We start from the raw sequence: 120,399 nt of genomic DNA on the forward strand, positions 1-120,399 counted from the left end.
GTCAACTCCCAAACCCAGCCCTGGAAGTTATCTTGAAGCAGTGTAGAATCAAACACTGGTGAATAGATCAAAAAAGTGCATGGATCCCCCATGAAAGATGTCAAAAAGACCTGGCTAATTTTAAATTGTAAATTTGGCCACACATGAATTTTATATTGCACGACCAAAGTAAAACATAAATGTTTGCATACCCACTTTACTATCCTTTGTGTTAAAACAGCTATCTTAACTCAGAACATGTGCTCTTTCTGTAAGATGAGAAGAGGCTCCTACACATAGTCCACATACCATTACAGCTTTCTGTTTCAGGCAGCCCATTTCCTTTTTTTTAAATTAAAGAAATAGTTCACCCCAAAATATAAAATTGACTCACCCTCAGGCCATCCAAGATGTGGATGAGTTTGTTTCTTCATTAAAACGATTTAGCATCACATCATTTGCTCACCAACGGATCCTCAGCAGTGAATGGGTGCTGTCAGAATGAGAGTTGATAAAAGCTGATAAAAAAACAGCTGATAAAAACATCACAATAATCCACAAGTAATCTACATGACTCAATCAGTCAATTAACATCTTGTGAAGGTTAGTGCTTAGTGTTTAGTAATAAACTAATCCATGAAGACATTTTTAACTCGTTTAGTCTAAAGGAGAGAAATATGCACAGATCAAGCACCTTTTACAAGCAAAAAATAAAAAATCCAAAACAGTTCTAAACAAAAATGTTGGTGTATGTGATGCGAGAGGACAACAGAGGATGGACTTTTTCACTGGTTGAAGCATTATTATACTATACAGGTTTATATTTTGGCCAGAAGTGAAGATTTAAAGTTAAAATATCGACTTGTTTCTTGCAAACACACAGCTTTCTGCTTCACATAAAGTTAAGTGATGGACTGGAGTCATGTCAATTACTTGTGGAATATTGTGATGTTTTTATCTACAGTTTAGACTCATTCTGGTGGCACCAATTCACTGCAGAGGATCTATAGGGGACAGAGCTGTTGCTAGGAATTCTGGGCCCTGTGCATTGAATTTGCTACAGGGCCCCTTCAAAGTCTCGTTCAGTGGGGGCGGGGGTTCACGATTGCATATTAATGTTCAGCATTCAGTGGGGGTGGTGATTTTCATTTTTGGGGTAACTATTACTTTAAACTCTGGCAATAATAATCTGTAGTTTCTCCTAAATTCGAAAGAAATTTCAGTTCTTCAGAAATTCTTTGGAACTGGCAGGGTCCCGGTTCACTGTAAAAAGCCAACTTTCAAAAGTCCTCCTAATAAACATAAAACAGTAAAATGAACTATGATATTTTCATTGGAAGTGTTCATGCATTATACTAAGTTGATTCAACAAATTCGTTGCTTAAATGTTAAAAACATGCAATATTTTGTTGATCTAACTAAGAAGTTTAAGTTTTCATTGATTCTAACGTTTCTTGTTAGCGCGTGCGCAGTTTGAACCTTGAACGCATGCGCACTTTGATACTTCAGCTACTTGGCTGTATGGCGCAGATTTCAAAAAGTTGATGCTGATGAGGGTGATATCGTGCCTGGTATGTAGTAATAATATTTTATAATCGATCAATTTTATTTGCCATGTATAATGAATGTGGTCTTCTCAAACTTACGGCCTAATCTATTTTGCAGCGTGTTTCTGTTTTCGCGCACTTTTGTGTGGTTGTCGATGCTAACGTGAAGGACGAGTGGCGTCGTGCTTGATCGATCCAGCTTTTCTATAAAATTAAGTAAGTACTTTTTTATTTTTCATAATCGACTGTATTTTATTTGCCATGTATAATTAATGTTTTGCTCTTCTCAAACTGACGGCCTAATCTATTTCGCAGCGTGTTTCTGATGTTGTGCACATTGAGTTCTTTTCAAAGCTGACGTGCCAGATAAATCCAGCTTTTCTATAAAATCACTGGTACGTAGTTATCATGTTTTATAATCGACTGTATTTTATTTATCATGTAAAAAATGCATTGACCGTGTAGACATCGTCCTATATTATATGGGTTTGGATTAACGTGGGTTAGAGTAAAAGATGACAGAATCATTTTTGGGTGTACTGTACCTTCACCTCCTAAAGCAGAAAGAACAAATGCAGATTTTATAAACAAAATATATGTTTGTTTGTTTTTGTTTTTGTTTTTTAAGGTGAGTGACATTACCAAACATCGTAAAACAACGGCTCTTGAGGGATTGCTACTTTTCCTGCTTGAGAAGTCAGCAAATTTGCTCAAGATATGCCTGGTAAATTACCATTTTCATACCCTATTTCCAAATCCATTTGTAAACTATATATATTTTACATGTATTCAGTTTATTTACACAACAAACAATAATAATAATAGGGTGTAGCAGTGCGTGTATTCGTACAGAACGGTTCACGGGCAAATTCCCAATGGAAGGGCAGGCACGTGCCCTGCTCACCCAAAAGTCCCCACTCCAAGGACTCTACCTTTTGAAGGAGTAGGACATAGGGATTATCACTTCCATTTGGAATTTGCCCAGTGAACCATTCTGTACGAATACACGCATCGTTGCACCTCTAAATAATAATAGTAATTATTATTATTATTATATGTAAATTTACACTTCCATTAATACCTACCTCCCATCCATTATTCTCCCAGGATACGAATTCTGTGAACTGCTGCACCAAAGGTGTAAAGATTGGAATTCTGACTGTGGAGGAAGATGATGTTGCCGGTGTTACATCGCAGCCCACTGTTATCAACATGGCCATAATCTTGGAGGAGGCCATTGTGCTTGAGGACATTAAAGATCTTCCATCTGCATTTGCATATTTGTTTGGCCTCTTATATGCATTTAACATGGAATATCTGAAAGAATTGAAGTACACTTTTGAAGTCATCATGGATCTAGGTGGTACCTGCTCAGCTAGAGTGCAGTCATTGAAATCAAACTTTGCTAAATCCATGAAGACATTTTAACTCGTTTAGTCTAAAGGAGAGAAATATGCACAGATCAAGCACCTTTACAAGCAAAAATAAAAATCCAAAACAGTTCTAAACAAAATGTTGGTGTATGTGATGCGAGAGGACAACAGAGGATGGACTTTTTCACTGGTTGAAGCATTATTATACTATACAGGTTTATATTTTGGCCAGAAGTGAAGATTTAAAGTTAAAATATCGACTTGTTTCTTGCAAACACACAGCTTTCTGCTTCACATAAAGTTAAGTGATGGACTGGAGTCATGTCAATTACTTGTGGAATATTGTGATGTTTTTATCTACAGTTTAGACTCATTCTGGTGGCACCAATTCACTGCAGAGGATCTATAGGGGACAGAGCTGTTGCTAGGAATTCTGGGCCCTGTGCATTGAATTTGCTACAGGGCCCCTTCAAAGTCTCGTTCAGTGGGGGCGGGGGTTCACGATTGCATATTAATGTTCAGCATTCAGTGGGGGTGGTGATTTTCATTTTTGGGGTAACTATTACTTTAAACTCTGGCAATAATAATCTGTAGTTTCTCCTAAATTCGAAAGAAATTTCAGTTCTTCAGAAATTCTTTGGAACTGGCAGGGTCCCGGTTCACTGTAAAAAAGCCAACTTTCAAAAAGTCCTCCTAATAAACATAAAACAGTAAAATGAACTATGATATTTTCATTGGAAGTGTTCATGCATTATACTAAGTTGATTCAACAAATTCGTTGCTTAAATGTTAAAAACATGCAATATTTTGTTGATCTAACTAAGAAGTTTAAGTTTTCATTGATTCTAACGTTTCTTGTTAGCGCGTGCGCAGTTTGAACCTTGAACGCATGCGCACTTTGATACTTCAGCTACTTGGCTGTATGACGCAGATTTCAAAAAGTTGATGCTGATGAGGGGTGATATCGTGCCTGGTATGTAGTAATAATATTTTATAATCGATCAATTTTATTTGCCATGTATAATGAATGTGGTCTTCTCAAACTTACGGCCTAATCTATTTTGCAGCGTGTTTCTGTTTTCGCGCACTTTTGTGTGGTTGTCGATGCTAACGTGAAGGACGAGTGGCGTCGTGCTTGATCGATCCAGCTTTTCTATAAAATTAAGTAAGTACTTTTTTTTATTTTTCATAATCGACTGTATTTTATTTGCCATGTATAATTAATGTTTTGCTCTTCTCAAACTGACGGCCTAATCTATTTTGCAGCGTGTTTCTGATGTTGTGCACATTGAGTTCTTTTCAAAGCTGACGTGCCAGATAAATCCAGCTTTTCTATAAAATCACTGGTACGTAGTTATCATGTTTTATAATCGACTGTATTTTATTTATCATGTAAAAAATGCATTGACCGTGTAGACATCGTCCTATATTATATGGGTTTGGATTAACGTGGGTTAGAGTAAAAGATGACAGAATCATTTTTGGGTGTACTGTACCTTCACCTCCTAAAGCAGAAAGAACAAATGCAGATTTTATAAACAAAATATATGTTTGTTTGTTTTTGTTTTTGTTTTTTAAGGTGAGTGACATTACCAAACATCGTAAAACAACGGCTCTTGAGGGATTGCTACTTTTCCTGCTTGAGAAGTCAGCAAATTTGCTCAAGATATGCCTGGTAAATTACCATTTTCATACCCTATTTCCAAATCCATTTGTAAACTATATATATTTTACATGTATTCAGTTTATTTACACAACAAACAATAATAATAATAGGGTGTAGCAGTGCGTGTATTCGTACAGAACGGTTCACGGGCAAATTCCCAATGGAAGGGCAGGCACGTGCCCTGCTCACCCAAAAGTCCCCACTCCAAGGACTCTACCTTTTGAAGGAGTAGGACATAGGGATTATCACTTCCATTTGGAATTTGCCCAGTGAACCATTCTGTACGAATACACGCATCGTTGCACCTCTAAATAATAATAGTAATTATTATTATTATTATATGTAAATTTACACTTCCATTAATACCTACCTCCCATCCATTATTCTCCCAGGATACGAATTCTGTGAACTGCTGCACCAAAGGTGTAAAGATTGGAATTCTGACTGTGGAGGAAGATGATGTTGCCGGTGTTACATCGCAGCCCACTGTTATCAACATGGCCATAATCTTGGAGGAGGCCATTGTGCTTGAGGACATTAAAGATCTTCCATCTGCATTTGCATATTTGTTTGGCCTCTTATATGCATTTAACATGGAATATCTGAAAGAATTGAAGTACACTTTTGAAGTCATCATGGATCTAGGTGGTACCTGCTCAGCTAGAGTGCAGTCATTGAAATCAAACTTTGCTAAATGGATGAAGCCACTTAAATGACGTTCTTGCGTTGGCTTTTTTTTAATACTTTTATACTTAATGACTACAAAAAACACCTGTTTTCATTCAGTGTGCTAATTACTGCTAAGGTTTTTGTTTATTTGTTTGTTTGATTGTTTCAGCCTTTGCCTTAAAGGGAAAATTCACCCAAAAATGAAAGTTCATTATTTACTCACTCTCATGTTGTTCCAGACCTGTGATTTTCTTTCTTTTTCTTGAACACAGAAGAAGATATTGTGAAGAAAGCTGACAACTAAAGGGTTGACTGTCATAATATTTTAATCCTGTGGCAGCCAGTCAGTGACTACCTTCAACTGATCGGTTATCAGCATTCTTCACAATATCATCTTCTGTGATCAAAAGAAGAAAGAAAGTCAGGTTTAGAAAAACTCCAGTTGTAAATTAGAGTAAATGATGAAAAAACTTTCATTTTTGGGTGAACGATCTCTTCAGGCTGGAGTTTCTCCTAGTGTTTTTTTTTTTTCCTGGACAAAGTAATTGTATTTTATTTCTGTGTAGACACTCTACTTCCAAAGATCTGGGTCAAGATTCGATTACAGGCATATCAGTGTATGTTCTGACAAGAAAAAAGTACAGTGTACTTATAGCTGCTGAGTAGGGTTTGTAGTGTACTCGGATGCTTTATTTTTCTTATATATATAATGGCAAATTGTTTTTGAGGAACATTTAGGTTGATGTTAAAATATGCAGAATAGAAGTTTTCACATAATTGTTACTTTAAAATCTACCAAAATGTTAAGTACATTTGCAAATGTGCCTCATGTCACAGGACAGCTAACATTGTATGGTATAATTAACACCGGTTTTGTGGATTTCTTTAACATTCAATGCATTGAATTCAGTGTATAATGTTAAGAAGTTAAAAGGCAATATTTGATACTGTTATGTCATTGCTGTGCATTGGACACAGAATGTTTAAATAAAAAAATTATTTGACCTATGTTATGGTCTCTTCTTTAATTAGACTATTTAAATAATATATAATAAATCAGTCTAGGCCTATTTGTTCAGTAAACAAAAAATATTTAGTTCTGTAATTCATTAGGTAAACATGACAATTTATGTTGTGTCAACTTGTAACCTTAACGTAATCTTTTGAGTTGGGTGGACTTCAGTCCCTGTTTGTTGAGTTTACTCAAAAAAGCGCTTGCGATAGGTTGCCTTATTATTTTAAGTTTACTCAACTTTTTTTTTTTACAGTGTTTGGCTGATGTTATTTTAAATACAATATCATGTTTTCTCTGGCATATATTCTTAAACTTCTTCTTCTACAACATAAGCTGTGGTTTTATATGGGAGCATGCTTTATAGACTGTAATAAATGCAGCTAATTATGCTGATTGCTATATTTATTCACCATGGACATTCTCAGTGAAAGAAAACTCAAATGTTGACATTATGCAGAACTGGCCAGACAAGCAGGCTGTTCAGATTTGTTTTGGCTAATGCCAAATTATTATTGTTATTGTTAACAATGTTAACATTATTGTTAGTCTTTGAAAGTGCATGCCATTTCCTGTTTTTTCTCTTTTGATATATACCTCAAATTATTTAATTTCTAGATGAATAAAAATTTTAAAAAGAACTGAGAGTGAGATGTGTCTTATATAACTCCTTTAATGTCAGAGTGTTCCAATTACATCTGTGCTGGTGTGCAGATGTTTCTCAGATGATTAGAAAAGGGAAATTCTAAGGAAGTCTAAGTTCCTCAGAAATTCTTTAAAACTAGCAGGGTCCCTGATTGATTTCCATTATTTCAAATCTGGAAAGAAAAAACTATGTAGTGATGAGTAGAACATGCCATGGCACTAACTTTACCAAGGCCATTGGCTCAGTGCATAGGGAAAACAAAATATATCTTTAAAGCATATATTTGCATGCATTTGTAATCACGAACATATGCAACATTCATGATCCTCGCTCTCAATGACATGATGTTTTATTAACTAAGTTTGGGAGGAGTATGTTCAGATAATTAAATAATTCAACACAGGTGGAGCTCATTCAGATAATTTAAAGATAACTTAAATAGAATGATAAATATATATACATGTATGTTCTCTGGGTTTAGGCTACGTTCCGAACTTGGAGCCCTCCCCTCAGACAGCACAGCAAATATGCTTACTAGCTGTTTGCTCAATATGTAAGTGAATACTTATTAAAATATCAAGAACAACAAGCAAGAGCTCACTGATTTATGAAACTGGCATAGTTAGTTATAGACCACCTGTAGAACATTTTAGGAAGTTAAATCAGTTAGATAAAGTCATAAAATTATAAAACGTCAAAAGTATAAATTGGGGGAAAAAATACCTTTTTTTTCTCTGAGGCGGAAACAGGTTTAGGTGTGCAAAAAATCTTGTTATTCACTAAATGTACTAGTGATTTGAAATGAATCGGGCTTAATGTCTCTCCTTCAGATTTATGTTGGACTTACATTTTTACTCTGGGAGTAATCGAAATTTAATATAGTATTGTGATATAAAAGAAAACCTTTGATTTAAGTTTCCTTTTTTCCTGTCCTAACTGATTGTTCACCCACAGAAACTCCCACATTTCTTTCAACTATAGGGTCAAAACTGATGTGTTCATGTCTGTATGTGTGTCGCATATGTGCATGTGTACTAACTTCTCCTGTAAATGTGGCATTGGCCATAAGTCATATAGCTGCCTTTAAAAGATTTGTTTACATCAAGCTGTTTGCATATTTCTTTGGGTGTGCACCTAGCTCTCCTTTAACCACAACATACATACATACCCCCAAACTTGATTGTAAAATTAAGTATATTAGTGTGTTGCAAGGACCTCTCTAATTAGTCTATGATTCGTTTCAGTCTAGTTACACATCTGGGTTCAGTTTTCTTCTGTGTTGCAAGACTTGCATGGAATCCAAAGTTGAGCAGTTATTAATCAACTCTTGAAATGTCTGTCAGTGTCAACCAATCACAATCACAAATCTAACGATGTTGTAGTATAATACAGCAATAGGGCACATGAGGCCATGCTTTCCAATGAAAGCACAAGCACTCTATGTGGAGAGCTAGGGTTTACCGTGGTGAACATCAATGAACGACACACGTTATCGAGACAGGTACTGTCAGCAATTTTTTTTTATCTAACAATATGCAGAAAATCGTTCTACTCACCAAAAGATAACACTAACATCTGGGTCATTTTTCATTTATGGTGGCAAGTGGTGTCCCTCTATTTACAACAGTTGAAATAAACTTTAAATACCAATAAATCATAAAATGTTTGCATGTTTGTATTCTGTTGGGTAAACACAATTTGTGCAATGTTAATAGTTAATTTTTTATTTTAAAATACATATTTAATTGAGTTTTAGAGATTGCATTTGTAACAAAATATGGATGTTCCCGCCATATCTTAGAGAGGTATAACATTTTTAACACAGATAAAGTGGTTATATTTTGAATATAGATTTTATCATGTACAATTTTATTAAATTGTTTTTAAAAATAAATATTTTGTTATATTTAAGAAAAAAGTTGTCCCCCAAATTCATGTCTGTGGTGTTACAACAATGGATGTCGCCCCTTTAAGAAAAGGGGGAATTCTATTTGGACTACTTCCTGTGTGTAAATGTTATTGCAGGTGCTGGTTGATCTGAGGGGTGCATGGGGAGTACATTCTTTCTTATTCATTTTCTTAAAGTTAGCTAAATTTCTGGCACTTTATTAGTGTCTGTGGTGTTATGTTGATAACTTGCAGATCTGACATATTTTAATCTAAATTTTAATCAAACTTATTATATTATACTGTTATATTTTCAGTAAGAACTTTTTATAGGTAGCCAATGTACCATGACACATATTTTAATGGCATAACATAAAAGTGCCATCATAGTGACTAGTCCACAATCTTTTGAATTCTTTTGAAACTTCTAAAAATTCAGTGGTTGGAGAATAAGTTATTGAATCAATGAAGCAAGCACTTTGGGCTTTAATCTGTACACCTCCCATTAAAACACAGACAAGGAGCAGCATGGGTATCATGCATGCAAAAATGGATTTTGCCTGTCTTGTAATCCAAAGATGAAACTGCTCTGTGATGTTTTGTGGTTCCTGCTTTGTTCTCAGTCACTCATGTTTTACATTCAAAGCCCAAAATGCAACATTAAGTGTCTGTTCACTAACTTCATCATGCAGCAATTATTTAGATCATGCTGCTGTTCTTTGATGAACAATGCTTTGTCTGTGCAAAAAACTGATTATTCACACTGATATAACTTGGTGTCAACCTTGTTTGTGCTGCTTTAAAATTTTAAGTTTAGTCAACTTGAAATGTTAAGTTGTACTAATGACAACTTGGATATTTGAGTTGACTAAACTCAAAAATATCAGTGTTTTGTATTTATTTTGTGCTATAACTAGTAATAAGGAATAGATGAGCAGCGATTTGAATTTGAATTTCATAAAAATGACCAATTGAAATCTGAGGGTGTATTCACACCAGGAAAGTCTGCTAGTTCACTTGCTTTGGTCCGGACCAAATACAATGTTGATTTTTTTTGTTTGGTGCGGTTCGCTTTCACACTGCTCTTTTAGCAAGCGAAACAGAAATTGTAAATAAAACCACATGTGCGCTTAAGGTAATCCATTCATTGGTTCATCCATTCAACCGTACCAGAGTTCGTTTGGAAGCGGACCGAGACCACTTCTTCATCTGGGTCTCGGTCCAGTTGTTTGGTCCGCACCCGAGTGCGATTGCTGTATTCACACCAGCCCAAAAGATCCGCACCAAAGGGGGAAACGAACTTGAGTTTGATTCAATCGAACCAAACAAGACAGGTGTAAATACACCTGTAGACTTTTGTTTTATACCAAAAGTGACCTGCTCTGTCTTGTCTTTTGGCGTGTTGTGTTCTCTTATTTCCGCAATGCATTTATCACTACGTTAGAACATTATTGATGTTTGGCGTGAGAACGTCTCATCAGAATTCAGAATAATTTGGTTTGCAATATATTCCATTGAGAAGATATTTAGACATGATCTAACTGACAGAAAAATAAACAAATAAATAAAATACTGTCTGGCAGGATTGTTTTATTTAAGATGTTTTAATCCAACAGGGAAGTTTATTGTCTCTCTAAACATTGTTCTCTGATTTATAGTTTTATTTTGTTGCTTTCGTGGCATGAAAACCCCCTGGACAAACTAAGAAACCAACAGTAGACAGTTCTCACATACAGTATGCATCTATTTTAAGATCAGTAGGCTACGTTTACACAAAGATGAGGCATTTTATGCAATTTTTGTTGTTGTTAGTTTTTGTATAAGGACAGTATCACTGTAAAAAGTGCTAAGTTGACTTAACTTAAAAAAATTGAGGAAACCCTTTTAAGTAAATGATAATTTAAAAAAATAAGTTAAGTTAATTGTCAAGGTCACTTAACTTTTTTTTTTTTTATTATTATTATTATTATTTACTTAATAATTTTAAGGCAAATGGTTTCCTCTATTTTTTTAAGTTAAGTCAACTTTGCACTTTTTACAGTGTACAAACATTATTTTCACTGAACTTAGAATCAGGATAAACCAAAATGTTATGAGTAGAAATGAATTAGTACAGCCCTGGTTTCCTTCAAGGCAGACCTTCACCACTGTAAAAGACTTTATATTATTTATTACTTTATGGCTGTAGCAGTTGTAAAATAGACTTTGTGTCTGACAGCGGATTTCCTAGTCTCATAAAAGGGAATTGTAGCTCTCACACAGAGATGAAAACATGTGAGGCAGACGATCCTAGAAATGTTTCTGATTTAGCTGCAGTGTCAGTAACTTCAGTTATCGATGTAACGATGTCTTTGACAAATGTGTTTAATATGATGCTCTGCCAGCTCCCTGCCATACAGCTCATAAACACTCAAATAAAATGACTTATGGCTTCCAGAGAAGAGTTTCTCTGGCATGAAGCCTTGCAAGATTGTAAAGGCCAAAATGAATAAGATGTCATAATTAAATTTTATGAAATGAATGCACTGCACACTGCTCGTTTTTCTTACAGTAGAGTTTTTCTTTTTCTTTCCTCCTTTGTGTCCAGCCCTTGTCAGCGTAGCTTTGTTGTTCACCATTATTCATGGTCTGTCTTTCTTTTCCAGCCACTGCTTGCTGAGCAATTCCTGGAAATTTAGTCTTGAACTCCCTTATCAACTTGTAAAGTTCCTAACCCAGACAAAGCCCGAAATTTGGCTTAGTTTTTTCCCTTGTTAAATTGTTTCTCTTGAACAAGTATCTCTTGTTTGTCCTTTTTGCTTCAGCACATAATTTATAGACTATCTTCAAGCCAGCTTAATGATATCATACTCCAAATGTGTCTGATTGGAGAATGTTAATCACTCACTCAAATTCTGGCACTGAGCAGTTCTCCCCTTTCAGAGTCTGGCAGCTGAAGGATAGCAGTCCTTTAGAGCATCTTTGGCCTAGAATGTGATGTTATTTACTGTACTGTTACAACACAGTGAATATTACAGCAGCAACAACAACTATTTCCGCCCAGTTCCTTGTCATATTATACTACAGATGATTTTCTTCTTCAAACCTGGTCCTGTTTAAACACAGTAAACTTTTGTCATGGCCCAGTTGAGGGACTGCTTTCTGGATCACAGATATTATATTAACTGGCTGCTGTTGCCGTTGCAATTTGTATTGTATTTGTGGATTTCCAGAATTTGTATGGGTTTGGTCCCCCTCAGCTAGGGGTGGGCGATATGGCAAAAATATCACGATTTTTTTTTTTAAATATCACGATTAACAATATTATCACAATTCTTTGTCATGTTGGATTTTCTATTTTGCAAGCTGTTTGAGCAGTACAGCCAGACTAATTTCCCTATTATAAAGACAAAGCCTTTCAAGGTAACAAAATAAAAGTATGGCGGATATTTAGGCCAAAGTGGGTGAAGATAAAAATTGTCGTCATTATTTTATCTTTGTTATTAAAAAATGAGAGCAAAGATACACATTACAAATACACATAATATACAAATAAAATAAACAGTGTTTTATTGTAGTCTACAATAGGTGTATTTAGCAGGAGCATTCAAGAAATTGAATGAACAAATATAAAAATAAAACACTATATAGATTGATTCCTATTAAAGCAACTGTATTAAAGTTTTTCAGTCAAGAGTAGTGAGTGATTTTTCTCTTTGTGTTTGGTGTTTTATTAACATTAAAGGAATGATTCACCCCAAAATTAAAATAGACTAGTGTTTGATTTTTATACCTTCTGTCAGGTGTGGACGGAGAGGCAGACACAAGGTTAGTGGAAGTACTTTTCTTAATTTATTTCCTTTCCACAAACTCAAAGGATTTCAAACAAAACATAAACGACGATCTAAGAGATCGGTAAACATAGACTGTGAGTCCAACACCCAGGCTTTTCCTCTTCCTAGAGACAGGTCGGTCATGAAGGCGTACGGCACAGGAGGTCCTGGAATACCATGAGGTGAGCAGGAGGTAAGTAGCTTGCGACCTCGAGACCAGCCAACAAGGGAATGTGGTGAGTGACTGATATAGTGGCTGGTAAGTGATGACAGGTGGTAATTAGTATTCTGATGATTGTGAGCGGGTGCAGGTGGTTGGTGTGGAAGAAGTTGTGGGTGGATCCGTGACACCTTCATTTACTCACTCAAAAGTTGTTTTAAACCTGAACGAGTTTCTTCTGCTGAAAATAAATGCTATTTTGAAGAATGTGGAAAACCAAACACTTGCTGGTCTACAGTGACTTCCATAGTATTTTTTTTTTTCCTACTGTTAAAGTCAATGTGAACCAGCAACTGTTTGGTTAGCCACATTCTTCAAAATATCTTCTTTTGTGTTCAGCACAAGAAAGAAATTAATACAGGTTTGGGACAACATGTGAGTGAGTAAATAATGACAGAATTACAATTTTAATAACTATCCCTTTAATTACAGTCGGTAGCATGTTTAGTACTGTCCCTTTAAGACCTGCAAGCATCTAATATACAGGCACGCATGCGTTTCTCTCAGCTGTTTACCTTCATTTTAGACATAACCAACTGAGTCTATACATAAACCTTGTGTGTTTTGACAGTATTAGCACAAAACATAACTTAGTTCAGTAATCAGGCGCTGTTTGACGGGCTTTTAGAGCACGCGCTTTGGGTGTATGTGCTCAGAAAAGGCGCTGGTCAGAACAGAACACTTGAGTGAAACATTTAACCAGTAAGTCTTTGAAGCAGATGCAGATAATGTACTTTTGTGACTGCGAATAAGTGCAGTGTCCCGTGAGAGTAACTCTACCGCTGAGTTAACACTGATCTGAATGTATGTGGCGTTGTACAGTATATAGAGACGGCGGCGCCAGAACTGCAGCTGATAGAATGCGCGCTGAAGTACGATACTACGATATTTCTTCAAAAAAGCTAATCGTGGAGACATTTTTATAGTCCACGATCAAAAATCGTCATATCGAACACCTCTACCCTCGGCAGAAATCGCAGACCGGGGGCATCGGACCTTAAGGGCACTTTACCGTCGGACCTCAAAGGGGCCCCCCCCCCCCGCATCCTTGTGCACGCCACTGACGGGCTCTGCTCTGGATTGTTTTTTGGTTAGCGGCCAAGATTTCACACAGTCCTAAAATGATTTATCATGCAAAGCAAAGAATTACTTTATTACGATTATTTCAATGTCCACCAGACTTTATAGTTTGAATGTCTAGTTTTTAAATGTTTGTGGGGGGTTGTGTGTGTGTGTGTGTTTTGTTTGTTTTTTTGAAGTCATTCTTTTGGCTGCCAATAGTTCACTGCACAAAACAAATTGTGGACTATGTTTATTCTTGTCACAAATGAATCTGTATTTTAATGTAGACAATAGCTTTTCTTTTAACTTATTTTTTCTCATGGTTTTTTAAGGATGAAGAAATTATGTGGAACATGCTGGTTGCACTGCATAATGTAGCTTCCCAAAAGGAGAGATTAATTTGTGCCAAAATATTTTCAACGAAAGATATGAAAAGTGTGTTCTCCTCCCTTTTAAAACATTTAAGTCTATTTGCTATCCTGCGTTCCAATTCAGTTCATGTTTATTTGTATAGCGCTTTTCACAATGCATATAGTTTCAAAGCAGCTTTACAGAAAATGCATGTTTCAATGATACAATGTAATTAGGACCTGATGAAAAACAAATAATGCATTAAATCAAGAAATTACCTTAAATCCTTTTGAGCCTCATTGAGCAGCCACAGCTGGCTGAGTTAAGGAAAAAACAGTGAGGAAACTTTGAAGGGAATCAGACTCACATGGGGCCCATCCTCCCCAAGCTGCAAAATGATCTCATAACACTAACATTTCGTAAGATGTGACTGTAATAATAGGTTTTAAGATTAAGGTTATTTGAAAGCTTGGGCTAAGAGATGTTACTTTAATCTAGATTTGATCTCGATTCAGAGTTTAGGAGCTAAATATGAGAAAGCACTCCTCCTTTTTTTGACTTTGATATTCAGTGTACCAGATATTCAGTATTACATAGTATTATCTGTGATATGGTTAGTAGCATTTCATTATTAAAGCATTGTTTTGCAGACTTACAAAGTGCCATTTGAGAACCACTGTTCTAGATCATTAGACATGATGTAATGGTTTCTTTGAAGCCTGTCTGAAACCAATTAGGGGCTCCTTTACAAAATGTGCCTGTGAAATGACTGACTGGGAAGCACAGCTGGACTTTTAGTCCTACATTTTGTTTCATTTTGGAATTTTGAATTTGAACTACCAACTCACACAATTTATTTTAAATTAATTGCAAAACACTTTTTACACCATCATCTGTTTCAAAACTTAAATGCTCAGAGAGCACCATGTGGCAAGGAAAAAACTGAAACGAATGTCTCTTGTCTTTAGCCAGTTGAATCTTGTTTCAGTTGCTTCTGGTCATATGCCATCTTTCTTGGGCTCTTGGGATATCAACTACTCTGTTGCATTTATTTACTTCTTCTCACACAACTGAGAGTGCCATGTATAATAACATCCCTTCATAGCCAAAAGAACAGTGAGAAATGAATCACTGTGGCCAGCAACTCGCTGTGATTCCTTGGAATTTTGCTCATGCGCGATCTGGTTTTGTATTACAGTTTTTCTCAGTCGCTTTGGTGCATTTCTCAGACCAGAAATAAAAATTTCAAAACTCCTTGTTCAACCTTCACATCATCTAGTCACTTATGTACATCATAAAAGCAGTTTCTCATTCTTTTGAACAAGTTGCGATTGTTTTGGTACGTTCGTGCAACTGATTATGTACATTTGTCTGCGGTTTCCTACATTATCAGTTGCTAATATCATGTTGCTCAAAATGTATTATATAGTTCTCAATTGTCTTACTCCTCAAAACATCTAGTCATTAGCTCATCGTATAAGTCATTAAATGCAAAATGGTTGATCTAGTTGTCATAAACTGTCAAGCATATTTTCTACACGTTTCTATTAGACTTTTTGTAAATATACCATGAATTGTGCAAGTGAATCTTGACTTTCACTAATGAAGAGAATATAGATAAACCAATTATAAACCAGTTCTCTGAAATAGCTCAAAGGTGCATCTCATGAAACTTCAATTGGAAAGCATATATAGACAGAGGACAACACAAGAGTTCAAATTCTGACAATGGATGAACATCCAGAAAACGATCAGGGTCAACAGTCGAGAGGAAGAAGAGGAGTAAGGATGCATGGTGGAAGGATACAGAGGCAAAACAGAAGAAGAGGCAGAAGGGGCCAAGGACATAGGCGCATATCAGATGAAATAAGGGCCACTGTTGTGGACCATGTTGTCAATCATGGCCTTACGATGGCTGAAGGGTGCAGCTAAATATTGGGAGATTGACCATATCCTCAATACAGTTTTTCTCGATTGCTAACACACTGTAACGGATTCATTTGGCACAATTTTCCAAACCATTCATACAGTTCTCGAAACAAAGATATGTTTCTGAAAACTTTTAACACATTCCACCTGCTTTCACACACTCTCCAATTTCCTCAATGTTTTCTGCAAAACTCTACACAATAGCAGCATAATTTTGCACAGGTTTAACCATGTTCTCATTTAGAAAACACAAATACACAATATGACTACCTCAAGAATCACAAAATGAACACAAATAGCACACATATATCCGTGTTTGAACATTACAGTTTTTTTCAACTGCTTACACACATTTTCAAAACTTTGCCTCTCTTTTTCAAAACTTTACACACAAATCCAAGAACTGCACACACAAAATGCAAAATGCCTCACATCTCTTGCAAAATGAAGAACTGCATTCAAAATATCATTTTTCTTTGTCGCTTTGGTGCATTTTTCGAATTATCCTTACTGTAATACTAGCGAAGAAGTATGTGCATTTCTCAAAACAATTTGTGCAAACAGCACCACACAATGGATTACCTGCAAAAGCCTGTAATTTACTAAAAAACTTTAGTTCATCTCTCAAAAGTATTTATGTCAATGAACATATTAGTGCCATCAGAATAAAAAGTCCTTGTGTCATTGTTCATAAACAAGATATAGTTAAAATGCTTAGTCATGTTGTCAATATAACACTGCACTCTGTTAGTATTACCTGATGTAAACTATGGCAACAGTTTGGATGACAGTTACTGTATTGAAATGCACTTCTTATGTATGCCATATATCCATTTCAAAAGTACAAATTTACACTACTGTATGTGTGATATTGATTGAAAGAGACTGGATCGAATTCACAGTTACACTTTTACTAGTGGTCTGACTTGCACGGAGAACTATATAATACATTTTGAGCAACATGACATTAGCAACTGATAATGTAGGAAACCGCAGACAATCAGTTGCATGAATGTACCAAAGCAATCGCAACTTGTTCAAAAGAATGAGAAACTGCTTTTATGATGTGCACAAGTGACTAGATGATGTGGAGGTTGAACAAAGTAGTTTTGAGAATTCTATTTTTGATCTGAGAAATGCATCAAAGCGACGAAGCAAGAAAAGCTGTATAACTTGACCTGTGGCCTATTTATAGGCCTATTCTAAAGCCGTGATTGGTTGGTGTTAAATAAAGCAATGAGTGTTTGTGCATGTGAGGAGTTAGTGTGAAGCACTGATGAATTAGTGTGGCATTTTAAATGGTTGTGTTTGAAAAAGGAAATCAAGATACTTCCTGCTAGATTTGTGTGTGTTACATAGAGAATTGTGTGTTGTGTTTTGCAAAAAGTGTTTTCTGAAATTGAAAACTGAGTCAAATGCCGAGAATTAGTAGAAGGTTTTGCACAATTGGTGTGTGGTTCTGCTGTTTGAGTGTCAGGTTTCATAAATTGTGTGACAGGTAAAGATTATGTGTGTAAGCAGTTGAAAAAAACTGTAAGTAGCAAAACTGATGACACAGCAGTCAGAATCTCAGGATGATATGAACAAGGGCACAGATGGTTATGTGTTTTGGAAAATGAATCCTGGTAGTGGGAGACAAAGAGGAATAGGATGAGAAAAGAAAAATTAAGGGGATGAGGTCAAAGGTCATTTGTTCCTGATGAAATGTAAAGCACTATAGTTGAGCATGTTCTTGTGCATGGAATGATCATAAGGAAAGCTGCCTGCAGGCTCATCTACTTACACATTACAATTACAGTACATAGTAGCAGTACTTCAGATGAGAGAACTTTCACTGTTCTTTGTACTGTAAACACTGTAGCACACACCCTCAAACTCGTAAGTGTTTAACTGATTTGTAGCCAAGTACTTCTTACATGTATTTGTGCAGAACTGAGAGTCGACTGTCCAGGGGAGGAAGAGAAAGTCTTTTCTCAGAAGACTAAGAAACTGCTATAGCATAACAAATAAGGATATTACCAATATTGTAATGCAACTAGGCAGAGGATGCTGAATTTATTTATTTATTTATGTACAGTAACTGACAGTATATTCCAATGTGTGTTTACTGTATATTCAGTTGTTTGGTCTTTGAACTTTTCTCTTCTAGTGATTTTCATCTACTGTAGGATCACTTTACAGTAGCGTAATGAAAGTAAACTTTTCTTAAAGTTTATTGGTGAATTTCACTGTATCTGCACCGCTCTATTTATGCTGCATACTGTAACAGACATTGACTTGCAAGATGTTTCCTGTTTCCCAAAAGGAGGTTTTTGTAACAGTGTTTTGAATTGATCTCACTAGTGTTCTCTAGTCAGGAAAATAGTCTGTGTATTTGACAGCTTTGTGTGTCAACTGAGGCCAAAGTTTCGATTCTGACAAAAGAGAATATGTTTTTGACTAAAATGTTTGACTTTGACCTGAAAGTCTGAAGTTTGCACAAGTTGGTGTGTAGTTTTGAGATTGTCTTTATAGTTGTGAGAAAATGGTGAAATGTTTCATGAATTGTGTGTTAGCAATCGAGAAAAACTGTAATTCAAACATTTCGAAATAGTCTCTTTCAATCAATATCCCACATACAGTAATGTGTAAATTTGTACTTTTGAAATGGATATATGGCATACATAAGAAGTGCAGCCTTCTGCATTTCAATACAGTAACTGTCATCTAAACTATTGCCATAATTTACATCAGGTAATGCTAACATAGTGCACTTATATATTGACAACATGACTAAGCATTTTGACTATCTTGTTTGTGAACAATGACACAGGGACTTTTCATTCTGACGGCACTGATATGTTCATTGACATAAATACTTACTTTTGAGAGATGAACTAAAGATTTTGAGTAAGTTACAGGCTTTTGCAGGAAATCCATTGTGTGGTGCTGTTTGTACAAATTGTTTTGAGAAATGCACATACTTCTTTGCAAATATTAAGGACGATTCGAGAAATGCACCAAAGTGACTAAGAAAATCTGTAAGTTAAATAAAGGCAAATGATGTTGTAAAATGATTTTAATACCACCAAGTAAGATTAGCTTTGATAAATGAAGTAATGCTAAAGGGAGAGTTCCTTTCTTTTTTCTGTGGAACACAAAGATGATATTTTGGTAACCAGTCTTTTGGTTACTTGTTAACCAAACAGTTGGATTTGCAAAAACAATTATTTTATGTTCCACAGAAGAAAGGAAGTCATGCAGGTTTGGAATGATAACACGAGGGTGAGTAAACTATGACAGATTTTTTTTTTTTTTTTTCTGTGAACCTTCCTTTTAACAAATGAAACAAAAAGTGAACATACGTCAAAATTCCATATGCTCTGTACTTATAGGTATCTGCACTTAAGACTGCATGCTATCTTTGAATTATGGGTCCTTATTTAATCAAATAAATAAAATAATGTATTATCTTTAAGACGTTATTTCACCGATATTTTGGCACAAAACACTTGGCTGCAATAATTGTTAGAATTTTTATCTGTGATGTCAAGATGATAACACACATCAGTGACTGCGTTTACATGCGCACGAATATTGCGATTATTTCCAATAATCAGAGTAAGGACTTAATCGCATTATGATGTTTACATGTCAAGAGCAAAGCTCTTACTCCGTTTACATGCAATTTCCATAATTCTTATTATTCGCTAAGAATTGTGGTTCATTTTTTTTACTGCCATTATTCACATACCCCACTGGACAGCACAAATGATGGACCCAGAAAGAGTAGTGTTGGTCGCTGTTTTAATTTATTTACGTCTAATGCATAATGATTTTGTATGGCTGTATTCCACGCTTTTTCGGCTCCATAGAAATGTGATAGAATTTGTTTGATTATACGCTGCCGTCGCGTTCTCCTCGCCGTTTCTGGATGAGGGTAAGGAACAGAGACTGCTGGCAGCTTGTTGTGTTTTCCTCAGAATGTGATGCTTTCTTCCCCTCCATCGTTTCTAATCTCCGTATTATTACAGGTGCGTGTCACGTTATTCATGTCACAAGCGCATGCGCACTTTGGTCAGAGCGGCAATACTGCGATTAAGGTGTTTACATGCCTGTGTATTTCGATTAAAATCGGCGTACGCCACCTATGTTAAAACGATTATGCTTGCTGCGATTATGAGCTTAATCGTATTATTTAGATCGAAGTATTGCGTTTACATGAGGTAAAGGTTAATCGCAATATTGTCAAAATCTCATTATAATCGCATTAAGAGGGTCCATGTAAACGCACTCCCTGATGTTCCACTCCAGATGTTCCCATTTCCTCATTAAGCCAAACATGGATAAAAGTGAGTTGTGATCATTTTGATGGAGAGCTGCAGAACAAGGTCTAAACATTTGCAGTTTCTGTTTTCTCAAATAAAGCTGAAAAGAGTAAAAGAAACTGATGTAGCAAAATGAAACACTGAAATAGAGTTAGTGTTTGATGCAGAGGAAATTTTCCATGTAACAAAACTTGTAGCTGCACCTAATTCTAGTGAGAGATGGTGTTTAGAAGTATCTAAGCTCCTTTGATCATGAGATTACTCAATTACAGCAATCATCCACTGCGGAAACGAGTTTCCTTTGTTTACTGCCTAACTTAAAGGATAAACACTGAAAAAGGAAACTTCCCTTGATTTACGTTTATGGTGATTAGACTAAAGACTTTAGTGTTTTCTTTCTGCTGTCAAAAGGAGAATGAACTGACCTCTGTCAAAAGGAGAATGAACAGGCTTGTAATAAAAACAAAGCATTTCAACATGGAATTCTTTTTTGTATTTTTTTTTTAAATGAAATTTTATGGCTTTATTCACCTCATCTCAATCAAATGATCATGGTTATAAAAAATATAATGTAACCACAATCCAAACTTGGTCCAAACTAAGCAGCAAGAACAGACCACCATTTTGGAAAAAGTCGTAATTCCAAAAACAGGGTCAGAGAACTAGTTTTAGAACAAACAGATTAACAGAAACCAGACCTGGGGCCAGATTTGCAGTCGCAAAACCAGAACAACACAAAGGGTATAAATAGTACAAATGAAAGGGGTATAAGGAGGACAAAAATGTAATATCTTTCTGTGAATTCCTGCTGGCTTTTTTTTTAACAGCCGTTACTTCAGGCTTCTATGTCATATGATCCTTCAGAAATCATTCTAATATGCTGATTTTGTGCTTAAGAAACATTTCTTATAAAGCAGTGGTTGTGCTTCTTCATTTATTTATTTTTTGTGTGGAAACTACGGAGCCCCTAAAGGGACATTGGCCAAAAAAAAAAAAAAAAAGAAGAAGACTTTCGCGTGTGCGAAAAATGTCAAAGAAATGTCAAAGAAATAAAAAATGAAAATGAAACGACAACTAACAGCAGTTATTGAAAACCAAACTGAAATAAAGTAATAATTATCAAAAAAATAAATAATCGCTTTTGATTATATACATATTTGACTGGCTTTTAAAGTTTTATGTGGGACAATAGGCTATTGCCATATCGAAATCTAAAATTTGATATATACTGTTATAATTTTATACTGAGGCTTCTAGACCTCAAAATGCATTTTAAATGTCAGAATCAGAAAGAGCTTTATTGTCAAGTGTGTTTACACACACAAAAACACAAGAAATTCGTCTTGGTGACAGGAGCATCCAGTGGAGAGAGTACAGAGAGAGTGTAGTCATGCATATAATTTAAGGTAATAGAATGAAATATAAGGCTAATAATAAACAGAATAGACAATGCATTAAAAATAATAACTATGGTAATAAAAATATGGATAAAATAGAATTATGAATGTGCAAATGTTTTAGGAGGTTATGTTCAACATATAGAGAAAATAGAAAGAATTATGAATGTGCTATTTTACAGATGAAAAGTTTTGAGAAGTTATGTAGATGGACAGTCCTGAGATGTTAGGCTATGTATTGTTCAGGTGGAATATAGCCTGAGGGAAAAAGCTGTTCTTATGCTGTTCAGTGATGATTTATCTGTGTCGGAATGCAAGAACAGAAACAATGTGTTAGTATTGAAGGCCAAAATAGATCTCAATTAGGCTAATTCATGCACATGCATGCTCTTGTTTTCTTCTTTGTAAGATGGCAAAAGTGATGCAACCGGAAACTGTAATGTCTGACCTCAAAAAAGTTTCTCGTGCACACGCCATAGCGCATGTGAAAGTCTTCTTCTTTTTTTTTTTTTTGCCAATGTCCCTTTAGGGGCTCCGTAGGTAACACTTCAGGTGGATACTTTAATTTTCTTTTTTGTTAAATGTATTATGTGTAGTCTGAGTCTGTCTTGCACATTTGAAGGCGACCCAGTGAGCGCATGCTGACAGAAATGATCCAAGATGTTGGCCATATGGGGCTATAGACTGATCTAGATTAGGGGAGGCATGACTGGAGATAACCCTCCCTCTGTTAGTCACTCTTGATTACTATTTGCTATCTTTCTGTTTCTACTGAGAACTTTGCCCAGTGGGTTGCCGAAGTGATTTTCATGCCTAACCAACGAGCCGTGATTTATATGGTGCAAACAAATTCCAGTGATTTTATGTTTCTCACAAATATAGCTTTTTGTTTTGCAGCAATTTTTAATTAGGATACACAGACAAAAATACCATTTTTAAAGTTCTCACCAAATGCACAGATGGACTTTGAGAAGTCCATTTCATTTTTATTTTAAAGCAAGCAATTTTTTTTTCTTTTTGCAAATTTTGCCTCGAGTTAAAAAAAAAACTGAATGTTTTGACACGTTTAATCATCAAATCATGGTTATGCCTCTTAGGTCAGAGGAAAAATGTAGACAAACCATTTTTTCTCAGTGACGTGTTTACAGTCTTAGAAAAGTCACTTTTTACAGTCTGCATTTAATGGACTGTAATGGTCATCTAATGTCTTATCTGAAACAGACTTCAGGAGATTAAAGACTAAGTGAATGCATCTGCTGAGGATGTGTGTATACATACCGTGCCTTGCAAAACAGTTTGACAGTTCGACAGTATTTAAAAATCAGCAGTATTTGTAATACTTAATTAATTTCTTTTTCACCATAAACAATAAAGTCAAAGAATGTGTTTTCCTTGTTTATTTCTCATAAAATCACGAAAGCCACATAGAGGAGTGTATCAACAACCGGATAACAAAGTCCAGACAGACTTTATTAACATGTCTTGTAACACTAGGGGGTCACAGTTTACAAGTCCATACTACCTATAAAACAACATTTTATGGCCAACAACTCCTTCATATCAAAAGCTTCAGGTTAAAATTACACAGCATCAGATGTGTTTGTTTATGAATGTGTGTGCAGAAGATGTGCTCACAGGAGGAAGAATTCAACACCGTGAAACCAGTTGAAAACAGGGCCTAAAACACACATCATTGCCAGCTTCTGATGCTTCTTAAACACTTTCACTTGTTGGTCATATTTAAAGCTGCAGTCCGTAAGTTTTGCCTCTTTGTCGCCATCTCTGTTTGAAAACCTGGAATTGCAGCTCTGTGCGGAATTATCTTCCATGCGCGGGGTTGTGATCCGGTGTTCCCCCAATTCTGACCCCCTGCCAGATTATTACCCCCCTAGAATTGGTAGGTTTAGGGTTATATATGATATATATATGAATATATGACCCAAATAAGAATTTTCACCATATATTGCCGTCTGAACAAGTCTGCCACGTTTGTTCTGCCCAACTGAGGAAAAAATAATTACAATAAATCGGCTACCAATGGTAATTAAATCTAACGATCGGTTAGCTCATATCACAACCATGCAAATTATTGTTATTGTTATACTTTATTCTCAAATTATTAATGGTAACATCGCATTGCGTGACAATGAGTATAGTGTGTATTAGCGTGTAGATTTCAATTTCTGTACAGTCTAATATCTAATGGACCCTTTTCACAGACTGTGATGATGCGTTTAACGGTCATCAGCATCGTAAATCCTCGAAAGTTTTTCATATTTGTTTTTTTTTTTAAATGTATGTACATTTATAACACTATTCTTTGTATTGTATTACCTTGCATCAAATTACTAAAAAACTAGTTTACGCTAATGCGAGAGTGTTTCTAATGCAGCGTCTATGGGAGGGATGGTAAATTTGACATCGTTCTCTCTTCTGACTGCCGTTATCAGTCTCTCTCAGTTTTTTTCCCTTTTATTGAAAGTCATGAAAACACTATCGTGGAGTTTTTCTATTGCTATTTGAGCAAATGGGAGTGCAAAAAATATTTGTGGTACCCTCCCATTCACCGCTCTTCAAGTTAACCCAACTATGACGACTTCCGCTGCTGAGAAACTCGGGAATGTGAAAAAGGTCCATCGTCATAGCATTCGAATTTCAGAATGCACAGAAACAGTTAAGGGTGTATGATTTTCTTCTTGAATATTTGAGAGATACTGATTTGATTAGAATAATTTAGTTAGTTTGTTTGTTTTTGTTTTTTTCCCCCCTATTTATTTATTTATTATTATTATTATTTTTGTTTAGAATATAATAGTTTCGTTCATCAAGGCCTCACACTCCATCCCAGTAGGTGGCGGAAATGCACCTTAAGCTGGTTTGCCAACCGCCATTAAACGCAAAAGAAGAAGAAGCATTAGTATGTCCCAAATCATGTTTAAATGTATGTTTAAAAAAGTATGCCAAAGATTCCCGGATGGTCTACTACTTCTGGTTAGAATTCGAAGTGCAGATAGATGCACACTCTAACGGCTAATATTGCCCACAACACATTGCGCGTTGGACGAGGATTCGATTACAACTACAAACACGCATTAAAAAGTGTTTACAAAACTACAAACATGGCGGATATGCGCGACCGACGGACAGGTAGAGAAAGGGATTTGAGTGATAAATAATCAATGTCTAACCTGATGAAAAAAATATTTATTTCATGTTATCCACGTTATATTTCATCTGCAGCAACACTTTGAACTTTTATAATGATACGTTTGGGCATTAACTTTGAAATGCATCATTATGCAAACACATCAGCATAGTTCTTGACATGAGTGACCCGCGATGTGCTTCTTTATTTCTCTCCAATACGGTAGGAAATCAAATTAAACGAAATGTGTATTATGTTAACTGTGATAAGATGATTGACAGGGCAGTTTAAACAGTTACAGGATGCAAGTAACTATAAGCAACAGAGCATCCGTTAAAGACGCAGCTATGACGAAGTAGTATGTCCCAGAGCTTGCCTCCTATTCTGCTACATACTCAAAAGTATGTACTTTTTCTTCACAAAAAGAGTACATACTTTTAGGGCATAGTATAAGTAGACGAATTGGGACGCAGCATATGTTTACAGACGTGACGTAATGACGCAGTGCCATGCTCGAATTTCCCGCGAAAACCTACCCGTACCACTCAAATTAGAAAACATTATAAGCTATCCGTTGTAAAGCTAACACAGTATAAGCTAATTAAAGTAAGGTGATAGTTTTGAACACTGGCTGGTTACTTGCTCAAATATGGATTTCGGATCATTTTTAACCCAAAAAAAGTTACGGACTGCAGCTTTAACTTAGATAGACAGACAGACAGACAGACAGACAGGGATAGATAGATAGATAGATAGATACATACATACATACATACATACATGAAACACAATATTATTTTGTAAACTTTAAAATAATACAGGCTAGACTGTTATGGCATGTTCACAAACATTTTCATCCATATGTTGATTTGTTTGAAGTTGAGAATAAAGACTGTACAAAGATTTTACACATCCAGTTTTATATGGGGCTTAATTAAACTAATGGTTTGCACGTGTATGCTTGTGTGCAGATGTTTCTGAACAGCTGCAACATGACTGTGATATTTCCAATCATAGGGGAAGTTTTAAAAAATTTCAAAAAATAATTCCAACGCATTTTACTCATTTCTGGGGGAAAGTGATGGATTTTCCCACACTCTTCTACGCGAATCACGACGATGTCCGATTCGTGAAAGAATCATTCTTTGGGTCGGATCTTTTCAGAGGATTGGTTTACAAAAGTAAAAGAACTATTTGTTCATGAATCAGACTGAATGTTTTGTTAAAATCGTAATAAAGCGGACTTGTCAAAAACAAATTGAACCATTTTCTGTCAAACACGTTTTTAAAGTTACAAGCAAGAACATATAAAAACTTTTAGGGTGAACCGGGGATAGTAAAACGTCTGTAGCCTATATATGTAAATAGTTTTTTGTATTGTTTAATGTATATTCTTAAGTTCAAAATGACTTTGTTTTTAATTAATTGTATGTGTCTCTGTCTAGGAAGATCACCTTATTTACTACATGATGTGGCATTACTGGAACATTTTAGTCTAGAACATGTAATATTAGCGGTAGGAATGTTGGGCACCACGTAATGAATGCAAAAAGAAGCACTGAATTGTTTTTGAACCAGTTCTTTGAAATGAACTCTTTTAAGGAACCGATTCGCGGAATGAGTCGGACGGCATCCGCTTTGAAAGCAATGACGTGTCGTGACAACATCAGTACACGCCCACCGCATCCGGAAGTACTGCGGGCTTGAGGATTTGTTATGATGCCATCATAGCAAGTTAAATCGTTGTGTTTTCACACCTTATTTAGAGTCACTAAGTTTGAAAGCTCCTTGAAATCAATATTTTTCAGCCTTGCCTTCTTTTATTTCGGAGTTCGAGGTCTGGAAGTTCAACTCAAGAAAGAAACGCAAATCCTCGGAGGAGCTGCTATGATGAAGAACAGGTTAAAATGATTTGCCATATAGCCGTTAAACTGAACTCAGTTAATAGCGTTTAAACGTCAATCATGGATTGTACAGCTCTTGAACTCGATGCTATTAAATTTGCCAAATCAGCTGTACTGCATGATCAGAAGGGGAAATACAATGAAGCTGTTTTCTACTATAAGGTAAGATTCTCCTATTTGACATTTAAGGCTAATTGATCTTAAACTTCCTGAAAAGGCTTTATTCTTTAATGGAAGTATCAGCTTGTCCCATGTTATGGCAGTAAAATCTGCCATTAAAGAATTTTTGAATTAAAGAAATTCCCTTTCAAATCAATTCATATTTCAATATACAGTATATTCAATATTGAATATATATAATCATATTTTCTTTTGGGTTCTGAATAGGAGGCTGCCCAGGCTCTCATCTATGCAGACATGGCTGGATCCAAACTAGAGAACATTCAAGACAAAGTAAACGAGTACTTGGACAGAGTACAGACTCTACTCAGTGCCGGTCAGTTTACATCAACTAATACCAATATGGCCTCATGAAAAAACTATTTTTTTATCTATTGATGCTCGGTATCATGGTTTACATTTTCTTTTAAGTTGATTTGGTCACACTTTATATTAGGTGGCCTTAACTACTATGTACTTACATCAAAAAATAAGTACAGTGTACTTATTGTGGTCGTAATTGTATTGCAAAACACTTTTGCTGCTATTGAGGTGGGATACGGGTAAGGTTAGGGACAGGTTTGGTGGTATGGGTGGGTTTAAGGGTGGGTTAAGGTGTAACGGATGAGTTAACAGTGTAATTATAAATTTAATTGCAGAAATTAATTACAGATGTAATTACATATAGGTACTTATATAAAAATATAAGTACAATGTAAAAACATGTATATACACAATAAGTGCATTGTATCAAATGATTAATTTAAATGTAAGTACATAGTAGTTAAGGCCACCTAATATAAAGTGGGACCGTTGATTCTTTAGGGCTGAATTTTTTCTGCCGTTCTCTGTGGTCAACAAAAGTGAAACCACCTCGTTGCTGTAGGTGGAAGAAGTTATGCTCATATTTTCCGCGGCCCAACCTTTAGAAAGTTTACATGGGTCATACCTCAGTTGAAAGTGGTGTGACTAACACAGCATTTGGGAATCACAAATGAATGCTGTCAGATTTTCTAGTTCACAGTTAAATGCAGTTGTCTTCCTCGTTCTCTTGTGTTATGTAATTTGAGAACAGCATTACATTTGAGTTGTCTACATTAATGTTCTCTCATTAATTACTCCCCTTTAGATCATTGCAAAATGCTACGACTTTCTCCCTTGGAACACAAAAGAATTGTATCAGTTGCTCTTTTTAACAATGATTGGTTTCAAGCTTCAAAAAGGATGTAAAAGGGCCATAAAAGTATTATGAAAGTGACCTTTACAATTCATGTGCTGTATCCCAAATATTCTGAAAATATTCTAAATTTTAGCTTTGTGTGAGGAACAGACTAGAATACAAGTTTTTATTCACTAGCTATCTTCATTTCAGCGAGTTGTTAAACGCTACAAACAGGGTAATTGAGTCAGTGAGTTTAAAACCTTAATTATAATGCCAGAAACACATAAAATAATTTTTCCCCCTCAATGACAATTTTTTTAATTGAAGAACTTACCGAATGAGATTCTGGGATCCTCTGATGGACAATGGAGGGTATTTGAGCTTTAAAAAATTGTTCAAAAGGACTTTCAGTGAATAAGAACATAGGCTAAATATATGTTTTTTTCCCCCACACACTAAGCTATCGTATGACTTCAGTAGATTTAGTATATAGTACACAAGTCTTATGGACCACTTTTATTGTGCTTGTGTTGCATACTTTTCAAAGCTTGCAAGCCTAAGTCTCCATTCACTGTAAGTGTGTTAGTTCACTGACTGAATCCCTGTGATTAGTTCAAGCACAGAGCACTGACCCTCTGAAGAGTAAGCATCAGCTGGATCTGGAGAGGGCGTACTTCCTGGTGACACAGGCTTTTGAGGAGGATGAGAAGGAAAACGCAGATGAGGCCATTGAGCTCTATACACAGGCTGTGGAGTTGTGTATTCAAGCGGTGAGTTGTCACATAAGGGGAAATGCTTTGAGTTTGAAGATACTCTTTTGTTCAAAAGTCTCAAAAAGGGTCAATAAAGAGTCAATAAGATTTTTTTTATTTCAAATAAATTAATATCTTTATTTAGTAAGGACACATTAAATTGATCAAAAATGACAGTAAAGACATTTGCATTGTTACAAAAATTTTCTTTTTATAAAAGAATTCTAAATTAATGTATCATGGTTCCCACCGAAATATTAAAAACGAACAATCAATAACTATTCAGATTTGCCATCACGGGGATAAAGTACATTTTAAAATAGAAACCAGTTGTTTTAAATGGTTATATTTCAACATGTTACTGTTTTTACTGTTTATTATTGTTTTATTATTGAGTCTTTTTTCAAAAACGTAAAAGAAAAATTCTACTAACCCCAAACTTATAAACGGTAGTGTATATAAATAACTCTATAATTAGATCATAACTATATGTGTTGACTCAGATACTAGCAGCAGTTCTGAAGCAATAGTTGTCAGTCTCTGGAACAGGTGGTGGTGTTAAGTTGGTTGTTCTGGTTTCAGATCTCTCACTGCCGGTTATATGTGCTCCTCTGTAACTAGAAACTGAGCCAAGCCCTGTAATCTTTGAACTCTTTCTCTCTCCCAAACAGTCCAATGAGACGTCAGATCAAGCACTACAGGGGAAACTGAAGCAGCTTGCTCGGCAGGCTCTGGACAGGTGCTTCACTGTTTACTCTAACACTAAAATACTAATACTCCAGTGTATTATGAATATTTTGAGTGAAATACCACATAATCAACAGCAGTATTGACAGCAATTGTGGCATATTGACGATTACAATAGAATATTACTAGAATCACAACTATCACACATTTGAAAATAGAATGATGTACAATCAGTGCAATGCACATTTTACCCATAATCCTTTGTTTTCATCTCCTTTTCCTCTTTCAGGGCAGAGGGACTGAAAGACTCTCTTAGTAGACCAGCAAACCAGGACAAGGCCTCCTCTGCATCCAAAGGCCCTGCTCAGGTGAGGCAATTCTTTCCACTGGGCCTAGACTTCTCCCTCCATGACAAATCGCAGCCGGTCCGAGCAGTGCAGTCCAGTGAACCACAGGGTCAACGTTACACAGCGGAGGAGATTGAGGTGCTCAGGTAGGTTCAAAGCAAACTTGATGTCTTCTATTTAATTGTGCATTCTCAGTTCCCTTGTGTGCATTTTGATCACATTTACCTGACATCTCACTACAGTTAATCTTACAAAAGTGCTAATAATTTTATTATAGTGTTAAATCCATCTCAAAATTAATTCTCTCAAAATGAATGTCAATTTTTTTTATGCTGTGCATTTATAATGTTGTGATGCCTAAATTGACTTAATTTTATTTATTTTTTTAAATTTATTTTATTTAGACAAAACAATTATATAATTTTATAATATGGGTTTTATTTTATTGGTTATCAGCCACTACATGAAAAAAAAAAAAAAATTGTCTCATTGATATCAGCCACAATTGCAATTTTTTTTTTTTTTTTTTGCATTTTTTCAACATAATGCATATAACAGGGTTTCCGCGGGTCCTTAAAAAGTCTTAAAATGTCTTAAATTTACTTGATCAAATTTAAGGTCATAAAAAGTCTTAAATTGTACAAGAAAGTCTTAATTATGATTTCAAGAGGTCTTAAATTTGGGTACAGACCAGAATCACGATGCAGCTTAATGTGACAATTAAACTTCAAAAAGCTATAAATAAATATGAGCGCAGCACGTTTCAAAGTCCGGTGCTGCTTTGTGTTCTGCTGTTACCGCGGAAACCGTTCGAAAGCGCCTCCTGCTGGCAGAGAATGAATGCGCATGTTCAATAAGGCTGTTGTTGTGAGTAGTGTATTCATGCAATACCAGAGGCTGTAGTTTCAGAACCGGATTTCTAGGACCCTATATATATATATTTTTTTTTTTTTTTTTTTTTAATTATTTTATTTATTTATTTTTTGTATGTATGTATTATGTCAGGTCTTCCAGCCAGTTCTATCAAACCTTTACAATTAATCCAGAACATGCAGCAAGATTAATTTTTAATGAGCCAAAAATAATGTAAGAAAGAATGAAGAACATCACACCTCTGTTTATCAATTTGCACTGGCTACCAATAGCTACGACCACTGGCTCTGCACCCCTTTACCTAAATTAATTACTTCAGACTTATGTGCCTCTAGAAGCTTACGTTCTGCAAGTGAACGTCGCTTTATTGTACCATCCCAAAGAGGCACAAAATCACTTTCACAGACTTTTACATTAACTGTTCCTTCCTGGTGGAATGACCTGCCCAACTCAATCCCAGCAGCTGAGTCCTTAACCATCTTCAAGAATCGGCTAAAAACACATCTCTTCCATCTTTATTTGACCCTCTAACTCTAGCACTCTCTATTCTAATTCTATTCTTTAAAAAAAAAAAAAAAACCTTGCTATGTGTACTGCATTAAGCTAACTGAGACTTGTTATAGCACTTGCATACCATTGCTCTTTTGTTGATTTTGATTGCTTCCATTGTCCTCATTTATAAGTCGCTTTGGATAAAAGCATCTGCTAAATGACCAAATATTAGTGGCTCATACTATTTTATAGCACTTGCTATTCAATTCTGTATATTATTATTTTTAAGGAATTATGTAGTTGTTTAATTGTATACACTTAATTATTGTCCTAACCAACTCCTAACCCTAAACATACCCGTTGGTAACCCTCTTGAAATATTTAACCTAATTTATTTCAATATATTCTATATATTCTGGTTTTAAATTCAGTTTTCTTGGAAAGAAAGACTTGTGTCTGTAAGAGACTTCAGTTCATTAGCCGCAGCGCTTCATGTCTGATGTATGACAAACTTAAAGTGCAGTAAATGGTAAAACACTTGCGGTACAAATTGGTGTGATTATTAGTACTTCAATAAATGTAAAATAATTTGAATACAAATACTAATTTACAACATCCAGCATCACAATGAACTGTTTTGCACAGCTAAAAAGGCTAAATGGAGATTGCTGACTCCCCCTCAAACGCTTCACGCTAGCTCTTACATTAAAAATAAGATGGAAAGATAAAAAATGAATAGTTTCCATGGATCTAGTCTTTGCATCTGTTTGTTTGTTTAATGTTTGAATCAGGTCTCCTCTGTTGGAGTAGATAGCGCTGTCCCAAAAAATAGGGTCCTAGAACTGCAGCCTCCAGTATTGCAGGAACATTAGGTTTTTTGTTCAGACCAATGTGAAAATCAACCCATGTTTTTACCCTGCAAACACGCAGAGCTGTAAATGTGAACTGGTGGGTCAATAAGAAGATAATTCATTATAAAAATTTAAACAGTAAAATGTGTTTGTATGTTATTTAATTAATATAATAATTTATTGCTAATACTTGTTTAAATTAATGTAATTAATATTTTTGACTCATCCATTTTCTTAAAAAATGGTTTAAAGGCTGAAATGTGAAGTGTATCATTTTATAAAACGTTTTGTTTTCCTGAACACTTATCTGAGCTGTAAATCATGCTTTTTACAGTCATTTTACAGTTTAATAGTTTACCATAGACATTGCCCTACCCTGCTCATATGGTATTAATTTTATTTGTGCAGGTCTTAAAAAGGTCTTAAAAAGTCTTAAATTTGAGCTTAAAAATCCTGCAGAAACCCTGATATAAGCTTGTTGACATTTTGAAAGTATAATATTCTGAAAATATATTCTTACTTAATTTTTTCATTTTGTATGTGTTGCAGGAAGACCTCCAAGATAAATGGAATTGAATATGTTCCTTTCATGAGTGTTGACCTGAGGGAACGGTTTGCGTTTCCTGTTCCATTCTCGTGAGTGCTTTATGTATAAGTGCAATTTGAACAAGTGCAGCTGTTTCACTGACATCCACTGGTATTTTTGTACCCTGCAACAGCTGTATTTTGCTTAGATTTACAATAACTTTCAAAATTTTGGGGACAGTAAGATTTTATTTTTTTGAAAGAAGTGAACACTTTTATTCTGCAAAGAGACATTAAATTAATCAAAAGTGACAGTAAAGACATTTATGTTACAAAAGAGTTCTATTTCAAATAAATGCAGTTCTTTTTTACTTTGTTCTCCAAAGAATCCTGGAAAAAAGATATATCATGGTTTCCACAAAAAATAATAAACAGCACAGCCATTTTTTTAACAGATAATAACCGTTTTTAAGCATCAAGAAGGATCATGTGACACTGAAGACTGAACTAACTGCTGTTGAAAATTCAGCTTTGCCATCACAGAAATAATAAATATATTAAATAAAAGCCAGTTCTTTTCAATTGTAATGATATTTCACAATATTACTGTTTTTACTGTATTTCTGATCAAATAAATGCAGTCTTAGTGAACATAAGAGACTTCTTTCAGATACATTAAAAAAATCTTACCCACCCCAAACTTTTTAACAGTAGTGAGTTTAAGAGCAGTAGTCTTATAACACTGTGAAATATAGCATAGTCAAAACATTGGGTGACTTGATTATGTTTATAAATAGGGACAAATGTGGGAAACTAGCTCTGTCGCCAAAGCAGAAAGCTGTATTTTCACGCTGGGTTCGACCTGATGACATCTGCAATAACCCCACCATGATCTACACTGTGTCCAGCTTCAGCATCAAGCAGGTCACACTTTATGCATCCCTGCTTCTCATTCAAACTTTAGCAGCCAGTTATAACAGGAAACAACTTGACCAGTAATAGTTTTGAATATTATTTATAGCAGTTTTGCCATTCAGAAAGCTCTGTTGTTTGCTCATGTGACTTTTTAGCGTATGTAATGTTCTTTTGTTTGTTTATGTTTGCAGACGGTTGTGTCAGACTGTTCTTTCGTGGCCTCATTGGCCATCAGCGCAGCGTATGAGAGACGCTACAACAAAAAATTAATCACAAGGTACAACGGGTGTGCTAGGCTTTACTGTTTACACTAATAGTTTGACTCATGTGTAAACCTTGGATTATGAGGCTGCTTTTTGGATGCCTCATGGACTGAATCAACTTGAGAATGTCAGGTGTCCTCAGGCTGGAATGTAAAGAATTCCTGAACAAGCACCTCTATTTTACTGTAATTTAAATTAATAATAATTGTGTAATGAGAATTATAGAAGTCAATGGGTGGTTCCCACAATGATAAAATGTTTATTTGCGTGTTTGTATGTAGCATCATCTACCCACAGAACAGGAAAGGACAACCAGAGTATAACCCTTGTGGGAAATACATGGTGAAACTGCACATTAATGGCGTCCCAAGAAAGGTGCTTAACCACTCTAAACCCCACCTCCTCAAATAAACTCCAGTTTTTTTTCTATTGTTTGAAGATGAACGGGTTCAGGATTGTATTGTCATAGTTCAGGTGTGTGTTTCTCTGTCAGGTGATTATTGATGATTTCCTCCTGTGGATCGCAATGGCGAGCTGCTTTGCTCCTACTCCAGTAATCGCAATGAACTTTGGGTGTCGCTCATCGAGAAGGCCTACATGAAGGTCATGGGAGGATACGATTTCCCTGGCTCCAATTCTGTGAGTGATTTCAGACTCAGATGCTTCTCTAAACAAAACATTTCTGTCACCAAAACTAAATAAACTAAAGGGATGCACTGATATTACAATTCTGGCTGATTTTCATGTTATGGCTGATGGTGAATGGATAAAATAATTATGTTTTTTATTCTGGATTTTTTGATGAATATAAAGTTCAAGAGAACAGTGTTTATTTGAAATAGAAATCTGTTAAAGGGTTAGTTCACCCAAAAATGAAAATTCAGCTATTAATTACTCACCCTCATGTCGACAAATTAAGATATTTTCGATGAAATCCAAGAGCTTTCCTCTCTTACGCGTCAGACTTCGACATGTTCACGAAAGCACTACGACCAATTGTTGAATAAAGTCATTATTTTTTATTTCTTTGCGCACAAAAAGTATCCTCGTAGCTTCATAAAATTATGGTTGAACCACTGATGTCACATGGACTGTTTTAATAATGTCCTTACTACCTTTCTGGGCCTTGAATTAGTCAGTTATGTAATGCGTTGCTGTCTATACAAGGTCAGAAAGCTCTCGGATTTCATTAAAAATATCTTAATTTGTGTTAAAGATGAACAAAAGTCTTATGGGTTTGGAACGACTTTAGGGTGAGTAATAAATGACACAAATTTTTCAACTATCCCCTACTGACCCTAAACTTTTGAACAGTAGTGTATACTATGGTGACACTTTCATGTTTTCTTTTTGTAGAATATTGATTTGCACGCTCTCACTGGCTGGATCCCAGAGCGTATCGCTATGCACTCAGACAATCAGTCCTTTAACAAAGATGACACTTTCCGCATGCTTTACCAGAGGTAAGCACACATTCACAGTACACACACAATACGCTGGTTTGTATTGATTTCTGACCACTGTAGGTCACATGTTCCTTTAGATTCAGTGGTATGTAGCTGCTTCAATACTTTACTGGCCTTATTTCACTTGCCTGTATTGATTCTGAGCATAAATAGTTTGTGTACAGTGTTATTTATGTAACGTTACAGTATTTATTCAGATTTTGAATTGGCTTTTATTTTTATATTTTCAGTTTTTATTAAAATTTTACTTTTAGTAATTTTGTTATGTGCTGCTGTCAATTTTTTATATTTCTATTTAGCTTTAATTTATATTTCTGTTTGAATAATTTTAGTACTTTGCAAAGGCAACATTTCTCTACTTTTTAAAACGATTTTTTAATTAAATTTTTTTGTTATTTCAGTTTTAGTTAACATTAACAATACTGGTATTCTGGTGATCTTTTTTGGCAGGTTTCACAGAGGAGACGTTCTCATCACCACGGCGACAGGGGTCATGACTGAGGAGGAGGGAGAGAAGTGGGGTTTAGTGCCCACACATGCATATGCTGTCCTAGACATCAGGGAATACAAGGTGAAACTCACAACCCCGTGTCTGTGTTAAAAATCTTCTACTTAGTGGAGTCTCATGACTATAACAACATCATCATCATTTATCTCCTGCTTGTTCTCTCAGGGTAAACGCTTCCTCCAGCTGAAGAACCCATGGAGCCATCTCAGGTGGAAAGGGCGATATAGCGAACGTGATGAAAAGAACTGGACACCAGATCTTCTCAAATACCTCAATTTTGACCCTAAAACCGCACAGAAGTTTGACAATGGTAAGTTGGTGCTAAACTATGACAAATATTGCAAAAGAAGGTGTTATTGACCCTATTGTGTGATGTACTTTAAGGTGTATTTTGGATCATCTGGGAAGACTTGTGCCAGTATTATGATGTCATCTATTTGAGCTGGAGTCCAGCACTGTTTAAAGAGTCCTCATGCATTCACAGGTCTGTATCGTGGTCATTACATCTATGTAAATGTTTCTATGATGACTGATTTTTAGCAGATAATTAGAAAATATATGTGCATTTTGCTATTGCAGTAGCTGGGATGGCAAACAGGGGCCGGTGAAAGATGTCTACAGCTTGGCCAATAATCCTCAGTACAAGCTGGAGGTGCAGTGTCCTCAAGGGGGCGCTGCTGTATGGGTCCTACTCACCAGACACATCACTGACAAGGTACTGCAACAGATTACAGTGCAGTGCACTACAAACAAATTGAGAGGACACCGTTAATACTGGTAGCTTAAAACTGTAATTAAATATACATAAAGAATTTTTTTTTAAATAAGTACATCGAGCAGGCCTTTCTGCTGAATTAGCAGGGCCACACTGCTACTAAAATCTGTTTTGGACCTTTAGCATATATTGACAACCAAGTGGTAATGAGAAAACAACATGATATATCATCACCAGTAGTTTTTCCATACGCTGAGATGCTATTAAGAAACACTGTTATTTGTATGAAGTAGCATCAAATGTAAACGGTCACACAGGGAATTCTGGGAATGTCAGTTCACATTTTTTCAATGTAAATTATATGACTTATTCTTTCTCATGTCCACAAACTGAACATTTAACAGTATTTTACTGTAAAATGCATGAAATGTACGGTTATATCTATTACTTGTGTAAGGGAACATAACTAATAACCATGTTTTTGCTGTAGTATTTTTACAGTTATAATTACAGTCATTTTCACCTGAAGTTCTTACGAGTTTCTTACTTTCACATTCACTCTCAAGGATGACTTTGCTCAAAACCGGGAGTTTATTACTTTAGTAGTTTACAAAACCAATGGCAAGAAAGTCTATTATCCAGGTAAGTAAGCACATAATTCAAGAAGTCAAAAACATTCACTTGCGTATATCTTTATTCTTTATAGCTTCTAATTCACTTATGTACTCTGTTCTGATTTTGTTTCTGAAGCTGAACCTCCTCCCTACATTGATGGGATCAGGATCAACAGTCCTCACTACTTGACCAAGATCAAGCTGACTAGTCCTGGAACTCACACCTTCACACTGGTGGTCTCTCAGTATGAGAAACAAAACACCATCAACTACACACTAAGGGTAAGACACAATCAAGTGCGATTAGTTTTTATTATTTTAATAAGTAAATAGTGATTATTTTAATAATATTAACTGTTGCCATGAATATGCTCTTTCAAGGTGTACTCGGTCTGCAAGTTTAATTTCTCCAAAATCCCAACACCCTTCATCCACACCAAAAGAGTGAGTTCACACCACTGCTTTCACTGTTTAAATTATTCTTAGAGGGTGTTTTTGTTGGAAACTATTTCCAGATGGTTTAACATCTCTCTCTATGTGTAGATAAATGGCCAGTGGAAGGGGGCCAGTGCAGGAGGTTGTGGAAATTACAAAGATACCTTCAAGAACAACCCCATATACCAGTTTAACATGGAGAAAGCAGGCCCTCTGCTAATCGAACTGCGTGGTTCCAGGTCAGACTGCTTGTTATTTTCTTTGATTTCATTACATTTCAAAGGTTACAACAGGAGTATTAAAATAATTGTAATAAACGTATATATCCTTTCAAACCTGATCATCAATATACACTGCCATTCAAAAGTTTGGGAACAGTAAGATTTTAAATGTTTTTTAAAGACATTTCTTCTGCTCGGGATGCATTTGTTTGATTTAAAAAAACAGGAAAAACTGTAATATTGTGAAATATTATTACAATTTAAAATAACAGTTTTCTATTTTAATATAATGTAAAATATAATTTATTCATGTGATGCAAAGCTGAATTTTCATCATCTATTAGACTATTACTACAGTCTTCAGAGTCACATGATCCTTCAGAAATCATTCTGATTTATTAACAATATGCTGATTTATTATTAATGTTGGAAACTGACACTTTTTTCAGGACTCCTTGATGAATAAAAAGTAAAACAAAAAAAAATGTATTCAAAATAGAAATATTTTCTAACAATATAAGTCTTTACCATGACTTTTTATTAATTTAACACATCCTTGCTGGACATTATTTTTTATTTCTTCCAAAATTGATAAAAATCAGCATATTAGAATGATTACTGAAGACTGGAGTAATGATGCTGAAAATTCAGCTTTGCATCACAGGAATAAATTATGTTTTAAAATATATTAAAATAGTAAACCATTATTTTGCATTGCAGTAATGTTTCATAATATTACTATTTTTTTATGTATTTTTGATCAAATAAATGCAACTTTGATGAGCATAAGAGACTTGTTTGAAAAAACATAAAAAATCGTTCTGATCCCAAACTTTTGAATGGTAGTGTATAATCTGAAGGCCTTTTGCTATGATTAGGTGTAACTTACATAGATTATGTTAACTGTAAGCAAGCATATAGTGTTTTGGATTTCATGGGTTGTTGGATTTCCCTTGACATCAGGAATGACGTGGGCAGGGCCATCCTGTGCAACTACATTGCGGAAGAAACACCTACACACTTTCAGATCCCTTCTGTCTGTCTCTCTCTCTTTTCACTGTCGAGTGTGAGGATGTATGATGTAGTGTGATGCCTGTGAATATAAATGAGTTTGGTTTTCTCTCTGCAGGCAGTACAGCGTGGGCTTTGAGGTGGTGACCGTTTCTACTGCAGGGGATTCTGGATCATCAAGCTCTCAAAAGAGAGGGAGTGGAGATTACCGGTAAAGAAATACTCTCTTTGTGAAGATAACTACATAGAAGGTGAAGCAGAGCCCATTTTATTGCTTCAAAGAAGATCATAGTGTCAGAAACCCTGTGTCGACTTCCGTTCTTCCATATGAGACACATTGGCTGTGTTTGGGATGGGATGCTAGTGTACTGCTTATTGCATACCGCAGAGTATACAGTAAAAACACTTTAAATACTGCCTACTACAGATGCTTTTAAAAATTATTATGTGAAGTGCATAATGATTTCATGCTGTTGCATAATGCCCAATCAGTAATATGCTAAATGTCATTACACAACCTCGATGTTTATTTCAGTTATTATCACCTAGTTACCTGTAAAATAAAAATGGTTATTTGGGGGGTTTTTTTAATCGGTTTTGTGTAAAAACTTTTTCTGTTTTGAGTATATAAATAATTATTCAAGAAAAAGTAAATATTGATATAAAATTATGATATTACTTGACCTTCTATTTTGCAATCTGACAAGTGAACCACAAGTTGAGTTGCTTTATGGCATATAGTATGCAATGCAGTGTACTTAGATCTATAATGCATATTTTAGATGCTAAAGCCCCAAAAATATGGTGCCTTTTTAAAACTTAACATTTAAAAGATTTAAAACATTTAAATGTTTTTTAAGAAGTTTCTTCTGCTCACCAAAGCTTCATTTATTTAATCAAATATACATTAAAAACAGTAAAATTGCGAAATATTATTGTCATTTAAATTAAGAGTTTTGTATTTTATTATATTATTAAAAAGTTATTTATTCCTTTGATGGCAAAGCTGAATTTTCAGCAGCCATTACTCCATTCTTTCATAAATAATTCTGTTATGCTGATTTGAGGATTCTTTGATGAATAGAAAGTTGAAAAAACATTTCATTTATATTGTAACAATATAAAAGTCTTTTAAATGCATCCTTGCTCAATGAAAGTATTTTGCCTTTCCAAAAAATAAATGAATAAATCTTACCGGCCCCAAACTTTTAAACAGTTGTGCATTTATTTGCCCAGACCCATATAAGACTGTAAAAATAGCAAAAGTAATATGGTAGCAGCAGCATGCTATTCTGAATACAACCTTGTGTATTTTATTTTTGTTTACCAACAGTCAGCTGGCCTGTGTTCCACTTTAGCATAAGCATGCAAATGCTTGAAACGCACAGCCTTGTCTCACAAAGAAATCTAGGTCAGGGATAGTTGATCATTTATAAAGTAGTTATATGACTGCATAATATGTTTGAGAAAAATATATTTCATCGTTTGTCTCATACTGAAAGCAGTAGCATGGTTGTTATCTTTGTTGATGGTCTGCAATCGTTCAAAGTGTTAGCGTGTGTAAAGTTGATTCAAAACATTGAATTGTTATACTACCCTATTTAACAGAATTTGATCTCTTTATCCTCAGATGTGGTTTCTGTTATATGGAGGTCGAGAACTTGCCTGCCGGGATTTACAATGTCATCCCCACTACCTTCCTGCCCAAACAGGAAGGTCCATTCTTCCTAGACTTCAGCAGTGCCACTCCACTGCGGGTTTCTCAGCTGCAATAACAGTCCCAGATCATTGGCCCACCGGATTGTTTCCGCAGTTTTGAGACACTGAAGATGCTCTAGACAGCGCTTATTGCTCACTAAAGCATGGATACTCTCATTTACCAAAATAAATAAGCACCACCCACAGAGGGTACCTGATATAGTGCCATATTTGTCATGTTAGCGTGTGATAGATAGTGTACAACTGCTCTGACTCCTGTGCCGCTGCAGTGCCATACTTGGAGGAAGTGTGTTCAATCAGCTAAAAACACACTCCTTTAAGTTCTGCAGTCCAAAGTTGCATTCAATGACAGTGTGTGTGTACACTTGACCTGAAATGACTGTTTTTCACTCAGGAGACTGCAATAAAACAGGGATGTATATTAATGATGTCTGATGATAGATCAGAGGGATCTATTTCTGTGTCTCCATACCAAGGGCTCTTCCTCTGGTCTGTTCGCTGATGTCCAGGTAGAAAGACTTCCAAGTTGCAGGGCTTCTCTCTTCAGCAGGCACAGAATGAGTGCACTTTTATCAAACAAAAAAAAAAAAAAAGAGAGAAAAAATATGCATCTATCTAAAGCATTGTTTTTTTTTTTTTTTTAAGCTTTTATCCCCATCATGTGCATCAAATGTCAATTTGCTTGGTTCGAGTCACTATCTACCAGCACAACAGAGTACTGTGTGTTTACAGAACATAATGGCAATGACCTGAATGCTCTTACATCATTAACTTTTGACTGAATGTGATGTTCTGTAATGGGGATTGCTTAAAGCTGATTTTCATTCGTCTGCTCTAATGTATTTATTTGCAGATTAAAATGAAGGTGTACATGTTATCAGACATTATCACATTTTGTTTTTACAAGGTTTTATTAGATAAACTAACAATGAATATTATCATTACTTCTTTCAGTATTTGTTGTTTTTAGTTGATTTCCACATTTACATTTATCCATTTGGCAGGTGCTTGGTTTATATTTTGGCTGTTTATGTATTCCCAGGTTTTTTTTTTTTAGTAAATTAATACTTTTCAGCAAGGATGCATTAAATTCATCAAAAGTGACAGTAAAGATATTTATAATGTTACAAATGGTTTCTATTTCAAATAAATGCTTTTTTTTTAAACTGAAGACTGGAATAAAGGCTGCTGAAAATTCAGCGTTGCCATCAAATGAATAAATTACATTTTACAATATATTTAATAAATGAATCAATTAATTAATAAGCGAATAAATAAATCTATTTCTTACCGACGTCAATCGAAGTATTGTGTGCAAAATCTCCACAGCATGGCTGGTCTGCCTCAGCACTCATCAACATCAAAATGAATCCATTCAAAGAGAGCGGGAATTTTAACGCAACGCTTCTGTTTTATAATGCGAGGTAAGATGTATGTGGCTAAATATTAAATATTTGACAGTCCTTTTATGTTAGAATGGTAAATATTCAGTGATTAAAATACTAGAAATGTCGCCATTTTTAATTGAATATATAAGATATTACATTTTGCTGTTTGTTTTCAAAATTATGCAAACATTCGTATGTTTATTTTAAAATAATAACGCATCAGGTATCATTTCAGGTATTATTTTATTTCAGTCTGAAAACAACTACACAAGCTCTGTAAACAACAAAAGACCAAGTTAAACGCCATAAATCACTTAAATACTGCTACAAGGTTTCTTTCCTCGGTTCTCAAAACGACGACAACCAAAGAACCAACAAAACAAACGGGAGAAGAACGTTTAAGGAGGGAGAGAAAAAGAGATGAGACAAAAGGTCACACAAAAACACCACATGGCCTACTGACTAGACCTGAAGCTGTGCCATCTGTCTCAAAATCAGTGGCAAGCTGGATGGAGCATTCAGTAATGGTCCTCTTCATCAGTGCAGCAAGTCCCCCACTGGGATCCAATCATTCCCATAAGCCTTCTGCCCCCCTCACAGTGCAAGTACAGTAGATCCAGCTTTTTATGCTACTTTCTGAACCATTGTCTTCCACAAAAACATTGTGAATCTGAATCTATTGCTCTTTTTCTATTTATATTGAAAACAATGATTGTTCTTTACATAGAGAGAGCATTGGGTGGCATGCGGTGGTTTTGGCTTGTGGAGGAAGGTGAAAGTGACCAGTATGGATCAGCCTGTAGCTCCTGCAGGTCCCTGGATGACGCTGAGGTGGTGACCGGTGATGCAGGTAGTTGGCTTCACTTACTTGTGAGTCACTGTTACAGCACAGAAGTTCCTCTGAAGATTTTGAGTCCTTTTTGAAGATGGAAGTCTTCATGAAAGACATGCAGGTGAGTCTGTTGAGCACCAGGCTGAAGCGAGATCATGCGCAGATGTCCTAGATATACAAGAACTCGGTAACGGTTGAAACATTATACTGCCACACAAATGACTGTATATTTTCCAATGGCACTGTTACAAAGACATTAAAGACAACCAGTGGCATAAATCTACATCATAATGAATCTCTTATGCATTTTATAAGTAATTTATAAAAGACAAGTGCTAACGCCATCTTCAGACTCTCTAGATCTGGAACGTTAATTGTGTTTTACAGAGATGTTTGTCTTCTTTTCAAAGCTTAACTCAGTTCTGTGCCCCTACAATGGCAGATTTGTCTCCTCAGCACATTGTGTCACGGGTTGCTTTTCTCACACCCATGAGATCGAGTGAAAGTTCAGTCAAAGTTGGCGGAACATTCTAGACAGTGAGAGGAGTGGGCTGGGATGACACACTGGTGAAGTGGAGGACGGGTGGCTGCCAGTGCCTCTCGCACGGAATGTGGATGAATGCATCAGATACATTGGCGTAGCAGGCATTGCAGTCACATCCCATCCAGCAGGATTGTGGCTGGGGAGGGGTGCTGAGCCAGACCCAGGGGGTCTCGGCCAACGGTTTTTCTGCTTTCGTTTCGGCTAAGTTTTAGAGACAGCAGGCGGAAACGGCTATCCAGGCCAAAGGTTGTTTTGGTGTTGGTGTTGCTGATGCTGTTGTTATTGAGAACGTTGTCCAGTACGGCCTCGGCACCTTCTGCTCGGTCACCTGTACGCAAAGATTAAGCCAGTTAATCAACCACATTAATTACGGAGCAAAATAATAATAGTAAAAATAACAGTAAATAATAGTAAGAAATATATATAATAAATTGAAATTCTATACACTATTAATTGTATAATCTCATATTAATTACATATATTATAGAAAATTTAATAATTAATTTTTAATTATAGTGATTGTTACTGTATTATAAAATGTTATAATACAATGTTACAATAAAATTGTTTTTGTATTATAATATTTTACCATGCGATTTTTGCATTATTTATTCATTTTATAAGTATATTATATAATATACATAATTCATTTTATATATTTTTATTTTTGACATTGTGTAGCAATATTAAATAAAATAATATATTTTTAATAATAGCATGAAATGCTCTCTTTACACAATATAGCTGTAAAATACGTATTATAATGTAATATTTCATAATTATTCTAGATATTTATATAGATTAATTAGTGCTGTCAACGCATCCAAAATAAAAGTTTGTTTACATAATGTGTGTGTGTACTGTGTATAATTATGTATATATGAATACACACACATACAGTATATATTTTGAAAATATTTACATGTATATATTTATATTATTTATATTACAGATAAATATATTTAATATATAAAATAAGCATATTTTTCTTAAATATATACATGTATGTGTGTGTATTAATATAGACATAATTAATATACACAGTACACACACACACACACATTATGTAAACAAAAACTATTATTTTGGATGCGATTAATCGTGATTAATCATTTGACTGCACTAAAATTAATGTGTTAATAAACAGCCCTACTTAAAAAGATTTACCAAATAAATTAGTTTGTTGTGCTTTTTCACACTAAAACACCACCCAGCTATCCATCAGTGAGATTAATGAACCCCTCTAGATTGCACAGGTGCAAGCAGGCAGGAAACCAAGAAAAATGACATGTCTCACAGGAGAAACAAGAGCAAGCCTTAATACAATCCCTCACATGCAAGTGCAGCGGTATTTGGGTCCAATCCGTCAACGCAAACGTATCTAAGAATATCTCACCTCTCTCTAGGTCACACTCAGGGGAGGAGGCGCCGCTGCATTCGCTGCGTGGGCCGAGGATGGGAGACATCAGGCTAAAGTCAGACAAAGAGACGGTGCTGGGCAAGTCCAGACTGCAGGGGCGAGAGGAAGGGGTGGGGGAGGTGGAGGTCGGAGAGCCAGAGGAAGAGGAGGATGAGGAGGAGAAAGGACAGGGCAAGTCCAGAGGGCTGTTCGGCCCAGAACTGAAGCTACTGTTTGACTGAGTCTCCGAGTCTTCCTCGGACATGGCACTGGTGCTGCAGTTTTCATCCTCGTAGGAGCCAGATGCCACTGCAGGAAGACAGAGAGGAAAGATCAGACAAGTTGACACAGGCTCTGAAACATCCTTAGAAGCGTGTTAAAGGGCAATATTTGATTTTTTGATTTAACTGAATGAGGATCTGTGTATATCAGTGTACTGTATTTATATATTGTATTATAGACAGATTCTCTATCTTATGTACAGAATTACTATGTATCTCTGCTTGAATGAATATTTAAATACAAGATAACTGGTACTCACTCGAAATTCCATCAGACTCCAATTTGAAGCCAGACAAGTCTTCACCAATGATACCATCACCCTCTGCCCCTACGCCTCTCTCCCGCGGGCCTATGCCTGAGGAGCGTCTGCGCTCATGGATCTCATCGGAGATCATCTCCAGGTTTCTCAGGGCTGATTTATATTCCCCTTTAGCCTGTGTCAGCTTGGCCTGTAGGTCATCCACATTCTTCTTCAGTTGCTTAAGAGGTAAAGACAGAATAAAATTACCCTGACATTGAAAAAATCTGGAAACATGGTATAAAATTAGAGAAAAGAAGGACTGACAAATACAGGCAAATAGATAAATTATTTTAAAAACATAATTGAATAAAATGTAAAATAATGTTTAATGTTTTAAGAATTAAGGAACTGAGTAAAGTTTTTTTTAATAGGACAAGATATTTAGACAGTGGAAAACAAGACAAAATTCTGATACTATTTTTGTACTATGTATTTTTATCATGTATTACTTATAACAAAATTTCCATTAGTCATCTTTTAAGTACCTCAAGCTGCAAGTAATATTTTGCCTTCATTTCAAAGTAGGGCCTGAAAAGGAGAGAGGAAGAAAAAGCGATTAGAGCTACTGTAAAGACCTATAAATAGCATCGTACATATCACCATGGCAACTGTTCACATATGCTGACACATTAGGCAAATGAGAAGATAAGTAGGGTTGAGCTCCCCTATGATCCTGCTGAGTCACTATCACTGGTGAGAAACCCACCCTCGACTAAAGCTCCCCTCAGATATTACTGGGTTTACCACGAGTTCAGTCTCACAGATGCCAATAACCATGCCATAATGACATAAACCAATTATGGACAAAAACTACCTACTTAGAATGGAAGATGATATCTGCTGAAATTAACTATAACAACAAAGAAAAACCTGCAGTTCTCAGAAACGCATAACCTAGCAATTGTGCCATTTTGTGTGCAATATGCATCAAACATGTTAAGCAAAGACTATTACAAGCATAAACGTTTTCACTGAATGCTTGTGTTTAACAGATTAATCGGTGCATACTTAGACTTGTTGATGGTGCGTTTGAGCTTCTTCTCCAGCTGTTTCATACGGCTCATGGCTGCAGTGTATTTAGCAGCAGTCTCCTTGTGCAATAGCTCACTGCGTGTTTTTATCTGCTCGGCCTCCATCACCTACACACCAAAACATGGATTTTTTAGTGTCTATTTTTTAGTCAAGCTATCATCCCACACCTTTGCATCACTCACTCGCTGTGTTGCGTGGTTAAGCATCTCTTGCCAAGCAGAGTCAAATTGCCGCTTATCATCCTCCAACAGCCTCTGTTCAGCCAGGGCGATGGTCTCTTTGGCCGCCCGCAGTACCTCCGTGGCCCTCTGGAAGTCTTGTGTGGATCTCTGTGCTTCCAGCTGAGTCTGTAGAACAGGTAGAGGGCAGGAGCATCAACCATGCGTGTCTGAAGACAAAGACAGCAGCCAGCGCTTCGTCATGATTAAACTTTGAGCAGGACAGTGCTGGCAGATTGTAAACCCCCTGCTCAGAGTACCAGCTGGCTAGAGACCATGAGACTCGATGCCTAACCACTTCCATCAAAAACACTGCCTGGATAATAAGAAATACTTTGCAGCGAATTACTGATGAATGCAAACAGTAGTAATCAGCAATATTTACTAGCTAATTATGTGTGTATATATATATATATATATATATATATATATATATATATATATATATATATATATATATCTCTATATCTCTATATATATATATATATATATATATATATATATATATATATATATATATATCTATATATATCTCTCTATATATATATATATATATATATATATATATATATATATATATATATATATATATATATATATATATATCTCTATCTCTATATATCTCTCTATATATCTATCTCTCTCTCTCTCTCTCTATATATATATATCAATCACACACACATACATATATATAATTTATGTATTGTTCTAAATAAAATAAATATAATAAAATAAAGATACAATTGAAGAGTTAATTTGCAAAAACAGATAACTCCATTTTTAACAATTCTCGTAAATCATGTTTTTTTTCATTGTACATTGCAATTAATCTTAATCAAACTGCAGTTAGGTTATTTTGACTAGGTTAAAAAAATAAAAAAAACATCGAGAGAGAGAGAGAGAGAGAAAGAGACGAACCATTATTTTTTATAAAAATCTGTATTATGACCTAACATGCCATATTAAATAATAGTAATCAATGGTGTGGATAATCTATGAAGCAATCAGTGCTAGAGATGGAGAAACTTTACTCATGCACATAACATCCTGTATGGTGACATATTAAAGCCACCCTTGAACTTCCTTTATGGTGAATTAAAGCCAGCAATGCTAAAGCCGTGCAAACATAATCCTTTCCTATTCCTTCACTTTTAAACTTTAATCTCCAAGTTACTCCCACTGACAGAAAAGCCTGCGGAAATCTCTTACCAATTCAGCCTACTTAGCCAAACAAAACTGGTTGGAAATAAGTTTTCCAACCAATGGCAAAGAGGCAGTTTTACACTTTGAAGTGATTTACATTGTAGAGAGATCATGTAATTCAACTCAACTTAGAGAAAATCATAATGTAATTCATACAAGGTTGATGTTCTGCATTTAAGTGGAATATTACTAAGACATCTATCTATTTATCCATCCGTCCATCTATCTCTATCCATACATATTTGAATATTCTACCTAACATTTTGTTTTATTGTTTTAAGATGAAAGTCATACTGGCTAGTCATAGCAAATAGGGTGATTTTCATGATAAAACTGAAGAGTTTGGATATGTCTGTGATTCACATCTGTATTATAAGACCTTAAACACTATGACACAGAAAACTGAATATGTACAGTATCAAACACTGTAAATGGCACTCCCACAGACATGCAGCAATCCCAGGGATAATCCTCTACCTTTCCTCCAATCTGTCCTATCATTGTCCTTCATTCATTTGAGACAGCTCAATCCATTTACTTTTTCTTTCCCTCTTCCTCCATCCCTTCTTCACGCCACACAGGCTATTTTTAGCTCAGGCTTCAAAGTTGATGTGATGCTGCCGCATTGCCACGCTGACAGCAGGGGATCGCTGCAGACGGCATAACAGACCTCCAATCCAATCAGTAAAGGACACAGACGGATGGAAGGGCTGGTGTGGTAAGTTGTGAAATGAAATGTGTATTTTAGCAAAATAAGACAATACTCAAGCTATATGACTTTAAAAATGGCCAGTACACTGTAAAGAACTTTGGAAGCAGGGGTATATTTTAAAAAAATATATTCCTTAAAATTATACTCAAAGGTACTCTGAGGTCAAAAGTTATTTCCTGAGGAGTAGCGTGTTAATATTAACTGCTTCAAATCGGTTCCACTGCACAGTGAGGCATTGAAATTAACTATATCTAATATTTAACAAGCGGCGCAAAAATGATTTTATTGAATTTTTAAAAACATTTTTTCAGTTCATCTGACTTTTACTGCAATTAAATGGGCAGAAAATGTACTACTTTTGTTTATGAAAAAGTCCTGTTAAATCAAAGCTTTATCCTCTTTCAAACCCCTGATTTTACTGACTTCAGCTTTAACCACATTCTGACCAAAAATAATGCTGATGCAATCTCAAATGAGATGTTTTGGGGCAAGGGTGACCCAGTTGACACGCTGTTTTGATGTTCTTAACCAATTGTCCTGGTTCTGACATAAAACTAAAGGCATTTGTGATGCTTATATTCATCTCATTTCACATGGCATAAAAACAAGGTCATTTTGACTCTTTCTGACCTGGAGATCATCCTACTGAAGACTAATGCTTTTATTGCTTCAACGCACACTGGACTGGGACTTCGAGCTTAAACGTGAGACTTCAAACTTTCTTATCAAACGTTTCTGCAGTAGAAAATAAACCTTGGACTGAATTAGGGCTGAAAATACATTAGGGTTTCCCATAAAATAAACCCCCAAATTCTTTGTCATTAAGGAATCAAGTATAACTTAATGCTGTGATAAATATAGCCATTCTGAACCAACTTATTGTTTAAAGATTATTGACTGAAGGCGGAAGGCAGCAGAGAGGTTTTAACTCATAAACTGATTGCCATAAATCTGCTTTGGTGTAATGTGGTCACCATTATAACGGTTCACCACCAAGCAAGCATACATGCATACATACATTCCAATTCCCCAGCAGAGGTCATGAGGACTCCTGCAAAAGGACACAATTTTCACCCTCATTCCTCTGAGTACTCTGGTTTATTAACTTCCTGCCAACACACATGCCATGTGAGGATAGTTACAGGAAAAATAATCAATCAATCAATCAGAAAAGAGTGGGAAAGATGATAGGTAGCCACGGATGAAATAAAGGCATTTACAACCATCCCTCCTGACTTGCAGCCAAACATTGCAGAATATTATCAGAGGGGTTTCTTTGCACTGCCTCAATATGACTCAATATTTGACTGCCAAAATGATGTAATAAAGCAGACCAACAGATTTTCCTCACATAACAGAGCAAAAGGAGAACTGAATTTTGCACTGTTGCCACCAGCTTTTCAGAGTGATTCAGTCTTAGTCTTCAGTCTCAGTCTGGTTTAAGCCTAGGCCTATTTGATGCTGTATAAGGATTTAAGATAATTAGGGAGAGAAAGGATACTAGTACTGACACATTCTGTGTATGTGTGTGCGCATATTATATATGTATATATATATATATATATATATATATATATATATATATATATATATATATATATATATATATATATATATATATATATATATATATATATATATATATATATATATATATATATATATATATATATATATATATATATATATATATATATATATATATACACACACACACAGGTGCTGGTCATATAATTAGAATATCATCAAAAAGTTGATTTATTTCACTAATTCCATTCAAAAAGTGAAACTTGTATATTATATTCATTCATTACACACAGACTGATATATTTCAAATGTTTATTTCTTTTAATTTTGATGATTATAACTGACAACTAAGGAAAATCCCAAATTCAGTATCTCAGAATATTAGAATATTACTTAAGACCAATACAAAGAAAGGATTTTTAGAAATCTTGGCCAACTGAAAAGTATGAACATGAAAAGTATGAGCATGTACAGCACTCAATACTTAGTTGGGGCTCCTTTTGCCTGAATTACTGCAGCAATGCGGCGTGGCATGGAGTCGATCAGTCTGTGGCACTGCTCAGGTGTTATGAGAGCCCAGGTTGCTCTGATTGTGGCCTTCAGCTCTTCTGCATTGTTGGGTCTGGCATACCGCATCTTCCTCTTCACAATACCCCATAGATTTTCTATGGGGTTAAGGTCAGGCGAGTTTGCTGGCCAATTAAGAACAGGGATACCATGGTCCTTAAACCAGATACTGGTTGCTTTGGCACTGTGTGCAGGTGCCAAGTCCTGCTGGAAAATGAAATCAGCATCTCCATAAAGCTTGTCAGCAGAAGGAAGCATGAAGTGCTCTAAAATTTCCTGGTAGATGGCTGCGTTGACTGTGGACTTCAGAAAACACAGTGGACCAACACCAGCAGATGACATGGCAGCCCAAATCATCACAGACTGTGGAAACTTCACACTGGACTTCAAGCAACTTGGATTCTGTGCCTCTCCACTCTTCCTCCAGACTCTAGGACCTTGATTTCCAAATGAAATGCAAAATTTACTTTCATCTGAAAAGAGGACTTTGGACCACTGAGCAACAGTCTAGTTCTTTTTCTCCACAGCCCAGGTAAGACACTTCTGATGTTGTCTCTGGTTCAGAAGTGGATTGGTAGCCCTTTTCCTGAAGACGTCTGAGCGTGGTGACTCTTGATGCACTGACTCCAGCTTCAGTTCACTCCTTGTGAAGCTCTCACAAGTGTTTGAATCAGCTTTGCTTAACAGTATTCTCAAGCTTGCGGTCATCCCTGTTGCTTGTGCACCTTTTCCTACCCAAATTATTCCTTCCAGTCAACTTTGCATTTAATATGCTTTGATACAGCACTCTGTAAACAGCCACACCTTTCAGTAATGACCCTCTGTGACTTGCCCTCTTTGTGGAGGGCGTCAATGTTCGTCTTCTGGATCATTGTCAAGTCAGCAGTCTTCTCCATTATTATGGTTTCAAAGAACAAGAGATACTCGGAATTTGTACTGTAGGGATGGCCATTTATTGAAACTCAAATGTAAATATTCTAATATTTTGACTGCTAATATGCCATCAACAATGTCTGAAGCTAATTTTTTTATAAAATTCTTTAAACCAAGCATTTTTTAAACAATTGAACCAAAAGGTTTTTTCATAATATCCCTACTCGTCCATACATAGAATCAGGAAAAACACAAATATTGCTATAATACTGGCATTAGGAGAACCTAAGGTCATATTTAGGACATCTGAGCTAGTCATAAAGTGAAGGAATGTATATTTAAACTACTCAGTTTATGAGAAGGCAGAAATGCTGCACTGGCACTCTAAAGAGAGTTTGATGACACTCACACATAGCTGCAGGTGTTTTAGGTGTGCCGCCCATCTGAGCAATGCCCAGTTCTCAAACTGAAGTGATGAGTGAGACCATTGAAATCATTATTGATGTGTCAAATCGGGAACATAAAGTTCCTTCCCTGTGTTTAAGTGCACTCTGAGGACACATCACAGCAAAAAGGATTTCCCTGGCTCTTCTAAAACAGAGGAGTTCAGTGTTATATGTAGACAGAGTCTAATGTTTACAGCATAAGCATTGGTACTCATTTCCACACTCTAGATTGTTGTTATATAACGATTAGCCAAACACGAGGATAGCAAATCATTATGTAAGTTATATAAATACAGAAATCTCAAAAGTGCAAGAGCAAAAACAGCCTGTTTAAAAGTTTTAATTTATTTTTTTAATTAAAATAAAATACATGTAAATTAAAATTTAAATAATTAATACTTCTGTTCAGCAAGGATGCATTAACCAAACGTTGTAAGTTCGTCTTTGTATTCCTTAAAGACTCCTGAAAAATGATATATCATGGTTTCCACAAAACATTGAACAGCACAACTTTTTTCTAAAATTGATAAGAAATGTTTCCTGAGCACCAAATCATCATGTGACAATGAGGACTGGAGTAATGATTGCTAAAATTCAGCTTTGCCACCACAGGAATAAATTACATTTTAAAATATATTAAAATAGAAAACAGTTATTTAAAACTATTATCATTTTACTGTAATCAAATTAATGCAGCCTTTGTAAGCAAAACCCAGCAGTGTAAATGTCCAAGACAACATTAGGCCCCATGACTTTTATTATACAGACAAAACTGCAGAAGAAGGAAAGTCATAAAGGTTTGGAACAACATAAGGGTGAATAAATTCCTTTAATAAGACCAAAATACTAAATTTAACTTCAAACTTCAAAAATGTTATTCAGTATTCACCTTTATAAAAAGTTTTAAGGCTCTTGAATAATCATCCTAAAGTCTTCACAAATCCATCCAAGTAAAATCATTTTACAAGCATACTGGAACAGCATTACACAGAAGCTGAAAAACTGATGTATATATGAGTGTATATGAGAAGGAATATGTGTGTGCATTATTTAGAAGAGCTCTTAATGAGAAATGTGTTCTGAATTATTAATATGAGAACAGCGCTGAAAACCTCGAATCAGCAGACCAGTCATACACGGTGATGTTACGCTTTCCTGCATTCATTATACCTCATCACTGATTCCATCTAAACTCAAGAGTCTTCAACTGCTTTCAAAGCTGAGATACACTGACAGCTTCAACTGCAGAGGCCCTGTGATCCATGCAATTTTTTTTTATTTATTTATTTATTTTTTTAAGTACTCTGATGGACCCTTGACAATTGTATGAGTGTGAACTAGACTTTAAAGTGGGCCAATCTAAACACATCAAAGCACAGATAGATAGGAAATGGTAAAATATCCTAACTTGATGAACAAGCTGTTTAAACCTCTGAACAAGAGGTTTTAACTTCTGAAAGTTATAGTGCAATTTCATGGTACCTCTAATTGACCCCTTCAAAATGAGACTGTGTTTTATTCAGGGAGACACTGGAATGTATCAGATCTACAATACGTTGTAGTCTAAAACAGCCACCCGTTTCTCTGAACATAGCACAGTATAACATCTGAAAAAAGGAAGTGATAAATCAAGAACAAGCTCAGAAGAAAAAGAATTAGCTCTAAATAAGGTATCATTTGAATTGGGGGGGATTTCCACTGATGTTTTTGACAAAAACTGGCAACAGACGTCATAAATGGTTATTGGAAATATTTTTCTAAATATACTAGAGGAAATTTAGGGGGAGATGGTCAGTGAGAGACAGTGCAGTCAGGTTCACTGAAGAGGAGAGAAGAGAGAGACATGAGACCGATCATGCAGCGTATAAACAAGCCTGACATCTGTTTTATACATATGAAACCCCATAAAATCACATCAGGAGAACTTTGAGGCTTGTAGTCCATGTTTTTTAGCTTTGTGGTCATCTTTATGATAGTTTAATTTATCGTTTAAATGTTACAGTCTTGCTTCTCGCTAAGAGTCAGCTGGTGTATCAAATTAGAATAAGCTGTCAGTATAAAAGAACATCCATCAACAGAATGAAGACAATTTAAACCAGTTCAAATGAACCATGACCACATTTTTCATAATAAAGGACCTTGACAACCCAGACAGGACTGTTTCCATAAAAACACTGCAGTTTGTCCCTGAGGAAAACAATAACTTCTAAGGACACATCGCTCTCTTTCACCACCAAGGAAACGGCCTAAAAAAAAAATCCAGTGCTTTGTCAGTGAAATTAAATACATAGGCCATTTATAATTCTTCCTTCATGGAGTGAAAAACACAACACTCTAAACTACCTTGCCCTAGTTTCAGAGTGGGTCAGCGCTACTGTTGTAACTGATTCAGTCAATTAAAGTTCACTAAGTGTTGTATAAAAATCTGAAGAACTTTGCTTTTATTAGGAAGATAAAGCAAATGTGACATTTTACACGCCAGCTGCAAAGGCACTAACCGAGATAAACTGATAATCTGCTGTTAAAATAGTACAGGCTCTAGAAAAAAAGAGAACTGAGATTTGAGCATTTAAACATTCACTCTCTCTCAGCAAAGTGTTTTATGCCCCGCTGAACGAAGCCAGCCACCTGTGACAAATCTAGAGTTAATGCTACCGTGCCATCCAGCTTATGGCAGATGACAAGATGATAGCACAGCAATCTCCAGAGAGGGATAAAAGAAAACACAGCACAGACGAAATTGTGGCATGCCAACTAAAAACAGACGTTGTGTGGGAGAAGTTGGTGTTAGGAAGATGATATCGGAATCTTGTTTTGATTTTCTTGGCCTCACCTGCCGTGCCACCCGCCGGGCCTCCCAGTACGGTTTCGATTCCTCCACCGCTTTCCCAATCTTCTTCACCAGCTCATCTAACTTTAGAGTAGCTTCCACCAGCACAGAGCGAAACTTTTGCCTGGCATCCTAGAGACGGACCAAATATAAACAATCAAATGGTTACGTTCAGGGATGCACAAATTGCACAATATATCGGTACCATATCGGTTACTAGCTAATGTTAGATTTTTTTGGCATATCTGTCGATATTGGATATTTAATTGTGCATGTTCATTTTCCCTATTTTTACAATTAGGTTACGTTTGCCATCATCTAACGCCCACTTAGAGTTAATCGTTGAGAACAATTTAATAGTAATATCCTAATTTTAATATCCATTTTTCATACTGTACTATTATAATGTTGTGACTACTAAATTTATTAGTAGCACTTAAATTTAATTTAATTAAAAATACATATTTTAATATATCATTTTAATATTGGCCACAAAATAAAAAAATAATTATTGGCTTATTGGTATCTGCCAGAATTATAATTTTGATACAGTTTTGTGCAAAAATGTTTATAGTTTTACTTTTCATTTATTCAGGCAAAACAGTAGATCATTACTTACTGGTATCAACCAGAATTATAACATTAATACAATTTTGTGTACATTTTATTCAAAACATAGCTGGTGATGCATAGTACCAAACATATCATGTCTATCAAAATGAACTTATATGTTGAGATGGCACAAACAAACTTTATATAATGTACCATATTGATTTATGTTGACAACATCTGAAATCAGTTGAGTTATTGGCGACAAGGGATGTTATGCAACTACATACATATTAAACACTCTAAGAATTACACAGTAAAGATATTTTACAGATGCTTGATGCCCTTGGAAATCTGGAAAGTTTTCAATTTGTCATGGCATTCGGGTCAACTGTTTTGCACATAAAAAGTGCTATACACAAAAAGAGTCAAATCAGTTTATCTGTAATCCGATTTGCAAGATCTGTGAAAATGTCTAAAGCACACATAAATATGCTTTTCACTTGCGTTGTAAACAAGCTTTTTCATAAAGGTAATTCAATCATTATTTTATATTTATTGTCCAAGGCAAAGTAATGAGATTAAACTCCACTCGTCAAACACAGATTGATTATTTGCAACGGGCAAACATTCTAGGAAAAATGAAACACCAAGAGTTAAATCTTTGAAGTGCAACATGACCACTGACGCAAAAGAAACACTAATTTGGTTGACAGCCAAATAGCTCAATTATGGGATTCTCAGAACAATCAGAAGAGTTGGATTCATGAAACTCTGCAGCAGAGATAAATATTTCTACAGTATGAACTACTGTCATTTCCTAACTCTTACGTGTGTGTAAAACAACCTAGAAGCTTACCTTGATGTCTTAAGATGGTTAGAGAAGTCTTAGGTAATAAAGACTGTCTATAAAAATCTCACTAAATTTCGCATACAGTTAACATATGCCCTACTTTATTCATTGCATCTACAGGAAACTACTTCCTCATATGTTCAGTGTGGAAGACTGTGTTTTGCTGATGTTTTAATATGAAGGACACAATAAGAATCCTTTTTAGGCCAAGTAAACAATAAAGCTGGACTGCCAGCAATCAGCAAACAGTTGGGTATTTCTCCTTCGGCCTCTGTTTTTGACTCACAATCAGACTACAGACTAGCTAGGTCATCTTATTAAATTATTACATTAGGACATGCCCAAACAATGAACTCAGTGGCACTGGGACAACTCAAAGTGACCACATGACTGAGCCTGAACAGCTCAGTGTGTTTTTGTCTTAACATGTCCTTGTTTTCTGCATGCAGACAGTGTGTCTAAAAATGTTCTGCATGGGGGAAAAAAATAAAGGATATGAAAGCAAAATATCAACACATCATATTCCTTGTCTCTTAATTTGAAAATTAAATTAAAACTATTCAAATGTGAATTCTTTCTTTACAGTGTGTGGAGCACAAATTTCTCCTTTTACTGGATACAAGTTCCAGTCATTTATGGTGCTCAAAGGACACTTGATCCATTGCAAAATCCTGACATTATAACACATTTTGTTCTGTGGTGTGCAATGGTTCAAAATCCAAACGTAAAACAGGTGACAGATTAACAATTTACCATCTGATATTATAAGAAGCTTGAATATGGCATTTTCCTAATAGAAAAAGACTGAAAACTGACAAAATTCTTGTCTTTTGATAAAAAGTTTTGGATATAGGATTGTGCAGTCATACCTCAAGCTCAGTTTCACATCTGTTGATGTCATCTGTGGATTGATTCAGCTTCTCAAGCTCTCCCTATAAAGAAAACTCAAGAGTCAAGTAACTGATATAGAGACATATTCCACTGAGGGATTCATTTCTGTTTCTCATAGACAGCAGTAGCACAAAGAGAAAGAGACAAATGGGTTTATGCTACATATGCATATATTTTGATACGGGGGACCCGTGGAGAATTCCAAGCAGCAAGGCTCTAAAAGGCGACAATTGATGCAGTGTTGCCATGTCCGCATATTATAATCAACTATACAATAAAGTCTCTAAATGGACAGTCCCCAGTTGCGTTTTATTATTATTATTTCCGGTATTGCTCGTTCTTGACATCTATAGTAGCCTATAATGAAGCATAATCAACCAGTAATTGCATTTGTCGTAAATTTCGCCATTTCATTCCCGTTTCTTGCTTTTCTGGTCTGTTATCCAAATTATGCTGCTTCTTTTTTTAATAGCAAGTTACTCTACAAAACATTACATAGATTGAATAAGGGTATTTTCACTGCGATAAAAACCCAGGCTCGCTATTGTTTGTTTTGTCAGAGCAGGTGGCTAGTTTTTTCCACTGAGATCTGGCAACACAGAATTGGGGCACCCGTGCACTCAGTGCCGCAGACGAGCCGTCAATAAAAAGCAAGTTGCGGCGAATTAATCAATAATTCCCTTCAGGATCAAGGAGTCAATGTTGGGATTAACTTGCAATGTCACCGATAAGCAAAGTGTGAAAAGAACCAACCAACTAAATCAATGTGTAAATGCAACGAGTGTATTTGAAACGACGGATCCTTTCATCTCACTCGATAGATTGACATGCTTTTAAACACAAATATCAATGAAGTCTACCTGAATTCTCGGGTCCACCTCTTCTTCCTCGGGTGATTCAAATTCTTCATCCGACCTGTTCTCCTTGTCTGAGCTGTCCATTTTATTTTATTACCTTGCCAAAGAAATTAAAGGAATGCTTTCCTGTGAGGTGAATGCTAAGTGTATGCGTCCGTTAGAGACTATTACGCATGAATCGCCGAGATCATTCCCTCACACTGTCTGGATTCCTCACTTAAAGAGAGTAATGCAGAGATGCACGCGTGTGTCCAGATCCCCGCGCGCGCACACAGCTGTGCCGTATGTGAGCCGCGAGCACAAGGTGAAGACTGTCCCCGCCCCCTTCGCATTTCACACTGTCTCGGGCAATGAATGTCAAATTGTTGACAATGACAAAAACGCTTTGTCTAATAAGATAGCACTGGGCTTCCAGTGTTGGTTAAGTGTACAGGTGTTATTCCACACAAAATGTTGCCTATTGTGTCAATCATGAAAATGAAAACGTTATTAATGAATAGCAGACGCAAACTTTTACTATCATAGGCGTTATTACTATTATAGCAGCATCAGAAAGAAAGAAAAAAATCCATCTAGTGAATTTATTACTTTGTATGTTTTCTTTTTTTCAAGAAGTATTGTGCCTGTCCCCTCCCTGTTTTTCACACTTCTCCTTGCTTTCCATATGTATTGTTCATAAATGTCAATTTTTTGGAAAAGCTAAATATCAAACTAAATCTGGTATTTTTATATTTATTAAATATCTCTATAATAATAATTTAATAAAATGTTCATTTGTTTAACTTAATTTAATTTATTTTTTATTAATAAAATATTTGTATGTATCATAATGTCATTATCTTAGCATATTTCCTCTTTTCTTTTACTTGATGTTTTAGGTTTGTCAGTTAGGGATCTCAAAATGTTACCATTACCATGATTTTTAAACAACTGATCATCAAAAACTGTATATTTATAAAAAATATATATACATATATCAGCAATAAAATCGTATCATATAATCTGCATAGCCTCTTGTGAAAAAGCATATAGCTAAATGTGAACCATTTTACTGTTTTAAGGCAGTTATGTCCCACTGGATGCAATTTATAAGAAATGTAAGGCCTTAAGACCTTTAACAATCATCTTTTCAAAATAAAAGAGGCACTCATTGCATGGGATGACCCTTTGGGAAAGTTTTCTAAAAACATTCATCATTATTACGCTATCTTCATTATATAATCATCTCCCTAATGCCAAAATGTTCTCAAGGCATATAAAATTAGATATCCCAGACAGCTTTGTTAACCTTCCTAAGATGTGTGACATCAAAATATATCATTAAATGAAGGATGGTTTGACTTGTGTTTAAAGGTCAAGTGAACTCTATGTACAGATCCGCAGAGCAACAATTCAAATATTTATATGATGTGATATAACATTCATGCCTTGTGAGGAATTCAAATTAATGTATTGCAAAATGCCTATTCTACACCACAAGAGGGCAGTTTAGATATGCCTTTATAAGACACATCCTTTGAGCTATGGTATTTAAATAAATAATTAAAACCATTATACTTGTGTTAGTTTGCATATATTGGGTGTGTTTTCACCAAAGGGAATCACTAGTTTTGTTTCCTGAAGTCTTTGGCTTCTGCCTCTTGTGTCTGCTCTCCATGAATGTAGCCTCTTTGTGCACATTTTACTGAGACAGACAGAAGTGCATTAATAATCTCATTACTCAGTTGGATTACTGATAATATTCATCACGATGTAGACACATAAACTGTAGTGTTCTCTTGAAAGATGCACCATCCTCTGCTTACAGAAGTTGCTTCAAGTGCAATCCTTTATTTAGTTTCTCTTAGTAAACACTGTAATTTTTTTTTTAACAAGGACCTCAGATCCTGTGTGTCACAACAGAAAGGTTTTTGAAAGTACTGCTGAACCACATGTGCTGCTTGGGGCCCGAGAAGGCCCAGGGAACATTTTATTGGCTCAAAAACATACTTTACACTAAAAGTGTTTCTTTGATATAGTTCCTAATCTTGTCAACACTTTTTTGATTCACGTTTTGATACACATGAAAACATCCTCCATGAAAAATTCTACATCCTTCTGTCAGAGACCCCGTAAAACATAAGTGCAGTCTTTCTTGCTTAAAAAAAAAAAAAAGAAAAGAAAAAAAAAAAAGTTTTATCTGTAAAAGTCTCTCAAAGGACAAGTAGGGTGTCCTGGCCTTAAAATGACAGAAGGTCAGATAAAAGTATTAGATAATGATAAAACTGTACAGTCATTGTTCTGTTCTTTTTCTAGGACACAAAGCGAAAAACAAAACGTAGGCTATTTACATTAAACACAATTGTTCACAATGCAAGGCTACATCGATTCATTCGTCACTTGATTGCGTGAACTCGCATAGAATTTTCTGCGCAGATTACTAATGTCTGTTTTAAGATGGCGACTTACATGAACTGAAGGGGCAAATGCGTTCTGCAAGAGCATATACAAATTAAAGGCGATTCCTATATATAATCACAATGGTTTTAAAAAACGTTTTTCGATCTACAGTGTTGGGTTTACGGACATGGAGTGTATTTTCAGGCGCGAGGCAGGGTAATACTGTCGTACCTGCCTTCAAGCAGCCTCAATGCAGCTTTTATACGAACTGGACGTTAACCGGTATTTGTAAACGTAAGTATTAATTTTGGATTGACTCCACGACTAATAGACTGTTTCAACATGCTGTCTTATATGCACATATTCACAGACACTAGACTGTTATAGCCATTATGATATTGATGGGTCAGCTCAACACCGGTTTTATTTTAATTCGCAGACATAATTAAGCAATTTCTATCACTTTGAGATTGAGTTTTTATTATTTTAGTCCATAGGCGTTTCTTATTATGGTTGTGTGTTTAAATTTTGTACAGCATAGTTTAGTGAGGTTTTATGGACAGCGTGTGCAGTTACAGTGTTAACCCCTAGGTGGCTCCAAAAGCCCAGTCACAGCATTTCCTGACTAAATAGGCATCAATTTATCAGTGTTTTGTCATATGACCTTTATGTTTTGTCATGTCCACATACCTTAGCTGCATTTAAGCTGTAGATCTTATCCTATATGATCCTATAATAGCTGTCTATTTTCAAATTGTCATTCATCATTTGTTTGGCAAAAGGTACTTTCGTCAACTCAACTGTGTTACTCAGACATATTAACCTTTTTGTTAAAATCATCACAAAATTAATCACTTGTTTATTTAAAAAAAAAAAAGCAAAGATGTCTAATTTGATGAATGGAGACATTAGTGCCATCTGGTGGACATAAATTATTTAAATTATAATTTATTCTTATTATTTTAAATAAAATGTATCATTAAAATGTATAATTTATGGTGGAATTAAATAAATAAAATCACATGTAATGCCACTAGATACCTGTAAATAGCCCCACCCCCCTCTGTGTCACTCCAATGAAGTAAAAACATGACTGAAGACCACTAGAGGGTTGTGACTAAAGGGTCACTAAAAATGACTAATACAAGTTAAGGGAAGAAAAGCACTAGATGGTTGTCACTTCTGTGTGACTAAGTAGCGATATGACTAAGTGTGGATTATTGTCCCAGCAATGAGAAAATTAACTTTATTTGATGTTGCAGACTTGTTAGGTGGGCTGGTGTACATTTACTATTTGAGTTATAGCTTGAATCTCCCCCACAGTAATATTATAATAATATTATCATTATCGGCTACTAATGCATCAAGAATGAATTGTTTTATGTTATGGAAAAGCACTGCAGTTATTTGCACTGCACATTTTGGTTTACCTGTAATACTTTACTCATCCACATTATTGTTATTAACTCACTAGTCGTATTAGTGTACTTTTGGGAGTATTGTTTTAGTTTTGTTCTAAACTTTAAAATATATTTTAAGCATATTTAAATTTATTAAAAAAAATATATATATATATATATATATATAAGTAGCGCAACTGTTTTCAACATTTATAATAAAAAGAAATAAGAAAAAAATAAGAATAATTTCTATTATCTGTAAGAAATATTTGATTATTTTTGGAAGGATAATGTGACACTGAAGGCTGAAGTAGGAAAAAAAGAAAACATTTGAATAATTTCAAATTGTAATAATGTTTCACAATATTACCATTTATTGTATTTTTGATCAAATAAATAATCTTGGTGAGCATAAAAACTCAGAAATTCAAATCTTACCAACTCCAAACTTTCGAACGGTCAGTGTAGTGGTAGTGTATGTCATTTAGCAGAGGATTTTATCAAAGTATTTTACAGTATTTTTACTAAAGGGACAGTCTCACAGAGTATTGTGGTGTGGTGTTCATGGCCCCTTTTTGTAGAGAGGTTGCCGCCAGTATATTTCACTAGGGTTACATCTCTATTTCCCGCGCATGTTTTCTTGTTCTTGGGGCAAAAAATGATGTGCGGGGGGGGAATGTGTTGAATTACCAGTTCCCGCAAGACTTATGAACTATGAAGGAGTGGGTGTATAGGTTATTTAACACCCTAAAACATTTATTAGGCTGATTTGTGAAACCAGCTTTGGAGATTTTCTCATGCATTGAATCTATAACTCCCTCACATTTGCATAGAAATACAGCAAATGTCTTAAGCATCAGCAAAAACATTTACCCATTTTTTTAGTGCCTGAAAGTCTTTTTCTTAGTAATCAGAGTTAACTAGGTCACTGCTTTAGCCTTTCTTTAACACATACTAATTTAGTAGTACAAGTAGTACCATGCTTAACAGAGTATTTCACCTTGAAAAAATTCTGTCATCATTTACTCACCCTCATATTGTTGTTCCAAACCTCTATGACTTTCTTTCCTCTGTGGAAAATATTTGCACAGTGTTTTTTGTCTATACAATTGAAGTCAACTGTTTAGTTACGCAGAAGAAAGTCATTCAGGTCAGGTTTTGAATGAGTAAATGATGATGACGAAATTATGATTTTTTTTTTTTTTTGAGACATATTTATTCAGTGCACTTTCCTGAGGAAGAAAAAAAAATCTGTTTAGACTATATATATATATATATATATATAAATATAAATATTAAATAGTTACATGAAAACCTCATAATAGTGAGTGATAATAAACATAATAATGATGATAGTAACTATAATAGTCCCATTTACAAGTGTTAATGTACGTGACTGGATGAAGTCACATGTAAAGTTTTACTAGTAAAATCCAAAGAAAAGAACATGAAAAGGTTTCCATTACATATTCATATTCATCTCTAACAAAACCTGACGTGACATTATGTGTTGGCTAGATCAGTGGTTTTCAAACTGTTCCCCTCGGTGGGTCGCGAGACTTAAAAAAATGGGTGGCCAGGATGATTTAAGGAAAACGTATGTAACCAAGTTCAAGACTCAGGAAAGGAGCAACTAAATAACATAAACAACAAAACGAAAGTAACCGGCAGCCGCTTCGGTTCAGTTTGGGTTCTGTTTTTGCAGCGTTGTACATTGTAGCAAATCAGAGACATATCTGTTGATTTCTGTAACGCGATGGCCAATCAGAGCAGCTTTAGTGAGTCAGAATCCACTCACCGCTCAGAACGCGAGTGTTCTTGTTCAGCCCAGAGTTCTGGAAGCTCGCGACGCGAATCTTCTGATTATAATGAACAAAGTGTAGGTGATGTAAATAAGAGATTAATTGTGCTGTGTTGACAGATTGATTATAGCGGAGTTAGAGATCGCGATAAACTGAAATGAGTGACAGCTTTTTAAGGAAGCACGCTTTCTATGCTGTATATAGCCTATTCTCCATTCCGAATTTGAATAAAAGTTTCGTTTTTCGTGCTGCTAAGAGGACCAATGTGTCGTACTTGCAACAAACGTTCGGAAGTGACATCCGCATATTCTCTCGAAATTGCAATGACATTGTGATAATCATAACTATCAAAAACAAACATATATGTCACAATATATGGACAAAATATATGTCATGGCAGAATAGATGTGCATGAAGGCAAGCACCCTCACTAATTCCAGAAGCACCGACAATGATTTGATTTTGGAACATAGCATCCTTTTGGGACTCGAGACCGGTCTGTAGTGCAGTTGTCTTTCCTTCCTTCCTTCTTTCTCTTTCTTTTTCTTTATATATATATATAGATATAGATATAGATAGATAGCCATTTTTCTTCATGGTTGGTCAATAATTGTCTAAAACAGATTTATTGTAGGCATCTGAAATTTGAGCAACTGCATCAATTATATAGTACATGTAAAACTGGGTGTTACGTTGGAATCCTGTGATTGTCATCATTTTATAGTTATATGACATGACAGTGCAAAAGAAATAAATAGTGTAAGAACATTTTACAAGTTTGTCCTGTTTTACCTGGCTATGATGATTATGATTAACTTTTTTTTTTTTGACAAGAGGTATGACAGTCTCACAGACTTTTTTTTTTTTTTTTTCCTTCTTGAGTGGGTGTGCGGGAAGGATGTGGCCAACCAAATCACCTCCACCCTTGGTAACACTTTGACACCATTGACGTGTATTAAATACTCTGAGCTACAGAAGAGAGTGACTATAAAACTTTTTGACTGTCAAATACACATTTAAACACCTCCTTATTAAAGGGTTCTGCATCATTAATAATAATTATTATTAAAGCAGACATGCAGTGATACAGCATACATAAAAAAAAAAAGTTCTCCTTGATTCTTGGGGCTTTGGGAATGTAGTTTATTAATTATGCATTATTATTTTTTTACTAAGCAATCTTAAAGGGTGTCAGGCAGTATATATATATATATATATATATATATATATATATATATATATATATATATATATATATATACATATATACCACATGCATATATACATATATGTTGACTTTACTGTTTGTTTCAGGTGATGAAATCCTCCTAAACCAACCAGTGAGGCAGTATGCTCGGCCCTCTAGAAAGAAACAAGGTAAGAGAAAAAAATTTAATCTCTACACACAGTCAATTTGATAGCTTGCCTGTTTTGTATCATTTTTTCATAGGACTCGTTGGCTCTTTGCTTTATTTTCTTCCCAGAATTCCCAAGTCAGCTTCAGGACCTGCATCCATCCATGCTGAAGCATGAATATGCATCTGTCCCACTTGCACAATCGTATGTTTTTGCATTGACCCACTCATCCTTGTGTAAAGATTATGTTTGTATATTTGGGATTAGGAAGTACATGATTTCTTCAGACTTCCTTTATGTGCTTGAATGCAGAACGGTAGCAGTATTATGTCATCTTTGCAGGGTAGATGATGTGGTGAAGAAACTGCTTACGCTGGAGCTTGCAAATCATGTACGGGTTTTCATATCCTTTTGATTCTTTATTTAATATTTTCAGAATTCAAAATAGGGTGGAATAGCCTCATCTGCTGTGCATTTATGGTAGCTTTTTATTTTGTAAGTCACGATTGACTTAAGAACTATAAAAAGATGTTAAATCATATTTTAATTTAATTATCTGTCATAATGTCTTTAGAGTGAAAAACTGCGTTTGAAAGAGGAACAGCTTATTGCCAAGGTGCAGAGGGATGAGAATGACCGCAGCTCAACAGAAGTCAAGGGCAAGTTCTCGTTTTTTTTGTTTTTTTTAACAGTTGACAAAGTCACTGTTTTAACCATACTGGAATCTCAGAACTTTACTCAATCATGTGTAATGTCCTTGCTTGCGTTACAGTGGCGATTTTGACAGCACGTATTCGCAACTTGCAGGAGCACTTGCACAAGCACCCTAAGGTAAACACAACTCTTCAGTAGTGTGACATTTTTTTGTCGGCCTTTAGTAAAGGTGTCAGAAATTTTGTTCCCACTCCACTTGATTAACACCCACAGAGAAACAGGATATCCTGTGCATATGCTCATGTGTTCAATAGTAATTGAATCATACACTATGGTTCAATTTTTTTTTAAGAAAGTAGTTTGTTTAATTTTTAATTTAATTAGTTTCGAAATTTTATTCAGCAAGGTCCCATTAAATTGATAAAAAGTGACAGTAAAGACTAATTTTGTTAAATGCTGTTCTTTTGAGCTTTCTATTCATCAGAGATTCCTGAAAAAAAGTGTATCACAGTTTCCATAAAAATATTAATCAGCACGACTGTTTCCAACATTTATAATAATAGATGTTTATTGAGCACCAAATCAGCATATTAGAATGATTTCTGTTGGAAAATGTGACATTGAAGACTAAAGTAATTTAACTACATTTTAAAAATAGAACAATTATTTTAAATTGTAATACTATGTCACAATATTATTGTTGTTCTTATATTTTTGATCAAATAAATGCAGCCTTTTTAAGCATAAGAGACTTCTTATTGATCTTATTGATTGTGTACAGTGGGCCCGAAATGTATTTTGACACTTACACACACACTCAAACACTAGTCGTCTCTTTAGCAAAAATGTTCATAGTTATTGTGATAATCTCCTGTGACTACTCTGCTTGAAAAACATGAGAGGAAATTACTTCATACCTCCCCCAAATATGAACTTAAGACCAGTTGGTAAATCGTTATTGCAAAAACAGATGAAATAGGGAAGTTATTTGTGGGAAAAGCTTTATAATCATTTGTTTGCAGATGCCACTTTATTTCATATTATAATTAAATGTATAAATCATTGTATATGAATAATTGTAAACACATTCATGTCATAAAGTATAGCTTCCTGTTATTTAAAGGGATAGTTCACCCAAAAATAATTTACTCACCCTTATGTTGTTCCAAACCCCTTTTGTTCATATTCTCACATCATATATATATATACATATACAGTGAGGAAAATAAGTATTTGAACACCCTGCTATTTTGCAAGTTCTCCTACTTAGAAATCATGGAGGGGTCTGAAATTGTCATCGTAGGTGCATGTCCACTGTGAGAGACATAATCTAAAAAAAAATCCAGAAATCACAATGTATGATTTTTTTAACTATTTATTTGTATGATACAGCTGCAAATAAGTATTTGAACACCTGAGAAAATCAATGTTAATATTTGGTACAGTAGCCTTTGTTTGCAATTACAGAGGTCAAAGCGTTTCCTGTAGTTTTTCACCAGGTTTGCACACACTGCAGGAGGGATTTTGGCCCACTCCTCCACACAGATCTTCTCTAGATCAGTCAGGTTTCTGGCCTGTCGCTGAGAAACACAGAGTTTGAGCTCCCTCAAAGATTCTCTATTGGGTTTAGGTCTGGAGACTGGCTAGGCCACGCCAGAACCTTGATATGCTTCTTACAGAGCCACTCCTTGGTTATCCTGGCTGTGTGCTTGGTCATTGTCATGTTGGAAGACCCAGCCTCGACCCATCTTCAATGCTCTAACTGAGGGAAGGAGGTTGTTCCCCAAAATCTCGCAATACATGGCCCCGGTCATCCTCTCCTTAATACAGTGCAGTCGCCCTGTCCCATGTGCAGAAAAACACCCCAAAGCATGATGCTACCACCCCATGCTTCACAGTAGGGATGGTGTTCTTGGGATGGTACTCATCATTCTTCTTCCTCCAAACACGTTTAGTGGAATTATGACCAAAAGTTCTATTTTGGTCTCATCTGACCACATGACTTTCTCCCATGACTCCTCTGGATCATCCAAATGGTCATTGGCAAACTTAAGTCGGGCCTGGACATGTGCTGGTTTAAGCAGGGGAACCTTCCGTGCCATGCATGATTTCAAACCATGGCGTCTTAGTGTATTACCAACAGTAACCTTGGAAGCGGTGGTCCCAGCTCTTTTCAGGTCATTGACCAGCTCCTCCCGTGTAGTTCTGGGCTGATTTCTCACCTTTCTTAGGATCATTGAGACCCCACGAGGTGAGATCTTGCATGGAGCCCCAGTCCGAGGAGATTGACAGTCATGTTTAGCTTCTTCCATTTTCTAATGATTGCTCCAACAGTGGACCTTTTTCACCAAGCTGCTTGGCAATTTCCCGTAGCCCTTTCCAGCCTTGTGGAGGTGTACAATTTTGTCTCTAGTGTCTTTGGACAGCTCTTTGGTCTTGGCCATGTTAGTAGTTGGATTCTTACTGATTGTATGGGGTGGACAGGTGTCTTTATGCAGCTAACGACCTCAAACAGGTGCATCTAATTTAGGATAATAAATGGAGTGGAGGTGGACATTTTAAAGGCAGACTAACAGGTCTTTGAGGGTCAGAATTCTAGCTGATAGACAGGTGTTCAAATACTTTTTTGCAGCTGTATCATACAAATAAATAGTTAAAAATCATACATTGTGATTTCTGGATTTTTTTTAGATTATGTCTCTCACAGTGGACATGCACCTACGATGACAATTTCAGACCCCTCCATGATTTCTAAGTGGGAGAACTTGCAAAATAGCAGGGTGTTCAAATACTTATTTTCCTCACTGTATATATATATATATATATCCATATATCCATCCATCCATTAAAATTCTGTGTGAAGGCAATGGTGTTTCTTCAGAAGACTTGCACTAAATTGCTTGATTCATATGGATTACCTTTTGTACTTTTTAAAGCGTCAAAGTTTTGGTTGTGTGAACTTTCAATGGATGGACAAAAAAGATAAGTCTTATAGATTTGGAACATCAGGAGAGTGAGTAAACGATGACAGAATTGTCATTTCAGGGAGACAAATTAGTGTACAACAGCATCAAAACCTCTGTTTCATTCCATCAGGATAAAGCCAACAAAAGAAGGATGCTCATGGCCATCGACAGGAGGAAGAAAAAGCTGAAGGTTCTGAGAATGACTCGTTATGAGTCCTTCGAGAAGGTGTGTCAAGAGCTTGGAATCACATACACGTTCCCTCCTGAATATTATCGGCGGGTCACCCGACGTTGGCTGGCCAAAAAGGCCTTCTGCAATAAGGTAATGTTCTTAGCTCAGCTCAGCCAAAATGTTCTGATGTTTTTTTGTAGATTTCATGGTTTTTGTTTCAGTTGTTGTTTACATTGTATTCTCTTCCTTTCAGGTCTTTCAAGAGGTCCAGAAACAAAAAGCGGAGCAGAGAGAGAAACAGAGAGCAGAGGGAGCTAAGGGAAAGGAGCCAACATCCTCTACAGAACCACAAGAAACTGTGGCATAGTGATGTTCAGACAGCTGACAAGACTTGTGTGCTGACAAATCCAGAAGAACAATCTGATGCATCCTCATTTGATGTCAAATTCAAAGAAAAACTCAACAGAAACATCATGCACCACATCAGATTATCAACATTTATTTTGCCTTTCATTGGTAAATCACTCATTTCTCTGAATTTGTTTGGATGCACCAAATAAAAGATCTTAAAATTCATTGTTTGGTCATCATTCCTCAAAATACTTATAATTATATCAGAATAACTTCACAGAAATACTTTGTGAGTTTCACTCACTCAGGAGTTTTGGATTGGCAGCTGATGAAGACCTGTGTCATATGCAAGACTGATGCATTGTGGTTGTGTGGCTAGTGCAAATGGTTTGGCTGTGCTCTCAGTTCCCTGAACTCTGTAATTTTACAAGAAATGCATGACAATCAGGTGAATGATCTGAGGTCAAACTATCAATTCTTTACTCATGTGAGATTATATATTGATTGTTAAGAATTCTGGTTGATCACATTTCCTATTACAACTCAGATCCCCCCTCCCCCTTTGTGATGTGCTTTGTGTGAAGCTTATATGCGTGAATCGGAAACGTTGCATACGAGAGTAGCAAACGCGGTGTGTGTCACAACTTCCTTTTCAGCTGCAAGCCCCAGATCAAGAGGCTCAGAAGAACACGAGGTACTTTTTTGTAGTCTACTGTTTTATAGTATGGTATATTTTTCCGATTTTTTTTTTGTTTACACTTTATTTTAAGGTGTCTTTGTTACAGTGCAATTATACAATTAAGTACCGAGTAATTTTAATTAACTACATGTACTTACTATGAGGTTAAGATTAGGAACAGGATTTGATTTAGGGTTACCTGCATGTAATTATGCATAGTTAATTGTTATTATAACAGTAAGTACATGTCATTTGTGTAACAAGGACACCTTAAAATAAAGTATTACCCATTTTAGCCTTAATCTCAAAGCTGTAAGTTTCTTACGTTGCATTATTATTATTATTAATCAGTTATTATACATGTTAGTGGGATATAGACTATAAATATCTATTAAAATAGCAAGTGTAAGTAGATCTGGTTCAGATTTTTTTGTTTTGTTTTCCATAAACAAAAACTCTTTTTACACATCAAAATGTGTATGGGAATGTAAAATATTCTGTCCTGTAAAAAAATTTTTAAAGGTACAGTTTACCAAAAAATGTAATTATTTACTAACCTTCATGAGTTTCCAAACCTGTATGATTTTCCTTTTACACTAGAACACAAAAGAAGATATTTTGAACAGTGTTTTAACTGTTTTTTGCCCATACACGAACAGTCAATGCAGTCTAAAATAATATTGGACGCCACTGACTTTCATTGTATGGACGAAAAAAAACAAAAAAAACACACTGAAGGATTTGTATAAACATCTTTTGTTTATGCAAATGAAATAATACAAATTTGGAATGAAATGTGGGAGAGTAAATTATTCCTTTATTAGTACAAAAGACCCAAAAAGCAGAATGGAAAATATTATGAAATAGATATTTTTCTTTCTAAAATGGCGATTAAATGTTAATTAGGAAGTGCTATTTTGTTATATCAACTGATAGACACGCATTTGTCACTCTTCTAGGAAGGAAACCTCTCGAGCCACTTTCTCATCTTTGCTGGCCTGCTCATTTTGACTGACATGTCAAACCCAGTCATCACTCAGCCTGGTGCTGGATCTTACGGTACAAATGTACAGACTGGAGAGTGGAGCACCGGTCTTTGTTCTTGCTGCAGTGACCTATTTGTCTGTAAGTTCTGAGAGCAGTCAGCAAATCTTCTGAAGAACTTCAAAGATACCAGTTCACTGGCATATTATAGCTGTGGTTTAATATTTATCCAAGGAGGACTCATAATGTTAGTCAGTGTCCTGCTTTTATCAGTGCATGTCAACATAAAATGCATGATCTTTGAGCTATTTTCTGCATTTTTCCATTGTCTAGGTGCTCTTGGCTGTATCTGTCCGATAGCTCTCAGCTGCTACACAGCAAACAAGTACGGTGAAAATGTATGTCTAGCATGTGTACCTGGAGGAATGGCTGCAATGAGGACACACATGCGACTGACCTATGGAATACAGGTAATGTATACTACAAATTAAGGATTGGATTTCTCATACTGCGTATTTAAGAATTATTATTCATGCCATTTATTGCTGTCTCCACTTGTTTTGTACATATTACACAATTATATTCTTTTTTTTTTTTTCCTGCAGGGCACGATATGCAATGATGCTTTGATGACCTGTTGCTGTGGAATATTTGAAACATGTCGAATGACCAGAGAAATTCGTATCAGGAATGGAGAGACCTAGTTTCTGTCTTTAATAATAACTCTTTCGGTCTAAAGATTTTATTTTTTAAATGAATTGAAATCAACCTGTCATTTATTAATAGACTCTTCATTATTAATAGCAGCAAAATTAAAACCAGGATAGAATTTATAAACATATATTATTTGGGGGAAAAAAAGAAAAAGAAAAGTGTGACCAATGCTCTTTACCTATTCAACAAAGAGTTTTACATTAATGAAGTTTAAAAGTCTTGAATTTGTGCAAATTCTTGTAATATTCATTAGCCCTAATACATTGTATGTGCTGACAATTTTGCTGTAATGCTCAAAATGTGCCATCCTGTAGCATTAATATGTTACTGTACAGGAGCTGTGTGTCATATTTAATAAACACCCAAAGTGCAGTGGAATTAATCATACTAATTATGTGAAATAAAACAAAAAAACAGCACAATTTACCTACTGATGACTGTTGATTCTAATGCTTTTTTGTTTTGCTTTCACATCAACACATGAAATATATAAACGTACAAACAAAAAACGTAAAAAAAAAAAAAAAAAAAGTGTTACCAGATTTTAATGGCGAGACGTATTACGTCATCGGCGCGCAGCAGTACGAGCGCCTCTGATTGGCTGTTGTTGGCGGTGACCTGGCAACCAAGCGAGGGTTAACAGACGCTTATTTATTCTGCAGGATCTTCAGAGAGCAAAGATCGCGTCTTTTTATTGACAACCTGTGATTGCTTCCCGATACTAGCTGCTCTACATCTCCAGAGAGGATGTCGACGCGAACGCTGCCTCTGCTCTTCATTAATCTGGGTGGAGAAATGCTCTACATCCTGGATCAGCGCCTGCGGGCTCAAAATATCCCAGCAGATAAAGCGAAGAAAGGTAGATGGCAGCTAATATGCCACGGAGTTGATGAAGCAAGTCTTATAAACGTTGTACTTATGATCATGGTTTATGATCTTTCTAAAGAAGCTGTTGGATTATCTGATATTGCTGTGCATAATTAGCCGGTTAGCCTGAATACAGTGATCCAGTGGCCCAGTTTAGTTACAGCCTCATGCAGGAAACATGCCATTTTTGCAACGTTATGTCATTCTTAGTAGTCAACAATATATAAAGCAAGACACCACAGACAGAAACATTGTTATTTCTTTGTTATTTTTTTCATGCCCTGGTCAATTTTGAGATTTTGGGCTATTTGGCTTTTCATAATGTGTCGTTTCAGACTAGTGGAAGGATAACATCCAAATCCAAATTTAAGTGTTTGTTTTATTCCACTATTTATTTTCGTCTATAAATCACAATACATATTTTTAAAGGCCGTTTTCTCAAACTGGGTTTTTTTCTCATGAACTGAGCCAGAAATATCTGTAGTTACATTACTGCGTACTTACAGAATTTTTAATTTGGCTTTATACAGTGCTCATATTTCTGTTCTGTAAATTTATGCAAATTAGTGCATTTTTAATTAATTAATACTTCGTTTTCACATTCAAATATAACATTTCAGAAAATTAGTAATACAAAAAAATTCAATTTTTTAATTAAATCTATCAACTGGGGAAGTATGGTGATATTTATTATAATTTTTTTTTACTCTGTACACCTGGCGTGTCTTACCTTAAATAAGCAAAACTATTTTAATTATGTGGTAGATTGTCTATCGAAACATATAGTTGACCCTTAAAAATACGAGTTATATAGTCAGTTAAATTATAGCACAAGCACACTTTTCTAACAAACATTTTATTTTGTAATAATAAAAAATGTTATTCAAAATATGCTGAGAAAGAAAGAAAGATGTACTGGTAATTTTCTACCAGGATATCCAAATATTTTGAGGGCCACTGTATAGAACATTCCCAAGACGTTTTGACTGTGGAGGTTGTCAGTACGTTCACACCTTGTAGTTTATAAAAACTGGCATGTCAAAATGGTCTGCATGTGTTCACTTCTGTTGCAGGCAACACTGTGACTCAGTTACATATGCTCAACAGCTTGTCAGTATCATGGTTTCCTGTCTAATATACGTTCCTGTATCAGGGTTTCCTGTGTCTTTTTTGCATTCTGAAATATTCTTAATAAATGTAACTTTGCAGTTGTGCCAACATCACACTTTGGTATCAGATGCCACAGAGGTCAAAACACATGATTAAGTTGCTTGTTGCTTGCAGATGTGATGTATATACATGTAGCTTATGCTTTACCTGCTCTTTAGTTAACTTCCTCCAAGGAACATTTTAAATATGTTCTTTTTGATTTGCAATCTTTGTAGCCACTGTAGCAGATTGGCTAGAGGAGGACAGAAAAAGAGGTATTGTTAACATTCTGCTTGCTTTGCTGCTGACCATAGAGCAAAGTAGCGTGCGTGTGCACATGCCAGCTCTCGTAGGCACTCTCTGTGTAGCGGGAGATGGGGTTTCCGTGCTATTTTAATTTTGATTTCACATTTTGAATGTTTTTGCGTGAAAATTAAATACTATTGTAGAATAAGAACCCCAAAGATACAGCTATAGGCTCATACAGTTATTATTTAGTACTGAGATGTAAATGAAATCCTCCATATGGCAGTATATGTTTCTAGCACTTGTGTTTTCCTCAGTCAACATTTGATGACAGTTCTCAGCCTGCTTCTCTGTGAAAACATCTGCCAAGACAGTAAAGCTTGGCTTTTAACTACATTTTGATTTATGTTATTTTTGTTTATCTATCTTTCTTGGCAAACCAGCTTTCTACAGTACAGACTGCATTCTGCTTGCTTGGTTTTCAGCTTTGTATTTGCACAGAATTGCTTTTGACTCACTGCAACTCTCTCTGTGTTTGTGTTGTGATAGTTATGAATGATATCATTACCACCATGTTCAATAAGAAGTTCCTGGAGGAGCTGTTCAAACCACAGGAGCTGTACTCCAAGAAGGCCCTGAGGACCGTGTTCGACCGACTCGCTCACGCCTCCATCATGAGACTCAACCAAGCTAGTATGGACAAGGTGAAGACTAAAGTCAAAGATGAAGTCATTTTCTTGAATTAATTGTTTGCTTTATCTCCTTGCACATTTGTCTAGTGAGAACCTTCTACAAATACCTCTGTATTCATGGTAAACAGATCTTTTTTTTTTTTTTTAATGTGCCAAAGTTATAGAGTAACGTCTGTTCAAAATTAAAAAATTCTCATTATATAGTATCGGGTTATAATAAGCGAAATAGTGTTGAATGGCTCCCTCTGGTGTGTAATATGATGAAATATGTAATGACTACTTTTCTATGCACAGCTCTACGACTTGATGACCATGGCATTCAAGTATCAAGTCCTGCTGTGTCCTCGCCCTAAAGACATCCTCCTTGTGTCCTTTAACCACATGGATGCCATCAGGGACTTTGTGAAAGACACTCCCAGCATCCTCAGCCAAGTGGATGAAACAAACAAACAACTCGTAGAGGTAGCAAGGTCTCTTCAATTTCTGTGTAAAGGCAATATTACTCAATATTTTTCATTTTCGGTTTATTTTCAATTATTTAATATAATTAACCATTGTCAGTAACTGTTAATGTAATATTATTTTGTATTGGTATTAATATTATTTGTTATAATATAATTTTCAATATTGGATATTTAATAATAATATAAAATGTTAGTATCAATATGACTATATAATTGTCAGCTTTGAAAGTGTATTTTGCTTGTAACTCCTAGATCTATACACCTTTATCTGGTGGAGAGTTTCAACTAATTAGACAGACACTCCTCATCTTCTTTCAAGATATGCATATAAGAGTAAGTCCTTTCTGTATTTTGATATATGTACATTAAAACAGAATACTCAAAAACCCAATATGTAAATTTAAAGTCCAAAAGTATTGGTCATGTTTATGAAGGGGCAGAAAAGCCATATATTTAAATATGATATTAAATATGAAACTTGTTTTTTTTTTAGGTATCAATTTTCCTGAAAGACAAAGTACAAAACTCCAATGGGCGATTTGTTCTCCCCACATCAGGCCCTGTTCCATATGGGACGAACGCCCCAGGACTCATAAGGTTAGCAGGATAGGATTCTGCTTCTGTTCCTTGAGTTAATGCAGCAAAAACACATTTTTGCATTGAAATGGCTGAGAACGGCAGGATTTAGTTTGAACATTATAAATAAATAGCCTCTTATTCATACTTGTGCATTGTGCATATGTTTGTTCTGAAATCACCTCTTTCATTTAATCTGACGGTAAGGGTTTATAGTTAATTGCATTATCAAGAGACAGGGACATTTTCTAAATATAGCAGGGTCTGTGTTTAGACTGTGACAGGAAGCAGTTATTTTAATAGAGGTTAGTGATAGTTGGCATATTAGATGTCCATGAACTCATTTTTTATCAACATCAATATTTAGATATGAATTTATAATATTTATTATAATATATCCAGTTTCTGTAATTGGTTACCATCTTCTATGCTATCATTTTTAATCAACAGATACTTTTTAAAAGTACAAATATTGCATCTCGCACTCAATTAACATAATAATTATTCATGTTTTCTAAAAAGCATTATATAATTTCTTACTAGAGAGGCTGTAAAACGGTTGATTTGATTTATGTATGATTTCTTAATTCTTTTTTCATGACTCTGTTTAATTCCCAGAATGTTTAGCTGTAGTGGTGAGGAGGTGAGAAGGATGCAGTTCCGTGACGGTGGCAATTACTGCGGCGCTCTCCGTGAGGGTTCTTTTGAAATGTATGGTGATCGAGTCATCAAACTGGGCACAAACATGTGAGCATCAACCACCTTCTAATAATACTCACTTCTACTAATATTCAGTAGTGGAATCATATGACTCTCACACCTTCTGTGTATCTTCAGATACAGGGGAGTAATTCATCACGTGTTAAGTTTTATCTGTTGCAAAGTGCCATCTCTAACTGATATGTGAATAATTTAGCTGTAAACCTGAGACGGGTAGCCTTTCACTGGAGCATCAGCTGTACAATTGTCCTGTTTGTTCTTTTAGGTACAGTGTGAGCCGCCCTGTTGAGACACACATGTCTGGAACCTCCAAAAACTCCTCACAGCACACCAAGGTAGGATTATGAATTGATTACATTTTGTTTATTTATATTTTAAAAAATCTAGTTGACATTGATCAACTGTATCCTTTCCATATATGCAGGTCTCTTGTTAAAAAAAAAAATGATTGAAAATGTGTAATACTAATGTAATATTTGACAAAATTCATACAATTCTGAAGGTCAACACAACTCCGAATCCTTTGGCAAAAGAAGAGCTGAACCTGCTTGCTAGACTAATGGGAGGTCTGGAGGTGCAGAAATCAGCTAACACTGACTCTGGCTTCCGTGTGAACCTTTTTGCCACTGACGAAGAGGAAGAGTGAGTCTTTTTTTTAATTTTGATACTTTTTCAGTATTATTGTGCGTCTCACTGAAACAAGGAGTGGTGTTTCACCCCAAAATAAAAGCAAAATGATACCATTATTGAAAGCATATGTGTAGACATTTGATTTTTTAATTATTCTTATTATTCTCAGTATTGATTCTCATTAGATTCTGATTACTAATACGGTAATTGTTTTAATTAAATGGGTTTTAGCAATGAATATATTACTGTTTGTGTAAGATTTCTTTTTTTAATAATAATATTTTGTGGAACCTCATCCTTGCTGAAAAAAAATAAGCAACACAGCTGTTTTCAACATTGATAATAATAAGAAATGTATATTGAGTGGCAAATCAGCATATTATAATGATTTCTTACCGGAGTAAGACTGGCTGCTGAAAATTCAATGTTGTAAAGTATATTAAAATAGAAAACATTTATTTTATATGGTAATAATATTTCTGTCTTACTGTATTTTTGATCAAATAAATGCGCACTTGGTCAGAATAAGCGACTTGTTTTTATAAAAAAAAAAAACATTCTGTGATTTTAAAAACCTTAATTATTCCAAACCTTTGACCGACGGTGTATATATGCAGTTTAATAGTTCTGAGTGTATGCCTGCGTCCCAATATGCATACTATCCATCCTAAATTCTGTGTGATATTAGTCATTTTCAATACTATTTAGGGCAGATAGGGTGGATAGTATGCACATTGGGACGCAGGGCACGTATATATCGAAAAATAGGCTTTTAAAACATTTTCCTTATGCAAAATATAATGTATTATTTTTATTGTGGAGTAAAATGTGACCCTGCCATGTTCTTGACAGGTTTTGTGAATCAAACATCACTGTATGAAGAAAGTGCAGCTAGACATATCAGTGAAATGGATGCTGTTTGTTTTGCATGAGATTTCATACAAATATTAAAACACAAATTATCCCCACAGGGAAGCTTTGATATCAAGACCGGATGAGTTTTCCTATGAAGTTATTAATATCCAGGCAACAAAGGTAAGGCTGAATGTTTGTATGCTTGTACTGTAATGCACTGTTTACTGTTTGTTCACAATTTGCTGTTTGATCCTTGGCCTCAGAAAACATTGTAATGCCTAATTACCAGTGATCCACCCACACTGAGAAGAAGCTCTCAGCTTGTCTAATTGGTTTTTGACAGGCTAAAAATTTTGAGTCTTAAGTTAACTTTAAACTACCAGAGGACCGTGGGAGTAACAATGCACCTCTGACTGGCTCATTTCAGGACAAACAGACCAATGCAGAGCTGGCTAAGATCATGGGGGAGTTTGGAGAAACGGGAGAACCCGCCCCCAGTTCCAGCAGCAAGGGCGACGACCTCCTGGCCATGATGGATGGACTGTGACTTAAACTTGATGTTCCCTTTGACTGAGCAGAGAGACTGAGCTGTTAAGCAGGATAAAGTGCTACAATGTCTTACTCAGCAAAGAGGCCTTTTGCCTGGATCTACAGTGACAACCGTATATATTTAGAACGACAGCTAAGCTCAACAAGAAAGCCTCTCTTTGTGAATTTCACACAATTTTTGTCTCCTGCCACCCACCGAATGTGAGAAATGCAAATAGCAGGTGTAGAAATGTAATATGCGTCTTGCTGTGGGACCATATTTACTTTTTCACATGCATTCCGTCAAGTTACTTTGGACCTACTGAGGTGGCACAGGCCGTATCATCACGTATTTCAGCGAATGGTTTGATATCAGTCTTCACAGAAACGTCTGCGAGGCTTTGATGTCACAGACACTTCTGTGACATTTAGATCAGTGGACAGAATAAAACGCCTTTTCTGGACTGTCTTAGTTGTCTAAGAGGACAATCCGTGCACGTGGAATTCATTTAAATCTGTTTGATGTGCAACCGAGAAGTGCAGGATATGCATCCACACAACAAGCGCTGATTAAGACAGGGTAATGGAGGAAACCGAAGTGCACTTGCAGTAAATATTTAGTACAGATCCCAAAACTGGTTTACAGGAAGCCCCAGGACAATTGATGTGTGTATGTTTTTGTCTTTATGTAAAGGGAGTGCAACAAAGTCAGGTATTTCAAGCTCAAGAAATTAAAATGTCTTAGTGTGCAATTGTTGCATTATGGAAAGGGACAATGTATACATGAAACCACCTCCATGGAAAGAAAGCAATATGTATGGTGGATGAAATTGTTTATTTTTCATAACCATAATAGAGCTTATTTATTGAGGTTAATGTACTGAATGTTCATTTGTGTCTGTTTACGGTTACATTAAAATAGATTTGAATGTGAAATAAAGTAGATCTTTTTGCAAATAATGACTGGTCAGTATGTATATTATATCCATGTTTGTTTTAAAATAATACTTTCTTGTTAAAGGAATAGTTCACACAAACATGAAAATTTGCTCACCCTCAGGCCATCCAACATGTAGCCTAGATGAGTTTGTTTCTTCACTGGAAACACTGGAGAAATTTAGCATTACATCACTTGATCACCAATGGCTGAATGGGTGCCGTCAGAATGAGAGCAGGCGGGTCCTTAAAAAGTCTGAAATTTACTTTATCAAATTTAAGTTCATAAAAAGTCTTAAATTGTACAAGAAAGTCTTGAAATTATGATTTCAAGAGGTCTTAAATTTGGGTACAGACCAGAATCGCGATACAGCTTAATGTGACCATTAAACTTCAAAAGGCTATAAATAAAATATGAGCGCTGCACGTTTCAAAGTCCGGTGCTGCGCTGCTTTGTGTTCTGCCGTCACCGGGGAAACCGTTCGAAAGCGCCTCCTGCTGGCAGAGAATGAATCTGCATGTTCAGTAGGGCTGTTGTGAGTTGCCGGAGGCTTTAGTTTCAGAACTGGATTTCTAGGACCCTATAGTTTTTTTTTTTTGGTTTGTTTGTTTGTTTTTTAATTATTTTATTTTATTTTATTTATTTATTTTTTGTATGTATGTATGTATTATGTCAGGTCTTCCAGCCAGTTCTATCAAACCTTTACAATTAATCCAGAACGTGGCAGCAAGATTAATTTTTAATGAGCCAAAAAGAATGTAAGAGAGAATGAAGAACGTCACACCTCTCTCTATTCTAATTATATTCTTTAAAAAAAAAAAAAACTTGTCCCTTTTAGACTTGCACTCTATTCATTTACTGCTTGTTTTCTAAAAAAAAAAAAAAAACTAACACTAGCTTTTCTAATCTATTTGTATTCTGTTTTCTTTTTATTTATTATACAATTAACAAAAGCAAAAAAGGCCTCTAACACTAGCTTGCTCTATTCTTTTTCTATTCTATGTTTTCTTTTTATTTATTATATAATTAAAAAAAAAATCTCTTGCTCCATGTACTGCGTTTGGCTAAATGAGACTTGTTATAGCACTTGCATATCATTGCCCTTTTGTTGATTACGATTGCTTCCATTGTCCTCATTTATAAGTCGCTTTGGATAAAAGCATCTGCTAAATGACTAAATATTAGTAGCTCATACAATTTTATAGCACTTGCTATTCAATTCTGTATATTATTATTTTTAAGGAATTATGTAGTTATTTAATTGTATACACTTAATTATTGTCCTAACCAACTCCTAACCCTAAACATACCCGTTGGTAACCCGCTTGAAATATTTAACCTAATTTATTTCAATATTAAATATATTCTGGTTTAAAATTCAGTTTTCTTGGAAAAAAGACTTGTGTCTGTGCGAGACTTTATTCATTATAAAAATCTAAACACTAAAATGTGTTTGTATGTTATTTAATTAATATAATAATTTATTGATAATTGTTTGAATTAATACAATTAATACTTTTGACTCATCCACTTTCTTAAAAAATGGTTTAAAGGCTGAAATGTGAAGTTTAAGTATAATTTCATAAAACTTTTTGTTTTGTGAAAACTTCTATCTGAACGGTAAATCGTGCTTTTTACACTAATTTTACAGTTTACCATAGACATTGCCCTACCCTGCTCACATGGTATTAATTTTATTTGTGCAGGTTTTAAAAAGTCTTAAATTTGAGCTTAAAAATCCTGCAGAAACCCTGGAGAGTTCAAACAAGCTGATAAAACATCACAATAATCCACGAGTAATTCACACAACTTCAGGCCATCAATGGATGTTATGAAGTGAAAAGCTGTGTGTTTTTAAGAAACAAATCCTTCACTAAGGCGTTTTAACTTTATACCATCACTTCTGGCCAAAATATTGTCCATAGTCCATAATATAAATGCTAATAAACAGTGTTTGATTTGTGCATATTTCTATTTCCGACAAGACGTCTTTTTCACTGGATAGGCAATAGGCCAGGGGTGTCAAAATCAGTTCCTGGAGGGCCGCAGCCCTGCAGAGTTTAGTTCCAACCCTGCTCCAACACACATACCATGTAGTTTTCAAATAAGCCTTAATGACTTGATTAGCTGAATCAGGTGTGCTTAATTAGGGTTGCATCTAAACTGTGCAGGGCTGTGGCCCTCCAGGAACTGAGTTTGACACCCCTGCAATAGGCCTATTATGGATAGATATACTTGTGTATTATTGTTAAGTTTCTATTAGACGTTTCAACGTTTCAAATCGTTTTCAAAGAAGAAACAAACTCATCTACATCTTGGATAGCCTGAGGTAAATAAATTTGAAAGGAATTTAAATTTTGGCTAAACTATTCCTTTGAGGTAAACAGAAAATCGTACATTCGTTCTTACATTCAAAGATGAAGTTACACAAAATCAAATAGGTTAGTGCTTCTTTGTGAACACTAGATGGCGCAATGGAATAATGCAGCGTTGTTGACATCTTGGGAACAGAAAGAGTACTTTGGTTATCACAACTGTAATGTTTTTTTTATTTCTTATTACAGAAATGAACATAGAAATAGTCACTAAGAAGTAGTCACTTCAATGTAAGCTTGTGATATGCTGGAGTTTTAGGCTACATTTAAACATTTTGAACTCCCAGCACAGAATTTTGTAATAGGCCTAAATCTGCATGTGGTTGTATGTGAAGGGAGTGTAAACTTTATGAAAAGAAGCTCCTGTTATTGCATTTTCCCCCTAGCTCTCCAAGTCTCTCTATGGCACATGCTGTTTAAGCACTTGATCTGTTATGACTTTTCCAGACAAGCAATACTGAAAACCCCTGTGTTCATTTGAATAGTCGTGGGAGACGAATCTCTCACCCACACAGTTATGAATGAATTGCTGTGACAGTTGTTCCTCCATGGGAAAAAGCTTCTAATATTCATTACCTGTGCTTTTTTGACTCCCACAGCAAAATATTTTGAAATGATGTGACTGTGCACTGCTGCATTTCTGGATGACTTGATCTTTCAGAAAATCATGAATATTATTAAAAACAACAACAACAACAAAAAAAATTTAAATTTATTTTCATTCAAGTCATGTCACCTACACTGCAAAAAAAAAAAACTATTTGCACTCAGAACTTGCTTGATAAATATGTAAATAATATTAAAATAAAACAACTAAAGTTATAAATTATGCATTTAATTTTATTTTAAATGATGGCTTTCATATTTATTGACATGGGTCCAATCATTTGGACACGTGTCAGACCTCAGCACATTTTCAAGGTAGAGTGAAGCTACAAGTGAATGATTTATTATTTCTTGGAAATATTGTGGAAATAAAATACATAATCCTATTTTGAGAAACTGGCAGAAGGTTCACAAAAAGCCTCCATGTTATACAAATTGCACAAAAACATATAAGCACAACATTCAATTTTCTTCATAATTTTCTATTTTGCAGGATAAAACTATAGTAATATTTTGACGATTATTTGAAGGAAAGTAAAAGAATAAAAGTAATGAGACAGACTATGAATGCTAAGTCCAGACGTTATAAGGAGTGTGCTCATGAAATTGTCCTTGCAGTCTTTCTCAAATTCCACTGCTTCTTTATCAGACATGGGCACTAGTAAAGTATGATTCACAGTTTCCACCCCACACACCGTGGGTTGGCCAATGTTTAGCCACAGGCTTATAAAAGTGTTTCATGTGGTTTAAGGCAAAGGCCATGCTGAGTCAAGACAGGAAAACAGCACAGCCTTAAATCAGTTACTGCCCTTTAAAGCACTCTCTGTTTGACATGCAGCTCTGCACCAGCCCACTGAATTGAAACTTGTTGTTGTGGGTGAAGCCAGTTAGTTTTGGGGGATCTAAAATTGGATACGATATCGAGGGTCTTGTGAATGCAAGAAACCCCAGAGGTTTGCTGTACTTGCATGAACAGAGGTGGACTATTATTTATCTATTTACCCTTTAGTCTTGGAAGTAATCGATGTGTCATGTTTATTTCACCTGGCACTGATTCTTGACACGTATCTGCAGTTTCTTAAAGTGACAAAATTTCCACTATTAAATTAATTAAACATTATTTCTTGAATGTTCTTAACACAAATGCAACATATATTTCTTGATTCTCTTTATTTTAGCTTTAAAACCACGTTATCATATCTCAAAACTTTATTATATTAATATGCATGCATATTTTTTAATAAACATTACTGATGGAGCTGAAAACAATTTTCACTTATAAATTGCTAGTAAATTTCAAAAATAATTACAAAGAAGCAGCAAGTAATCTACTGATATTTTCTGGTAAAAATATTTATTATAAATATTTGATATATTATTTTGTTTCTGGCAGTTGTTGACACTGATCTATATGATTATTATTATAGATAGCATTAACTATTGTAGACCAGTGCTGTTGACCCATATTGTGTGATGACAGGCAAAAACAAACATGTGAGGAATGGAAGAAGCCACAGCTTGCACGAAAATGTATTGTAAAACTCTTCAGATTAATAAAAAATTTTTTTTACTGACATAAATTTTTTTTTTTTCTTCAAGTAGCTACTCAAGAATAAATGTGTACAAGAAGCTTTGTTAGCAATGCTTAATAAGAGTCAGGTTTTATAATTGTATTTCCGTGTATGGCGATTGAGTTCCATTCTTTCTTTTTATTTTTTCTAATTTTTTTTTACAAAATGCACATTTGTCGAAACCTGACTGGAGTTATGCAGTAGTACTCTACTGCTCATTTACATAGTGCGTACGTTTATCATTCCACACTAGCGAAGAATGCCAATCTCAAGAACGCACGTAAGGGGGCGGGAACACCAAACAACGTTTTCTATTGGCCGCGCCGCTCCGTCACTCACAGCATGTGCGTCATTTCCGTTGTCAGGTGGTGCTGCTATGGAAAGATGTGATCAGTTGTCCTAAGAAGGCTTTTCCTTCAAAACCCCTGTCGGTTAACGTGAAATTTCTCCAGTTCGCTTGAAACAAACCGCTTCGTGGTGGAGTGTAAATGTCGGTGCACCCCTGCTGAACATTTAATCGGCCAGAAATGAGTGGGAATTAGTGTAAGACAGAGGATTCCCTCGGCGGTTTCGGTAAGTTGTTAAATGGCCCGTCGGTCGGCTGAGGAGATTTTCACAGTCCGTTAAAGGGACACGGTGAACTCATTGGCTTTCTGGTCTTTAATTTCGTCTTGAAATTTAGATAAACGCGCTTTTGCAACGATTAAATTGTCATCTTTTTAAACGTGTTGCGACATAGACTATATAAGCAAGAATACAAAGTAAAATAAGCAAGTTTCGCTTGCAAATGCTAGACGACTCGAGTACGCTTGTTGTATTAATAAGAACGCGAGCTTTGTTTTTTACACACGCTTATTGAAGTCATTTATATCAGTGGTTGTTGTTATAATTTTACTTGTAAGTTAGCTGGTTGACAACGTTCGTCAGTGTACGCCGTGTAACGTTACTCGGTTGTGATCACATTGCAGTGCTCCTGTCTCTGTTCCCTCTGCTGTCGCTTTAACTATAAATGGAAACATTAGTCACTTGTTTTTACACACCACAAATCTTAGACATCCAAATATCAAACAAAACGTGTGCAAAAACGCGCATCTGATACGGGTTGCATCAAGCTCCCAGCCGGTGCTCGGAGGTTGCCAGGTTCTCAAGTTTGCAGTGCATGCAGTGACAGCTAGTATATTTAGATCTAATAGAATATTAAAATGTTCTGCTACTGTGTGGATCAGAGCGTTTAAATCATGCAGGGATGATATTTCACTTCTCTGATGACTGTGATGTGTGTATAATGCCATATGATGACCACACTGCATCCATTCAGTCTGATTAATTCAAAGCAGTATGAGTAATCCTTCATATAGCATGATTTAATCATCAGCATGTTGTTGTTAAAGGGATGGTTCACCAAAAAACACAAAAAAACAGAAAACGAAGGTTTGTTCATTTAATTGTTTTTACAAACCTCTGTGATTTGTATTACTTCAGTGGAACACAAAAGATGATGTTATTATTAGAGACTAACAGCCTTGGTCACCATTCACTTCCATAAATTTTTTACCCAATGCAATGAAAGCAAATGCCGACTGAGACCGTCTAGCATCTCCTTTTGTGTTCCACAGAAAAACGTCATGTTTGAAACAACAGGGGGGTGAGAGAGGAACTAATGACAGTTTTCTGTTTACTGATGTGTGTTTCCTGAGAATTCCATTCAGTAGCTCGGAATTGGATTCAAGTTTCAAAGCATACGTGCATCTTGCTGTCGGTGAGATCATTTAAACTGCATTCAGGTCTGGCATGACCTAAAATTATTACAGATGGTTTAATACCAACCATGATGTCTTTCGTTTCCTTTGAGGTTGCAGGTCACATTCTCAGCCTTGGTTGTGCCAATGCACAGACACAGTCTTTGAAACAAGCCGTGGTGCTTTAAAGATGTCAGATCTCCAATAATGCATGTCAAAAGGGTTGATGAGAAAACAATCACGTCTCTCACCCCCGTCTGTCACATTGTCAACAGTCTGGCTCCAGAAAGACAAAAAGCTGTAAACGTGTGAAATGATCTGCAATAACTGCCAACTGTACCCCCTCCTACGTCCTCGCGACAAGCTGTGTGATCTGTTGAAGAATTACATTTGAATGTCTGTTTCATTCAAAATTACAATGCGACCAAGCTTATAGCTTAAATGTGAATCACAGCTATCTGTAATTCAAAATTCAGATGCTATTTTAGTTCTACTTTGTATGTATTTGCTATTAGAGCACATTGATCATCATTTTATCAATGGGATTTCATGGCCAGTCTCTGTATTGTGCCTTAATTTAAACAGAGTTGTGATTGATTTTGAAGAGCCCAAGGGGTGCAGAACTGTCCGTGATGCTAAATGCGCTCTCCCACCCCCCACTCGCATCGTGATATGATGTTTAGAGGCTGCATGTGTCACACTACCATTGGTGTCAAACAGTAGCATTTCATATTTCTGACAAATTGCTACCAGTGCAAACCCCAGGGCTTGTGTGAATCATGCTGTATCCGTCCGTAGCACCACTTGCCTTTCTGTAGAACCACAGAAGCGACCATCAGATTATACAAGAACCCAATAAAACAAGCAGGCTTTCCTCTGAAAGAAGTCTTTTATCGTGAATGTTTGGCCATAATTAATGCACTGCTTGTGATATCTGAATTTTTTTGCTTTCGAAATGTTCCTTGTTGCAGACCAGTCAGTATTTCAGTCTTGTAATATGCAGATTACGCCACAGAGATTTGCAGATAAACCCTTGCAGATTAAGGAACGGAAGGATTACAAATAGTGAAAGGGGAAAAACATGAATTGCAGCAGCAGAGTTCAAGATTCATGGGTTATTTTAGTCTATTTGAGATCCGTCTGTGCTGAACGTTTGCCTTTCTCGGGCGAGTTGTGGTCAGCGGCGCCATTTGTGAATGGGCTTCTATTGTCTAAGACAGAAGTGACATCAACAATAGAGATGTTCCGATACCCTTTTTCCCTTCCCGATACCGATTCTGATACCTAGGCTCAGGGTATCAGTCGATACCGAGTACTTATCCCATACCTGGGTGTGTATCTGGTTATACAGCTGTATGTACGACTAGCCCTGTATGACGATAATAGGTGAGCGCTAGCCAATGAGATTGTCGTTTGCGCATTAGTTCAGCCTACTACCGGAGAACCTGGCAATTCTTAAAAGCTGAAGAATTCCAAACGAACTCTTTGTTATTTTGACAGGAAAATACAGCAAAGAATATCGTTAACATACCATGCAGAATTGATGCGCTACATGTAAGACACCCTCGCTCTCTCTCTCTCTGCGTGTGAGAAAAAAGCAAAGCGATGGCGAGTCGTGCGCTTCACTCTAGAGTTTACGGTACATCAAATACAGGTGCGCTGCGCATCCCTTCAGATGATCTGAAAAATAGCACAGATCGCTTGATGGAGTGAAACTCTGAAGCGCTCAGTCAGTGTGTTCCGCAAGTGAAAATATATCTGTGCTAAACTTATACATAGCCTCCAACTCACACACTGGCGAGTAAAATCTGAGTATTTATTAGCCAGTGGCTAATATTAGACATCATTTAGTCGCCCAGAGTGAAGATTTAGTCGCATATGCGATAGGGTTGTGACGGTGAGAGAATTTTCCCACCGGTTAATCGACTTGTGACAACACCGGTAATACCGGTATCACCGTGGTGGGAAGTCGTTTGAGTTTTCCCTCTTTTCATCGTTTTAAATAGCTTGTAAAAGCATTTTAATTTCACTTTAAATTAGCGGCAATTCGGCATCAATTGCTTGAATTCAATTCAAGCAACAACAAAATACAACGTAGAACATAGCCTATAACTTTTATTAACAAAACGAGTAAAAATACACCATGCTATATGACTAATATAAAATAATAAATAACTTACAAATTTTAAATTGGTAGCCTATACAAAACTGAAAATCAGTAAAGACTGAGGAACAAATAGTCTAATTATAAAACGTAGAACATTTATTAGCAAAACGATTAAGAAAGTTTGGAGGCACAGCCTGCATACACCTTGATGTAAAATAATGGGAAAAAATGATAGATTCAATAAAATAAAAATCAGCAAATACAAATAAATAAAAAAAATTACAATATCACCTTAGGCTAAATGGCAGGTCAACAGGCTTTTCAAAATCCAAAATATTTTTAAAACAGGCGCTTTTACATGCGTTTTGAAACTCTTATGCCATCGTCTTGTCTGTCTCACCTCACTTTTCTTGACAGTCAGCTCGACTCACAATCCTCACGTGATAAATGAAATCTGATCTGTTATGCGCGACTGTCGTTCGTTCGAATTGTGCTGCATTGAGCAGTCGTGTTCAGTTTTAATCATTGTGTCTGTTCTCTAAACTAAACTAAATTATTTTTATTACTACTAAAAAAATCTAAATGACGGTGAGGGACGGTGCCATGGTGGGCAAGTGACGTAACCGGTGTTGCGGCTTAACACCGGTATCACCGCCAATACCGTCTATCGCAGCAAGCCTAATATGCAACTGATTTACTGGCAATGTGCTAGCAAGTTTGTATTTCTTCTGAGCTGCTCTAAATAGTGGTTGCTTGTGGCAACACAGCACCACGTCCTGTGATTGCATTGAGCAGCGAAGAAGAATTGATTTCCAATTTGCAGCATTAAGCAAAGCTAGCGGGCATAACTATAGGTCTTGTTTAAGAAAATGTTATCGGATCGGTACATGGGTTCAAGTACTCACCGATGCCAGAATTCTTTGTGGTATCGGTGGAATTTCCGATACTAGTATCGGAATCGGAACAACCCTAATCAACAGTTCACACCTGCTGCTAATCTTTGCTCATGCGACCTGATGGGTTGCCATTCATACAGGCATAGAGCTGTTAATGGCATCTGACTGTTTTGAGGTGTCGGGGAGAGCATGACTTTTGCTAGATCTCCTTCCCCCACCTGTTATTTGCCCTCTTTAGAACTCACACTTTGTTGATGGTGTACTGAAAGACCTCATTGGATTGGCTATTGTCCCTCAAGGCAAGAATTGAATGAGTGTCATAGGGTTGCTTTGTTTGGATGCCTTGGAGATTCGATTTTAGTCAAGAAGTCACATTTCTCTGGTTGCATGTAAGGTGTTTTATGTATAGAGTATTGACGCTTTCTCAACTCTTTTTCAGATCTGCAGAATGTCTAAACGCCGTGCTTCGGAACGAGGGGCCGGAGAGTCATCCGGCAGATCCAGCAAGCTCCTTTGTCCTGGGATATCTGGCAGCAATGCTAAGAGAGCTGGTCCCTTTGTTTTAGGTAAGCTGCCTAGGGTGCTGCAAGTGAATCTTCAACACTAGCCCTATCTTTTTGTGTTTCTATGCAGGCGAGAGGAGGAGGGGGTATAGGCTCCGTTCAGAGTCCTCTGTTTGAAAAGAATTGCAGGAATGTTTTAGATTGACGGCTTTACTTCTGAATCTGCAGGTCTTTTCCTGTATGCCACTATCACACTGTCATCTTGCCTTTGAAATGCACCCAATCACAGTTGGAAATAGCAGTGTGACGTAGTAGTGCAGGGTGCTGTGATAAGAGTGTTTATGATTGGCCTCAAGGGGAATTGCTGTGCTCTGTACTGACTTTTGCATCTGTTCACACTTCTTTTCTTTATTCCTCTCCATCTCAACAGGCCCACGGCTGGGAAACTCTCCCGTGCAGAGTATAGTGCAGTGTCTAGCCAGAAAGGATGGGACGGATGATTTCTACCAGCTAAAAGTGAGTACTTTTTAGGCCTTGTTTACATGGTGTTAACATCTTGGGGAGAACAAGTGGTCAGGCGAGACAGATCACCATTTATATCTGGCTCCAAATTCATGTCGTGTGACTATTTGTGATCGCATTGTGTAGAGGTGTAGAGAGTGGTACTATCACAAAACTTTAGAGCTGATTCAGGTATTATAAGTTCAAAAGTTTGGGTGTTTTTATCTTTTCCTTTTCTTATTCTCACGAAGTCTACACTTATTTCATCGTAAATACAGTAAAAACTGTAATAGTGTGAAACATTATTACAATAACTATTAACTCTTTTAATATTTTAAATATTTTATGATGGATTCAGTGAAGGATCAGTCTTTCTGAAGATCTTGATTAATTGAAAAAATATATATATATTGTTTTTACCCAGCCCTACAACATTTTTGTCCTTGTTTACATTTTTATTGGGTTTCAGATCAGCCAAAATGGCTTTTAAAACCAGATGCGAGGTGATACAGAAAGACACAGTTTACAAAAACCCTCCCATGTGATTCAAACATGTCCTGACCAGGGAAGTGAGACTGCTTCTGAACACAAAAGCCCCTGTGTGTCTCACTGTTTGCATGAACCTTTGACCTGCCACAACAAATCTCCACAATACTGTCCAATTCATGACTGACTCTGGTTCAGAGATGACCATCAAACCTCTTTGTTTATGGACCAGCCTGTTACTGGAGGGTCTTCACTGAAAGGTGCTTGTCAACCTGGAGTCTAACCTTTTGACCCCATTCTTCCATGCCCCTGAGTCTAGTGTCCCTCAGATGGTTGTCCAGATGTGTTGAAGGACATATGAGCGACTTATCTTTGTCCCCTCTGTAGATAAAGCCTTTAATGGACCCTCTGTATTGCCTCAAGATCATTGATGGCTTAGTATGCCATCACTGTGAAGATAAGAGACTCCCAGGAAGGTTTAGAACAGGATCTAGTGGTGTGGTGTCTTCTTACCTTCGACCTTTGTTGTAGATTCTCACCCTGGAAGAACGTGGAGACACAGCAGGAGAGACACAGGAAGAAAGGCAAGGGAAAATGCTCCTACATACAGAGTATTCTTTACTGTCACTGCTCTCCAACCAAGAAGGAGTGGTGCACCATCACGGCCTCTTCCAGGTAAGACCAATGCGTCATGATTCTTTCTCAAATAGTTCTGGTTTGAGCCGCACAAATTCATAGTTTGGTTTGGTTACACACATTCTTCAAAATATATTTTTTTGTGTTCAGCACAAGAAAGAAACTCATACAGGCTTGGAACAACTTGAAGGTTTCGGTCTAATGTAGAATTTCGTTTTTGCACCTTATATCGTTAATTCTGTTTTTATTAGCTGATTAGAGTACACATCTATCCACAATCCGCCTTTCGAAATTGAAATGCACCAAGACTTGTTTTAGAATCTGGCTGTGTCTTTTTGAATCAAAATGTAATCGATTTGTGAGATGCCTAAAGATTCCCTTCTGTACTGTACGTTCTCAATCCCACGACTTCATTTGTTTCTTCATTGTTCCTTCAGTTGTTTTCATTTTCATCACAAAGCGCTTGCAGTGACTCACCACTTACTTTCTCTTTGAGCAAGACGCCTTCTTTTTTTTTTCTCTCGCTCTCTTGCGTCTGCTTTTCAACTATATCTAGACCTCTCCTTTCTTCCCCGGTGGAAATGGGCTGCAGAACAAGCCGTACTGTGCTGTCAGGGCCATTCATTGAAGCTCGCAGTATTGATTGGTTTATTATAGCTTCTCTCTAGAGTGGGCCAGTTAATTATGGATCGCTTCTTGTGTTCGAAGGCACAGCCATTGCAAACACAAACCACACTGCCGATCGATTCATGGCCCTCGTTTGACCCCAGTCTCAGGTGACCGAAGGAGGGCTTTCATCATTCAAGCTGTTGCACTTGGCGAGGCATACAGGAGAATCGCTGCTGTGCTTTTTGTACCACCAGTCCATTAGCGTCATCTTGTTCTTTAAACCCTATATTTTTCTTCTTTCGCTCCATTCAAAAGCTTAATGGTGCAGTTATGTGTTCGTTTGCTTTGTTACACATTGTTAAATGCACTGCTGGGCATAAAAGACTTTTATGCTGTCCCTGCAATTATTCTCAGCACAAAACTTTTCTAACGCATTATCTCTTTCACTTCTCCATCTCAGGACCGCTCCTGTGAGATTGTTGAGGACATGGAGGCCAACAAAGTGCGGAAGATGAAGAGACGAATCTGTCTGGTCCTTGACTGCCTCTGTGCCCACGACTTCAGCGACAAGACGGCCGACCTCATCAACCTGCAGCATTACGTCATCAAAGAGAAGCGACTGAGCGAGCGCGAGGCCATCGTTATTTTCTATGATGTTGTGAGAGTGGTGGAGGCATTGCATAAGGTGAACTGCCAACTGGTTTTAAAGTCAATGTGAAATCAAAATAGTCTGTTTTACTTGACAACTTTCTTAATGGCGCTAGCAAGGTCAAGGTCAGGAGTTTGTTTACCTACTCTGGTTTCCCAATGATAAAATGAAGTCCTGCCATTTTTCCTCTTTAAATATTTTGTTTTATTTGGAAGTTTGCCATATTGCAGAAGTTAAATGTTTGCACATGAAATTTTATGTTTACTGTGTGATTCACCCTAAATTAAGTTGGATGATGGTACATGGCGTTTTTCTGTAATATACCGCAATGGTGATTGTCAGGTTGCACGCTCTCCAAAGTGTAGCCAACATCTTTAGGTATATATAGTAACTGTTCGCTGTTTTTGCCTTTGTAGAAGAACATCGTGCATAGAGACTTGAAGCTTGGAAACATGGTGCTTAATAAAAGGTAAGACTCCTCTCTTCCTTTTTCTTTTACCTGCTGTGCCGGTGGAGTTTTCTGTGCGCTCAGCCCTCTGTTGGGGTTTCATGGAGCACCGTCTGGCCTCATTGACCTCTCTCCTATTGAGCTCTTAGTGAGAGTGTGATTCATCCCCACAGGCTGAAAGGGGAGAGGGAGTGAGCAGTGGGAAGCTATCCCAGTTAAAACGAGTAGGCATGGAACGTGCCCCTGGTTCGTTCCCTGGAAAAAAGGAGAGGATGATGGAGCCAGGGAAGGGGGGCGGGCGGGTGATGAAACCGCACATGCTGGCTTGAAGGTGTCTGAGGTCGGCAAGCATTGTGAATCGGATAGGCCTAGCGGAATTCGCAATCCCTCATCCATAAAGACCCTCTCCAAACACCATATGTGCCGCATGCGTATGTGTGTTTTCTTCCTTGTGTGTGGAACGGGTGCGCTTCTAACCACAGTTCTGTTGTCTCTGCCATTTCAAATGTCCCCAGGAACGAGAGACTTACTGACTAATTGAAAATCCTCAGTTCTGCCTGTCACATTTGCCAGCATGTGCTGCTCGCTGCTGAGTTCTCGCATATTGTAGTTCGGTCACATAAGTGCACAGCTTGTCTAATTATGAAACCCGTCACACCATATAAGCTCAGTGGCATGTGTAGAGAGAGGAGGAGTGGAGCTTGTTTCTCTTATCTCCTCTCCTTTCCTCGTCTCTTTATGGGCAAGTGTACTTCTTGCGTCCTGGCTGATTGAATTGAAGGTATGCATTATGCACCTTTTCTGCCATTAACCCCTTCATCAAGCCTACAGCAAACAAGTTTTCTGTTAGTAAATCATTTTTAGAGCAATTTTCTTTCTTTTTTGAGCCACTACCATGCTTCTGACTACACTACCATTCAGTGCTAAAAAGCGCTTTTTGAACTTCATCAAAGAGTCCTAAAAAGTTTCACAGTTTCCTCAAAATTATTAAGCAGCATGGTTTTAACACTGATAAAAAGAAATGAGAAAAGTGTCAAATCGGCATATTAGAATGATTTCTGAATGATCCTGTGACACTGAATACTGAAGTAATGGCTGCTGAATTTTCTGGTTTCCCATTACAGGAATAAATTAATACTAAATATTTAAATAGTTTTTTTTTAAACTGTTGTTTTAAAATGTAATGTATAAATAAATACTTATAAAATAAATATTATAGTGTAGCCTTGTGAGCATAAGCAAATTCTTTCGAAAACATTTACTTGTAGACCCCAAATTTCTGAATGGTAGTGTACAAATAGACATTCAAGGAAGAGCATGTCATGGTGGTTTTTATGTTTGTGGTGTTTGCTCAGAAATGCACCTGTCAACTTTGTGGGCAACACTTTGGTGTTTATTTATAGACTTGCATGCCCACCAATTACTAAAGCTGGTGTTGGCACTTAGAATTTTTGTGTGAAAAGGTAAATGTCAGAGCTGTGGTTGTCACTTCCCGTCCTGCTTCCTTTCTCTTCTAGTCCTGTTGATTTAAAAAGTGACAGGAAAGCAAAATCAAATTCAGAATAAAGCTAAAAATAAAATAGCTTGGCAAACTACCAAGATGCAATGCAAAAATATTTTCAGAAAGGAGAATCATAAAATATGAAAATTGAGTAACGTGAGTTTCAGTGCATTTGAGCCGGGAGCTTTTTTCTTTTTCTTTTTTTTTTTTTCCCAATATAGTTTTTTTTTCCCCGTCTTAATATCTTGCATGTGCCGTTGTTGAGTCAAGCGTTTTACGCCTTTCCACGGGAGTCAATTAAAAGGACAGGCACGGACCGGTATATCGTTGCTGAACGAAAAAAGAAAACATCCACACGTACTCGCACTCGTCACTGGAGCCTATGGTGATGAAACCAAGCAGTCTGGTCTGTCTGCTTCAGTTCAGCAAGAAAGCAGAACACTGTGTCCCAGCTGGAGATAATACAGCCCTCTGCCAAAGGATCCATAGCTCAGAGCTGAGTCACACTCACGTAACGCTGGCAGAGCTCTCTCTCTTTCTCTCTTTTTCACTCTCCAAATACCCCTCTGATCCTACTGTCTGTGTGACCCTTCCCAGCCAGCAGAGACTGTTGGCTTTGGGTGGAATGGAAAGTACTTGGTATTAGTCATAAGTGGTCCATGACATGTACACTTTTTTTTTTTTTTTTTTTTTTTGTTGACAAGATGTTTGGGCCTTCAAAAACAACTGCTGAATCTGGTGGTCCTAATCGACCTGTGCAGGCATTGTTTATCCTCAGCAATTTGTCAATAACTGCCTGTAGTGCAGAAGCTTCTCTCACATTTCACAAGCGTTTGTTGCCATTACTTCATACCTCTTTTCCCTCCTTCACACCATATGGTGGTCACCGTCAAGACTCTATAAAAGTGAACAAATTGCCTGATCTGCACATTTGCTTTCACTATTAGCTTTGTTCCTCTTACAACACTGCTTGCCCAAGCAAAGGAACTCCGATACCAAACAATTGCATCAAAATCCCACATTAACCTCACCCAGCAGAGGCAGTTCTGACCGGATTTCGGCATCGAGACTTCCTCTTGTGTTTAAACCATTTAACTTTTCCCATCAACAGGGGCTAATTTTAGCAGCACTGAGAGACCGGGAGGTTTCTGGTCTCTTCACATGAGCAGGAAGAGGAGAGTAAGCAATGAGAATGTCCTGAGGAGAAACGCTCGCTGGCAAAAACAAATAGTTTAGACATTAGGAGCAGGTACATTTGAAATGATCGACACAACACGAAACTGCCATGCAAACTGGATGAAACAAATGAAGTTAGTTTAGTTTGCTTCATCTAGCCATCATTAAACAAAACTTTTGAAATTGTATTCAAATGCCTTGAACCACACAAACTTTACCGAATCATCAATAATTTGTCCTCTAGTGTGAGCCATCTGGAGCTTAGCAGATCCAGTTCATGCATGGAAATATTGTTGCATTTGATAAATTAATGTAACTCTAAAAGTAAACTGAAATTGAAAACTATTTATAACTGGTACAGATGCAGTGTAGGATGCGAAGACTGAACTTTTTTTTTTTTTTTTTCTTTTTCTTTTTTTTTCTTCCACAAAGTCTATTGTGACTAATCTCTGTTCTCTTTTAATCTAAATTAATCATGACCCTCCTTTTAAATGAAGATGGTAATCAGTTTTAAATCTGTAAGTAACTGCTGGGAAAAAATCAAGCTTCAGGAACGGGCCTGTTTGTAGCTGTTAGGCGTAAGTGTGACAGTCACTTTCAGGGTGTGAAAGTGAGAGCGTAACTGGGGAAGCATGGGAAAAGAGGATGTAGCTGTAGTGGTGGAGGTTTTTTTTTTTTTTTTTTTAGTGAAGGGAGATTACAGCTGTGACTTTGTGAATTCTCACATTGGAGGTCCCCCAGTTCAGCTCTGTCAGCTGACGTGTTAGTTTTGCTCATTGTAAATGTTTTTTTTTTTTTTTTTTTTATACGTGAAAGCGTTTCTGTGTATGTTAGAGTGCTTGTTTTCATTGCATGCCTGTCACTGAAAAAAAAGTGTTGTTCTTTCCTTTCTGAAGTGCAAAGATTAGTCATCCCTGAGCTTGTGAGAAGCCACAGGTGACTCACTTGTTTGTCAAGTGCAGTCATGGTGTGTTCTGTCATGTTGGCTTCTGCTTTCTGGAAAGGCAGAATGGCTCCCTGCCACAGATTAGATTTAATGACATATATGAAATATCAGAGGCATGTTTGCACAGATACAAACACGACTCGCCTAACAACAGTTAAAGAGTTTTGTTTTGATATGCATGTATAGTGTAAAAAAGTGTGTTTTTATGTATAGATGTATAACCACTTGGAATGAATTGAATATCGCAATCATATTCACAACACAACATAATTACAAAAAATATTTTTTTGTTATTTTGGATGATGTTACCAGAATCTTCCCCGCTAACCATCTGCTCTGTTTATTTTATTTTGTTTTATTTTTTTTTTATGCCGTTTTTTTAAGGACAAGCTAAATTGTCAAAAAAATAAAAATAACGTCCTAACTAATTTTCTTTATTCAAAATTTGGTTTTCATTTTTTCCTTTTCATTTTGTGATTTAAAATATGACCTGGACATGCTTACTAAGATGCTCCGCATGGATTTCACAAGCTATCTTTTTAATCTAAACAGTGCGAGGATTCATGGTTGTTCTTTGACGTCATTGGTGTTTTGTGTGCTGCAGGACCCATCGGATCACCATCACAAACTTTTGCCTTGGCAAGCATTTGGTGAGTGAGGAAGATCTGTTAAAGGACCAGCGAGGCAGTCCAGCCTACATCAGCCCAGATGTCCTGAGTGGTGAGAATTCAGCTTCTGTGTGTGTGTGTGTGTGTGTTTGTGTGTGATGCACATGACTCACTCTCCATGTCACCACTGTAATCAAAACTCATAAACCCAACCACCTACACGGCCTTAATCAGGACAGCAGTCACAAACCGTCAGCATGGATGAGCAATAGTTAGGTTTATTGAAGTCATTATGTGTGTTGTGTGCCGCAAGACTTGACCTGTTAGCTCATCATCAACGACTCGATACCAAAACTTTTCCCTTAAGCTTGTTGTCATGGCCTCGAGCAGATCTCGGCAGTGCGACGGATCAAATTAACAGCGGTTGTATCACGAGGTGTATCTTTCCAAACAATCTCTCTCTCTGTGCGGAATTGAAGTTCACTCAAGTGATGTAATTTCAGTACATGGGACTTGCTGTTTATCTTATGTCAAACGTTTATGTAGCACAGTCCAGTTAGCCCTACTGAATAGTTAACATGCAAAAATTGACCTTTTTTGGTTTTCACAAACTTAAGTGGCTAGTCAGTATTGTTTTTGGATATTTGAAAAAATCGGTGCTTTACAAAAACTGTCAGTAGAGATTAGCTTGTATTTAACCTAAAATATATTCCTTAATATTATATGATAAAATTATAATAATGCTTATTAACACATTTATATTCCTAAAATATATATTATTTAATAGAAAATAAATGTCTCATTCCCCTCACATTGTAATTTAAGTAAAATTAAAACGTAATTATATGCCTCTTTAGATTTTTTTTTTTTTTTTACATTGCAAAGCAATTAAGATTGTCATTTATGATGTATAAAGTATGTAAATACATTCATATGGTATGAAAAGCCTGTGCATAAAGGCATCACAGTTGCCTTCTAAGATGCTTCGTTTTTTGCTCAATTCAAAGACACATTTTTAGAGATTTAATGTTTTTAAAGATTTAAATGAAGCGATGTGATGTTGATTTTAAGCATATAATTCATTCAATACTGAAATTATATTTAAATGTCTATTTCATCCAAATGTTTGTTTGTGAACTGTGTTTTTTGTCACATGAACTTTGTGTGCAGAGGGCTATTTTTACAATACAAAGTTGAAGATCCCTGCATTTAAATCTTGTCCGTTTAGTTGACTCACTAGCTAAAATGTCAAACAGCACCACCTTTCCAGAACTGTCTTTCATGTGTTTTCGGGGTTTTTCCAAGACCTCTATGGATGTAGGCTCTGGTTAGATGGTGCATTCCGAGCATGCATGTTAAATAGAGGCGCAGTCGAGCTCTTGTTTGCGGTCTCCATTCACAGTAAAATGACAGTAAGAAACCGGGAGTAAATCAGCCAAATATGACAGCAGAACAAAGGCAGAGCTGCTTCAGTGAGTCATCACAATGAGTCATGCAGAGAGGAACTACTCTTCCTGCTCTCTCCCTATCTCTCTCTCTCTCTCTCTCGCTCTCTTCCTCTCACTGTTTTTCCATTGCTCACTCTCTCTCTCTCTCTCTCTCTCTCTCTCTCGTCTCCCTCTCTTTCGCTTTCTCATGCGTAGGGTCAAAGTAGAAGCAGAGAATTGTACCTTACAGAAAAATATACCATACAAATCACGCTGTTTACTAAACAGAAACCAACCCAATTAACCCCTCTTTTAAAAGCTCCCATGACTCATTTGTACTCTTTTGGCACATTGTGTTCTGCCCATTTATGGTGGTAAACTAAGTGTGAACAGGATTTGGGGGACTTTATAAGATTTTGACCCTACTGGTAGCATATGTTTTATATGTACACTGTAGTCTGATTGAATAAGCAAACTGTTGTAGAGCTGCTTGTAAAAATTGCACTTTGTGTTTCCATGTAGGTCGACCGTACCGTGGTAAACCCAGTGATATGTGGGCGCTCGGTGTGGTGCTGTTCACCATGCTCTATGGCCAGTTCCCGTTCTACGACAGTATACCTCAAGAGCTCTTCCGCAAGATTAAAGCAGCAGAGTACTCCATCCCTGAGTGAGTATCTCCATTATTTTTCTGTGCTTTGATATGAATTAATTGTTGAAAAATGTTAATTGGCAAATATTGTGATGGCCCTTGTTTAAAAGGATTGTTCACCCAAAAATGAAAAACACTCATGTTCTTCATGACATGACATTGGATGTCAAGATTTCTGTTGAATTGTTCCTTACGTATAATTGATATATGACTTAAGATGTATGGACCATTTTTATGGTGCTTTTGCACCCTTTCTGAACCCTAAAAGTTGTACTTATTAATAAATCTTTTGTGTTCCATGGAAGAAAATAAGTCATACGAGTTTGGAACGGCTTAAATTTGATCTCTTTTATTTTTTGGTGAGCTATTCCTTTAAATGAAGACCGAAAAAAGAAATATATCAATTGCAGATGGAAATGCTAATGTGCCTTTGTGCCTGTGTCATTTGCGCAGGGATGGGCGGGTTTCAGAAAGTACAGTGTGTTTGATCAGGAAGCTACTGGTGCTTGACCCCCAGCAGAGGCTCACTGCCACCGAGGTGCTTGAGTCTCTGAGCGCCATCATCGCATCCTGGTGCGTCTCATCTCTCATCTGAAATGATCAACTTTATAGTTCCATTTTTAGTCAAGACTTCTTGTCAGAGTTCACATAACTTCTTAAGAATTCATGTGATGGGATGATGTCTCGCCACATTTTTGCAATCCAGTGCAGTTTTCAGTCATGCATTTAAAGGTTTCTTGGCTGTAGATCTGAAAATTCCCATTTGTCATCGACTGACTTGTTTATTTATTTTTTTAAATAGGCAATCTGTGTCCTCACTGAGCGGCCCTCTACAAGTGGTGCCGGACATAGACGATCAGCTTAACCACCCCGAACATCTTCAGGAGGTCAGTAGTGCTTGTAGATGTTACAATAATATGGAAGGATGACTCGGAGTCAAAAAAAAAGTTTGCTTTAACACTGGTGTTGCATTAAAATCATTGGGACCATTTATGTATGTCCCAATGACTTATTTACATATTCATTTTACTTGTATCTTATAAATATGGTCCAACATATGTAATGCCTTAAGTGGCATTGAATCATGGATAATAATACAAACTTCCTTTAAACTGCATTAACATGATAAGGTACTTTCTATCACTGAAACATTCTTTTATTGTCCCCCCCAGGCGAAAGTGACAGAGGAGTCGTCTCAGTACGAATTTGAGAACTACATGAGGCAACAGCTCTTGTTGGCGGAAGAGAAAAACACTATCCATGAGACCAAGAACTTCCTCAGCAAGAGGCATTTCGGTAACGTGCCTCCGGTGAGGCGCCTCGGCCATGACGCTCAACCCATCAGCCCTCTGGATGCCGCAATACTGGCCCAGCGCTTCCTCCGGAAGTAGCACCTGGGGGTCACCGGGAGTGGAGCAAGCCACGGAACTGGGCGCACTCTTTTATGTACGTTTGCGTGTGAGAGTGTGTGTGCGAGCATGCAGCGTGAGTCTGGCAGACACAAACATGGGCCAAGGAACAGCTCAGTGCTCTCTTGCTCCATTCATCGGCCCAGGACACAGACTCTGGACACAGGTCTAATGAGACTCTGACCACCACCACCTCCACCATGCCAATCCTTGCCCAAATCTGACACACACACACACACACACACACACACACACACACTTTCAGCAATACCCCAACAGAATCATGTAGCAGATCACACACAACCACCCTTTTTCCATCCGCCTCTCCCCCAGCACTTTCTACAGGAACGCCTCGGATCACATGATCAACCCTTTTGTTCTGTTCCCCTCAACCAGTTCGTCTGTTCCGCTCCCATCTGTATCTACGACTGCAAATCTACCTCTTACCATTTTTTCTATCTCTCTATTTCCTCCTTTCTTAGTCAGTTTTTAACAACGCTCTCCGTTCTTATGAAAGCAGGACTCATTATGTTGAGGGGAGACAAGCACAGGCTCAAGAGCATTAGCATTGTGGTTGTGTAACTATTCTGTGTCAAAACCAGTGCTTGGTTTTTCCTCACAATCTAAATAAGCTCTCCTCTCCTACTAAAACGGTAGCATTTTAAGTAAGATTATTCTCTTTATTTCCATTGAAGATGTTAAGTTTCACAAGTTAGAAAGCTAAAAACCTCATATTACTCAAATCATAGCAGCGCATGTTTCTCCTTCCTCTATTTGAATGGGTTTCTGTTGGCAGCTAGCATCTGTGTCTGGATGCATACAACCAAATGCATAATTTGGCATCAAAACCGGCCGATATGGTACGTTATTTTCCCCTCTTGCTTTCATCCAATCAGAAGGCAGCAGAAAGTGCAAGACCACCGCTTCCTGTGCTTTCGACCAAATGGAAATATACTTTGAATCGTGTGATATGCCACTACAGCGGACTCTCGAGAGCTGAGCTAGGTGGTACTTTTGTAGATTTCGGTGTGTGTCACACAGGGACTCATCGCGGGGCTGTGCTTGGAAAAAGACGAGGTACGGGACAGCTGGTGATGGGATGAAACTGTCAGGAAGCAGGGCGGCTGAGCCGGCAGTCATGCGGAAGTCTAAGCCAAGATAAGCCCCGTAAGCACAGCCCTTAAGCCCTCCTTTCCTTTTGTGTCCCTCCGTCTAGAGCGCTCGCCCTCTGATAGCATGCCAAGCAATCAAAGTGCATCTTCTGCCATGTCCTGTATCTCCGGTGCTTTCGTTCCCCACACAGATTTCAGCTGCAGCTCAGGGATCGAGGATTGGCCGCTAGGGAACGTTTCTGGCCACAGTGATACAAAGAAACCCATTGCATAGGGGATTGTTTCTTTTTGTTTTTCCTTTTATTCTCTTACCTACCGCTCATTTCCATGTATGGTTATTAACTGCTTCATGATCATCAGGAAGGAAATGCCATGAAACCCACTCCTCTCCATCTGTTTCTTGTGTGAGAATATTGCAAGGAAACAGATTCTTAATGTCATTTGACTTTTTTCAGTCCTGTTTTAAGCTACCCCATGTGTATAAAGCATAACTGTGGGATATCTTGCCTTAGATTATCAACAGATTCTCAACTCAACCGTGAGCAGTGAATATGTAATTTTGATGCTAGAATATATCTTAGTATACTAGGCAGTTGGCTTGCATCGACCTGTGGACCTGTGGCTTAGTTTGCAATGCCTTTGTCTGGCTCCACTCATGTCATTAGATGAAAAGGTCATTCAGTACTGTAGATCTCTGAGCTTATGACTAGCAGCTTGGCTTGTCCTTTTAATCTCCACTTTAATTTCCTCTTTTGAAGACATACAGCCTGGTAGTATATCCGTACCTTTGTTTTCCTTTTAATTTATTTGCTGTTTTTAATTCAACTGCCATGGTAAATGTAGAGATCATGTATCACTCAAAAGCATTGCTGTGATCTCTCACGTTTTTTCCTTCTATCTTCAGTGAAGGTTTTGTTTTATTGTCTCTTTTCCTCTTTTTTTTTTTTTTTTTTAAATTCTTGAATAATTATTGCAACAATCCTGTCGGTATATTAAGCTACACTAATTAGGTGACTGACTTTGCATAGCTCTATTTTAAGTCAGCTAAATTATCATGCACATTAGCATGACATGTAGAATCGATGTAGAGTTTATTTTGCGAGAGAGAATGATACCTCACTCTGGCCAGTGTGAAAGACATCGTAATGGCAGAAAGGCATCAATAGTGCAAAACCCAGTGCAGGGTATTATTATTCTGAAGAATCGCACCAATGTTTCCACACAAGTCACCATTGAAAGCATTAGTTTTTCCCACCTCAATGTGAATATATTTGGTTGTAAAGCAGTATTGTAGTGGATAATATGCGTGACTTGATGGAGAGGGACTTTTTGTGAGCAAATCAAAGTCCTTTCCTTATATTCAAAAAGGAGTGCCTCAAGGCTATATCCTAAGTCCATGTAGAGTTCTCACAAAAGCCATTATATCATAGCAAATTTGTACAGTTGCAATATGGCTGCTGTTGATGTGGTTGTGTAGTCTGTACCCAAAACCTAGATGAAAGAAATTAGAAAATATTTCTGATTAATATGCCCCTACGCAAGCGACTACAAACTCCCCCGCCCCCGTGCATAGACAGTTTTGTGATGTCCAAATTCTGTCTGCAGCATGAGAAGTGTACGTTTTTTTTGAGCTCTGTATACAATTTCAAAGCAATTAGTGCATGATTCTAATTAGCAAGACGTGCCCAAGATGCAGCAGAAATTGGAGTGGATGTGGGTGTTTTGCAAATCATGAATACTCCAAAAAACAGACACTGCAAGGGAAGATACAAAACATTAAGTTTAACTTAGATTTTCTTTTCTTTTTAGGCCACTTAGTGCAGATGTTTCATAAATTGGGAGATTTCTCTTTAGAATTGTTACTTTTTTGCGTCTTTTACTAAAACTGGAAAATCTAAATCTGATGTAAAACAAAACGTGATGAAACTAGTTAAATGCCTGAAAGTTTGATGTCGTAAGCTGCTTGGTTAGAATGGTGTCAAAGAAAAAAAAACTGGGTAATTGTACAGAGATGAAAAACAAATTTGTATAAAAGACATATTTTTGTACTTCATCAAATCTCTACATGCATGTCAGCAATAAACTTTGATATGGAAAATTTTCTCTCTTTGTGTGATTTTTTTGAAGTGTAAAAGATTTTTAAAGTTTAATTTTGCCTTTAAATCCAGTATTTATTTTTTTATATATTATTATTATTATTATTATTATTTTTAAACAATGCATCTCTTTGATGACATCAGTATAAGACTCTCTTTTTTTTCATTCACATAATCCCTGTTTGAAAATGTATTTTAATTAATTCTCAATAGCCCTTTATTTTGGGTGAAGTTTTTGAGAACAAAACGCTCACAACTGCATTTTAGGTGCAGTTCTGCCCTCTTGTGGTAGACGTATGGAATGACATGTGAGACTTTTTGCAGAGATGCCCAGACAAATTTGATCTCTCATCTCAGTCTGAATTAAATGGATCTGTTTGGATGATGTGATATTTAGAGCCATTACAAAGTACTTTGTTGTAATATCGTCCTGATTAACCCTTAAGCTATAAACTTTTTGTTTGTTTAAAAAGACTCCTATTTATTGATTTGAAAGCTCTTTTCATCAGTTACTCATCAGGTATCAACAATTCCCCTTTTACAGAAGACTTTTACTCCAGCACTTTGTGTATTTGTGCTAATTAATCATCTGAATCTCTGTGTAGATGTTGGAGCTCGAAGGTTGCTGGTCATTATTCACCTTTCTCTCCTGAAATAAGATGTCTGCCAGTTTCATTTGCCAGAATAAGCTTCAGTGTGAACCTAACCTTATTAATCAAGACCTGGACACAGGACTAGTTTGACGCAAACACTGAAAGTCCAACACTTTAAAATACATCTCCCAAGAGTTGTAAAACCAACTTCAGCCTAATAGTTTACAAGCCACTTATTTGTTGAAAGCATATGTTGAAAGGAATCACTCCTATAACACAAGTCCTCTATTGTTGAGTGATTTTGAACAGCAAAAAACATTCACATGATGCACACAAGGCATCCATATGAGCTGTTGAACAAAAGTGTGCTTGCAAAGCAAATTCCTCAGCTGTTTGTTTTCATTTCGCTGTGCCTGTCCCTAGTGTGCTCAAAACAACACATGAGAGTTTACATGCAAGATTTCCAGAGCACATTTTGGGCATCCTTTATTGATGATCTGATTTCCCATTAAAACATCCTCAAAATGCAATATGTGTTAGTCCTGCTCTTTTATAAGACTGTTGTAATGGCTCAGACTGCCTGGGGTTAATGTAGCAAATTTGAAGTGTTTGATAAATGATGTTACTGCTCCCCTGGGGTTCAGCACTAGTTTTATGACTCAAAATCACCATTAAAAGTGTGAACCACTACGCCTCACAGCATTGCCCACATTAAAGACAGAAAACAGTGCTGGCTAACTCAAGACACTGGGATTAAATTGGAGACATTTGTAGTGAGTGCTTTGGTGTGGGTTGTGAAGCTGTTGTGTACTGCAGACATTAAAGTTTCCAATCTTATAATTCCATTCTAGTCTTATGAAGCTCAGTTGGCAGTGGCTCACATTTGATTTTATTTGGTTTTATTTTATTTACATTTAGTTTTTAAACAATTTTTAAATTATGTGCTAAAACTCTCTCTCTCTAAATATATATACAAACACACAAATGTAAGCTATATGGAATATATATATATATATATATATATATATATATATAAATAAAACTACACATATACATATATTGCATTAAAAGTATTGAAAATTAATAAAAATAAAATTATTTTTGTTACATTCTATATATATATATATATATATATATATATATATATATATATATATATATATAGCATATATATATATGCTAATGCTTACTTCTATTGCATAATTGTTTTATCTCTTTGTCTGGTATGAAAACTGACCCATGTAAGATATCTGGCCTAGTCAGATAGGTCAAGATGCTTTAGAATTGCCATAAAACGCAGCTGATTTGTCAAGCTGCAAGGAGATAATTACTGAAGAAAGAAGGAATTTAGAATCCCATTTTCCCATCTAACTTATCTAAAATATGTTATGCAAAGACAGATTCCACCTGCACTGCATTTCTGTATACTAGTGTGGTAAGGAGTCCACTGTCACAAAAAAAAAAAACATACTGTTGATGCCTGACTGTCAGCTTTCACTGTGAAGCGCTTCTTGAGAAATCTTCAAAATGTCTTCAGGTTTGGAACAATGTGAGGGTGAGTACATGATGTCATTTATTTTTGGGTGAACTCTCTATTTGCTCTATATCACATGCTCTTTCATTCCTCTTGAACACGTAGCTTTGGCTTTGACAGGATGCAGGGGATTCATGACAGGATACATTTGTTTCCCCCTCTGTGGTAACTCACGGAATACTGCAAGTCTGTCTCAGTGACAGCAGAACATATGTGTTGTCTCTCGGGTGAAGTCTGATGTCTGAAGGCCTTGATGATTTCTAGCAATCATTTTTGTACCCAATTAATCGCATATGATGCCATGATGATACACAGTATTCACTCTCAGTCCCTAATCCCCAATATTTAAGTGTAAACGAGAACATTTCCCTCAAGTAATAGTTTTCTTGCTCTGTTGAATCAGGAAGGTCGCCAAGCTGTAATTGAAGTCGTGATCCTCCAGAGAGGATCATCTTCGTTGTCCATTCCATTCTTGTCTCTTTTTCCCCCCTCAGTACCCCATTCTGGGGCTGTATCCTCCATCCGACCCGAGAGCCCCATTGATTCCATTATACGCTGGATGAGATCCAGACTCCATCAATTAAAGCCTTCTGCTGTAGTGGAGGACGTGCTGAGTAACCCACTGTGTCTCCTCTCAGAGGCCTTTGTATCCATGACCTTGAAGGCATGAGATACGACCGCTCTCGCTGCTTTCCCAAAAGACTTGACACTGATTTATCTGCCACCCTGCCTGCAAAAACTAAGCCTGTATATGGCGCAGCCTCATGGCCCACAAGTTTCTTTCAGGTTTGTTACTGTATTAAATTCGAAAATTACAGCAACTCAATGTAGTTTTGTGTATTTTTGCGACTTTGGAGCCCCCTACTGTTGAAATTCACGGTCGTAAATATATCTCCTGTCGATATATTGTGTTGTGCTCGTGCATTTGTTGTTGCCGTAAAGCAATCCGCACTTTTTCGTGGAATTTCGTACCCGCTCATCATACGTTTAGGGACTACGTTTTATATAAGATGAAAAAATTTTAGCCTACAAAATTTGAATGTAACTGAATTTATATAAAAATTCATTATTTAAATAAACTTTTTTATTACATAAACTATTATTATTGCTAGTGTTTACCTGTGGTAGTATGCTTAATCGCACTATTTAGAGCTACATTGTATTTAGATGCCCCGATTTATAGTACCAAGTTTGAAAAAATTGCAAGCAGCATGTAGATTTAAACAGGTAGGATTTAGACAACCAACATTTCTGAAGGTTTTTTTTTCTTTTCTTTTTTTTTTTTTGCACTCTATTTATGTAAAGTGCCATATTCCTGTAAAAACTGTATCTTTCTGAACTCTTCACAGTTCAGGTACACTTTTTCCTCTATTTCCTTCGTTTTTCTTGTCACGTCTGCTTATTTCATGTGTCTCTGTGTATTTGAGAAATTGAAAACAGGCTGAGAGTGAGGCTGTCTTTCTACACTTGCCTGCTTACTATGAACATCTGGTTTTGGGGAGAGGGGTGACCTCTTCAATGGGAGCCCTTGTCTCCGCTGTCAACACTGAGGGGGTGCCAGGGCTGAGAGATGGACAGGGATGCCTATATGACTGCATATTTATGTGTGTCAGAGTGGATGGCCAGTGTGTTCAGTACTCTGAGCATTCACTTTTGTTTTTTCAAGGACTCACTGGGAATTTTCAAAAAATTCTGGGCAATTTCAGAAACACATAACCGGTCAAAAGCTGCTGTACATGAGTATTTTTAAAGCATTAAACAGCATTATGTTCATATGTCATAACTGTGTAGTTATATATAATGATATACAGTATATTTTATATATATAGGTTTTAGGTCATTCGTGTCCACAGCACAAATTGTGTGGGATGAGTAATGCTGAAGATCTATATTTAGGGTTGGATGTTTGTCCAAATGTCCAGATTGAAGATTAATACCGTACAGTAGAAACCTATTCATTTTTCCTGTTTAACAGGAAAACATCAACTCTCTCTCTCTCTGTACATAGAAACTCATTGAAATCCCTCAGAGGTTACAAAGCGGCTAAAGTGTGTGTATGTGTATGAATGTACATTGAGAGAGAGTGATTACGACTGTAACAGCTGTCCTCCGTCATACAGGAACATCTCTATGGAGAGAGACTCAGAGGAAGCACAAGTTCAGCTTCCAAGAGAAGTGGAGAAAAATGGCAGGAAAGGCATCTAGAGCTCCATGCTGGATCAATCCTCTCACTGCTGGGAGTCGAAACAAACTTTGGCAAAACACAGCATCGACATTCCTTTCGGACTGAAGGCAGGCAAAAGCTGGTGTGCAGTAATGTTTTTGCCATGAGATGTGTTGAAAACAATGTTCCGCCACACCCCTGTCATTTTATATCCTTGGCAACCAATGTCCTGTTGTTGTCATTGCCTTTGGCTCCTGTGCAAAGGCAACTGTTGTTTTAAACTGATGAATGACTGAATTTTCTTCTTTAAGGGAAGAAAAGACATTTGGTAAAACCATTACACTTAGGAGACTGCGTTGAAAGAAACATGATTTTTCTTTCTTTTTAAATCATTCATCTGTTCCACAGGTTACCAATGAGGAGTTATTTTGTTTTGGGACATATTGATGTGCAGCAAATTATGCTAGACACAATTACTTATGTTGACAATAAAACACATTGTTATGTAGTTGCTATGGTGTTTTGAAAAGTTTTTAGCATGTTGCCCTGGTGTTCTAGGTGGTTGATAAGGTGTTCTGAAAGGTTCTTATGGAATTGCTAAAGTCTTATGGGTGATTGACAGGGCACCACACTAAGAACCTTACCAAACACCTTAACAACCACATAGCAATACCCTGGCAACCACCCGAAGCGCCTTAATAGCATTCTAAGAACATCTTAGCAACATTCTAAGAACCTTTCCCAAACACTTTAGTAACCACACTCTTGCAAACATCCTGAACACCTTCGCATTGAAAAGTTTGTAGTGTGTTGCTGTAGTGTTCTGGGTGGTTTCTAGATTGTTGCTATGTGGTTGTCAAGGTGTTATTGTATTGCTAGTGTTCTAAGTGGATTCCAGGGCAATACACTAAAAACACCCCACTAACGCACTGCCAACCACACTGAAAACCTTAACATCACTCTAAGAACCTTCGCAACCATATAGAAACACCCTGGCAACCACCCAGAACGCATTGACAGCACTCTTAAGACAACAACGTAACAACTAAAGATTTGAGTGATTGCTAGGCAAGAAGAAAGGTTCTGAACACCTTAGGAAAGTTGTGTTTTGGGTGGTTGCTAGGTCAAAACATTTCTATGACATTCTAGTCCTTCACCATGGCTTGGATCTCTCTTTCAGTGTAAATGCATTCGAATAAGATGCACAATTTCATGTCTCATTCATACTTGTAGCTTAACCCCATTTCTGTAAAAAACGATTTTTAAGTTTTTACTTGATTTTAATGGTAAAAGACTGTAAAATTGCTACAGTTGACTGTAAAATTTTTCTGTTGAAATATGTTTCTTCTGAGTTTTTTCTTACCAATTATGTTCATAAGGGTTGTATATTATCTACTGTTGTTAAATTAATATTTATTGCATTATTTCAGTATCATGTGTGTTACTATGATGGTGTTTAGTATTTGTGTGAATGACACTGAGCACCTTCTATATACAGGTGCATCTCAATATATTAGAATGTCGTGGAAAAGTTAATTTTTTTCAGTAATTCAACTCAAATTGTGAAACTCGTGTATTAAATAAATTCAGTGCACACAGACTGAAGTAGTTTAAGTCTTTGTTTTTTTTAAAATTGTGATGATTTTGGCTCACATTTAACAAAAACCCACCAAGTCACTCTCTCAACAAATTAGAATTACTTCATAAGACCAATAAAAAATTGTTAGCCTTCTGGAAAGTATGTTCATTTACTGTATATGTACTCTCAATACTTGGTAGGGACTCCTTTTGCTTTAATTACTGCCTCAATTCGGCGTGGCATGGAGGTGATCAGTTTGTGGCACTGCTGAGGTGGTATGGAAGCCCAGGATTCTTTAACAGTGGCCTTCAGCTCATCTGCATTTTTTGGTCTCTTGTTTCTCATTTTCCTCTTGACAATACCCATATATTCTCTATGGGGTTCAGGTCTGGTGAGTTTGCTGCCCAGTCAAGCACACCAACATCATGGTCATTTAACCAGCTTTTGGTGCTTTTGGCAGTGTGGGCAGGTGCCAAATCCTGCTGAAAAATGAAATCAGCATCTTTAAAAAGCTGGTCAGCAGAAGGAAGCATGAAATGCTCCAAAATTTCTTGGTAAATGGGTGCAGTGACTTTGGTTTTCAAAAAACACAATGGACCAACACCAGCAGATGACATTGCACCCCAAATCATCACAGACTGTGGAAACTTAACACTGGACTTCAAGCAACTTGGGCTATGAGCTTCTCCACCCTTCCTCCAGACTCTAGGACCATGGTTTCCAAATGAAATACAAAACTTGCTCTCATCTGAAAAGAGGACTTTGGACCACTGGGCAACAGTCCAGTTCTTCTCCTTAGCCCAGGTAAGACGCCTCTGACGTTGTCTGTGGTTCAGGAGTGGCTTAACAAGAGGAATACGACAACTGTAGCCAAATTCCTTGACACGTCTGTGTGTGGTGGCTCTTGATGCCTTGACCCCAGCCTCAGTCCATTCCTTGTGAAGTTCACCCAAATTCTTGAATCGATTTTGCTTGACAATCCTCATAAGGCTGCGGTTCTCTCGGTTGGTTGTGCATCTTTTCTTCCACACTTTTCCTTCCACTCAACTTTCTGTTAACATGCTTGGATACAGCAGTCTGTGAACAGCCAGCTTCTTTGGCAATGAATGTTTGTGGCTTACCCTCCTTGTGAAGGGTGTCAATGATTGTCTTTTGGACAACTGTCAGATCAGCAGTCTTCCCCATGATTGTGTAGCCTAGTGAACCAAACTGAGAGACCATTTTGAAGGCTCAGGAAACCTTTGCAGGTGTTTTGAGTTGATTAGCTGATTGGCATGTCACCATATTCTAATTTGTTGAGAGTGAATTGGTGGGTTTTTGTTAAATGTGAGCCAGTTAAAAGAGCCAAAGACTTTAACTACTTCAGTCTGTGTGCACTGAATTTATTTAATACACAAGTTTCACAATTTGAGTTGAATTACTGAAATAAATGAACTTTTCCATGACATTCTAATTTATTGAGATGCACCTGTATATATTTTCTTTCTCAGCTTGTTATGAGCTTTGGTTCATCATGTGACTTTCTAATCACCACCTGCTTTTGATGGTTATCAGTGTATTACAATTGTACTAAACAGATTTCAATGCTTCAACAGGTTGGTATATTATTATATCAGTTAATGAATTACGTTTTTTAAATGTAAATTTAAGTTAAATTCGTAAAACCTAAAATGTTGCTACCTTATTTTTTACACTAAAATTCCGGCAACCATTGCTGTCAGTTTTTTTATCTGTAGATTTTACGGATTTTTTGTTTACAGTGATTGTATTAAAGGGATACTCCACCCCAAAATGAATATTTTTTCATCACTTAGATATTTTGGATACTCTGTTGCGTACTCTGCTTGCATCCAGCAGATATTCTTCAAAATGGCGCTACGCTGAACCAGTTGAGACGAATTGTTGAATAAAGTCGTTGTTTTGTTTCTTTATGGACCTTGACAGTGCAATTTACCCTGCAGTCAATGGGACAGTCACAAACCTCCCGGTTTTCATCCAAAATATCTTAAATTGTGTTCCGAAGACAAACTAAACTTTTACAGGTTTGGAACGACATGGGGGTAAGTGATTAATGACAAAATTTTCATTTTGGGGTGGAGTAACCCTTTAAGTGAAACATGATTTACTGTCTTTTTGATCTTTCAGCTGTTTTGCAAGTTTCCAAGGAAGTCTTTTTGTTTTGGGATAAACTGATGACCAGCAGTTAATGCAAGAATGCTGAAACATTAGCTAAAATATAAACAAGCTCAGATGTCTATGGATGCATTTGAAATCAATTCTTGCTGTGTGGCCATTAACCTCCTGGTAAGCCTAAGAATTTCCAGTCCTCTGCTTTTCCACGTACTTGCTTCCTGTTCTCCCCGGTCTCTCCCGAGAGATGAGGGGGACATTATTTAAGTTTCCTCTGTATCTAAAGCGAGCTTTGGTGTGGGTGGCTGGAAAAGTCTCCCTCGACATGCTATAATCAGAGAGCTAAACTTCAGAGAACCTCATAATCTTCGAAAAGCCCATCTTCATAGGACAGGATAAGAGTTCAGATGTTGACAAATCAGACGTTGACAAAGAAAGCAGTGTGTGTGTGTGTGTGTTTTCTCTGAAAGAGTTACTCATCACTGCTTCCAGTATTGCCACTGCTCTGACTTATCAAACAATCCTTACAGTCTTTATGAGTAAAACTTCCTGTTCTGAAGCATGATGTGGTGAATATTGTTCTTGTTTGAACTAAGTTGTTGCTGTTTGAATGTTTGTTGCCTCTCGTGGACTTTATGAAGTGTGACTCCCACTTTCCTGGAATCCTTTTTGCCCAGGAGAGCGAAAGAGAAAGAGAGTGTTTGGTAATATACACACACCAGCCTAGAGAGGAATGGCAGCTTATAAAGCTTTGTGGTAAACAGCTATTTTTACTAAGCTTTTCCTCTCCGGCCTCTCAGTGAAGGATACTGCCACATGCCCATCATGGGCTTATGTGGGAAATGCTAAATAGTGACGGGAGCTCTCTGGGTTTGGCCAAACCTCGTAGAGTGACAAACTGCCTCGCAGGGTGCAATTGTCCCTCTCCCAGCCTCACCGCCATGAAACCAGGGTGGAGTACCGACGGCTTCTTTTGTCATAGTTTATGAGCAGAGATGCCAGTGTGACCTGCTTTTTGCCAACCACCGAGGAGGAAAATTTAGAATCCATTCCGGTGGTCTGGCACACAGAACTGATGTCTGCTGAGCCTGGAGAAACAAGACTCTGCAGAATCATATAAAATACATTACATATGGGTGGTTGCCAATGAGTTATATGGTTGCTAAGATGTTCTGAGTGGTTGCTATTGTGTTTCTATTTAGTTGCTAATGTGTTTTAAAAGTTGAGAAGTGTTCTGAGTAGTTGCCAAGGAGTTATATGGTTGCTAAGGTGCTTAACGTGTTGCTAAGGTATTCTGAGTGGTTGCTAGGGTGTTTCTATTTAGTTGCTAAGGTGTTTTAAAAGTTGAGAAGTGTTCTGAGTCGTTTCCAAGGAGTTATGTGGTTGCTAAGGTGCTTAACATGTTGCTAAGGTGTTCTAGGTGGTTGCCAGGGTATTGCTATGTGGTCGCTAAGGTGTTTTAAAAGTTGAAATGGGTTGTGTTGTTGTTGTGTTGCGTGGTTGCCAGGGTATTGCTAGTATTTTTTTTATTTATTTATTTTTTTTGGCATTTTATTGTTCACCAAACAAAAATTGTAAGTCTGATTGATTATGAAAACAACAACAATGAGATTTATGGTGTCATTCACATTTCTAACTATGAGCAACAGTAATGATGCTTATCGAAGCATGTGAAAAGAATCTGAAATATATGTACATAAAGTATATATGGGGGAGCTGGAAGAGTGAAAGAAAGGAAAAGTGCTCTTCTGCGCTTCTGTTGTTGAGTGCAGGCCAAGTTTGTTCCCCAAAGGTTGTATCTATACACTCAATAGCAGCATATTTGTGTAACGTGAGAGTGTGTGGGAGAAGCCAGAACTCTTTTCTGGGTGAGATATATGAAACACCATAAACCACCATCTGCTGAAAGGGCTTGGATTGGATTTTACAGTGTAATCTTATGGGCTGTAAAAAATAACCCTGGTGAGAAGTTAACAATACATTACAGAAGTGATGGGTGGATGTCGATACCACATTCTGCTCTCTAATTCACTCTTACATTAAACTATAATCCTTCTCTCATCGCAAAAACACACAAAGTTCAGTGAAATCACTGTCTTTGGGGAATTAGGCAATCGTTCTGAAATCCTGTGAAATCAATAGAAATGAAATCCAGTTTCTATGACGAAACAGCAGTAACCATAACACAATAGGATTTCACAAGTGTCCCTTGAGCACCCAGAGAGCTTCAAAGTGTGCCGTCATAATCACATTTTCTCTGGGGTCATCCTTTGTCATGAGTCATTGGGAGCATGTTTGGGTAATGATGTTTTGGACCCTGGGACCTTTTTATTTTTAAAGGTTAAATTTATTTATTTTTTTTTCATTTGACCCCAATAACTTTTGTGTGTGAGTGTGCATGTGTGTGTCTGTGTTCATCTATAAAATTGAAAAGAAAAAAGAAAGAAAGAAAATAAAATAAATAAGGGGAGTGTGATGAATGAGGGATATAAGTAATATGCCTTATTATATTTCAGGATATGTACTATCAACTGAAATGAGAAGTATTCATCTTTATTTACAACCATATAAATTCAACAAATGCTGTTCAGTGACACAACTAGCTGTCAAGCATGTCAAGGCGTAAGTTGATAATTTCACATAAAATATAATTTCTCATAATTGATCGTTTTCATGCACAAACCCATTTCAAAATTTTACTGTGCTGAACAAATGAAAATTTTTCAACATTTTGTAATATTAATTGAATTGTAATAGTATTAGCTAAAGCTTTTCCCCAGAGCAAATTATATGAAAATGAAAATGCTTCATTTAATAATTCATGTCAGTTCTTTAGCCAAATAATTAATTTTTTGTTTTTTAATAATTGAAAAACATGTAGGTTATGTGTATAAATTAGATGTATAAATTAGATCTGAATAAATGACAAATACATATAAATTATTTTATACAGATATGATTTAATTAAAAAAAAACATTTTACCTGCCTTTTAGAAAATGTACTTTGATATGCAACATTTTTTAGCATAAAAAAGCTTAACCTATAGCAATCATGAGCTGTTTATAAATACATGGTCATGTGACAAATTATATGCATTTTGCTAGATTAGCACTGACATATTGTACCCCAGTCTGCCCTAATTATACCTGTTCTTCTAGAATGAATCTATATTGCCTTTAAATAATGCATAGGGTTGTTGTTGAGGAAATATAACTTTAAATAAATGTAAATCAGTTTAATTTAGACTTCTGTTTTTGTTTTGCCAGATTCCTGACTGTGGCAATTGATTTTGCCTATAAGATGAAAATTTTGGAGATACCAACTTTGAAGAAAAAGGTATGTTTGTTTTGTACGGTCGGTGTATTTATCACATGCAAACATAATATTCCTGTTGAAACATGGTTATTGAAATTCTGACTGAAAGTGTGTGTTAATATCCTCTGTAAATGGTGTTTTATTTTCAAAGGCCAGAAGCTGCATTCATTTGTAAAAGATCCCCTAAATTTCCTGTCATAATGCACGTATTTGAAATATGTGATAGCAGCTGTATATCTTTAGGGTTTTATTGAAGCTTTGCAGACGGTTCAGATTAAGAAGTCTGAAATAACAAGGATAGAGGAGCTGTTTCAGAAGTCCATAAAATTAACCCGATAGCATCTTTTCCTGTGTTAATTCCATTCAGCTACCAAAATAGGGTGAATTTTTTAGACTCCGTGGAACCGCATAGCACTTTCGAAATATTTTGTTTGGATTAAAAAGCCAGAGAATGCAATACAGTGGAAAGTTCAACTATCACAAGTATGAATATTTGATTTATATTAAGCTGGACTGAAAACGCAAACAATTTGTCATTGCACGATGAAGAAATTTGCTGAATAGAGAAGCAATGAGATTTTTGGGAGTAGGAATGGAAACACATGACCTCTCTAAAAGGGAGGCAGCAAACTCTTTGCATCAGTCAGAGTCACAATTATTTTACCTTCTCCTCCATTGGAATGTTTTTGTCACTTGGCGCCGTCCCTGGACTTGTATTGCTCAGCCTGGGCTTTGGTGCTGAAAACCTTTGCCGTAAAATGAACTGGAAAGGATGAAAGTTGTGCTTCTGTTATACATTAGCTGCCCCACATGCCTTCATCTACTTCTCTGCATGGCAACCAGCTCAATATACTGCAACATATGGGTATTTTAGCAGCAAGAGGAGCATTTCAAAATCCTGAAACCAGTGGATTCAGAGCATATTAGACCTGTAGGAGTCGTAAATTGTCCACAATAAGACCAGGAACATCCATTAAGTAAGTAAACTTAAATTGACTGTAAAATGTATTATGTAGGACATAGAACAGCACTGATGGATAAAACAGTGTCATCAATGCATCTAAAGTGGATTGAGGAAGTTTGGTTGTTTGTTTCATCCGAACCATTGCATCTTTTGAACTGATTTCATGCATGTTGCTCAGTTTGTGTATGTTGATGTCTGCTGCGTGTGGTTTCCCCTCAGATGTAGTTGTTTACAGCTGGTTCTAAGTCAGTAGAGCCCAAACAGGTGGAAGGAAGTTTTCTTTTTTTTTCTCTCTCTTTAGCATCAGCTGTGTTTACACTTGAATTCATAAATGGGCCAAACACCCATCTGGAGGTCTGGATGAACATAATATCTCCCTGCACCTGTACCAAACTTTGCTTTTTAAGGGTGCATATCATGCTGCTTTTGTTTTTACTCTCTCCAACAGAAAACACTGACTGAAACGCTTTGTTTGTAATTCTATTCCCAACCAGACCAATCATTTTGAAATTAGTAATGGGCACATTGCATGCTCATAAGAATTGGAATGCCCATCATTTATCAAATTCCACGCATCTTCCTGCCTACTTGTGTTTGTTTAGTAAATATTTTGGTTAATACGATTATGCTTTCAGCTTCCAAATCAAACGGTTGTACTCCTTTGTACTATTTCTACAGAATTCCATGGATTTTGTCCACAAAATGCAATTAAAAATCCACAGATTCCATTTGGGCCTACTGATGGGTTTTAAATTTGTAATAGAGCTAGCTTCATGGAAAACTTTGTCATGGTGATTGAATGAGGCTGCTCTGTGTAGCATGTGAGATGACCCATCTGCTTCATTCCACAGTGTGTAAAGAGAGAAAAAGCTGCTATCCATCACGGACCTGTGTGATCCATCTAACCTCTGAACCACAGCTGTGTGACTGGAATGAGCTGTGAATGAAGACCTGTCTGTCACAGCCTTTTCGAGAATTTCAGGTTTGGAATCATAAAAGTAGTATAGAGTTGAAATGTCTTATTAGCATCTCTAGTTCATGACCATAAAAAGCAAACACAGCATGTGGGGATTGAAAAACCTAGGAGGAGCTCATGTTTGATAAATGGTATGTTGAAGGGATTTTTTTCCCTGTAAGATATTAATGTAAACAGACTGACACAGTAAACGCAGATTACAAGCCAAGTAGATGTTAACGTGGCAGCTGAATTCCACTGACCGTATTTTTGCATTCCACTGTCACTGAGTGTTGCTTTACTTAAAACATTACAGCTTCACTATGACCATGTACAACTTGTCTTTGAAGCATGTGTGAATATCACTTTTGTTTGTGATGAAAGGGCCCTTCGGAATATGTACACACTCTTCAAACATTAGGAGTCGGTAACATTTTTAAAAGAAGTATCATATGCTCATTAAGACTGCATTTATTTGACCAAAAATACAGTAAAATGAGAAATATTATTACAATTTAAAATGACTGCTTTTATATTATAATATATTTTAAAATGTAATTTATTCTCATGATGGGAATTTGTTTTAATTTTACTTTATTATTATTATTATATTTTATAGCAGACATTTCTGCAGTCTTCAATAATCCTTCAGAAATCATTCTAATATGCTGATTTGGCTCCTTTAAAAATTCTTATTATTATCAACATTGAAAATAATTGTGCTGATTAATATTTTTGTGGACATCCTTTCAGGATTCTTTGATGAATAGAAAATTCAAAAGAACAGCATTTATTTAAAAAAATTATTTTTGTAACATTTTCTTTTAGTAAAAGTCTTTACTGTTACTTTTGTTTAATTTAATGCATCCTTGCTGAATAAAATTATTAAATTCTTTTTAAAAAATGATGTGAGAAGCAGTGACATTTGATGTTAGTTGATGTCTGAAGGCTAAAACTGCAATTTATTAATCCTACAAAGTGATTGTCACTTCAGAAGACCTACATATACCAGCCTTTTTTTAATGGATTCATTTCACGTTAACTTTTTTGGCCTTTTTGAAGCTTGAATATTCTGTTGACTTTGATCATATGAACAAAAACAGTTCTTTAAAATATCTTTTATATTCTACAATGTCATACAAGTTTGGAATGATAAGGTGAGTAAATTATGAGAGAATCTTCATTTTGTAATGAACTATCCCTCTAATCTCTCAGTTTCCGTTGCTTGAAACAGTTTAAATTCCTCAGATGTGTTTTTCTAATGGTGACATGCTTAAAACAAGCATTTCAGCCTAAAACAGAAGCTCTGGGAAAGTCAGCTGTGCATGTTTGTTCTTGCTGAGTAGCTGTTTTGGATGGGGGGGAATAATTATTAGTCATTTAATATTACAGTGATGTTTAAGGTGTCTTCACCTGTGAGAAAGCTATGTGAAAGGATATACCGGGTTTGACTGATGTATACTTCATAGACAGATGTGCAGGCAAATGGCAGCCTTTCAAAAGAAACACAAAACGTGTTCAGATAATAACAGACTACATATGCGTTTTAACCACCGTGATTTGCATGTATCATTCAGGAACCTCATTTATAATGATAGTGTAGCAGCACAAAAAGATTAATCATTGTAAAAGCAACCTGACACACTGTTTGTTAGCCATTGTACTTCTGTAATGTGACATTTCAGAGTGAGAAAGAATATAGGGTGAGGGTATGATTTGATTCCATTTAGAAATTATTACAGTAGATTGTAAAAAGGGTCTCTGTATAAAAGGAAGATGGAGAGGAAGGGTTGAAAATAAGATAAAGTGAGAGGTAAAGCAGATTATTGCATTTTGATGAAATTAAAGGAGTCATATGACGTTGCTAAAAAGAACATTATTTTGTGTATTTGATGTAATGCAATGTGTTTATGCTGTTTAAGGCTCAAAGAACACATTATTTTCCAAATACTGCACTTTGTTGCTCCTCTATGCCCCACCTTTCTGAAACGCGCCGATTTTTACAAAGCTCATCATTCTGAGAAGCGAGGCGTGCTCTGATTGGCCAGCTATCCAGTGTGTTGTGATTGGCTGAATACCTCAAGCGTGAGACGGAAATGTTACGCCCTTTACCGTATGGTGATGCCGTGTCCTGGCGCGACGACACAAAAACAATAAAACTCATTACAAATGAGGCATTTGTTGCATCCAGTCTGGACATAATTACTGGCTATAATGACTTATACTGTCTTTTTACACGTCGCGTTGCATCGCGCCATGTAAACATTACCATGTCTGCATTTGTGATCAGAGAATCAACAACAAGCACTACTCTACACTGCTCAAAACTCGCGTTTGAATAGTCAGTGGCAAATTCTTTAAATATGAAAACATACTTACAGGCTGAGTCAGAAGCGCCAGACTATCCTTGCAAAGATGGAATTGACCCACTTTATAGAAACAGTCTTTGAGCACAGCTGGCAGGCTACTCCCAAGTTCAGGAAATAGTCCTCTGTAAAATGTGCTGCACACATTATATTTGGGTTGAACTGTTCTGGAACAGTGTTGTAAATACAACTTAACCAATGATTTCTAGTTGTGTCCTCTTTTGGAAGCCCAAACAAAGTAGTTTCGCTTTCACAACGAAACACAGCATCTCCAGGACATGGCGCCGGCGGCAGCAACAATACTACAGCGAGAATAAAAATCACTCCCCCTTTCATTGCATATACGTTTGGGCGGTGTTTTGCAAATCTCCCCACAACGTGACGTAGACATGTGGGGGGGTGTTTGAATGAGCCGTTTTAGGAGGGCGTGGTCGAGTCTTAACTTTTATAAAGAATATCTCTTTTGTTTTGAGACTTTAGTCTTTGCAACTTCAGGGATCTTATCTATGCACAAACAGCTTGTAACACTCCAAAGAGAAAGGAAAACTTGAAATCGCATCATATGACCCCTTTAATTTAAATTTAAACAATAATTTAAACTTTTTATTTCTTTGGAATTTTGTGCACAGATGAATCATCCACAAATCTGAAACTACTGGGGGTGGGGGGACAGAGCATTTCCATTGCAGCTCATTTGATGGTTTTCTTTTGATGCAGATTAGATAAGGATAATGAAACATGCCTTTGTGAGAGACAATACTTTTAATTATAGAGAGACTACCAGGAGAACTTCACCATGAGATACAGTAATTAACTGGCAGTGGCTAATGGTCGTAGGTTTGCTGTGTGGTTACAGCAATCCCAGAGGTGCTGTGGTCCGCCTCAGATTATTTGTTTTAATGACTGGTGAGTCAGTTGTAAAGGAAGTGGGGAGCATGGCCGCATCATGACACATGTTCCCGTTGTGTGTAGCAGGAAGTTATTGTGTGGAAATGTTCGGACGCATATGTTTCTGTATGAACCATAGCTTCCATTTTTCTTGAAATGAAGATGATATGAAATATAAAAAGTTGGATATAAAGGCCTTTTTTATTACGATATATGGAAGCCATTTCAGCAACAGAATAAAAAAATAAAAAAAGGTAATTGTTACTATTTATCTCACAATTCTGAGTTTATATCTCACAATTCTGACTTTGTTTCTCACAATTCTGAGTTTGCATCTTGTAATTCTGACTTTTTTTTTTTTTCCGCCACAGAATAAAACGGTAAAAAGGCCATGGGGATAATTTTTTCTTGCACTTGTGTGTTTATATGTGGTAATTCTGACTTTTCAGAATTCGAGTTCTCATAGTTCTGAGACTCATAATTTTGAGAAAAAAATGTCAGAATTGTGCAATGTAAACTATAGTGGAATATCCCATGAGTGTGTTTTGTGTCAGAGGTTGGGTTTGTTGGGCCCTCGGGCAGTGCGAGTAGCGCTAACCTAATGCTAACCTGCAGTAAAGCTGCCAGCCTGGCTCCTCTCGACTTGCCCCATCAGCGCACCCCTGTAATATCCCTAAAGAACATCGTTCACACACTGACTGCCCTCTGCCTGCCCTCGATGACCCATAAATCTGCAGCGCTGCTTCTCTTTTATAGTGCTGCTCGAGACTAAACATGCCACATGCACAGAATTGAGCTTAAAACACCTTCTGTT

General features: G+C 36.5%; 6 protein-coding genes and 2 long non-coding RNA genes across 11 annotated transcripts; 7 read left to right on the forward strand and 1 right to left on the reverse strand.

Annotated features, from left to right (window-relative positions):
- Nucleotides 1-1,533: 1,533 nt before the first annotated feature.
- On the forward strand, nt 1,534-2,909 carry LOC131522199 (uncharacterized). The gene is made up of 5 exons (XR_009266467.1): nt 1,534-1,550; nt 1,645-1,742; nt 1,842-1,921; nt 2,155-2,250; nt 2,634-2,909. It is a non-coding gene; the product is annotated as an uncharacterized LOC131522199 (long non-coding RNA).
- An 889-nt stretch (nt 2,910-3,798) lies between these two features.
- On the forward strand, nt 3,799-5,741 carry LOC131522162 (uncharacterized). The gene is made up of 5 exons (XR_009266456.1): nt 3,799-3,872; nt 3,967-4,064; nt 4,166-4,245; nt 4,479-4,574; nt 4,958-5,741. It is a non-coding gene; the product is annotated as an uncharacterized LOC131522162 (long non-coding RNA).
- A 20,713-nt stretch (nt 5,742-26,454) lies between these two features.
- On the forward strand, nt 26,455-41,897 carry capn7 (calpain 7). The gene is given in 22 exon segments (XM_058746632.1): nt 26,455-27,068; nt 27,294-27,402; nt 28,840-28,997; nt 29,651-29,718; nt 29,956-30,159; nt 32,779-32,865; nt 33,552-33,678; nt 33,861-33,946; nt 34,214-34,307; nt 34,426-34,438; nt 34,441-34,571; nt 35,289-35,395; nt 35,849-35,969; nt 36,072-36,216; nt 36,291-36,390; nt 36,486-36,621; nt 37,188-37,263; nt 37,372-37,517; nt 37,617-37,679; nt 37,779-37,909; nt 39,021-39,113; nt 40,533-41,897. Coding segments are annotated over 22 exon segments (2,442 nt in total). The 5' UTR covers nt 26,455-26,966; the 3' UTR covers nt 40,678-41,897.
- A 338-nt stretch (nt 41,898-42,235) lies between these two features.
- On the reverse strand, nt 42,236-58,246 carry sh3bp5b (SH3-domain binding protein 5b (BTK-associated)). The gene is made up of 9 exons (XM_058746633.1): nt 57,929-58,246; nt 57,047-57,109; nt 54,779-54,907; nt 46,582-46,746; nt 46,376-46,506; nt 45,853-45,895; nt 45,326-45,545; nt 44,782-45,093; nt 42,236-43,713 (listed from the first exon to the last, which is right to left on the reverse strand). The coding sequence occupies exons 1-9, from the start codon at nt 58,007-58,009 to the stop codon at nt 43,496-43,498; spliced, it is 1,362 nt and encodes a 453-aa protein (XP_058602616.1). The 5' UTR covers nt 58,010-58,246; the 3' UTR covers nt 42,236-43,495.
- A 2,064-nt stretch (nt 58,247-60,310) lies between these two features.
- mrps15 (mitochondrial ribosomal protein S15) lies at nt 60,311-69,230 on the forward strand. 3 transcript variants are annotated; one of them, XM_058747406.1, is made up of 9 exons: nt 63,054-63,583; nt 64,389-64,434; nt 64,821-64,883; nt 64,991-65,066; nt 65,175-65,253; nt 65,437-65,521; nt 65,635-65,693; nt 68,613-68,804; nt 68,908-69,230. In XM_058747406.1, exons 1-9 carry the CDS (start codon nt 63,461-63,463, stop codon nt 69,019-69,021), a joined length of 837 nt encoding a protein of 278 aa, XP_058603389.1. In that variant the 5' UTR covers nt 63,054-63,460; the 3' UTR covers nt 69,022-69,230. The 3 variants fall into 3 exon arrangements, with proteins under 3 accessions (XP_058603391.1, XP_058603389.1, XP_058603392.1); XM_058747409.1 differs by having other exon boundaries at nt 63,070-63,583; nt 65,205-65,253; XM_058747408.1 differs by lacking the exons at nt 63,054-63,583; nt 64,389-64,434 and adding an exon at nt 60,311-60,598.
- A 335-nt stretch (nt 69,231-69,565) lies between these two features.
- Nucleotides 69,566-71,812, forward strand: LOC131522135 (cornifelin-like). Its single transcript, XM_058747410.1, has 4 exons — nt 69,566-69,699; nt 70,644-70,809; nt 71,002-71,138; nt 71,274-71,812. Exons 1-4 carry the CDS (start codon nt 69,595-69,597, stop codon nt 71,370-71,372), a joined length of 507 nt encoding a protein of 168 aa, XP_058603393.1. The 5' UTR covers nt 69,566-69,594; the 3' UTR covers nt 71,373-71,812.
- Nucleotides 71,813-71,946: 134 nt separating this feature from the next.
- oscp1b (organic solute carrier partner 1b) lies at nt 71,947-79,069 on the forward strand. The gene is made up of 10 exons (XM_058747405.1): nt 71,947-72,241; nt 74,194-74,348; nt 74,631-74,798; nt 75,053-75,133; nt 75,294-75,397; nt 75,995-76,123; nt 76,362-76,431; nt 76,599-76,738; nt 77,698-77,761; nt 78,009-79,069. The coding sequence occupies exons 1-10, from the start codon at nt 72,130-72,132 to the stop codon at nt 78,126-78,128; spliced, it is 1,143 nt and encodes a 380-aa protein (XP_058603388.1). The 5' UTR covers nt 71,947-72,129; the 3' UTR covers nt 78,129-79,069.
- A 2,175-nt stretch (nt 79,070-81,244) lies between these two features.
- Nucleotides 81,245-103,092, forward strand: stk40 (serine/threonine kinase 40). 2 transcript variants are annotated; one of them, XM_058746887.1, is made up of 11 exons: nt 81,245-81,375; nt 88,780-88,906; nt 89,274-89,359; nt 90,362-90,505; nt 91,536-91,760; nt 92,141-92,193; nt 96,400-96,515; nt 98,353-98,497; nt 98,933-99,052; nt 99,282-99,366; nt 99,652-103,092. In XM_058746887.1, exons 2-11 carry the CDS (start codon nt 88,789-88,791, stop codon nt 99,868-99,870), a joined length of 1,311 nt encoding a protein of 436 aa, XP_058602870.1. In that variant the 5' UTR covers nt 81,245-81,375; nt 88,780-88,788; the 3' UTR covers nt 99,871-103,092. The 2 variants fall into 2 exon arrangements, with proteins under 2 accessions (XP_058602870.1, XP_058602869.1); XM_058746886.1 differs by lacking the exon at nt 81,245-81,375 and adding an exon at nt 83,935-84,171.
- Nucleotides 103,093-120,399: the final 17,307 nt, after the last annotated feature.

This window comes from Onychostoma macrolepis, chromosome 16 (genome assembly GCF_012432095.1).
Source record: "Onychostoma macrolepis isolate SWU-2019 chromosome 16, ASM1243209v1, whole genome shotgun sequence".
NCBI lineage: Eukaryota > Metazoa > Chordata > Actinopteri > Cypriniformes > Cyprinidae > Onychostoma > Onychostoma macrolepis.

What these genes read in the sequence shown, in the direction of transcription:
- LOC131522135 (XM_058747410.1), top strand. Translation starts at nt 69,595, where the DNA reads ATGCGTGAATCGGAAACGTTGCATACGAGAGTAGCAAACGCGGTGTGT. An exon ending in CTGCAGTGACCTATTTGTCT is followed by an intron (nt 70,810 to 71,001) that starts GTAAGTTCTGAG and finishes TCCATTGTCTAG; the next exon opens with GTGCTCTTGGCTGTATCTGT. An exon ending in GACTGACCTATGGAATACAG is followed by an intron (nt 71,139 to 71,273) that starts GTAATGTATACT and finishes TTTTTCCTGCAG; the next exon opens with GGCACGATATGCAATGATGC.
- sh3bp5b (XM_058746633.1), bottom strand. Translation starts at nt 58,009, where the DNA reads ATGGACAGCTCAGACAAGGAGAACAGGTCGGATGAAGAATTTGAATCA. An exon ending in AGGTGGACCCGAGAATTCAG is followed by an intron (nt 57,110 to 57,928) that starts GTAGACTTCATT and finishes TTTTCTTTATAG; the next exon opens with GGAGAGCTTGAGAAGCTGAA. An exon ending in CGCACCATCAACAAGTCTAA is followed by an intron (nt 45,896 to 46,375) that starts GTATGCACCGAT and finishes TCTCCTTTTCAG; the next exon opens with GCCCTACTTTGAAATGAAGG.
- mrps15 (XM_058747406.1), top strand. Translation starts at nt 63,461, where the DNA reads ATGGCCAATCAGAGCAGCTTTAGTGAGTCAGAATCCACTCACCGCTCA. An exon ending in CTGATTATAATGAACAAAGT is followed by an intron (nt 63,584 to 64,388) that starts GTAGGTGATGTA and finishes TTCCTTCTTGAG; the next exon opens with TGGGTGTGCGGGAAGGATGT. An exon ending in CCAAATCACCTCCACCCTTG is followed by an intron (nt 64,435 to 64,820) that starts GTAACACTTTGA and finishes TGTTTGTTTCAG; the next exon opens with GTGATGAAATCCTCCTAAAC.
- stk40 (XM_058746887.1), top strand. Translation starts at nt 88,789, where the DNA reads ATGTCTAAACGCCGTGCTTCGGAACGAGGGGCCGGAGAGTCATCCGGC. An exon ending in AGCTGGTCCCTTTGTTTTAG is followed by an intron (nt 88,907 to 89,273) that starts GTAAGCTGCCTA and finishes CCATCTCAACAG; the next exon opens with GCCCACGGCTGGGAAACTCT. An exon ending in ACCATCACGGCCTCTTCCAG is followed by an intron (nt 90,506 to 91,535) that starts GTAAGACCAATG and finishes TCTCCATCTCAG; the next exon opens with GACCGCTCCTGTGAGATTGT.
- oscp1b (XM_058747405.1), top strand. Translation starts at nt 72,130, where the DNA reads ATGTCGACGCGAACGCTGCCTCTGCTCTTCATTAATCTGGGTGGAGAA. An exon ending in CAAACAAACAACTCGTAGAG is followed by an intron (nt 74,799 to 75,052) that starts GTAGCAAGGTCT and finishes TGTAACTCCTAG; the next exon opens with ATCTATACACCTTTATCTGG. An exon ending in AACGCCCCAGGACTCATAAG is followed by an intron (nt 75,398 to 75,994) that starts GTTAGCAGGATA and finishes TTTAATTCCCAG; the next exon opens with AATGTTTAGCTGTAGTGGTG.